At 41.3% G+C, this 144,179-nt stretch overlaps 1 protein-coding gene across 3 annotated transcripts; it reads right to left on the bottom strand.

The window, feature by feature from the left end:
• Positions 1–31,651: 31,651 nt before the first annotated feature.
• On the bottom strand, positions 31,652–131,761 carry LOC148040530 (Prolyl oligopeptidase family protein). 3 transcript variants are annotated; one of them, XM_087700378.1, is made up of 11 exons: positions 131,347–131,760; positions 110,432–110,712; positions 96,291–96,485; positions 95,746–96,092; positions 78,480–78,771; positions 78,211–78,369; positions 76,961–77,326; positions 76,710–76,775; positions 58,773–58,821; positions 58,549–58,672; positions 31,652–32,143 (listed from the first exon to the last, which is right to left on the bottom strand). In XM_087700378.1, the coding sequence occupies exons 1-11, from the start codon at positions 131,741–131,743 to the stop codon at positions 32,074–32,076; spliced, it is 2,346 nt and encodes a 781-aa protein (XP_087556504.1). In that variant the 5' UTR covers positions 131,744–131,760; the 3' UTR covers positions 31,652–32,073. The 3 variants fall into 3 exon arrangements, with proteins under 3 accessions (XP_087556504.1, XP_087556520.1, XP_087556513.1); XM_087700394.1 differs by lacking the exon at positions 110,432–110,712 and having other exon boundaries at positions 131,347–131,761; XM_087700387.1 differs by lacking the exons at positions 76,710–76,775; positions 76,961–77,326.
• Between the last annotated feature and the right edge of the window lie 12,418 nt (positions 131,762–144,179).

Genomic DNA, 144,179 nt, shown 5'->3' with positions numbered 1-144,179 from the left:
ACAAGTTTGACCAGTTGGTTTCCTCATTGATGAGTCTTCTATTGGTATTGACAAGTTTTGATTTTGTGTCCATGCTGATGAATTTTTCATTAATAAGTTTTCCTTTGCTGATAAGTTTCCCTTCATCGACAAGTTGATGCTGATACCTTGATGTTGATATTGGCAATTTTAGGGTGTTGACAAGTTTCTTATGTGGATGAGTTCGTTCTTGTTGACAAGTTTCTAATTTTTTGACAAGTTTATTGCTTTTGATAAGTCTGGTTAACAAAGTCCAGCTAGTGGATTTAATGAATTCCATTGCATAATAATTTTTGACATAGAATAACAGTAGAGGTTATACAAAAATTCATGGACGTCAATAGGTTTTGGACCTTCTATACATACCACATCTACATTATCCTCTTTGGCTATTTATGTATGAGGAATGTCTATGTTTTCTCTTTAGATTTTTCTATATTTTATGCCTAGGTAGTAATCTTTGTTGATAAATTTATGTAGCAGGTCCTCTATCTTATGAATGAGAACTCTTTTTTTTTTGTTCATCTTGTGATTTCCTATTGATTGACACATAAGCCAGATAATCTATCTTTCCTCTTACTAAATAAGCTCGAGGAACAAGAAGGAAGGTTAGATATGTCCCACAAATCCCATATTACTTAATCCATCTACTTGCTAAGTTATCTCGTCATTTTATACATCAGAACATGGAAAGAACATCCTTATCACATTGTTTTATGGAATGACTCTCTATAAATACTTACGTACACATTGGATTTTGTGGGTTTTTGAGATATTTTCATCCTTCATGGATACACCCCTATCATGATATGGTATAAAAAGGAGGAAGCCAGGATATTTGTTCTGTCATCACAAGTTACTACTTAACAACATTGCTTACAATGAGTAGGGTGTGCTTACTCTCCTATCTCCTCTTCTTTCTTTTGGGCTATTGCCATCTCCTCGAGCATGCTTCTCCAACCTCCAAGTATGTTTGGGGAAATAAGGAGGAGGACAAGGACGAAGAAAAGTGGAGAAACATACAATATTTAAGTCAATTCTCAAATTTATTTTCCACCTTTAAGATCTATGAAAAGTCAAGTTGTGCATAAGAAGAACTATATCAAATCTTTCTTTTGCAAGAATCTAGGTTTGAGAAGCAAAGCAAAGCAAGAGTGACTAATTAAAATTCATCCACCTAGTCCTAACATACTAGAGATTAATCACACCTAATGTCCTTTGAACAAGAGGATCTTATTTCCAAAAATGGTGCTTCGAAAGTATTTACTTGAAGATGTTTTGTAGGGATTCAAGTCACTTACGGTTATGTTCCCCTCATCCAATACTCTATAATGGCCTATAACCCACCAAAAGACCATTTAAAAAGATTTAAAACCTTATTTGACTTTTAAAGGGATTTTTTTTAAAAACAAAAAGTAATCTACAAGCCTAATTATATACTTTTCTAATAGTAGATGAGTGATTGCTAAACAATGATTATTGAGACTCTATTTAAGAAAAATATTATTTCTCTTGTCGTGTTATGGGAAAGATTTTAATTAAACTTCACCTATATTTTCAAAATTTTAAAAGTCATCATCTTATGTGTCATATATAAAAGAAAGTATTATTGTATTAGATAACATGTATTTGTTTTTATTTATTGTAATACAACCGTTTGTAATATATAAAGAGGATTACCTAGATTTCAGCACATTCAAGGTGTTGGCATGTGTAGATGAATTATGGATGATTGATGAGGGCCCTACCTCCTTTGAGGGTCCCATCACATTGATTCATTTGCATGGTGGCATGAGGAAGGGAGTGAAAGGTTGGAATTTAAAAGAAGATGGGTTGCATAATGGATTGCTCACATTATTTGCCTCTGCTTTGCCTTGGTTGGCATTGTCTTTGCTTCATCTTGGATTGATAATGCTCTTCCTCTCTCACTCTATCTTTTACTTGCCTCTCAAGTTCTCTCTTTCTCTCTCACTCATGCTTTCTCATCTTGGGATTGTCTCATTCCTTGACCTTCCTCACTCTCTTCTTCTTCTCATGGTCTCAATTTATAGAAGTGGAAGAGGAGGGGGGGAGAGGGAAGAGATGCATGATGACCTCATGGCATCTCAAGTGTTAAGTGGTGGCATGGGGAGAGAGATGTTTTCTCTCATCATAAGGGGGAGGTGAGTTTGTCATGGCATGGGGGGAGCGGTAAATTTTTTTTTTCTACCTCTATTTCACAAAGGGGGAAAAGAGTTATCGCCTATCATGGGGAGGGAGAGAGAGAGAGAGAGAGAGAGAGAGAGAGAGAGAGAGAGAGAGAGAGAGAGAGAGAGAGAGAGAGAGAGAGAGAGGTTTTGGCAAAAATAGCCCCCCAATGATTTAGGGACGGTAATTAAAATTCATAACAATAATTTATTTACATTTTTTAATGTTGGGGGTGGCAAAAAAAAGGCTGATTTCTCCTTGTTTTACTTCTCTATTCTCCCCCCTTTCCATGGCCTTTTTCCAAAGAGGTTTAATTTTTTCCATTTCTTAACCATTGTTCACGTGCGGAGAATCTAACTTCTTTTTCAGCTTTAGTTTCAATTGTTTCTAGTCATCACACGTTTGTCAAATGATTGAATCTATTTTATCTAATTGGTAATGGATTTGTGGATTGTTTAATGATTGCACGAGACATTATGAAAAATTTGGACTCACTTTTGGCCAAAGCCTTATAAGAATTGCCATGTCATTGTCCTATTAGAAAAAGGGGACCCATGGATAACAATATCCATTTTATCTCAAAACTATATTGTGTAACATATTATTGGAATGGTCTTGATGACCTCCCAACCAAAAAGCAACCTCAAAAGTTCAGTAATGGTAGCCTCACCCTCATTTGTCCTATAATCTAAGGTATGTTGTGATTATTAAAGAATATCTTTAAGAGGCCTTAAGCAAGCATGATGCCAATAATTGTTTTTCCATGTTAACTTAGCGAGCATTGAAGCCTGTTGTTGTATTTGGTCAATACGAATACAATATTTTTAGCAAATTTGGGAAGATCCACTGGATTCCATGGTCGAGCTAGACAGTGAGTAACCTCAACACTATATTCAGTTATTTCATTCTATGCAAGTTCAACGCATTAGTTGTAACATCAAGGTGTCTTTGTAGTTGTGCAAAAAAATTGTGATGATCTACGAGCATCTAGTGTTGGAGGGGGGTTGGCGAACACAATGCAAATATAGCGGGTCATTGTGGTGCCCATCCAATCAGACACGTTCTCTTGTGGATGGAGAACCACTCTGAATGCCTCACTTTTATGCAGGCAAATTCTTGATATTCCTAATGTAAGTAGAGTGACTTATTCATGTTTATTTATATGTATGCAATGTGCATTGATAGGTAAGGTGCGTGTGTTGCTTTGTCCAAAGAGCTTAAAAGGCCCAAAAGTGAGTCCAACTTTCTCTTAATATTGATCATTGATTTAGTGATTTGAACTTATGTGGAAAAAGTGTTGGTTCTTGTGACAAAAAGATAGGTGGAGTATGCATGAAAGAACATGTATTGATGTATCTCAACAAGTGAGACAACATATTACAAGAGATTTCATTTTTTTCCCAATGTCATTAATAGGATAATATCCTACCTTTTTGTATCCTCTATATATTCAAAGGAGAAAATGAAGAAAAAGAAGAAGAAATGAAAAATGCAAAAAAAAAAGTAGTGAGCCTTACATAAGCAAACCCTTCTCATAGGTCAGATGCATAGGCATTGTTGTCCCAAATTAATAATGGCTGGGATAATTGAGTTTAATGGCTCATTTGTTAGCCCCCAGCCCTTTTTCCCACTAGCACTTTAGGGCCCTTAAATGAAGGACACAATTCCAACTTATCAACATCATTGTCTCCCTAGAAATAAAGCACACATAATAACTTTTACCCAATCAAATACTTAAGATTGAGATACACTCAAGGAGTTTGTCCACCTAGTGGTAGACAAACCTTCCAATTGCACATGCATGCAAACCTCCATAATACTTTAGAAATATACACCTTAGGATGAATCTTCTTTTCTTAGAAGCATAATGGGCAACCACCCCGACAACAACCATCACCACAAATATGCATCCACTTCACTTTAGACACATAGAACAATCCTCTAACCCTCAATCTTGTGTCAAAGGGACCAACACAATTCTTTGAGGGGAGTAATGTTAATTAAGCAGCATTGAAAGAGATAAAATGCATAATGGAAAAGAACATCAAAGAGTAAAGTAAGGCAAAATGGCAAAAAGCAAGACGCAAGAAGCAAAAAAGAAAAGAACCAAAGTGTAAGGAGTAAGCAAGTAGGTTGTTGCATGGAAAGTGAATATAAAGGAAACACTACCATAATGTTTAAAGAAAATGATTCTTTTGGCCAATCTAATTATTCTTTGCAAGGAGCATGTAGGTTGATCAACATTGAGGTATATGGAGCAAACTTGGTGAGAATATGAAGATGAAGATGATTGTGTGGTGGTTGAGAGGAAGAAATGTTGTTTTTTGAGGGTTCATGTTTGTCTTTGAAGATTGAAGACCGTACTTGTTGCAAGTAGGAGGTAACCTTGTCTTTGAAAGCCAAGTGGTAATTACTAGTGTGGAGTCACTAGGCCCCCCTAAGCATGTTCCCTAGTGAGTTGATGTTTTTGGATTCCTTATGTGATCTTGGTGTTTTCTTGTCTACAAAAGGTGACATCCTTAAAAAATAGGAGTGTCTCCATGGTCCCAACATAGTGTGTGAATGCCACATTTTTGGTTCCATTGCCAAGACAAAGACACATTGACCTCAAGGCTGCTCACATGCCTTGCATCATGCAATAGAAGGTGCCATTGTATCAACTCTAAAATATATATGAGGAGTTAGTCAAAATCATTATCGTTGTCACTTAGTGGATATCATGTGTTGTGAGTAGTAATGAGAACTTTGTTATAAGAACTTGCCATTGTGGGTAAATTTGGAGATGTGTGAGTAAAGACCTATCCTTGAATAAACCCTTAGATGTCTAATTAACATGCCATATTTTTTTAATATATGTGTCAAGTTACTATGTGGTTCATTGTGGTGTTCACAAGTAATTTGAATTTGCCATAACTATTCCTTCTTACTCTACGCATATGACTTAATATTAATTTGGACCAATCTTATGAAAGTGAATGGAAAACTAGTGCTTGCAATCTCACCTAGCCACATGTCTTCCTCTCCAACACAAATAATTGTTACAACTTGCATGGGATCTAAGCTTGATCTCAAAATAATATTACAAATAGTTACATAATTGTGGAAATCAATTGAAAATTATTTCAAAATAGTTAAATAACCATGGAAATCAATTGAAAATTATTTCATACATACCTAAGCATCTCAAGAGGATTAATCCTTCAAAATATTCTCGACACATTACACCTTTGCTAGATTTGCATTGTTACTTGCCTTTTATCTTTTGCTGCATCCACCTTGGAGTTTTCTTGGATTGTGATGTTTAGAGATCTTGAGAAATGGATCTTTTATTGCTAGATTGGGGCTGGATGGAGATTCTTGAGATATGGATCTTTTATTGCTATGTTGGTTAGATCTGAATGGGGTTATCAGAGCTTATTATTGGTGAAAGATTTTAGCTCAGGTTTTTCCCTTTGACAATTAAATCCTAGTTACTCAAGGACAAGTTGTACAACTCTTGAAGTGGAATGGTGCAAAGACCAAAGATCTTTCAAGTGCAAAGGACAACCTAGTTAGAGCTATTTCTAAGATATGGAGGCTAGGCTAGAGGCATAGGGGACAAGATAATAGATTGTCACCAAGAAACAAGCTATTTTGAAGGTACTTTGGTCAGTTACTTTTTTGAAAGCGTATTTCTCTCTCTTCTCCCTTCAAGCTCTTTCCAAGCTTTCATGGTGTACATCCAAGTATCTTCACCTCCTGCTCTCTTGAAGCCATATCTCACTCTTTGATCTTGGGGAAGTGTTCTTCAATTCTTGCCAAGCATTTCGACCACCATTGTGCAACCACATTGCCTAGGGAGCTAGCATCAACCATAAATAGGTGCAAAATGTGCTGCTTGAATAGTATGCTTCAATAGTTCCTAATCATTGCTCTTTGATCTCCAACTCTCACAAGCATTGGATAAGCAAAGAACCTTCTAAACCTCATTATCTTTACCTTTCTTCTTTATCCTTTTAAGATTCGGTACTTTCCAACCTTCAAGGCTCTCCTTTAGCCATTATATTCCAACATTGGCATCAGGATTGCAAACAATTAAGGGGATTCAACATTGCAAGCATTATGGATCAAAATTTTGGAACTTTTATATATAAAGAATTGTGTCTAAGCATTCAAAAGGATTGAAGACACTTATACTTCAAAAATCTTATGATTTTCAAGCATTGGATGGGCTGATTTATGGAGCTTATTGACTATGAAGCATTATGAACCACATGGAACAATCTCTTCTATTCAATGGATGAAGCTTGATTCTCTTTGAATCATCCATGTTCTTCTAGACTTATAAAGGTAATCCATTCCCTTTTAATATTTGAAATATCTCTTTATCCAATTGCTCTAATGTGATGGGAGATTATGGTTTATTTAGGCTTCCAATGAACCATAAATTAGAGATTAATACCTCTATAGATTGATCAGAGCTTTTAGATCAATTTTAAACATTGATTTCATTTCAATTGCAATCATAGCTCCAATATTTCATGCTTTTATTGATAACCATAATTTGTGCCTTTGATCTTATTATGCCCAAGAAATAATTGTAAAAGGGTAAGCATTGCAATTATTGGGTCACTGCTTTGCAATGGTAAGACCCTCAATCCCATCTCCATCTCCAATCTTCTTTTATTGATCAATCCATGCATCTCATTAAAGACTAAAAGCTCAATTTAAAAAAATGCATTTATTATGCTTTATAGAGCAGTATTCTCTTGCCATGGATATTCCCACCGAGAAAAAAGGTGGATGTGAAAGAAGATAGTGAGACTAAAGAGAGGTGACCCTCTCTCACTATTAAATATCTTGAAGAGGGGTGCAACCAATCAACCTAGGGGGAACTTTCCCCACAAACTAATGATTCAGAGTCCATGTAGAAATCTTGTCCTACCATTTTATCCCTCATACAGATATTGCAAGTTATTGAAGATTTGACGACCGCAGCTAGAGAGCATTAAAATAGGGTATTCATTGATTTGATTACAAGGATTACAAGTGGGTTACATGTCCTTTTAGCCTTTAAGAGTAGGATATAGGTACTTACAAGTGAAATACGATACTTGGGCATTTATTGGGGATGACTTTTATCCATTAAAAAGTGCTACAAAATATTCCAAGTTGTATATAGGTTGCTTATAGGCTATTACAGTGAGACAGGGTACTAAGAGTCACTTCGAGAGAAATATCCACTCAATTACAAGTGTTGCATGTTATTACAAAGCTTAAAAAAGTGCACTACAGGTCATTGCATGTGGTACTTAGTACGTACAAATCATATGCAAGGTGTCACATGATTTTGAGACCTTATTTTGGACCTACACGTAGTGGAAATACCAAAACAGTGAGTTTATGGGGTGTTTGACAGTTCTATACAATAGAAAAAGAATATTCTCAAAATATTTTGATATGATTCTAAGGTGGTACTTGATAGCTTATCTTGAAGAGCTATTTATTGGTTGGCTTTGATTTGAATTAGAAAGAACCACATTTGGCTATTGTAGTCAAAAGTCATAGCCATTTTGGTGATAGGGGGTTTGTTTGGACTACACTTTGATAGTGAACAAAAATGGTAGGAAATAAGGGAAAGAATAAAGAAAATGAGGATATTGAGCAATAAATGAAGGAAAAACGTGATGCAATGCTTGAGCACATCATGAGGAAGAGGAGTCACAAGAATATGATGCATATAGTACCTTGAATGGCACACTTTGTAACCATGAGACTCGATATTCAATCAGACACATGTAACTTGTTTCCAAGTTAGATTAGGTGGTTGAGCAAATGATTCAGTCCAATGCTCAAACCAATGAAGTGATAGAGAAGATGGCCCATCCCACTAAAGACTCTTTAGAGAAATTTATTACTTCCACTAAATAATCTTTAGATAAGCTCATTGCTCAAATATCTATGCTTATGGCAGCATAGATGGTAAATAAGGAAAGTAGGGATAAACAATTATTTCAGCCTTCTAATCCTAATCAATAGCTTGGTATCATTAGAAAGAAAGGCATACCACACACTACCTATGAGATACATGAGACATATTTTAGGAATGATGAGCCAATCTTGAGTATTCATGCGTCCAACCCTCTAAGAGCTAGACGTTAGCCACTTATTCTTCCAAGAAGATTCCAAATAAACTATTATAGGGGTGTTTCTAATCTTTTAGCTCCCATTGGTAGCTACATAAACATACATTCCCAAGCTTCAAATGGGTAGTAAGGCTTTGTAGAAAAATAACTCTGTGACAAGATAGTGTTGATGACTAAATATAGTGGCCGTTCATCTTTCCCATCAAATTTGGAGGAGTGGACATCCAAATTAGAGTCTTACTTTGATATTTTCCCTAGGTCTAATAATTAGAACATCCATTTTGCTATGCTTTAAAGACCTTGAGTGCTAATTTGCTCATACATGGTGGAGGTACATTAAAAGAGAGAACCAACAAGTTCAATTGGGAGGATTCCAAAGCAAAGATGCTCAATAAATTTTTACTTAACTAAAAAAAGATAGGACCTTTTGATAATGATGAAATAGTTGCACCAATTATCATATCCTTGAGTTCCTTATGTCTAGTATCTAAGACACTGGTTATACATGAAACATGCAAACCTCTTCTGAACAAAGGTACTATGCCTAGAACTAAGTAATTAAGATGAATATATTAAAAATCCTTTTTAGTTTTTTGTATAAATTTTAACAAGGGAAAAAAAGAATAGAGGTTGATAATCTTGTGACGAATCTTCTATGGATATTTATCATGGTCTTCAATGTACATTATAGAAGCTTGAAATTTGAACATAATTTTTTTTTCTCAAATTTATGCGTATGGGGTGTGTGTATATGTATGCATGCATGTGTGTGTGTGTGTGTGTGTGTGTGTGTGTGTGTGTGTGTGTGTGTGTGTGTGTGTGTGTGTGTGTGTGTGTGTGTGTGTGTGTGTGTGTGTGTGTGTGTGTGTGTGTGTGTGTGTGTGTGTGTGTGTGTGTGTGTGTGTGTGTGTGTGTGTGTGTGTGTGTGTGTGTGTGTGTGTGTGTGTGTGTGTGTGTGTGTGTGTGTGTGTGTTTATTTATGTATGTATATTATGTAAAGATATATGTTATATAATTGTTGATACTAATAAATATATTAATATCTATACATAGACCTATATATGTATTATGTTCTTTACACACACACACACACACACATTTTTATTTATATAGTATAAAAACATACTAATGTATGATACAACTTATTACCAATATGTTTGTTAAGATTAAAATAATGAAAATAAAATATTGATAATATAATATAATAAGTTAATTATACTAATAATTAAATTTATTAGTATTATATATATTAATAAATACTCATAAAATAAGTAAGTAATTATTATTATATAACTATAAATTATATTATGAATATAAATATAAATATAAATATACTTTTATAATTATATTATGTATGATATAAGATATTATTTGTATGGCTATTAAGATGATAGTGATGAGAATCATCATCATCTTAACTTGTAAAGTATAATAATTTATAAAATTTAGTAAAATAGTGTACTATATTAATAATTAAAAGGTTTGTTAATAATTATGTATGTTATATGTAATTATCATGACATATGATGCACATTGTTATTAGTATAATATATGTATTAATTAATATTATAAAATATCATTATAATATAATATATTATAATTATACCTATAATTATGTTGCATGTGATAATTATAATTATATATGATATATTATTATTATTATTGTACTAATAATAGAATATAACTACAATAACATAGTATAATCAAGTAGTTATAATGATGTGTGTGTGTATGTGTACACACACACACACACACACACACACACACACACACACACACACACACACACACACACACACACACATTTATGTATGATATTACGTACAAGTAAAAAAAGTTAAATATAACAATATTATATAATATAATACTTGTAATTACATATATATCATTAATCTTATGTATATTCTACTTAAAATGTGCATACCTATAATTTAATTACATTTATATACTATAATTAATTAATATTATGAATACTTAATCTATTGTGTAGAGAGAGAGAGAGAGAGAGAGAGAGAGAGAGAGAGAGAGAGAGAGAGAGAGAGAGAGAGAGAGAGAGAGAGAGAGAGAGAGAGAGAGAGAGAGAGAGAGAGAGAGAGAGAGAGAGAGAGAGTGTGTGTGTGTGTGTGTGTGTGGTGAAGAGAAAAATAGAAATATACTTTTTAGAATTAATACTTGGAGCCACATTCACCCTTAGTATATTTGTATAAATATTACATTAATAATTGGAGCCACACTATCCCGTACATAAAGGTGTAAGAGATTCATTTTATTTTTCATCACATGATAATGCATTTCAATCTCTTTATCTTTCAAGCTCTTGTCTTCACCTTTCATGGCTTCTTTCTCTTTCTCTCTCATAATCTAGTATTTCCTCTTGTTTTCTCTCTCCTATAGTTCATTTCACTCTCTTTCTATCTCACCTTCTTAGAAGTGGCATCCGAGTACTAAGACGATAGAAATCTTATTTTATTCAAGAGCTTCAATTGTGCTAGTTTTGGCTACCTCTCACATAACTTGTACATCTCTCTCTTTCAACTATTTACTCATTCATTTATCAATCTCCATGAACAAAAGAATGTGGAAAATGATGAAAGGTGTAGTGATCTCACCTTCTTAATTTTGCATTGATGCTATGAATTGAAAACTCACAGGTGGCTCCATGATTCAAGTAGTGCTCCTTGATTCACCTCATCTACTCTAATGCTTCCAATCCAATTTTGTGAGTGCTCTATCTCCAATATAAAACGTAGAGAAGAGAAGAAGAAATCCAACCTCTCCCCTACTCCACCTCTCATGCAAGAAGAAGATAAAGAAGAAAAGAATACGAAGAAAAAGAGGATCTTTGCTCCTTAAGTCCCTCACTCTCACACTCCTACCCTCCCTCCCTCTTGAGATGATGCATAAGAAGATAGAGTAGAAGTAAGAAGGAGAAGAAGAGAATTTCAAGATTGCACACTAGCATCCATGCACTTTTAGATTTTTAAACAATGGGTTGGGTTGGGCATCCTACCCTTCTTTTTGTCTCTTGGCTAGTCCTTCTTACTGTATACATATAAGCTTTAAACTAATTTGGACTCATCTTTTGAAAATGAATAGAGAGCTAGTGCCTGTAACCTCACCTAGCTATGCGTCTTCCTCTCCAACACAAGGAATTATTACAACTTGCATGAGAGTCCATCATGTCTCTCAAAATAATATTACAATAGTCACATAATCATAAAAAGTAACAAAATTTTATTGCATGCATATTGTGACTGGCACGAAAGGATTAATTCTTCAAAATATATTTGATACATTATGCCTTTGTTGGATTTCTACCTTTTTAAATATTTTGCCTTTTGTTATATCCATCTTTTACTATTTTTATTAATATTATCTCCCTTTTAGTCAATTGTCAATCCCATGGCACTCTTGGTCGAAGGTAGCATGGTTTAGCTTGCACTGTGGATGAGGGATGTTAGAGATGATTGTGTGGACATTGCAATGAGAAATGACGGTTGTTGTTGGAGGTTGATGTGGTAGTTGGAGTTTCCTTTGATGTCAAATGTTAGCAAAAGTGGTGATTGGGGCTAGATAGGGATCTTTAGATGGAGATATTTTGTTGATAAGTTGATTAGATCTAAATAGGGTCATCAGAGCTAGTTATAAGTGGAACATTTTAGCTTAGAATAGAACTTGTGAACCACCACACTTGTTTGTACTTGCAAGGGAAAACCTCTTATGCTTTCTCTCCCTTAGGGAGTGCTAGTATGTTTTTGTTTGTATAGGATATTTTGTTGAATTGAAACATGTATCCACAACAAACTTCAAGCAAACCTAGTGATGGGTCAAACTTCAAGCAACCCTCTAACATGTTAGTGAGTAAAGACTTGCCACATCATTGATGCATGTAATAGATTCTAACATGTATATATATTTACACTTACATTGGAAAACCGACGGAAGAGCACATAAAGTTCTTAGAAAAGCCATTAACATGGGATGATCAACAATACATTTTCTCCTATGTTACACAGCCAAAAAGAAAGTTATGCCAAAAGCCAACCTAGAGAGTTGCATTTAATTCCCTCTTTTTGCACCACCCTTTGTGAGATGAACAAAGGAAAACTAGAGGCAATATAATAGAAAGGAAAGGACAAGGTACCTTTGAGCATAATAGCATTCTAGCCATAATCTGGTAGCTAAATTGGCCATCAACTAACGACAATGGTTAAGTAGGCAAAGGAAAGATCTTTGGACCTCCTTGCATGAACCCACATATGCCACTCCTATATCCCTATGAGTACTATCAATTGTCCATGATTTCAAGTTTTCAACCATACTATCTAACAATATCCTTTGTATGATAAGCTCCTCATAGAAGAAGAGATGCATGTGGCTAATAGGCTAGGAGTAGGAAGAATGGTGCTTGATGCTAGTGCATATGTATTTTTCCTTATCCAAGACCTAACAATTTTGGATGGCTATGCTTCACTTCAGTACAACCCTAACTTCTTTAAGTGGTTTAATCCACGGATATGTGATATGAAACCTAATCTATCTCCTGATTTTTTCCTAGTGCAACCCACTCCTTCATCTAAGGATGCAAAATAGAGTGAAATACCCATGACCTTCCCTCACCATGATAGAGGAGAAAAGAGTAGTAAGCATGAGCATCTAGATCAAGAGTATGTACCTCCTAAAGGGACCCTTAAAAGAGACTCTAAAGGGGAAGAATCTAAATCCTTAAAGACATTCCTGCAAGAGACCAAAGTTACACATGAATCTCTTAAGCCCAAGAGTCCTTCTGAACAATTCCGGGATCTAATACAACAATTTCCCTCAATCACTACCAATACTAAACCCACTAATTCAGTAATTACTACTTCCCATCAAGATGAGGAAACACAATAGTCACACTTCCCAATTGCAATTAAACCTCCCAACTTTGTCAAGGAGCATACTCCCAATGCCTTACAAAAGAGTGATACTAGCACAAAACCAATGAGCCTAAGAGAATCAGTAGCTCTCAAGTCAAGGTCAAGTGGACCAAAGCCTCTAGCTTAGTTGAAACCTAACTTAAAATTGAGAGAATTAAAGGACATTGTAGCAAAAATGGCCCAAAATGAAAATTGAATAATAACTATCGGTCTTAAGGAATTGAGTGATAAAATCATGTTCCTTGCTTAGATCTATACCTAGGCTAATATTGGAATCCTACCGATTCTTAGCATGCCCACTATCATGGGAAGAGCAAAAACACCTTAGCGAGCAATATAGTGACCATATCAATGACTTCTAAGACTCATCCTTGATGAGAAATCTGAGGAACACATTGTGCCCCCAAACCATTGAGAAACAAGAGGATGTAAGCTCATTTGAGCAAGTATGGTAAACTATGAGAGCCTCAATGGCTGAAATTGAAAGTTAGATTTGTGATGACCATTTCGGAGCAAAGATGAGCCATATGAAAATCCCAAATTGACCAATGTATATAGCTCCAAATTTCCTCTAAGTACTTGCCATTGTACAAGGAGTCACACTAACTAAACCACTCTTAGACCTTTCCTTACTCAACAGAATCCTCACAAAAGAATAGCTCCAAGTTGCAAGTAGATTAAATCAAGGAGGTGTGGTACTTGATGTTGCAGCATATCTAACCCTACTTGCACAATTGCTATAACTTCTTAACACATACACTTGACTTCAATATAATCTTGACTTCTATCAATGACTCACATATTTATAGAGTAACCATGTACCATAATCCACAACACGTACATTACAATTTTATACAAAAAATAATTTATATTTATTATTTTTTCAAAGAAAACTTAAAAAATACATACACACCATACTATCAGTATCCCTACAACTCTCAAAAGCATTGCAACATTTTTTGTGCTGGAAAGGGAGCAAGTGAAAGCAAATGATTTTTAACAATATGAACTGGTAAGTGATGTTAAATAACAATTCTAAAAAATTTTAAATCCTCATTAAACTTGATTGTATATGCTCTCAATTTTTATCAAGTGAATGTAAACTTGATTGTATATACTCTCAATTTTAAATCCTCATTAAACTTAATTCTATTTGCTCTCAATTTTTATCAAATGAATGCAAACAAACAAGCGACGAATGATATGTTTGAGACAGCAACAAAAGAGCAACAAATTAACAAGCTATGGAAGAGCTCATGGACACAAGAAAGATTGAAGACATGGACGTGTAGGATCCTCAGTAAACTCCAAGAGAATATAAGAAGAAGCCAACATCAAGGAGCCAATTTTATCGAGAAAACCTCACCTACTACATTAAGCTCTCTACCATTCCAACATGAAGTGTAATTGCTACCAAGATATACAATCATCCCTTAAACTTCAAACTCTTTATCAACAACAAGTTCTTCACAACATGAAACCAAAGCTTAAGAATCGAACACCTCTTACTCAATCTATGATGTCAGGAGGCATATTCCACGGTGGATTCCGTGCCACGGTGGATTCCGTGAGGTTTTACGGTGGATTCCGTAAACTTAGATGACCGGGGCTCATACGCAAAGAGGATTCTTTGTGCGAGAAGTTGATGGGGACGCCTGTTCTTTTCGGGTGTTTCATTAATTTAGTGTGTACATGGGTGATTCCATAGCGGGTGATTCCGCAAAATGCATATTAAATTAATAAACGTTTATGAGTTTAGAGTGCGCACTCGTGATAAATTAAGGTTAGGATTTATTTCTAACCAGTTGATTTATTTATGTAGCTGAAGACTGCTAGGTATTCACTTTTGTCGGTTTAATTGTATTATTTTACTAACGATTGTGAATGCTTCAGTTGATGTGTAGAGATAGCAGCAGTGGCGGAGAAAAGCATTGGAGTCTAGCGGGTATTCGACATTTGGACTATATTTTGATAGGCGCCACGCCTATATTTTGTTATATCTATTGAGACATTGATTATCGATTATTATTTTGTATGCGTTTATGCGCCCAGATATGTTATTTCTATTTGGACATTGAGATTGGGCGTGCCAGACACTATGGGCACCGTCCATTAGCTTTATTTTCCTATTTTTGTAGAAAGCAAACTCAAAAGCTAAAAAGCTTGTCATATTTTTGTAATTGGGCTATTATTGAGCATGAAGATTGGAAATATACATTAAATACATGCTTTGTGAAGCGCTCACACAAGGCATGGGGGAGATTGAACCCAATTTGTCTCTTGCCTCTTGTCGTGCATGCTTTTACATGGTTTTTTGTGCAAAAAGGTAGAGTACTTTGTTCTTGGGGACCTTCCGGGATTCACCACGTGAGCTATCTGCGACCGATCTGCGCACCAGTGGTATCAGAGCGGAGCAGAGATCAAGAGCTTCCAATCGCTACCAATCTCGGGCGAAGGCGGAGCTCCAGGAACAAACGGGCTCTACAGTCAATCTTGTCGTGAACCGTCGATACAGGCAGACTTCTGGCGATCAAGAACCTCTGTTTCCACTGTTAGATCGCGAAGGACCAAGCTTTGCAGGCGGAGGACCACGCAATCATCTCCATCAACAAGTCGTTGAAAAACAGTGAGACAATTCTTAATCCTCTTCATTAAAAGCTTAATCTTAAGCTTAGAAGCTTAAAAGAAAGCTTCAAACTCCACAAAATTGAGTCGTCGTGTCAGGAAGAGCCCCCGAAATTTCCGCGAGGAAAAAAAAAACGCCCCCCCCTCACGAAATCGACGACGGCCTGTTAGTCCTCCTTAAGCTTCATAAGCTTAAGCTTAATCACTTAAGCTTAAGGCTTCCTGCAAGTTACACAGGTCAGATAAGTCGGCAAACTCCGGGTCTCGCACTTCTGAAGTCAAGTTCCGTAAGTCGACGGTAATCAAGTTCTGCAAGTTCTGCAAGTCGGCCTAAGTTCAGCAAGTCAACAACTCTGCAAGTCTGCTAAGTCTGCAACTCTGCAAGTCAGACTAAATCAGAACTGACTAGTGCTTAAAACTCATAGAAGACTTGTTCGTATGCAAAAACTCTGAACTGGAAAGTTGTTCACAGCAAGCTGTTCTACCTATCTGCAAGTTCGTTGAAGTACTTTCAGCAAACGGAGACAGAAATATTACAGAATTTCTGAAAATTGAAGAAGAAATACCCAAGAATACATAGCCTTGTAACCCCAAATTTGAGCTACGCTCATCCCGCTAACCTGATTTTGAGTGAGAAAGGTTTGTTGAGTTTTACAGGATGACTACCCCACATATGGATGATCCTATGGCTGAAGACGACCTACCTGAGCCTACCATGGAACAAAAGCTGGATCTAATCATGCTACAATTGGAAGAAGAGCGAAGAGCTAGGCAAGCCTTGCAAGCGCAATTGACAAAGCTACAAAGAGCGTCCACTGATAAAGAAGAACCTCAAGCTGAAGATTTGATTCGCCGTACCATCGACGCCACCCTTGAAGCACAAACCATTCGCAAGGAATCCAAGATAAGTAAACGAAGTTTCAAGTTTCGCACTTTCAATGGCATAAGAGAAGGAAAGACTGTTTTATCATTCATTAGCCAGTTTGATGACTATTTCCATGAGGAAACTTATCCCGAAAAAGATAAAATCAAGTGTGTTACTAATCATCTGATAGACAGAGCATCACTTTGGTGGACTGTAGTCCGCAAGAGTATAGAATGTCCTGCTACTTGGGAAGATTTCAAGAAGAAGTTCATGCAAAATTTTCTTCCACCGCAATTTCATGAGAAGGCTATCAAGCAATGGGATTTACTTCAACAGCGAGATCGTGAGCCTATTCCACAGTATACAGAGCGTTTTTGGAATGCACTCCTACAGCTACGCATGCTTGAAGACGTACCAAAGACGACACATAAGCGGAAGTACATGTCTGGACTTCTTGGACATTACTACGCTGAAGTGAACATGTTCAAGCCTGCTACCCTTGAAGACGCCATCTCCTTAGCTCACGACACTGAAGATAAGTTATGCGGAAGAGATCGACGACCACAACAATTCCAAGCAAACGGTAATTATGGATCTAAACAATTCAATTCCAATTTTAGAAGGTTTAATCCAGGTCGTTTCTCATCACCATCTTTCCGCAAGAATTGGCCTAAACCATCTGCATTACCATCCATTGTCAATCCAAATCCAAAGCCTATTCCACAAGCAAATCCAAACATAGATTATTCTACGCACACAATGAATATTAATTTTCAAGAAAAATCTATTACATTATATGGTATGCATGCATCTCATATTTTTCCACTGCTTTCGCATACTCAAGCAAAACGTGCACTACGCAAGAATACTAAATCATATCTCATTTGGGTGAATGAATTGCACGCAAAGGAAAATCATATGCACCCTAGGCATAATGAATTTCTTGCATATTTTAAGGACTGTTTTGCAGAAGACCTACCACCAGGTTTACCTCCATCACGTCCAGAAGACCATAAGATTGATCTAATACCTGGCACACAACCACCTTGCAAAGCACCATATAGGCACAATCAACTAGAGCAAAAAGAAATCCAGAGTCAAGTTGAAGAATTACTAAATAGAGGCCTAATTCAACCTAGCAGTTCTCCATTCGGTGCACCTGTGCTCTTAGTCAAGAAAAAGAATAATACCTATCGTATGTGTATTGACTACCGAGCATTAAATAAGATCACTGTAAAGAATAGGTATCCTATACCTAGAGTTGATGACCTTATGGACAAACTGCAAGGATCTTCTATATTTAGTAAAATTGACCTTAGTCTGGATATCATCAGGTGAGGTTAGATAGATCCGACATATTTAAGACTGCATTCAGGACACAGTTTGGCCATTATGAATTCTTAGTCATGCCATTCGGATTAACTAATGCACCTGCTACTTTCAGTAGAATGATGAACCGTATTTTTCTGAAATATCAGTATTGTGTGATTGTATTCTTTGATGATATTTTAGTGTTCAGTTAAAGTGAAAAAGAGCATTATGAGCATTTATCATTAGTTTTTCAATTACTGAAAGAAAATCAATTGTTTGCAAATCGTAAAAAGAGTGAATTCTTTAAGACAGAAATAGAATATTTAGGTCATATTGTATCAAAAGAAGGAATAAAAGTTGATCCTAAGAAAATTGATGCAATATTGCATTGGCCTGTTCCTAAAAATATACATGAATTACGCTCATTCCTTGGTCTTGCTAGTTTCTATAGGAAGTTTGTACGTAATTTCTCATTACTTGCTTTACCATTGACCAAAGTTCTTAAGAAAGGAATTGCTTATCAATGGACTGAAAATCAGCAGAAATCCTTTGATTTACTCAAACGTGCATTAACCAATGCCCCTGTTCTACAATTGCCTGACTTTAATAGACCATTCTTTCTAGTTGTGATCGATGCTAGCGGATTAGGAATATGAGCCGTATTAATGCAAGACAACCATCCAATAGCATATTCTAGTTCTAAGCTGAAACCCTTTGAGCTCAAATATTCCACTTATGACAAGGAACTCTTAGCAGTTGTACAAGCATTAAAACAATGGAAGCATTATTTAATGGGTTCAGAATTCATGATAAAGACCGACCAGCAAAGCATTAGACATCTACTTAGCCAACCCCAAATTTCTGACCGTCATATCAAATGGGCTTCCTTCATTCAAAGTTTCCATCCTATCATTCAATACCAACCTGGAAAAGAAAATGTAGTTGCTGATGCATTGAGTAGAAGACCTGCAATTCATAATATTTCTATCATATCTTTTGATTCTTTGATTGCTATGAAAGACACATATCACCAGGATATTACTTTTCATTATGATTGGCAAAAATTAGTTCAAAATAATTTCATTCCTGTTGATTCATTGTCATATAATGATGGATTTATGTTCTTTGAAAAGAGACTGTGTGTTACTATTCCATTCCGATCTTTTGTTTTGAATGAAATTCATTGTCCCCCATATCAAGGTCATAGAGGTATCATTTCTACATTACGCATGTTAACTGAAGATTTTTATTGGCCGCATATGAATGCAGATGTATCTAATTTCATTTTTGAATGTTTGATTTGTCAAAGAATAAAGAGACATCATGGTAAACAGTATGGATTATTAATGCCTTTATCTATTCCATCTAAACCTTGGGAATATATTTCTATGGATTTCATTACTGGTTTACCAAATACTAAATCTAACCATGACATGATTTGGACAATTGTAGATAGATTTAGTAAGCAAGCATATTTCATTGCATGTAAGAAAACTTTAACAGCATCACAAGCAGCACAGTTATTTTTGAAAATTGTTTTTACTAACCATGGATTGCCAAAAGTGATTATTTCAGATCGAGATTCTAGATTTTGTAATAATTTTTGGATTACACTGTTTGCAAATCTAGGCACAAAGATTGATTTCTCATCTGCATTTCATCCAGAAACAAATGGACAAACAGAAGCCACAAATAGCACCATTCTAGATCTTTTACGTGCATACACTATCTCTAAACCTCAGACATGGGATACTCATTTACATTTATTACAGTTTACATATAACAATACACCGCACACATCTACAAAGAAAGCACCTTTTGAAGTTATTTATGGATATAGATTATCTACACCTGTTGCATCTTTGTCTAATAGAATACAGAGTGCCGATGATATTGCTGTTATGCATAATAGTATTTTTGATGAGGTAAAGGATATGATTGCTAAAGCCCAACAATCATATACCAAACAAGCCAACAAGAAAAGACAAGCCATGAATTTCAAAGTTGATGATTATGTTTGGCTTAGAATAGAAAAGCGTAGACTGCAAAGTGTAGATAGACATCCAGTTGTCAAATTAGCTCCTAGATTCTATGGACCATTTAGAATTATTCATAAGATTAATGACAATGCCTTCAAGTTAGAACTGCCATCTCATTGGAAAATTCATAATACATTTCATATTAGTCTATTGAGACCATTTAGAGGCCAATTACCTATCCACCCTGTTTATGAAAACCCACCTTTATTAGAGGAAGAGACTGAAATACTTGAACCAGAAGCCATCATAGACACTGACTACATGACCACTAGAACTGGCCGAAGGTACTCTAGATATCTAGTCAAATTTAAGAACCATCCTGTAGAGGAAGCACAATGGATGCACGCTAGAGACTTAAATGCTTTCCCCACTCTGTTAGCTCCACATTGAGCTAATAGCAATTGAGATCAATTGCTATTCCACCCCGGGGGTATGATGCCAGGAGGCATATTCCACGGTGTCCTGGCATATTCCACGGTGGATTCCGTGAGGTTTTACGGTGGATTCCGTAAACTTAGATGACCGGGGCTCATACGCAAAGAGGATTCTTTGTGCGAGAAGTTGATGGGGACGCCTGTCCTTTTCGGGCGTTTCATTAATTTAGTGTGTACATGGGTGATTCCATAGTGGGTGATTCCGCAAAATGCATATTAAATTAATAAACGTTTATGAGTTTAGAGTGCGCACTCGTAATAAATTAAGGTTAGGATTTATTTCTAACCAGTTGATTTATTTATGTAGCTGAACACTGCTAGGTATTCACTTTTGTCGGTTTAATTGTATTATTTTACTAACGATTGTGAATGCTTCAGTTGATGTGTAGAGATAGCAGCAGTGGCGAAGGAAAGCATTGAAGTCTAGCGGGTATTCGACATTTGGACTATATTTTGATAGGCGCCACGCCTATATTTTGTTATATCTATTGAGACATTGATTATCGATTATTATTTTGTATGCGTTTATGCGCCCGGATATGTTATTTCTATTTGGACATTGAGATTGGGCGTGCCAGACACTATGGGCACCGTCCATTAGCTTTATTTTCCTATTTTTGTAGAAAGCAAACTCAAAAGCTAAAAAGCTTGTCATATTTTTGTAATTGGGCTATTATTGAGCATGAAGATTGAAAATATACATTAAATACATGCTTTGTGAAGCGCTCACACAAGGCATGGGGGAGATTGAACCCAATTTGTCTCTTGCCTCTTGTCATGCATGCTTTTACATGGTTTTTTGTGCAAAAAGGTAGAGTACTTTGTTCTTGGGGACCTTCCGGGATTCACCACGTGAGCTATCTGCGACCGATCTGCGCACCAATCTATAATCCTTTGTAGCCTTCCAAGTCTTCACCATCCCTCTAATCTCTACTATAGGGTTGAAATCTTCATTATACAACATTGTTGTGTTATTCAAAAAAAAAGAAAAAAATCAAAATAAAAAAATCAACACGGCACCTAAGGGTTCTTAAATTAGGTATGTCTGGTGGCCTTAGTCAATCAGCTTCATCCCTAATCCCCTTGCCCTTTTGTTCATTCTCCCTATACTTAGGGCATATCAAGGGTAGGACATACCTAGGGAGCATACCCTACTTATGGTTAGACATGTCAGCTTGAGTCACTTGGACATTTCCTTCTCTATATCATAGCAATGCCATTGACAAAGCAAGGTGAAAAGCACTAGAAGAGAAGATCATTCTCTTCAATCTCACTAAAAAGTAGCTACACCTACTAAAGATCCTTATTCTTAGGCCATTCAACCATGATACATATTATCTAGCATACTAATTATATATTTAGAACCTTCTTCAAGTGCATTTTCAATCAGCAATAACATTTTCCTCTTCTCTTCATCAACAATACTACTATAAGGAACTAGAATGACTATAGTCTAACTAAGTAATACCTAAGTATTCATGTGCACTCAAGTAATATCTACATCACAACCTATACACAATTTGGGTCCTCAAATGTGGAACAACACTTCAAGTTTGACCTGTCTTCCAAACTAACAAACTATGTCCTATGCATGATGAAAAGACTAGCACTTTCCCCTTTGGAGCAACTACATGAGAGGGTTTTTATTGTAGAAGTAAAGATTCCAAGGAATACTCCATTGGCTCATCTTCAAGTTTTTTTTCTTCCAACCTATTATTTCTTCCCTTCAACCTACCATAAGAACTCACCAATAGAATGATCACCATCAGCATCACCAAGAGAATCCTAAGAATACTCTGAAATTTAGTAACAATATCACTTACCATCATTACAACCATAGCTTACCTTATACCAAAAAGCTTTTTCCATCAACAGTTTGAAGGACTCCTCCAAGGACAAGACATAGTGGTCCCTGGCATCCACCATTTTTTGTGTGAGCTTGCATGCCATCTATGATAAAGAGTGGAATTGGCATTTATCTAGGAGGGAAATAATATTAACCGCAAGAAGTAGGCAATGTGTAACATGCAAGCAAGCACAAAGAAGGAGCCTAATTTTTCGATTATTAGCCAAAATATAATGTGTATGAAGCACTTGCATATTTGAATTGCCAAAGGTTACCTCAACTGTATTAATTTTTCATGTAAATCCATAAGCCACATGTGATCCCATGAAAATTGGAATGTAAGAATAGGCTCTCATAGTGATAAAACTGTAAAGATTCTAATTTATTCTCACCATAGAAAGAGCATGCAATAACAGATGATCAATATTTTGGCCCAAAAGATGGGCTAGATGTCCAAGAGAGATGGGAAAATCCTAACCCTAAAAAGGTATATAAAAGGTATGAGAACAAATAACACAAGCTATTCATGTGTGTGCAAACTTCTAGTACTTGCTCTTTTGCTTTTGTCTTTGTAAGAGAGAGAGTGTGAGGAATAGTGTAATATTGAGGAAAAGAGAGTGAGAGGGTGAGGTGAGGAACCAAGGGGATGAAGCCTACACACATAATTGAGATGAACCATGCTATCTCATAACCATATGGCTACTCCATATACACTTTTTCTTGCAAAATTCATCATGCAATACCCATTTGATGTAAGGCCCAACCTTTTTTTGTGACCACTACAATGATGGCTTTGGTATTTGCCATCTTTGCCACTAGAGAAAATGTCTCCATGTAATCAATCCCATAAGTCTATACATAACCCTTGGTAACCAATCTTGCTTAATACCTACTCATACTTTCAACTGGATTATTGACAGCAACCCTCCCACGAACATAATCAACCACAAAACTAGGGACAAAGCACACAAAATCTATGTGTATGGCTCTGCCATTAATCTCAAAAACTGAAAAGAAACCATAAATCTTCCACTTAATAATGAACAAATTCGTTATCTTCATCATCTTCATCCATAGCTTCAACCATTATGCAAGAACAAAAGCGAAAAGAGGAATTTCAGTACAAAAGATAGAGGAGAGAGGAGAGAGAACAACTTTTTGCACCACCAAAAAGAGAATATGCGATTGGACAAGAGAGGGAAGGGAAAGAGGCACATAACCACTCGTGCACTCCACCCCACCTCTTCCCCAAAAAGCACACCCCTTCCTGTTTTTATTATTTCTTTGAAACTTTGATACATTTGATATTATAAGACCTTTGGCCTTTAGTTTTGAGTATTTCTACCCTTCACAAATGCATGCACGTAACACTTTTGTGTATACCATTTATTTAAGATGGTGGATGTAGATGTGGTCCCCTCATATCTCTATCTCCTTTTGGCGATTTTGTAACAACGTAGTATTATTCTCTTGACAAAAAATAAAAATATGATGCATGCTTGGATTCTTTTGTGCCTTGTTTTTATGCTTCTTTTGAGTGTCATCAATTATGTTTTACTCTATAAATCAACTTACACCTATAACTTTCTTTCCCTTAGGCAATGGCACCAAATCTTAAGTCTAATTTATATCCGATCCAGTCATTTCTTCATCCATGACTTTCTCCCAATGGATAGGGCCAATAGCTTTCTCAAAATAACTGGGCTCATGTGATTTCATAACATTTACCATATATGCATAATGGCAAGCAACATAGCCATCATATGTCAACCAATTCATAGGATACCTTACTCTCGTTGACGTTCGCACTTGCATAGTACTTTGTAATTTCTTTATATCAACCTTGGTTTTTGTTATACAAGGTATATGAAGACCTATAATACAAAATTTCTCATTCGTTCTCTAATCCAAGCTATTAGACTCACCATCTATATGTGAATAGTTTATAAAAACCTCATACATACTAAGTGGCTCAACTATATTTTCTTTTCCTTTTTGTGATACATTTTTTGCACTTGTTTTTGTGTGCAATTTGCCACTCTATGGTCTCTCTATAGACCTAATAGAAGAGGATTCTTCTAGTCCACTCAATATTATTCTTTTATATAGGATGAGGTGTAATATTTAGACCACATTTTTTATGAGAGTGGGATTAGATGGACCCAAAGAAGGTGTAATGTGTCAAGAATCAGCCTAGCCCTATAACTTTTACATATTTGAGAAGTTTACTTGGATTATCTTCTTTTTACTAGTGGATTATTAAGATTTATGCTCATTTTGCAACTCCATTAACTGACAAGTCGAATAAAGAATCTATCTTTTGGGATTCCATAACAAACAAAAGCTTCAATGAGATGAGGACTATGTTAGTTTCAACACCCATTCTAGTGTGTGTAGATTTTTTCAAAGAATTTACTATATATGTGAATGCCAGTGGAAGAGCTAATTTGAACTATGCTTTATCAAGATCATGGAGTAATTGATTTTGATAGTAGAAAATTGGATACAAAGAAAATTTAAATCGATATTCATAACCAAGAAATGTTAGACATTTTACATGCAATTAAAAAGTGGAATCACCACATCTATTACAATCATCTTAAAGTCAAGAGCAATTATAGAGTCCTAAAATATTTTCTATCTCAATTCACTTTATCTCCTAAACAAAGGTGAATGTGATTGTGGGCCCATTTTTTTGCAATCACATTTTCTTTTACATCATTTGCAACAATCCATTTTTCAATAACATACCAATTTTTTATATCCTAAAATATCATATTTTTGCTTACCTATATCTTACATGTAAAAGAATTATAATATCTATAATATTTTTTCTTAAGAGAATAGCCTAACCAATAAATATATACTTTTTAGCTTTTGGATCCAACTTTTTTCTTAGCTCATCAGACATATATACATATATAATGTATCCAAGTACTCTAACATGTGATAATTTTGGTTTTTTATCAATAAACTTCTCCTCTAGTGTCACATCATGCATTATAGAAGTGGAAGTTCTATTTATAATATACATAATTATAGAGATAACTTTAGCTCGATTATGTTTTTTTCAACCACAAGACTTGTGGAATTTTTGTAATGTGCATATTCTTTCTTTCAATAACACCATTTTGTTGTGGAGTACACTTGCATGTGAATTACCTTAGAATCATACTGTTTTTAAAAATGACTAAATTCATTGGAGAGGTACTCTCCTTCTCTATCTAATCTTAGATACTTAATTTGCACATTTATTTGTTGGTAAACCTGATTTTTAAAATTCTAAAAGTGAGAGAACACCTTACTTTTCTCCTTCATGAAAAATATCCATACCTTGTATGATTTTCAATAAAGGTCATATAACACTTACATCCATTCATTCATATAGTATTTGTAGGACCCCACACATCTAAATGTACAAAATCAAGTAAATTCTTGTTTACATATTTATCAAGAGAAAATACATGCCTAATTTGTTTTCCAAATTGACATGCTTCAAATAAATTTGACATATTATAACTACTTTGAACTTAGACAAACCTATCACAATTTCATGTCATTGCATACTCTTCAATTGCTGTACATTTACATGGGCAATACATTCATGTCAAATGTCGAGATCAGCCACAACCCTTGCACCTTGTGTTGGGGATAAATATACCTATGCTTATGCTCCCTTGTATTTACTTCACACATTGTGATTGTATACTTGTCATTGCAAGTGGTGTGGGCACCATTACTATCACTTCATTCTTTACTCTTTAGTGACTATTGAATAAGGGAAGGCTGTTACACATTGTGATTGTTGGAATTTTCACATATCATCTCTCTCTCTCTCTCTCTCTCTCTCTCTCTCTCTCTCTCTCTCTCCATCTGCCATAGCTCTTACTTTGCTCTTGCTTTTGCTGGTGTGCTTCTACTTAGGCTCTACCTTTGAATTGGTATCAAAGCCAACCATTTGAGGAGCTTCTTCATCCTTTGATTCAGTTCAAATTCAAAGCTTTAGCTCAAGGTTTTATGATAGACATTGTTTTTTCCTCTTGAGATATACATTGATTTTTTCCTTGAATTAGCTTGTTTAGCTTGCTCTTGACTTGTTAAGGAGCTTCTTAGAGTTTAGATGAGTCTTCCTTGTTGACTACTTATTAAGTTGAGGGAAAGTATTCTATCTATTTTGAGTGGATATAAAACATAGCATAGAAGTCATGGACAACTATGGTGGCTCAACAATACTTTTATATTTTAGCCATAACTTTTACACACAATATCGAATTTAGGTGTTTTATAGCTAGAAACAAAGATCATAATAAGAGCTATAAATATGAGCACTCATAAAGTTGAGTAGTAGACCTTGGTATTATTGTTACTCCTATATTGCATCGAGATTCTATGCGTGCTATCAGCTAACTAAGAATTCAACCATTCATGCAAAGACAAAGCACATTGAGGTGCACTGTTACTTCATCAAGGAGGTGGTAGAGGATGAGTTTATAGAGCTCGATTAATGAGAATATTGCAGATTTGCTAATTAAAAGTCTCTTAATGGAATGTTTGCCTTCCTTAGGAAGGTGATTGGTTTGGAATGCTATTCTTCATCATATTGTACTTTATATACATTTGTACTTTGTCATTTTTTTCTTGTTCTCTACTCCCTCAAGGCATATTTTGCTTTAAGTGGGAGGTTGTTGGGGGTAAAGGCACATGTGCGTATGTCACCCTATATTTATATCACACATTATGATTGTACACATGTACATTATAGGTGGTGGTGCCAATTACTCTCACTTTATTCTTATTTTTTAAGTGACTATCAGATAAGGAAAGACTAGTCTGACTATTGGAGTTCCCACGTACTCTGTGTGTGTGTGTGTGTGTAAGTGCCATGGCTTTTGATTCCGCTTGTGTGCTTCCACTTGAGCAATTCATCCTCACTAAGTAGTAAGAGATCTATAAGGAAGTGGCACTCAATGTCTACACTTTGTAAACTAATGATCCTATGGAACTCGAGGTCCAACTTGGAACAACCAAAAGCATGTTGGAAGGCATAGAACAAGTCAAGGAGGTTAACCTTATGACTACAAAACCAGCTAGACGAGACCTCATACATCACCTATAGCAAAAGGGATATGGGGACTAATAACTACATGCCTTTGGACTCCTACATGCAGAGTCTTCCCCATTAGCTCTCACCTAATTCCAATGTTTTTGAAGGAAATCTCTTGGCTTACCAAGACCATTGTGCCATTGAATAGATCTTTCAAGAATAGTCTCAATCCAAGACTCATTGGGATACTCTCTTACTCCATAATTTCTCCAACTTTTATTCATCGATCTTAGACTAGGTCATTCTCACCCTAAGACTCTCTCTTCTACAACTAAGAACTTCCACAAAGCCCTTCATCAAGCACCATCCCTATCAAGGATTTCTTTTTCTATGGAAGGATGGGCCTCAGGTATTATAACCAAAGTTCCACACATTCTTGTACCACCATAAGTGCTGAACCTTCCTCACATGTTTGACCTCTTATCTATGGAGAGTCTACATTCTATACGCTTATAAATTGGCTGGGTGTAAGCCACAATGGCAAGAATCAAGGGAGAGCTCATGCCAATTCATCACATTGCCTCATACGGCAAGTCTGTACATAAATCAATATTCTAGATGATTTATTTTTATCAAATCACAAGTATAAACTAGGCATATCCATGCATAATTAAAAATGCTAGGCTCAAACAAATTTCCAACAAGATTCATCTTAAAAGAAAGCTTCTAAATAATTTATTATTTCTAGTCTGAGCAAACCACACCAGAAAAAAAAAAACTTCTAAGCATTATCAACAAACAACCTTTGTGACCCTATCTTTTTGGTCATTATGTTTGACTAAGCATAAGGTATAAATCAATATACATTCGAATGTATTTGCACGTGATGTTGATATGATTTGTTTTTTAATCGTCATTTCATTCTATCTATTGGATATTATTATTTACACATGGTTGATAAGTATTTTGACTTCACCAACCCTAAGAGCCATTGACCTATAATCTAGATCTTCTATTTCATGTTTTTACCCAAATGTAGCTCAGAGGATTTGATAGTTTTCTATGTTTTAATGTCTACTATCGCATGCATGTTTCAATTACCATAGCATGATCCCTAAGGTTTCTTCACGACTTATTTAGATGCAAGGTAACTTATCTTATTCTATTATGGCTGTACTAGATTCTATTTGGCATTATTTTTTCTAAATACTTATGCATTAGTTGTCGTTCTCTTCAATTCCTTATTCTCACTAAATTGCCAAATTCATTAAAAGGTAAGCTTCTACTAAGAATTGGTCTAACATCCACATCCCTTTCAAATTGAGTCTTTCCCTAGCATTGTTATTCCTATCCTTTTTCTTTGAGGGTATGGATTTCTAGGAGTTTGTATGAACCAATATTCCTTTTGTTGTCCTTACCTTATAGTTTCATCTCATGTTACTAACTCTAGGAATCCAATTATAATACATTACTTTAATCATCTTCTCATACTCCATTGTTTCATAAATCCCTTATCTTTTATGTGTACCTTGCCCACCTAGGCTTATCATAATTCTTTCTCTTGGTTGACAAGTTTACATAATACTTTTTATTCCCTTTTCTTAATCGTTGCATCTTAGACTAATGCCCTTTCAATGGATGTTAAGTTTGAGTAGCCTCCATCTCTCCAAGTATCTCTTATGCCCTATCATACTCTAGTTCCTTTAGGATTAGACATAAGTGACTTTTATGTGTGTCCTATGGAAAAGATTAGCCATATCCAAACTACTTGCACAAATTTTACAATTAGTAAGAAGTACAATAAAGTAGGTATGCATTTTTCCATGAGCATATCTTTTGAAACATTAGATCCCTAGCACACCCATTCACATTCCAAGGGCTACTTCTATTTTCTTATTATTTACATGTACATTAATGACTTCTATACAACTTCACTCTTCTTATGCATTACCATAATATTTGTACAATTTAATCTTTTTTTCTAAAGAAATACTATGAGTGCATTAAATCCATGTGGATGCTAATGCCAACTTATAGCCATTTCTTCTTATTTCATATGTTTTCTACCATTAATGAATGCAACATCATGCCATCCTTTATAATGCAAGTGTCTAATCTTGTTTAACTCCTATAGAAAGTATGACATTGCTCAACTAATTCCCTTATTCTAATCATCAATGCAAACTTTTAACAATATATAGCTAAGTTATTTTGAAAATATATGAAAACCCTAGTTTATGTGAAGACTATATAAGTGCTCAGCTCATGTTCATGGATAGCCTTGTACTGTCCTCTCATCATTGCAGCGTCACGGGAAGTATAAAAGGATAGGTGGGGATGGAGCGTTGATACATGCACCTCGAGATGGTTCTTTTGTGTTGCCTCTATCTCAATCTCTCTTTCTATAAACTCTTTTCCTTCCCTTCCCAATTGATATTGTCCCCCTAATTTTTTCCAACTCTTTCCTTCTTCTTTCCATAAGGTGTTATTGGCATCCTCTTGCCATGCTCTAAAATGTAAAAGAAGAGGGGGGGTTTGTCATGTTTGTAAATGCTTGAGGGGAGGAAAGGTGTTTTTTTTTTTGTAGGGGGATGAGGGAGAAGGGGAAAAGAATTTTTTCTAAAATGATTAGTGTGAGGTGTCTTCTCTAATAGACCCGGAGGAGTCCTCTTAGTAGTCGACTGAAATAATTCATATCCATGCACATCACCATCTCCTCCCCATGGAAAACCTCGGACTTAGTTAAACATCGGAATCTCAATTCTACTTTTAGAGGGGAAGCATGGATAAGTCACCCCTAATACCAATCTAACGCCCACCTAAGAAATACCACTTTGTAATCAATCAAAGGCAAAAGTAAGGTCAACACCGCACTTTCTTCTTTCAACATTAATCACCATGGTTGACACTAATAGTGAGTCTAATCGCTGATTTAAGTCTTGTGGAGTCTCTTGCAGATCTAGAAGCTCCATCTCAAGTTCAAAGACACTTGGTGACATCATTAAGCTTGTAAGAAAGTTGACTTGTAAACATATACTATGAGATGAGTGCTTGTAAGCACTAATGCTACATCTCATAGTTATGATCATGTTTCTTATCAGTATATGGAAGATGTTTTACCCTACATCTCATTCTTAAGGAGATTAATCCCTATCTTAAGCATATTCATCAAGTGCCTAACTGTCATTGTAAGGCTATGTGTAGGTTATAAATACATAGACCATTGTGCTCATCCCTCATCTCATTTTGTAACATATCACATTTCAGCCTACCACTTATTAATTGTCTCTTTTTCTTACGCAATTATTAGCCATTGTGTAAAGGACTATACACTGCCACTACCTAGAGCAATGGGTAAGACCTTCCTATCACGGCCATGGCCTATTTTAGACCTCAAATTTATAAGTTTGATGGAAAAGACTTTCATCCATAGTAGATATTAATAAAGTATAAAATGATGGAACAGGGCTACTAGCCCTTCATCAAAGAGACCAAGGTTATTGATCTATCAAACTCACTTGATGTAGAAGATAATGAAAGAGCCCAAGCCATAATCACGCTTCATTTAGATGAATCCTTGATTCATCACATTAACCAACTCTCCACTGCCAAGGAGAAATGGGATGAACTTTAAAAGCTTTATGGCGCTAAAGGAAAGAACTCTAAAATTTTCCTTAAGATCAATTTTTAAAGCTTGGAGTATAAATAAGGAGAAGACTCAGGTAACTTCATTTCTCACATGAAGGGGCTCATGGCACAGCTTTATCAATTCAAGCTCCAATCAGTTTCCAAAATGGCCACAGTTTCATAGAGCGCCATGTGCACTCGTAGCCCGCCCAAATAAGACAACATTTGTAGAGTTCCAGATACCTCTCAGGACTATTGCCCTGAACACTTTCCAATACTACCTCACCTCTTCCTCGTTGAACTTACCTTGGTCGCCCAAGTGAAATGCAAGGCCAGCCTCTTGCAAGGACTTGGAAACCTCCGACCAAACCCACCTGGACCTCAGCACAGGTAGTTTGAACTTGCAAGAAATCATAATAAGATTTTTGAATCTGAATGAAGCCTAGAATTTATCATTATCATATTAAATCGTGCCATTAAGTGCTCAGACAAAGCACAGTATTAACATTTGCAAAAGTGGAACAGAGGTAGCAGTAAAAGAAATTGAAGCCAGAAACCTGAACAGATGTAGCAGTTTTTGTGAAACCTGCGACATCCTAGCAACTCTCATGAAAATTGGATATGTGGCCAGCCATCATGCATGACCAATATATAAATGACCCATCAGTTAAATTGGTAAAAAAAAATGATTGCTGGCACTGGCCACCACTCAAGGTGAAGGAGCAAAGCCAGGGTGTGCAAGCAACTGCACATAAATTTGCTGACGCAAATTGGACATAGCCGAAGGTGCTTACATCACAACAGTTACTAGAAACTGGGTATTAGGAGTTCATACAAGAAGTGTACGTCCGTAACTTATTAGCTCCAAAAGGTAAAGCTTGACCAAACCACATTTGCATATTTGATTTGAAAGACCAGACCAACGATTGCTCATGATAGCACTCCCCAGTCTCACGTCCTTTCTCCATATGACTTTCATACTATTTGCTCACAATCGACAGCCGGCATAGCAACAGACCATGACTCGTACCTCTCAATCAGTTATGTTAAGGCTCTTCAGGATGAAAGCATAAGTAAATGCATCTTCCTCCAACTTGTCAAACCTGCAAAATGTTTGAGAAATCGTGTTCATGATAAAGAAGCACAGAAACTCAACCCAGTCCCTAAGTTTATATTGTGCTTTTTAAATTTCAACTGCATTCGTTTAAAAAAAGCAATGCATTATATCTTCTGCAAAATTTACACAGGCTAAACTCTTTCACATCCCATGCCACCTGAAATCATCATTTCATGTCATTCAACGTACCACTTAAAAGTGATTGAATGACATGTCATCAGTACTTTCAACTCCTTAGTACAAAAGAGTAAGACAACAACACCAGGCAAGATGAAAATCGCATATGCAGCCAGTTTATTGGCGAAGTAGATACAAAATTTGGAAGAATGTAGCTCACAGCTACCCATATAGCACATAAGACACTTAAGTGGCAGTCACCAGAAGCACATTGTATTGGAGTGTACTATTTCAAGCTTTTCATATGGCTGGTTTTGAGACATTTCATAGCACTGCTGGGTACGACACACAGAGAGCACCTGAATGTTCATTGATCATAGATCCACCTTTCACGTGTTACGTATGATGTACAATATACTTTTTGGAGTTAACCACATGGCTCATATCTGCAAGTTATATTCAATCTCTGACCATCTCTAAATATGTTGGATGCATAAAATAACTAAAATCAAACCAATCAATGTCATGTGTTTCATATTGCAACAAATCATCTGGCATTAGACCATTTGGGTTACTAGGGGTCACGACATGTGAACATGTCCTAGGTAGTTTTGGGTTAGGGCAGTTAAGTTCTATAAATAGAACCCAAGGTCTGTTTGTGCACTTTATTGGATAATCACCACACTTGGACTTGAGACACTAGGTGGCTCTACACACACACACACACACACACACATTGATGCGGGTCCGTTTGTGGTGCAAGCCACTAAATCTTGTGGTAGAGGCCTTTCCCATTTGCAACTGGCTTCCAAGCTTGGGGATTAGAAGTTTGGCTCTATGGCTGCGAGGTGAGTTTTGAGTCCATGATCCACTCATCATATTTCTTTCTATGCTTGTATGGTTTGTGGCATGTCATGTCCACATGTTGGAGATCTATGTGGGAATTACATTGAGAGTAGGTAGCAACCCTCTTTGATACCAAACATTGCAAAGTGGGTGCACAGAGAATAAGAGACAAACAAAGCGAAGTTGAATTCAAAGACTCACACAAGAACAAGTACAATCTAAAGAAAAAATGCTAGCCTAGTCATACACACTAAACCCTCAACTTAACCCTAAATGACAACCTTTATGGTTAGGAGGAAAAGTTGTCCCTAACCGTATTCACGTTGACAATGCCACATAGGCATTTATTATTTCTAAGAAAGCTAGGGTATTCATAAACCCTAAAACCTAGACATAACTCTAACTAAGTGTTAAACTACTCCACGCAACCTCCAACTATGGTTACTAGCAAAGCATGTCCCTAACCCTTTTCACACTAGCACTACCACATTGGAATTTAACCTTTCAAACCCATGGATTGATCCATCTCATTCCCAAGGGAAGCGGAGATAGATTGAAGATCGTAGTGGAGAGAGATTGGAGATCATAGATAGTGGAGACTTATCATCTTGCTTGGATTTTCTAAGGCGATAGGGCTCAAATTGTCCCCTTCGATGCCAAATATCCTTCACTCCACTCAAATAGGTTTTGTTTGGAAGCAAAACATCTTGGGCAATATCCGAATATCTATCTCTCTTGCTTGCTCTAGGGATCAAGACCTCATTGTGCTTCTCAATTTTGAGAAAATTTTAAATAGATTTGATTGAGAGATCTTGGAGCACACATTGTTGAGATGAGATTTCTAGAGCATTGGGTCAACGAAGTTGCAGCTCTCTATTCTTAAGTGCATAGCTAGGTTCTTGCCATCACGTTTAAAGGAGAGGGTTCAACATTCAAATGTCTGTGAGATAGGGATGTTGGCTAGCCTCTTTTCTATGGTAATTTGTAGAATACGCCATGAGCTCCCATTGACAGATAGATCCACAAGTATCCCAAGGATCAGGTTGCTCATTCTAGAGTTGATGAGCTTCTTTATGTGGAGTCCATAGATGACACAACGGTATAGTTAGATGGGGATGAAGGCAACTTCAGGACCTTTGTAGCAGTGAAGAGATTTGCAGCAAAGCTTTTGTTGCTCTCATTACTTGGAACAAACTTTAGGGTTTTTGGGTATGTGACACTACACAGCTAGACATGAGACCCTACAAGGACATCACTTGGGTTTCTTGCAAAAGAGGATAAGCATTACTTCATAGCAGCGGTTGGCCTTGGCCCCTCTTCTTTTGAGTATAATGGCTCCTTTATTGGAGCATCATGAGACTTTCACTAGTTTAGGAGTGGTGGTTGCTAATTAGGTTCTCCTTGCAACCATCTAGTGTATCATCTACTATTGGGCATTCTTTAGGTCATGTATTGGCTCGGTGAAGCCCCTCAACTAGTATTTCATTTGGTCAGGAGGAGACCCAAGTACAACCACTGCAAAGTTGGCTAGAGATGTCATCATTCAGCTTAAATCTAGAGGTGGTTTGGGCATCATTGATCAAAATTACTAGAGCATATTTATTATGTGAAGCTTATTATTAGGGATCTTCTCCAATGCAAGGAGTTGTGGAAGAAGCTATTACTATGGAGATTGGGGTCCATTATGACTACAAGTGGAGGATCATCAAGCTTTGACATTCATTGGATCGAGGAGATCTAGGCAAAAGATATTGGGAGGGGATTTGAGGTCAAATTCATAGCTCTTGTCATTAGAGCTTAGGGATTTGTTTCATCTCCTCTAGCTATCATAGTTGAAGTGAAGAGGCAACCTCTTCTCTTCAACCATCACTTGAGGTTAGAGTTTGGCCATATCCCTTAGAAAGAGGACTCATCTTTCTTACTAAGATCCTCCATACAAGTTTAATCAACAATGGGAAAGTGGTTCACATTTCAAGATTACCATATAGAACCTATCTAGCTGCTCTAGGGGAATTCCATTCAACTGCTTGTACGCCCAAGAAAACTTCAGTGAGCCATCGCCCTGTGGAAGTTGGGTCCCTTTTGACATCATGGCCTCCTCCTAGGAAGATGAAAGCCTCCTAGGCCTCTTGCTTATCATCAGTTATACCTTGGAAGTCCATGCCCTCGAGGTTGTTAATTTACCCCGACAATCCAAGAGTGCACCTCAAGCAGTCTAGCCACAATCTTTGTCCAAAATCAGCATCTGTCAAACCTCGATAGGTGCATAGACATTGAGGATTGTAATGCAAGAACTCCAATATTTAGCCTCATCCATGAGGCTTTACCTACAACATAAGTCCCATGATCCCACACACAACAAAATAAGTTTGTGCAAATTGAGGCGCATGCTCCATTCCGACCACTGGTATTGATAGAGTACTCCCAAAAGATGTGAGGCCCTCTTGGAAGCACCTTCCCAACTCCGTTGGCTTGGAAGGGGGAGCTTATGCTCTTGCAAAAGGATGTTGATGTGTTGCAAGCATTAGTTGTAGCTCTTGTTGGACAATTAGTTTCCTTGGACATCATGCTTCATTGAAGCAGAGGTCGTTCATGTTCCAAGGTGCTTGGTTTTACACTCATGGGGATAGTTTAAGATTTGTCAAATAGACTTCTACTCAATGTGGTTAAAGATGAAGATGGAGAAGTGCGCACATATAGTGGTGCTTGGTAGCTGGTTTAGAGTGGTAACTCTACCTGCCCCCATATTGGCCCATGGGCGTAAGGGCGTAATGTTCGCACCTTAAACCATTGAGTGTGCCTCCAAGAGCCATGCTATGATGGAAGCCATTGAGACCTAATTGTATCCAATGGCGTGGGCTAGTGGTGACTTGATCACATCCAATGCCAAGCACCACTCTTGTGTGGTGTGGATGAGGATGTCCAAGTGAGGAAATTTTGCACCAGATCGCCAATTGATGACCATCATGCATTTGGGTAACTACTCTGAAAGCAACTCTATCCTTGCATTTCCTAGCTAGTAAGGAACATACTCCATGACTGGTCATGTATGAGCTCCCTCACCTGGGCCTCAGATCATCTACCAAACTGGGAAGTCCCGAGGTATAAGTTCAGCCCATCTACAGGAGCCAATGCATGCACCTTGCCGTTCCAGGACTTACGAATCATGAAAGTTCCCATTTCCAATGAAAGTGGGAACTCTTGATGACTTCCAACTCTCATATACGACCAAGGCACACAATGATAGAGAGTTTTGTGGCAAGAGTTGGGCACAATGGGGAAAAGTATGGCCTATTGTGGGGGTTGTGATGATTCCCTTGGAGAGGGAAGGGATGCTTTATTGTCAAGGAGACATCATGGGGGGGGGTATTGGGCTCGTCATTGCCTATGGGGAAGGACCAAGAGTGAGTGAGTGTTTTGGTGGGGGGGCTCATGGGGAGGTAGTATCAGGGGGTGGAGGTGGGTGTGAGATATTGGCATGTGAGAAGGCAATGCGCTTTGCTATGGGCCAAGTTGTGGGAGCTTAAAACTTGCATATCACACATGAGATTAGACTCATACAAGTCTAAGAGGTACCTACATTTGTTCTCCACTTGGGAGACACTCCCTTCATACAATCCCTATTATAGATGTGACACCCTAAAGCGATCTCTATCTACGAGTCCTCAAGACCACAAGAAGCTTCTCCACACCAAAGGCTCCCTCCAGGCACTTCATCCACCCTATGTGATGCAATTACTAAAATAGAAACCATTAAATATACTTGAACCAAACAAACATATGGCCCTCTTGGCCTAAAGAGATATACATTTCAAACCAACAAACTAGTCCTCTTGGACTAATGAAATAAAACATTAGAACTCGTTAGAGATGGCCCTCTTGGCCTTGAACATTTGGAAATGGCCACACTACCTCATCATTCTCCATTCCTTCTCTCTCTGGATGCAGCTGCTTCAGTGCTTTAGCCCTTGACCTCCATTCAATTTAGATTTCAAATTCGACTTACCAGCAGAAGGAGGTGCAAAGACAATCAAACAACTCTAGCCCAGGGATTGTAGACAAGGTGGAAGAGAACCTGGAAGAATTGAGCAAAGATTTGTCAAGGGGCAGCAATCCTGCAAGGAGGAGAGCGGCCTCCAATGGGATTTGACAACGATCCGTTGTTAAAGGAATCCCCAAACTATCGCACCCTCCATGCCCAAGAGTTATGGGCATGAGCAGCTCCAGCTAGCTTGGGGGGACACCATGACAGAGTTCTCTTTCCCCACCTTAGCTGCTTTCTGGGTGTAGACAGGGATACCATGTGCAGAGAGTTCTTCCAGATGCACCAACTTCTCATCTCAGCAAACGAGATACGTAACTTGCGTGATCATTACGGGAGGGTAATTTCCTATCCTTAGGAGGTGATAGGGCTTGTCACTGACTTTACAAAACACCTTTTTCAACAAGAGACAACCTTGGTTGCAGTACTGGGCTGCAAGGGATGTGTGGGATTCTATCTCATCCCTAGTGACACAGGAGATGGCACGGTCACTCCAAATGTCTCAATGATGAGCAGGAGATGTTTTGTGCTCTTCAATAACATATTGGGCAGAATTACCTTGGAGAGGATGGGCTATCTAGGGCAGCTGAAGTTTCCCATGCTATGGGCATTCTTGGAGATCTTTAGCTCTAGCAGGATGCTAGGCAGTTTGTCCACTCGTCTAGTTTGTCTCCTCCCCAAAGGGGGGGACCACCTAGAGCTTACCTAGTGGTATCCCATCACCTTCCCTTTAGGGACCTAAGTCATTTGCAAAGATGACTAGCAGCTGACTTCATCCCATCCTTCAAACATCATTCATGAGACATAGACAAGCTTTGTCCACAATGGCTCTAGACAACATCTTCACCTTCTTTGAAGCTAAAGGGTTGCAATGCTCCTTTTGGACTTCGAGAAGTCCCATGAAAGGATAGATTGGGCCTTCTTGAAGGATATCATGGCCCGATTGCACTTTCCTCAGCAATGGATTAGTGGTCTCTCTGCACTTTATGAGTCAGCTAGCAACTACTTGATTATAGGGGGAAGGAGAGGTACAGAGCTCAACCTAAAGCAATCAATTAGTCATGGTTCCACTCTTGCTCCTTACTTCTTCTTGCTCTTCGTAGAGGCAATGTCCTATTTCTCTGATCAAGAGTCAGTGGTATGAGAGGGGTCAAGCTGCCAATGTGGACAAAGGTAGAGCTGCTAGATTCCGAGTATGCACATGACATGACCCTCTATGTTGAGGATGATGAGGTGATATTAGGGAGAGTGAGACTAGCACTAGAGATGTTTTGCATGGCAGCAAGTGCAGAAATCAACTGGCATAAGTCAATTGGTTTTCTTATAGACCCTTACACTAGAACTAATTGGGGTATCCACTTGGGATTTGCCTAGGTGTAGACAGGTAGGCACCTTGCGTTCCAGGTGGGACTAGACATCACACCAGCCCAACACTTCGTACCACTGCTAGACTCCATCTAGCAAAACCTAACCTACTGAAGCACGGCCCACCTCTCCCTTGCCGACCACCTGGTATACAACTTACTATTGGTGTTTCTCCCCATCCTTTGTTGCACAATTACACCATTTAGCTCAGAATAACTTGTGGTTCAGCTCAAACATTGATCCAAAGCTTTAGTGTCAAGCCCTGCTGGGCAAGTTAGTGGTGCAAGAGCTCCCTCTAGGCGGGCACACCTAGAGACTTCTCCTTTAGACAAGTTTCCAAGTATACAAGTCTTGTTAGGGAGGAGAATGGAGACAGTCTATGAGATGGATTCTCACCACAAAAACGACCAAATTACCTAAATCATCATTTCCTTGTAGTGCTACAAGTCTAGTGGAGTTTGCATGTCCATCATGTTAAGAAGAGGGCTAGGGTTTGCACTGAGGACACATAGAGTGTACGACCACGACAGAAACACAAAGACACAGATACAAACACAGAGGGGAAAACTCAAACCCTAAACGCAAAACTCAAAACTCAAATAGAAACAGAAGAAGGGAGAGAGAGAACACAACTTTGAAGTAAATGAATACTGTAAATGAATGTAAGAGTGTACAATGTGCTCAAGGGCAGAGCAATGTCGGAGTGTGATGTCCACCGAAGACGGATCCCAAGTTTGTAACCACCAATCGAAGTGTAGGAGTGCTGAATAGTGAATGGCAGCAGGTTGATCACCAAAATGCAGCAGTCTGGAGGCTGGAAACTGGTAAACGCAGCAGTGTGCCACCGATTGGGGGCTGGAAACTGTGCACAGTCTGTTGTAAACAGCAGGCTGAAACAGTGTCCGAGAGTGTCAGGGCCTGCAATGCTGAAAACGCAGGCTGGCTAACCCTGGAGATGATGGACAGCAGGCTGAACAGCAGTCTGGGACAGTTTGGAGCAGTTGCCAGCAGCTGAGAGCTGTCGCCTACAGCAATGGATAGGCTGAAGATGATGTGGCTGCAATCGATGATGGCTGGACAGCAAATGGAGGTGGGCTGCAGGCTGGAAACTGGGCGCCAACAGCAGCAGAGGGTGTGTGGGCTGGTGTAACCTGTAAAACAAGGATGATTGCTGAATGGGGGCAGCCTGTCTATTTATAGATGTGGAAGGGCGCCCCAAAAATTAGGGTTTCCACTAAACTTTCTCGAACCGCTCCCCGTTTTAGGGTTTTCACTGAACTCTCTCGAACCGCTCCCCGTTTTAGGGTTTTACTCTAAAAGAGCATTTTTAGTGTGACTTGGGGCTGTTTAAGAGGCTAATCAACAAGTAATGCATATTTTAGCTCAACACATGACACTTTACACACATATAGAACATGACTCGTGTGACATAGGTAACACACTACACAAATGAAAATTCAATATAACCTACATAATTATGTGCATCATAGTCCATTGTCCATGACCAACATTAACTTGAAATATAGAAGAAGCATAGATGGACAACAACTCAAAAAAAAAAACATGCAATCAATACCAATGATTAATAATAATCCATGTCAACATATCAAATGAATCCATGCAAGTGTCAATTACAAGTGTTCAAAAACTTATTTACAAACGAATCCATGAAATGGGTTTCGTGGCAACTATGCAAAAGAGTGGCATCTTTGGATGTGGACCTCTAGATGAGTGGACTAGAACCAACACAATAGCTGTTGGGAATAAAGGCCTCGTGCCTTGAAATGTGCTTAGGTGTGAACACACCCTTAGCACTTGTACTTACATATATATATCTATCTAAAAACCTAAAGTAGTACACTTGTCATTGTGCCTAAAAACGTGCTCACTCTCCACTCTGCTCTCTCTCTCTCTCTCTTTCGCTGCGCATAAAGACTAATTGTCTTGATCTTCGTGCCTACCCCGTCACTACAAACTGGTATCAGAGTGAGCAAGAGACAGCTCAGGTGTTATAGGAGTCTCAGGTGGACTCGACAAGCAACAGTCGACAGTCGACAATCGACAAGTGCAAAGATCAGTTAGGTGAAAGACCAGCGGACGCCTGCTAGCGTGAGAACATGACTGACGGGTCAACGTAAGTCAACCGAGACCAATGTGGCGGTCAGGCAGCCCATGTGGGACGTTCAACGGACAGCCTAGTTCGCAAGCCTGACGGGCTGCGGACGACCACACAACTGCAGGCGACCAGGAGACGACCATGCGACAACAGACAGCCAGGTGCACGATGGACAGGTCTAGCGGGCAGGCAACACTCGCGTGACGGGCTGGCGACATTTTAGTGAAATTCTTTAATTTCACTGTAATTAGTCCACACAGGACTTGGAAAACTTAGGGATTTGTCTAGATTTGGTGCGAGCAAGATGCAACAGTGAAATCTGTCTCAGAAATTGCAAGAATTTGTGACATTTTGCCTCTGACATTTGGGGCTTTTCATGTACATGCACAAATTGGGCTGAAATTTACCCAATTTCTCGACATTGATGCACATTGGACCTCGTGCAATTTGGGGCTTTTGCAGTTTGGGCAAAATCTGTGCAGCATTTGGTCAGATTATGTACATGCAGGTTGAGTTCCACGCAATTTGAACATCAACACTTGGTAAAGTTTAGGGGTTTTGCTGAAATTGCTCTATTTTGGCAAAATTGGCCTATTCTATACATGACATAGAAAATGCAGATGTGTGGTTGATGCTTTGAGCACAAAAATTTTGGGCCTTTTGACCGTTCGTGTCAAATCTTATGCCCGTGGGTACATGTAAAACAGAAATTGCAGCTAAAATTTGGGATTTCTCATGTAATGTGATGTATATGCCCTTGGAATAGCTGTAATCAGTTGTGGAATGCTATAGCACATGATTTGGTGCTTCTGGAAATTTATTTACAGATCTGAAATCTGTGCTTCTATGTGGCCATTTATTGCTGGTTGGTACTTGTTTGTACCTTGGTCACTTGGGTGATAGTTTTGGGCCTGCATTTGCTGATTTTTTTGTCACATTTGGGCTGAAAATCATGGCTGGCAGCAATGACAGCAGTAATTTGATGCACATAAAGAAGCTTGAAGGAGCACATAACTTTTCAGTTTGGCAAAAGCAGTGCTACAATATCCTATTGCAAAAGAAGCAGGCAAAGCCGATCAAAACACAAGGAGCAAAGCCTACTGATGTGGAACAGGACGATTGGGATGAGTTAAATGAGCTTGGATGCTCAACCAAAGAGCTCTCGATTTCTGATGCCTTACTGTTCAACATTGAAGGTTTGGATTCTGCATATGCTATATGGACTAGACTGGAAGAACTATATGCACAGAAGAGTGCTACAAGCAAAGTGTATTGGCTGAAAAAGCTTAGGGATTTGCGTATGCAAGAGGGTACAGCAATGTCTACTCACTTGAGTGAGTTTAATTCCATTTTCAGCCAGCTAGTTGCCTTGAAGTTTATGATTGATGAGGAATTTAAGGCTACTTTCTTGCTTTACACTCTACCAGAGAGTTGGGATACATTTAGGACTGCTATGAGCAATTCTAATGTGATCCTTTTGTATGCTGATGAAGAGAGTACTCTACTCATGGAAGAAATGAATCGGCAAAACAATGCATCCACTAAATCCTCTAGTGCTTTGCATACTAGGGGTAGATCACAACAGAAAGGAAAATATGATAGCAAGGGACGCAGTAAATCACGTGGCAAAGATGTTGAATGCCATCATTGTAGCAAGAAGGGTCATTTTAAACGTGATTGCTACAAATGGAAGAAAGAGAAAGGAAAAGGCAAGAAGATAGATGATAGCAAGGAAGAGAAGAGGACAATCAGCCTAAGAAGAGCAACGTAAAAAATTGAAGATGTGTATGTAGTCACTCATGACAGTGATAGTGGGAGTGACGTACTCTTTGTCTCTTCACACTTTGGTGCACATGCTTTAATTGCAGATACAGATGACGGCATGCATACCTGGATTCTCGATTCACGTGCTTCCTTTCATGTCACCCCTCATCGTGAGTGGTTCTCGGCCTATACAGGGGGTCGACATGGTGTTGTCCATCTTGGGGACGGTGAGATTGCCGGTATTAGCAGTGTGCAGTTACAGTTTCAGCATGGCTCTGTCTTTACACTTCAGAATGTACGGCATGTACCTCAGCTCAAGAAGAGCTTGATTAGCACAGGGCAGCTAGATGATGATGGTTTTCATACCACCTTTGGTGATGGAAAATGGAAGATCTGTAAGGATTCAAGAGTGATTGCCAAAGGTTGCAAGAGTGATACTTCGTATCCACTTCATGTATCTAGTGTGCATGACCATATTGTTGCCGTCACCGAGTAGCCAAGCGTTTCTTTATGGCATGGCCGGTTGGAATACATGAGTCAAATAGGAATGAAAGTGCTTTCTCGTTTGGGTTACTTGCCTTGTCTTCGTTATGCTGATTTTGAGCATTGTGATCATTGTATTTATGGTAAAGATGCACAGACGTCTCATTCTCTTTCTTTAAAATCTTCTCCTCTAGAGTTAGTACATTCAAATGTATGTCAGATGCCAGGATTCTCTTTAGGGAGAAAGAAATATTTTGTCACCTTTATCGACGATACTACACGAAAGGTATAGGTTTATCCTATTCGTAGCAAGGATGAAGTGCTTGACAAGTTTAAAATATTCTTGGCATTGGCTGAAAATCAAACAAAAGACACTTGAGTGTCTTTGCTCTGACAATGGTGGGGAATATGTGTCTAAGGCTTTTCAAGCATTTTGTGACAATAAAGGGATAAAGAGGGAGCTCACTGCCCCCCATAATCCACCCCAAAATGGAGTTGTAGAGCGTATGAATCGGACCATACAGGATAAGGTCCGTACTATGCAGTCTCCTACTACATTACCCCATGGTTTTTGGACAGAGGCTGTTATGACAGCCATTCACTTAATTAATCGGCCACCAAAAAGGTCTTTGGGGGGAGGGGGGAGTTCCCCAAGAAGTGTGATCGGGCAAGCCACCTTCATATGCTCATCTGGGAGTGTTTGGCTGCGAGGCTTTTCTGCACATTTGTAAAGAAAAACGTAGCAAACTTGAGCCAAAGTCCTGTAAATGCATTTTCCTAGGATATGGTGACGAGGGTGAAATGGGGTATAAATTATGGGATTCCAAGAAAAGGAAAGTAGTGCGCAGCAATGATATTATTTTCCGAGAAGATCGCATGCATAACACCCTGAAAAGACTGAGGAGGTCCGTAGGGTTGTATTCCGAGAAGAAATACATTTTGGACAGCAAAATGTGCCCGCTGTACAGTAGCAAATACCTGTTGTAAATAAACCTGTAAATGCAGAAAATAATGTTGGAAATGATTAGCCAGCCATTGCCCATGATAATGAGCCACTACATGTGCAGGAACAGCTAGGACAGCAAGCTGTTAATGCTGATTTGGAGGTTGAAATGCTAGGACAGCATGCTGAAAATGGAAATTTGCAGGAACAGCCAATAAACAATGATCATTGGGTTAGGAGATCGTCTAGGGCTACTAGACAGCCTAATAGATTTGTTCCTGGTGCCAATAATGTGGCTCATTATGTCATGTTGACAGATTGTGGTGAACCGTCTTGCTTCAAGGAAGCAACGGACAGATAGCACAGCAAGAAATGGTATAAAGCCATGTTGTCAGAAATGGAATCTCTTGAGAAAAATGGCACTTGGGACTTGGTGGAGTTGCCTAGAGGGCAGAAATTACTTCCATGCAAATGGGTTTACAATATGAAGGCCACTTCTAGTTCCTCACCAAAGTACAAAGCAAGATTGGTTGCGAAGGGGTACAAGCAAGAACATGGAATTGACTTTGATGAGATCTTCTCTCCTAAACAAGATGACTACATTGAGAACCATTTTGGGCTTGGTTGCAGCTGAAGATATGGAGCTCATACAGATGGATGTAAAGACTGCATTTTTACATGGTGATCTGCATGAAGACATGATTATGTCATATTGATAGATTGTGGTGAACCGTCTTGCTTCAAGGAAGCAATGGACAAACAAGAGAGCAAGAAATGGTCTAAAGCCATGCTATTAGAGATGGAATCTCTTGAGAAAAATGACACTTGGGACTTGGTGTAATTGCCTAAAGGGCACAAAACCCTTCCATGCAAATGGGTTTACAAGATGAAGGTCACTTTTGGTTCCTCACCAAAGTACAAAGCAAGATTGGTTGCAAAGGGGTACAAGTAGCAACATGGAATTGACTTTGATGAGATTTTCTCTTTTGTAGTCAAGATGACTACATTGAGAACCATTTTGGGCTTGGTTGCAATTTGAGGATATGGAACTCATACAGATGGATGTAAAGACTGTATTTTTACATGGTGATCTACATGAAGACATATATATGGAACTGTTGGGTATTTCATTCATGCCTCACTTATGCCTACGCTCACATAGGAGTGCTGGTGATCAGTAGGACAATGGGGCACTTTTTACTCTCGATAGGAGAGGTTTTTTCCCCCAAACTTATGGTATTATTTCGTATGTGCTTATGACACACACTTACGTGCACTTAACGTGTTCGGGTGTGAACATCCCTCTACAACCCTAAGGTTTAAGGGTTGTACCTTGTATTTTCAGTTCACACTCTTTCAGTCTATTCCATTGGGTGTCGTGCTTCACTCTCTATTGTCTACTGGCTTTCTCTGCTGACCTTCGATCCTGTCCTCCCTCACATTTGGTATCAAAGCATTGGCTCTGTTCAACTGAGACTTAGTTTTGCTCAGCCTCCGGGAGCATGAGGCTATGCGTAGGGATGATAGTCACTCCTGGGAGAGGGCTATGCAGTCTGAGATGGACTCCCTACATAATAATATGACTTGGGATCTTGTTGCATTGCCTCAGGGCAAGAAGGCTTTGCCATGCAAATGGGTGTACATGCTGAAAAGTACCCCTGGGCACCCCAAGCTAGCTTATAAGACAAGACTTGTTGCTAGGGGTTTTAAGCAGGAATATGGAGTTGACTTTGATGAACTCTTTTCTCCTGTGGTCAAGATGACCACCCTACCCTTGGTTTTGGCCGTAGTCACATAGCTTGACTTGGACATGTATCATATGGATGTTAGACTGCATAGCAGCCCATTGGTTTTGTAGTTGAGAACTTGGAACACTTGGTCTACAAGCTAAAGAGCTTTGTATGGTTTGAAACAAGCTCCTAGAGCTTGGTATGCAAAGATAGATGCTTTCTTGCTTGGCCAAGGGTTCATAAACAACTCATCAAAGTCTACCCTTTACGTATGTAAAGAGGGGGGATCCATGCTGATCATTTGTCTTTATGTTGATGATCTCTTGCTTACAGGGACACATGCTCATCAAATTTCAGCATTTAAACAAAATTTGCCGCAAACTTTTGACATGTCAGACTTGGTGTCTTTGCATTATTACTTGGGCATTTAGTTCATACATGATGCTAGAGGTATTGGGTTATCACAGTCAAGATACATTGGTAAACTTCTTGAGAAGTTTGGCTTGCAGGATTGCAAGCCAATTTGTACACCAATGGAACTTGGACTTAAACTATCATTACATGATGACAATGGTTTGTTTGATATACACACATATGCTCCAGCAGTTGGATGTCTTATTTACTTATGCAACACTAGGCCAGACATACAGTTTGAAGTCTCAGCCCTGAGCAGATATATGCATCAGCCACACATGTCACATTGGTAAGCTGTTAAGCGCGTCTTCCGTTACTTGCAGGGTCCTAGATCTCTTGGATTGCTTTATGCCAAGGGGGGACCACTGCAGTTACATGCTTATAGTGATTCTAATTGGGCTGGTGATTATGATTCATGTCACTCTACTAGTGGCAATTGTTTCTTTCATGGCTCGTCTTGCACATCTTGGCTTAGCAAGAAACAGTCCACTGTTGCCACATCGTCATGTGAAGCTGAATATAAGGCAGCTTTCACTACCACAGTTGAATGCGTATGGATTAGACGCTTGCTTGCTGATCTAGATGTATTTGTTACGGAGTCTACTCCTTTGTTCACTGACAGTTAGAGTGCCATTGCAGTCTATTGTCCTACCACTAGTAATGTGGCAGACATCTTCACCAAAGCTCTTCCTCGTGAAAAATTTGAAGCATTTCACCATACTTTAAATTTGATCTCCTTGGGTGGCAGATGATCCATGTACTCTTGATCACTCTTCACTCTAGGGGGTTTATTCGGTATTTCACTCACGCCTCACTTACGTCTACGCTCACATAGGAGTGTCAGTGATCAATAGGACACTAGGCCACTTTTTACTCTCGGCAGGAGAGGTTTTTTCCCCCAAACTTATGGTATTATTTCGTATGTGCTTATGACACATACTTACGGGCACTTACTGTGTTCGGATGTGAACACCCCCCTATAACCCTAAGGTTTCAGGGTTGTACCTTGTACTTTCAGTTCACACTCTTTTAGTCTATTCCATTGGGTGTCGTGCTTCACTCTCTACTATCTACTGGTTTTCTGTGCTGAGCTTCAATCCTGTCCTCCCTCACAGCAACAGCCTGAAGGGTTTGTGGAAAAAGGGAAAGAGAAGATGGTATGTAAACTCAAAAGGAGTTTATATGGGCTGAAACAAACACCAAGAGAATGGTATCATAAGTTTGATACATTCATGCAATCTCAAGAATTTTAAAGAAGTCAAGTGGATCATTGCATGTACACCAAGAAGGCAACAAATGGCAGCATAATTATCTTGGTTCTCTTTGTTAATAGCATGTTGATTGCTGGCAGGGATAGTCATGCCTTGGATTCATTGAAGCCAAGTCTTCATGGTAGCTTTGATATGAAAGATCTTGGTGATGCAAATCACATTCTTGGCATACGAATACTCAAAGATAGATCAAAAGGCTTACTCTATCTATCTCAGTAGGAGTACATCTCCAAGGTTTTGCAGTGTTTCAATATGGAGGGGGAAAAACGATTAGGGTCCTATTGCCTCCATATGTGAAACTTAGTGCAGAGGACAGCCCTACATCTGATGATGAGAAGGCTGAAACGGCCAAGATACCCTATGCTTCAGTTGTTGGCAATTTGATACATGCTATGGTTCCTACACGTCTTGACATTGCCTCTACAGTGGGAGTGGTTAGCAGATACATGGCAACCCCTGGCAAGAAGCATTGGGATACAGTGAAAGGTATTATGAGATACCTCAAAGGCACAAAGGAGTTGTGCATCTGCTTTGGGACGCAGAAGGCATTTGTTGTTGGCTTTTCGGATGCAAACTATGCTAGTCATGCGGATTGTAGGAAATCCACTTCTGGGTATGTGTTTACTTTCACAGGAGGAGCAGTCTCTTAGATCTCCACACTACAAAAGTGTGTTGCATTGTCTACTACAGAGGCAGAGTATGTAGCTACCACTAAGGCATGCAAGGAAGCTTTATGGCTTTCACGTCCAGTGGGAGAGCTTGGCATCACAAAGTTACCTGTTCTCCACTGTGATAGTCAGAGTGCTATCATGCTAGCACGGAATCCTATCTTTCATGCAAAGACAAAGCACATACAGGTGAAGTACCACTTGACAGCAAGAGCATTGAGCTTGTCAAAGTGCATACAGATGATAACCCTGTAGACCTTCTCACGAAGGGTCTTCCAGCAGAGCGGTTCGCTCATTGCCGACAGATGATGGGAGTTGGATAGATATATGTATTTCAACTTTGTACATACCTAGACTTAGTTGATTCTTTTCTCCTCTTAAGGCACATTGCCTTTAGGTGGGAGGTTGTTGGGAATAAAGGCCTCGTGCCTTTAATTGTGCTCGGGCGTGAACACACCCTTAGCACTTGTACTTACACGTATATATCTATCTAAAAACCTAAAGTGGTATGCTCGTCATTGTACCTAAAAACGTGCTCACTCTCTACTCTGCTCTCTCTCACTCTCTCTCACTCTCTCTATCTCTCGCTGTGTGTAAAGATTGACTATCTTGATGTTCGTGCCCAACCCATCACTACAGTAGCTTTGACTAACCTAAACAATTGCCCAAAAGTAAAAACTTTGCTTACACAGTTGTGATTGCCAGATAGACCATGTAGGACAACATGGAACAGGCGCCATTATGCAACAAACATTTCGAGCACTAGCATAGCATCACAAATGCTTTCCACCCAAACCTTCTAGCCATGCCTATGGGATTGTTGGTGAGCAAGAGCATCTCCTACTTCCTATGGCTTGTGGTGCACAAGCGTCTAATAAATCGATAGCTGGTTGGCCCACATGCAGCATGATGGAGTCTGCAAGCGATGACCACTGCAGTGCCTAGAGACTCCAAAGCACTGCCTATAGTCATGCGAGGTAGTGTGGAGAGGTGCCCACTATCTACTCTGTGGAGTAGTGCCTAGCTTAGGGTGTCTCATGGGCCTTCTACTGGCAGTCAGTTAACCGAGGCCACCACTTATTGTATAAGACACAAGTCCAGGATATGATCTGCATCAAGGCTGACTCATGAGTGGTAGGTTTTGCCTAGCTCCCAAGTGCTGGAGTCTACAAGGTCACGGTCACGAATATGTGAGATCATTGGGAGACTCGCAAGGTGGCACATTTGGAAGGTACACTGCCATCATCCACTCACTTTGTGACCACCGGAACCAGCTACAAGGAGATTCTCAACACCTATGGGAGCTTCAACAATAGTTTCTTCACACTTGGGGTGGCCATGGCCTGTTTTTCACCTTACAGGATTGACATCCTCAGTGGTGCTACGTTCCTCCTCTATGGCTTCTATCCCTCCATCCTTCCCAAACTGCCATGGAGGCTTGTATATGTAACTTCTGCAGATGGCTCCAACTTGGGCTATTGAGTATTTGTGCTACTTTCTAATTTTCTTCCAAGTAATATAGCAATGCAAACCTTTTTACCGCAAGAAGGGCAGATGCCTTGGTTTGGCCTATAGTTGAGCCTCTTGATACACAGAATGTGGATCATCATATCATGCAATGAAGTAGAAACTTCCAGATTTGTAGGGAGCACACAAGTGCCTCTTTGGCTGATCACAAATTTACAAGAGAGAGAGTTTGCTATCCTATTACCTAATACAACTCACATGTCAGGCAAAAGGGGTCACTATGCAAAGTCAACTTGGCTAGGTACCTTCATGGATGAGGAAGGGCCTCATTTTGAGGAAGCACAAGATAATGCTTATCGAATGCACACCATGCAAGAGATATTAAACTCCATTGAGAAGTAAAAAGACCACTAGTAGTAACAGTAATAGTAATGGGTATTTAAGATCAAGCACAAGCCCGATGGTAATATTGATAAGTATTAGGTACAAGTTGTGAAGGGTTATTAAAGGAAAAAGGCATGGACTATGAAGACACTTTTGCTCCCACATCCAGCATGACAACCATTCAATGTGTGGTTACTATGGCTGCAAGTTAGGCTGATTCGAAAGTGCACCAGCAGGGTGGTGACCTTCAAAAAGAGGTATCTATGGTGTAGGCCAAGAAGCCCTAGGATCTATGGTGTAGGCCAAGAAGCCCTGGGGCTTGTTGGCACCCACTATGGCTGTCCAAAGCTGCTCCCTAGGGTCCCACTCCACCTCATCAAGAGGCTGGCTCTGCCAAATCCATAGGCGGCATTCCCAAAACTGCCTCCAACACATGTAGGGGTCCACAAGCCACGTCTTTCCCTGGAGTCCAATGACACGAATCCTCCTCCGGGGAAAAGCTAGAAGCGCCTCTTCATGTTGACCTCTGTTGAGGCTAGCCTTCCGCCGGTCTAGACTGTGAACAATACCTCATGCTACGTACAACCTGTAATGGGATGCCAACTGGTGAGAGCCTAGCCCACACCTCATCAAGCAGCACTGGTTGACAAAAGGGGGGATCCAACCAGTCTTGAGAGATCGTTGTCTCAATCGCTCTCCTCCTGATCTCAATTCCACGCTTCCAGCCTGATGCCTACTATAAGGTCGCCTGGTCAGCCAGCCTATAAACCTCCCTCCTTACTCTAATAGTACAGGCAAGACCGTGCCCAATAGACATGACGGCACTCGCCAATCTGGATCCTGTCACGATCTCGAACCTAGGGGTTCCAGACCACCAGCCAATGATATATCTCCTCCTAACAAGCTGAAGGCTTTTGAATCAGCCCTAGGTGGGGTGATCTATGCCAACGTGAAGATTCATCTCAAGGATGGCCTGAACTCCTGAAGGCTCTCAGGTAGAAGAACCTTCCATGTCTAGCCCCCCCTGGCGTGAGCACATGAACCACCAGCTTGCCTAGGAGGGCCACACACTGGTACTTTATGTCGATGATCCCCAAACCTCCCTCAAAGCGAAGTCGAATAATAGTCATTCATTCCACCTTGGCACGGGAGTCCCTAGACCCATCTGAACTAGTCCAGACGATATTCTGCACAAGGTGACTAAGTTTAGCCACACAGGACAAAGAGAAACACCAACAAGAATGTACCAGGTTTTCACTCAGACGACCTTGTTGAACACCAGGGCCTTGCCCACAACAGAAACGCAGGTCATGCTGCAGTAGGTTAGCTTCCTTCTGATGGAGTCAAGTACTAGGAGAAACTATTGGGCTGGGTTAATGTTGAGGCCCACCTAGAGACCAAGGTAGCGGACAATTTGTCCCTTGCTCAACCATCTGAAACCCAAGTAGATGCCCCATTCAATGCTAGACTCTAGATCTCTAAGAAACCCAACTAGCTTTTGCCAATTAATCCTTGCCCCCTCCAACTATGCAAAATACCTTCAGTACCAGTCTCACCCTCTCCCGTATCAACTCATCATCCTCCACATAAAGGATTGTGTCATCTACATACTAGTCAACCAACTCTATCTCCTTTCATTGAAAGCCTCAAGCGACACAGACCACTCACCCTCAAGCGAAGAAAGTAGGACATCGCCTCTACAAAGAATAGGAAGAGGTCCCAAGGGGCTAGAGGGCAGTCATGCTAGAGCAACCTCTCCAAGCAAAACTCCTCCCCCTTCCTACCTCCTACAAGTACCTTGTTGGTCGCCGACTTTGTACAAGGCAAATACCCCTCTACTCCACTCTTGGGGGAAGCCCAATTGTGCCATGGTATCTTCCAAGAAGTCTTAGTTAAAATCTAGTAGAAGCACTGCCATCCTCTAGCCACTTTGTTGAGCCCAATTAGTAGTTGTTGAGCTAAAACATGCTTTTCAGCTGATTAGCATTCTTAAACAGCCCCAAAACAACTTAATTAATGAAAACCCTAAAAAGGGGAGCGGTCCGAGAGAGTTTTAGTGGTCTCCCAAAAACCCTTAGTTTTGGGGGCACCCTTCTACATCTATAAATAGACAGGCTGTCCCCATTCAGCATTATTCCGTCTGTGCAGGTTTCACACTCTCCAATGCAGATTGCAGTCATCAGTCTACCTCCACGTGGCTGTCCAGCCTTTGCGACTGCGGCCACCTCTCGCTCCAACCTCGCAGTGCCCTGGTGCCTTCTTTGAGTTGTCGCCCATTGTCTGGCACCATCTCCCAGGCTGCCTTTGGCCTCGAGCTGCCATCGCCAGCATCTACACCATCAGGTGACATCCTACAGCTTGTGTTTGCACCTTCATGGAGCCTCCTGGCATCATCTCTCCATTCTGTAGCTGTTGCCTCTGTCTCTCGCAGCCCGTGGTGTCAGCATTTTGCAGTTTCCTCTCTCTTCACACTCCGATTGGTGATCACAAACTTGGGATCTATCTACGGTGGACGTCACTATCCGACATTGCTCTACCCTTGAGCACACTGTACACTCTTACATTCATTTACAGCATTCATTCACTTCAGAGTTGTGTTCTCTCTCTCCCTTCTTCTGTTTGTGTTTGAATTTTGCATTTAGGGTTTGAGTTTTAAGTTTTGCTTTTTGTGTCTGTGTCTGTCTCTGTGTTTCTATCGTGGTTATACACTTTATGTTTCCTCAGTGCAAACCCTACGAGTTTTCTTCACATGGTTTCAGAGCTAGTGCTGTTGTAAAGAGTATCCTACGTATATTGTGGAGAGCTAGTCTTTGTGTGAGGCACGCAATACGACTCGTAACCGAATCACAATGTCCCAGACACCTTCTTCTCCAGTTCCTATGATGTCTTGTCAGACTTCTCCATCACTGGAGGCCCTGAGATGGCATTATGGACTCAATGAGGAGGACGACACTCCACTTTCACCTTCACCTTATTTTTCTACTCCTATTCCAAATTTCACTAATATGATAGAGGAGGACTTTCAGGACTACTATCGCAACAAGTACGGTGATGTTTACACCTCTCCTACTAGTTTTGCTACCACATTCGGACAGATTGGTGAGGCTAGCCACCTCTCCGATATGGAGGACATACGGCATTTGGAACATTTGGTGATCCATCTTCATAATCTCAGCCACGTCCAATGTCACGTTTGTACAATCCTTCTAAGTTGCATCATCAAAACCCTCACCTCTTTCTTCTTTTGAGGTACAGGATCCGAATGACTTTGCATATGTGAACTTTAATAGAGGGCGCTCACAAAGCAGACGGAATTCAGGTACATCTATAGCTTCTGTTTCATTTGAGCATGTCACACACACTTCTCACTTCCCTCCCATCCCACCCTCTTCTATATCACACCTTGATCACCTCTCATCATCTTTCCAAAACCTTAAATTACACTCCACATCTGCATCACACAACCTAGGGGTTGGATCTTCCATCTCTGCTCCTAGCACCTTCTCTTTCTCTACCCCATTCTTTACCTCTTTGCACCATGGTACTTTGTTAGGGGGAATGCCACCCTTTAACACAGTGCCTCTCACCTTTCAACAAATGAGCACACCCATAGCTCCTAGGTCAACTATGATGGGCATCCCCCTCACTATCCCCAGCTCCACATCTCATATGACCACTCAAACGCAGGGGTTTCCATCCTCAGCTTATGGTGTGTCTTCACACTTCCCTTGGGTTACATCTGCGCAGGGATTCCCATCTTCTGCTCCCCGTGTTCCCATCCCACCTCCTTGGGTTACTCATGTGGCTACCATGCCCATGCCTACTCAAACTATGGATCCACCTTGCACACTACCCGCATGCCTAGTGGACACTCTGGGGTCCATCCCGAAGTGTACTCCACTCCCCCATCGTACCCACACTACACTTTTTCACACTATCCACCTCCAAGCATTACCACTCCTATTGTAACCGCCGAGAATGACTTCACGGATAAGACACGTTTTAACGGGTCGAATTTCACCACTTTGTCGAATTTCATGCGACAAGTGCTTGAGTCTCAAGGTCTTTGGGACCTCGTCATTGGTCTAGAGCCTATACCGGCTAGCTCACCCTGACTACATCCGTCAATGGAGAGCCCACAATGCCACAACCATTGTTGAGCTGATGCACGGATTGCTTCCTGAGTTTCACTCTCAGTTGCAGCACTTCCTGCTCGCGTCAGAGCATTGGAGTTACCTTCTCAACTGCTATGCGACTTGAGATGGTACTCGGAACATCAATCTTGACTTTCAGCTTCAAGAGTTCTCTATTAAGGAAGGGGATGATCTCAAAGTCAAGCTAGCTGAATATAGGCGGTTACCGAGTTCGCCACTACTGGCACTCCAAAGTCAGATGACGATCAAATTACATTCTTCCTGAATAAGTTGTCCAAAAATTACTTCTATTTCATTCAACACATCATCTCCCAACCTCCATTTCCAACCTTCTATCGAGTGCCAATTCTTGCGTTACCCAAGGCTGCATGATCAAGTCTACAAGAAAATCTCATCACATCCTTATTCAGAGCAAAGGGGGTTGATTGCCTCTTCTTCAAGAGTGAAATCCGCCAATGGCAAGAACTCACAAGATGCGAAGGCAAGCCAATCAAAGGGGGACTCCTCTTCCTCAGATGGAACCAAAGAATCTAGATCTATTTGGTAGCAACTCCCTAAGAAAAACCGGTTTTGCACACACTGCCAAAGAGCAGGCCATGTGGACGAGGAGTGTCGCTCCAAGGCCCAAGGTCTTTCACCTAAAAAGCCTCAGCAGATTGCTACAACTGCATAGTCCAGTAGGGCTACACCTTCCGCTCTTGCTTCATCTCCTCCTTCAACACTCGTTGCTGCTGCTGGACATGTGGCTCGAGTACAGCCTCAATAACCCATCTGCTGCTAGACGTGTGGATGTGTAAGCTTGTACTATTTTGTGATGTGTTGGGTGCATCCTCCCTACTCCCTTTTTTGGGTCACTATTACTCAATCGGCCAAATCCCATAAAATTTAACTTACTTATTTTTATTTTATTTTAACAACAAAAAGAAAGTTCAATGTGGTTCCATCCGCTTTTGTAGGACTTGGTAGGCCATTGGACAGTCGAAATGCATCCTTTGTCCAATGCTCTGTCCTCTCTAGGGTAACTACTTCGATTCCCTTGGTAAGATAACCATCGCCTTTGTAAGTCTTGGTAGGCCACTCGGCAGCCGATGTGTACATTTTGTCCGATGCCCTAGGTACTTTGGGGTGGGATGCCTTGGGGTAAGTTAACATCATAGTGATTGGCCTAACCTTTTGCTCTTTTTTGGGCCTGAGAGGGGATGTTGAGCTAAAACATGCTTTTCAGCTAATTAGCATTCTTAAACAGCCCCAAAACATACTTAATTAATGAAAAACCCTAAAAAGGGGAGTGGTCTGAGAAAGTTTTAGTGGTCTCCCAAAAACCCTAATTTTTGGGGCACCCTTCTACATCTATAAATAGACAAGCTGTCCCCATTCAACATTATTCCGTTTGTGCGCGTTTCACACTCTAGTGCAGATTGCAGCCATCAATCTACCTCCACGTGCATGTCCAATCGTGATTGCTGCCACCTCTCCCTTCAACCTCGCAATGCCCTGGCCCCTTCTTCCAGCTATCGCCCACTGTTTGGCGCCATCTCCCAGGCTCTGTTTGGCCTCCAGCTGCCATCGCCAACATCTCCACCATCAGGCGACATCCTACAGCTTGCATTTGCATCTTCCTAGAGCCGCCTGGCATCATCTCTCCATTCTGCGGCTGTCACCCCTATCTCTGCTAGCAGCCCCTGGTGTCAACGTTTTGCAGTTTCCTCTCTCTTCACACTCCGACTGGTGATCACACTTGGGATCCGTTTGCGGTGGACGTCACTCTCCGACATTGCTCTACCCTTGAGCACAATGTACACTCTTACATTCATTTACAGCATTCATTCGCTTCAAAGTTGTGTTCTCTCTCTCCTTTCTTATTTTTGTGTTTGAGTTTTGAGTTTTGCATTTAGGGTTTCAGTTTTGAGTTTTGCTCTCTATGTCTGTGTCTGTATCTTTGTGTTTCTCTCAGTGCAAACTCTAGCAATTTTCTTCAAGTGGCCTCAAAAAGGTAAAAACATTGTCCACGATGCTCCTATCCTAGACGAAACCTATTTGTGTATCATGGATGATGCCTAGGAGAATGGGGTGAAGCCTCCTGCCAATTATCTTGGCCAAGGATTGATAGGCCAATGACAACAAGGTGATTGGGCCATTGCCATTGCAACACCTCCAAGTAGTCTCCCCGTTTGAGGAGGAGACTGACTAGTCATGTTGACAAGCTGCCCGGCATTCGGCTTGAGCTGAAAATATCCTAAAAAGCCTAGAATAGGGGGGCTTTCACCACCTCCCAAAAAGTGGTAAAAAATGCCCTAGATAGACCATCTTCTTTGAGGTATTTTGCCCATCTTATGTGTAGAACACCTCGGCTTATTCCTTCTCTACGAATGGCTCAAGGAGTGCCTCTCCCATCCCTCAGTCACAAGGGACAAGATGCACTCCCACACCCACTCTCTATATTGGATAACCTTATCTGATGCTACCTCCTATAGAAAAGGCTATCTATAGAAGACTATAGTGATCTCCCTTGGTTCCATTGGGCAAGAGGGGACCCTCCCATGGTGGTCACAGAGACTTTGGATTTGGTCTCCTCAGGTGCATGGCTAGTGCACCTAGAAGAACTCTTTGCACATTGTGTCCCCCTTCCGCACCCAAAATGTTGTTGAAGTGCAAAACAAGAATGTTGAGAACCTATCCTCTAAGCCCGCAAGGGCTGCCCACGCTCTAAACTCCTACATGTGCAAAGTGGGATCTCCAAGTGCCTCCTAGAGCAATCTGTGGATGGCTTCTAGGTCCCTCCATGGTGGCCTCTCTTTCTCCCAGCACTATTGTTGAGCCTAGAGGGCTGCCTCTTGGCAAATCCTGCTCGACTCCTCAAGGCATACATGCACTCTAACCTCCTATGTGTGCAAAGTGAGATCTCCATGTGCCTCTCGGAGCAATTACTGTGTGGCTGCTAGGTTTCTCCAAAATGCCCTCTCTTCCTCCCAGCGCTATTGTTGAGCTTGGAGGGTTGCCCCTTGGCAAATCCTACTAGGTTTCCCAAGACCCTTTACCACCTCCTTTGCAATCTAGTCACCCCTTACCCAATCCCTAGCTACTCAATCTGACTCCTTGCCTCCTCCCATCCATAGCTAGAATCTAGGATGCAGCATGAGCAAGTTTCCACTACAGAGGCCAGAGCCTCTAGTGTGAGTAGCATCAGATAGTGGCCCGAAAGGGTAGTCCCAACCAACTGCCCAACATGCCCTCCTCTCAAGCACCCCCATTTCCCAGCATAAAACATGTTGAGCCACTCCAAGAGGGTGCCACCCAGCCACATGTAACCCCAGGAAAACTCCAATGAACCGTCTGGCCTGTGGAAGGTGCGGTCCCTCCAAGCATCTCACGTTCGCATTGAAAGAAGGAAGACCTCTCATGCCTCCTGCTCCTCCTCTGCAATGCCCTAGAACTCTCCACCACTACCCTTATGATCCTCTAAAGTCTCTACCACTACCCTGATGATTTAAAAGAGAGCATTAGGGTTGTTTTAAGCTCGGATTATTGACCAATTGCTTATGAGGGCCAAACACTGCAAAATGCTAAACAAAGTTATGGCATTAATGAAAAGGTCCTTGCTATACGATAAAAGCATGATTTAATAGGTGCCACTTCCATATCTAGACCAATCAATAAAGTCTCTAGTATTTTCCACATAGAAGAAAAAAATAAGGTGGGAAAATTCTTTATCTATGTTCCATTTCAGCTAGATCAATATAGGCCACTATGCTTTGAAAACAAAATGTCATGGCAAATATCTCACCACAAAGACTTGAAGTTAATGTAACTACTACAAGAAATCATATAGACTGCATGTTGATAAAGGACTTGCGTTCTACAATGAGTTTCCTCAGACTTGGCATTGCTTATAGTTGGGGATATTTAAATGCATCTTCACTTTAAAATGAAGCATCATCATGAGGCCAAAAAGCATCTGTGTGCTCATGGAATAATAATCATGTTTAAAGCTAGTTCCCTTAGTCTGCCTTAAGCTGATGGTCAACAATTGTTTCCTACAACTTGGATGATTGACAGACACTTTTCCTGGTCTCTTATGGCAAAGGACATCAACAATCATGTTATGAGGATGTCTCACTTGCCATAAAGCAAATAAGATGTGGAAAGTCTGCACATCATTAAAAGTATTGTCTTAGATGTCACATGTCAACAATACCTTGTGTACATGTGTCTAGACATACATTAATAAAAATTCCCTGTAAGTGTAAACATAATTGGCACCTGCCAAGGACCCTTGGTGTCATTCTCCTCGGCATGTGGTATGTGTTCTAGTGGCAAACACATAATTAAGGTCTTCCATTTTAAAGGAACTCCCACACAATATAAACATAAGACTTGAAAGAGAACAATTGCACTCTCTTGTCATTACACAAATTTCAATTCTGTGTATTTTTCCATGGCAAACCCCTCAAGTTCATGGGTTAAGCTACATTATACAATGCTGAACAAGCACCATGCACCAATGCAGTCAGATCTGCATAGTTTTGATTAGACAAAAGCACATCTACATTGGAATACTAACTAACAGTCTTAAGAAAGAAGAATTCACCAAGTGAGACTTCGATACAAAGGAAACACGTGATTATACCTTCCTGACTTTGAAAAGTGACCAGCTCCCAATTCACATTTAAAGATAAGTACATTGCTATCTGTTTTCTTTTCCCTCAGCTTTGCCACATATTTAGCAGGTTCCCAGTATGCGACCCTGGGATCTGTGATATATAATGTACCAGTTCAAATGCAAATGTAAGTTACATACCTCACACACATCTCATAGAATTGCATATGAAGTTAAAAGAAATTATCACTGACCATTGAGACCAGCAGTAACCAGAATATTCGGATACTGCTTAACCTGAACCTGCAATAGAAACACAGGATATGTCAATAAAAATATTCAGACAAGCACAAAAACAACAATAAACGAATAGACTTATTAACCAAAACAAAAACACCCCCCCCCCCAAAAAAAAAAGTGCCAAAAAAAATCATTGGTTGTAATTTCCTGGCAACAATATCACTTTTTATTGAAAAGCTTACTTGTATTAGTTGACAAAGATTTTACAAAGGCACCCCTATGAAGTGATGCTGGGTTTGCTCTAAGAAAACACAAAATGTACGAACACAACTAAAACAAAAGAACTTGAGCAAGAATGCAATAAATGCAATAAATGCAAAAATACAAACATGAACAAAGAAGAAAGAGAACTCTAATTTGAATGGATTAATGCTGTAAATGAATGAGAGAATATACAAGATGCTCAAAGGCAGAGAAATGGGAGTAGTCAGAGAGTGACTCCATCCGAGACAGATCCTGAGGTCTGCAACCACCAATCAGAGCTGAGAAAAGGGTGCAGGCAGCAAAAATGCAACCTGTAGGACTATGTCAGAGATGAATGCAACCACTACAAACAATATGGCAGCTGAAACAACTGATCGGGCTGAAAGCACAGTTCTCTATCAAATGTGAATGGGCTGGGCAGCGATTGGAAGCAGCCCGTCAAGTGCTGAAGTGGTCAAGGGAGCCGTCCAATGCAGAGAAGATGACCAGCAAACTGTCCAGTGTCGTCTAGCTGCAGAAGACCAAAAGGCAGGCTGAAACAGGTCACCGTAATAGGTTGACTGCTGATGTCAGCTGGGCAGCAATAAACACAGCTGAAGGGTACCTCCTTACTCCTGAGGACTGATCGCCAGCTGAAAATCAACTGTCCGATGTCACAACAGAGGGCTGATGGCTTGAACCTGAGATCTGCAAGAGAAGGGATCAACCAAGTGACTGGGCAGCCTCCTATTCATAGAAGTAGATCCTCCCAAAATTAGGGTTTTGGCTTATGGGACAGAAACTCTGGTAATCTTTGAGTTTTGGGGCTGTTTTAATGAGGTAATGAAGATTTGATGTGTAATGCATCTTTTTCAGCTGGCCAGCCCCATGCTAGTAAAGAGCGAAACGAAGAAAATAACCACTACCACTTGGTAGGTCCCTTCGCGGGGTAGCTAGTCTTTTGAAAAAAGGGGGATCTATATAGCAGAGGAAACAGTAGCAACAACCACATCCTCTCATGATGTGCGCTCCTCCCGCTATTAAGCAAGGCTACATTGGGCCAGAACTAATGCTAATTAATGTTGAGCAAGGCTCAATCAGGCCCAAAGAAAACACTAATTAACAGCCCCAAAAATGCTTATTGGGCAGGTACACCTGCCCAACTCTATTAAAGGAAGGTGGGAGGTGCCACTCTGAAAGCCAGCTAAGCCCTAATCCTTGATCTTTAGTATAGCATCTTCTCTATCAGCCTTCCATGCCAACCTCTGTTACCTGGCCTAAAACACAGCCTTTGGTCACCAAAACAGGTCCCTTCTATTCAACAACAGTGTTCTCACATCATCAAGTGCTCCAGATTGTCCATGTTATGGTTCTGTATTAAAATACAATTGTCTGCTGCTCAGCACCAACCTTCATCAGCCTTGCCAGCCTATGCTAATCCAAACTGCTCATACAAGCAATACACAACCTCTGCAACACCAAACACAGGCAGTTCCTGACCCCAGAATGCTGCTGCCAGCCAAAATGCAGATTTCCTTCACCATCAGCATTCAAAACAGTCCAATATTCGTACCTATGAGTGCTGGTCGGCTACTCATATTCAAGATCTAGAGTGTAATAACACATTCCAAATTGTTGCTTCTGGCAATCTTCGACTATACCTTCATTGGCACCTAACCTGGACCACCTCCTCCAGTATCCCTAACCCCGGTGTACCATGTTGAATTTCAATGTCTCCTGCTCCATATTTGGGGCCCAGCTTGTTGGGCAGCGTTTCATTCAAGCACCACTTATGCCATTAGTCATCTGTGACCAGGCCTTTTCAGTCACATCAGCCAGATTTTATCCTCATTTAGCGAGTTGCTTAGTCTTCTCCCTCTAGCCTATTCAAATATGCATCAGAATTACATACTTCATTATCACATTCAATATTCCACACCTTGGCTTCTCACATGGGTCATTCATCAGTCTCTCTGCCATCTTTCACTTTCATTCTCTCTCATGCCATTCACCTTCCTATGTGTCTTTCTTTCCATCGTAGCAAGAGAGCACAAAGTCTATCCTCACTATTGATGCTTCCATGGAAGCTGTTTGCAAGTTGGTAGTGGACATGTTGGCTACTAAACCTGTGTTTCTTGCAACACAAGGCTTCAGAGTTGATTGTGTTTGCTGGTGCAGCAGTGTTAAACACTTCAGCCATACCTAGCAACCATTCATCACAGGTGGTGGTGGCACTAGCAATAGATTTCAGACCTGCCCACATTGTTATACGCAGTTTGAGGCAAAGGACTGCTGTATTTTTGCTAGCAGCAATAGGTTACATCATTCTATCCCTATTTTGTGCAATTTTCTACCAATTTTCTGTACCATATCTTGTTTTGGAAAGGGAATTTCAACATAGTAGGAGATTTACATAGCAAAATGCCCATGATTAAGAATTGAGTTTTACTCAATTCATTAGTGGTCTACTTCAATCATTAACGAGAAAATGTCAAGTCAATCCTGCATATTGTGATATGGGGACCACTGAACACAAGGATACAAGTGTATGAGCCTTCACTAAAGAAGGAAAATCAAGGGATGTTCAAGATGGACCTGAGCGGAATTATTTTGGCTATTAATCTACAAGTGTAGAGCATGTGCCTAGAAAGATCAAGAATTGAGTTCAGTCTGGGATAACAAGGAGCTAACAAGATTTGAGTCTTGTCAAGACACGATTTAAGGATGTTTGGAACTACATCATCCCATGCAATAAAAGTCAAGTCAATAAAGCCAAAAGACTTAAGATGGGAGAACTTTCCCACCCACTAGAAATTCATTCAGGAAAATGGAAGAGCATCATTCCATGCATTTTATTGTTGGATCACCTAAAAACATTTTTATGGGGTAAGGAAACAAAGACAAAAACGCAAATGAAAATGACAAACGCTAGGAGTTTCCAATGACTAGAGATGAGACAATGGGCAAACAAAAAGGATTAACCAAATTCCAGATGATATGCTATAAACATATTCAATTGGACTAAAAATAATTGGAAAGAATACTTGCCTATAGTGGAGTTTGCATATTATAGTGCCAAGCACTCTTCCATGGTATATAGTCCAGTTATATTACTTTATGTGTTCGGACCTAGAGCTCCTTATGTGATAGAATTGCAAAAGGAAAAGGTCCAGGCAGACAAGGGTTCTTAGAAGATATGAATAAAATGTTAAAACATGCATAAAGTGGCATTAGGAAGGTAGAAGATAGAGCCAGGGCCTATGGTGACTCACATAAAACATCTCCTATTTTCTAAGGAATGCAAGTTTATCTTAGCGTGCATAACCAATCTAAAACCATGATTGTCTTTAGAGAAGATATACAGATTGTATGGCCTTCCAACAAGTTCCACACTAGGATAGAAAGTTTTATAATCACTTTTGATTGGGAGGCTAGGAGGCCCGATACTGAACTTAGCATGAGCATGCTGGATCATCTGCCCACAGATCAACAAACAAAAAGGATTGGCCCAAAGCCTAGATGATATGATACAAACATCTGTAAGTAGATGGCAAACTAATTGGGAAAAGTGCTTGCCTCTAGTAGAGTTTTTATATAATAGTGCCAAGTACTCTTCCATGCTTATAGTGCATTTATATTACTTTACAGGTTTCAGCCTAGAGGTCCTTATGCAGTAGGATTAAAAAAGAAAAATGTTCAGGTAGCAATGGGTTTCTTAGAAAAGATGCATGACATGTTAAAACTTGCATAGAGCCCCATAAGGCATGGTTTTTTAACAGCTCCTACCAACGCGCTGTTGTTCCATCTCCCCCGCCATCTCCAGTGCGCCCCCCGCTGACCCGTGGCATGCGACGCCAGCTACCCGCCACCATCCTCAACACCCCCCCCCCCCCCCTGCACGCCTCGCCTCCCCTGCTGCAAACACGATACTGCCGCCCCCACCTGGAAACCTGCCCCCCCCCCCCCCCCACCCGCCTGAACCCGCGATGTGTCCTCCCGCCTGAGGAACAGCTCTTGGCCGTCTGGGCCACAGAGTTGGAGCTGAAAGAAATAGCGATCTTTGGTCAGGTCGTTGTATTTCTTTCTTTGGTCAGGTCGTTGGACATTTCCCATCGAGAGCCCAGTTGTGGGACTGGCTCCACTCCACACTGCGCACTGGCACAACGCAGATCTTGGAGGCAGTGCTAATGGGCCGAGGGATCTTCATGGTTCGACTCACCTCTGCGAACCAGCCCGTGAGTTGGTGGAGAGCTCGCCCTATGCCTCCACGAAGGGGGTCATCTACATAGTTCCCTGGTATAGCGGCTTCAGAGTGGAGTCATTTGCGGCCCACAACAGTTTTCTCAAACACCCCGTCACCCTACTTTTTCCTGGACTGAGTTAGTGGAGAACTTTGGACGGCTTTTTGGCACAGTTCTCCCTGCTTCCTTCGCGGATGCAGTGAGAGCTGCAGGAGTCCCAAAGGTACGAGTGGCCGTGAAAGACACAAAAAGCATACCAAAGTTCCTAGAGATTGAGGCTGAGGTCACTCCTTTAGGCAGTAGGTCATTGTGACTGGGCAAGTAGGGCAGTGCCTACGCTGCCATGACTTTGGACATCACGCAGTAGACTATACGCGTTTCGGGGCCAAGGCGGCTCCGGCGACGGGCCACAGGTGGACGCCGACGGCTTCACAAGGGTCCAGAGACGATAGAGAGGGAGACGGCAAGGAGGGGCCGCAGCCAGCGCCTTGGTCACAGCCTCAACAGTAGGGCGTAGGAGGGTGAGCCACACCCCCTCGACAGAGCACTCCGCAGCCCCCCCGCCCGTCCCACCCGGCAAGACCGTAGTCTCCCACAGCCACCACTCGCGCCACAAACTACCCCACCTGAGATCCCGCAGCCCCCACACCCACCCTCCACCACCTCCCAGGCTTCCCCCACTGACCCTAGCCCACACCTCCCCCCCCCCCTTCCAGGGCCACCAGTCCCCCCGCCCCCACACCGGCCACATACTTCCGACCATCCCACCATCCCTCAACCCTCTTCCCCCCCACCATCTCCCTTGTCGAGCACCCCCCCTGATCCGCACCCGTTTCAGGTAATCCCCCCCAGATCCACTCCTGCTCATCCCACAGGAGGTGATGCGCCACGCATACCTATATCCTCCTTGTACCACCAGTCTTCCCCCTCCCACACAGCCACCAGCTCATCTGCCCCTGCCGCCCGTCACACCTTCCCAAGACACGCACAGCTATTGCCACAGGAGTTTTTCCGCAGTGGCCGTGGTCCTACCTGAGAGTTGCGAAGCGCAGAGAGTTCCCACTACCTCTAGAGTTGGGGATCTTCGTGGTTCGCAAGTCAAGGAGGAGCAAGGTCCATCTACTAGCACCACCAGATGGACTAAACTACTCTTTCTTCTTTCAGTCCTCTCATTTAGGGGATTGGACGACGACAGAGATAGAGGAGGAGTTGAAGAGTCAGGCGGCGGACCACATCTCCCAGTGGATGGGAGAAGAAGGACAAGCATTGTTTGCACAGCAATGGCCTGGTTGCATGATGGACATTAACTGGTGGGCTGGTACCGAGGTCCCACACTTGAGCATTATTTTTCGAGCCCCTCCACAGTGGAGAGCTCCAAGGGATGTGATCGAGTGGCCCTTGGCACAAGCGGCCATACCCATGATGCCGGACGCAATATCGGTCAAGTAGCGACCGTACCCTATCTGCTAGTGTACGGAGTCACAACTCTCAGCATGGCTGATAGGTGCATTGATTGTACCACCTGGAGCATCTAGCACCCCTATGGTCCGGCTAAGGGCCACCATGGGGGACTGGAGTTCGCCATCTAGACCCGCAGCAAAGAGTACCTGCATGCCCCATAGTTTCTCATCCTCATCAGCAGCTTCCACACCGAAGAGATGTCTGTTCAGTCGGTCGTAGGTTTCCCCATGAGCTTACACCTTGCATCCTGGAATGTGAATAGTCTCCACTACAGTGGGGCACGTGGATCCAAGAAGTTGATTGTTCGGCAGGAGCCGCAGCTTGCCCTTGCCGAACGGATCGACATTTTACTTTTACAGGAGCACAAGCTCACTCCCTCCCAGGCCCAGCGGGTAGGGAAGGTACTCCCGGGCAGCTTGCACACTTACTGGGAGCACGCCATAGGTGCCCACGGCAGGAGTGGAGGCGTATGCACCTCTATTGGCCAAAGTCTCACCGCCTATGTACGAGACCACAGGACGATAGTGGCAGGGAGGATTCTATGGATCAAACTGGATATTGGGAACTCGTGCCTTGGAGTCCTCAACGTCTATGCCCCTACCGAGGTTAGGGCACGCAGCAGGTTCTCGGTGGAGATCGCGGATGGACTCCCAGAGGTGGACTCTTGGATCGTTGGAGGAGACTTCAATAACTTGGAGGCTTTGGAGGACCAGTAGAGCAGAGGCAGAAACTATCAGGGCATGACCGGGGAGGAGCAGGAGGCATTGGAGGTATTTCTATTGGCATTAGGTGCATATGCCTTCCACAAGAGGGAGAGGTCGTTGGATTTCTCTTGGGGATACAGGCGGCTAGGTGGAGTCCTGCTGGAGCGGTTGGATAGGTTTTATGTGGGAGAGTGGGGAGGCTCTCGTGGGGGCCAGATTGGGCAGTTGGCGGGCACCACGTTGTTTGATCACTGTCCGGTTCTCCTGACACTAGATCCCCCAGCATCTGCCCTAGACACTCGATCCTGTAGGATCCCTGCCTCGATCTATAGGAGAGAGGAGGTGATGAGGTAGATAGAGCAGCTCTGGACTAGGGAGTGGGGCAAGAGGGACCGGATCGCAGAGGAGGTTCTAGAGGTCCTAGCCGAGTCGAGCAGAATCTGCCAAGAGGCAGCCATACAGGCCAGGCAGTAGAGCTAGGAGAAGGAGAGTGCGCTCCGGCAGGACCTTGCAGCCACGCAGAGATTACTTCAGAAGGCACCAAGGGACCCCACCCTCCATGCACAGGAGGTGCGAGCGCGAGCAGCCATTGCTAGCCTAGCGGACAAGCGCTCCGAGTTCTCTTTCCGCACCTCAACAGCTTTTTGGGCGTGGAAGGGGGACACGATGTGCAAGGAGTTTTTCCAAGTGCACTAGCCTTGCACCTCACGAGAGCAAACACGCAGCCTTCAAGATCAGTATGGGAGGACTCGTTCAAGCCCAGACGAGGTGATGGAGATTGCCAAACTGATTACTACAAAAGCCTTTTCCAGCAGGACACAACCTTAGCTAGAGGACAATGATGTAGGTAGCAGGCCTGAATCACATCCCGTCCCTTGTCACAAAGGAGATGGGACGACCCCTCCTAAACCTTCACAGAGAAGGAACTAGAGGAGGCTTTCCATACACAACACTGGCAGAAATGCCTAGGAGAGGATGGCCTCTCTAAGGCCTTCTTTACTACTTACTGGGAAGTGGTAAAGGACCCCCTACTGATGGCCTTCCAAGAGATTTTCACTTCAGGACAGATGCCAGGGAGCCTTTTGGCAAGCCTTATCAGTCTTCTCCCCAAAGAGGGAGACCGATTGGAGCTTTCCCAGTGGCAACCGATCACCTTATTGTCAGTGCCCTATAAGGCCCTGGCAAAGATGATTGGTAGGCGACTATGCCCCGTGCTGCCAGACATCATCCATGACACACATATATGCTTTGTCCAGGATAGGAGTATCCTAGACAATGTATTCACCTTCTTTGAGGCGACAATGTGGGCTCAGCACAGAGGGCAGAGACTGGTCATACTACTCTTGGATTTTGAGAAAGCTTATGACAAGGTGGACTAGGATTTCCTAGAGGGCACCATGGTGAGGTTGGGTTTCCCCCAGGCTTGGATTCGTGGGGTCGCCGCACTTTACAGATCAGCCACCAGCAGGGTTCTCATAGGTGGAAGGCAAGGGGAGGAGTTTCGGTTGCAAAGATCAGTCCGACAGGCTACCACCTCGCTCCATATATGTTCCTACTCTTTGCAAAGGCGATGTCTCACTTCCACAAGTCCCGTGTGAGCGGATTACGCGGCCTCTGACTTCCCGTGAGAGAGGAGATTGAGTTGCTAGACTCAGAGTATGCAAATGATACAACACTCTACATAGAGGACGATGAGTTGATGTTGGAGAGAGTGAGGCTGGCTCTTGAGATGTTCTGTTCTGCAGCGGGAGCGAAAATCAACTAGCGAAGTCGGTTGGTTTCCTCACAGACCCGGACTCTAGGACGGAGTGGGGCCACGTAGGATTTAGATGGGTGAGCAGAGGGCAAACCATCCGGTACCTAGGGTTCCAGGTGGGACTCGACATCACTTCCGCCCAACAGTTTCTTCCAAACCTCGATTCTATTCGGAGGAAGCTGACTTACTAGAGCACGGCTCGCCTCTCACTAGCCGGCCGAGCCCTGGTGGTCAACCAGGTCCTCCTAGCGACGGCCTGGTACATCTCCTCATGTTGGTGCTTCTCCTCATCCTGCATAGCGCAGCTTCGCCGCCTAGTGTGGAACTTCCTTTGGTCTGGGTCAGACGGCTCTAGGGATTCTCGAGTCAAGGTGGCGTGGGCGACTATCATACGGCATCGGTCAGAGGGAGGGCTTGGGATCATAGACCCAAAGTTTTAGAGTATGGTCCTCTTGGGCAAGCTAGTTGTCTACGGCCTCACACTGGGAGGGCAAACCTGGAAGGTCCTATTGCAGGAGAGTCTTCAGGATTGTAGACCGAGGCTTGGCGGTGAGTGGAGGCCGTCCTTGAGATGGATCTTCACATCAGCCCAAATCAACCCCCCCCCCCAGATTATCTTTCCTACGCAGCTTACTCCGCGTGTGGCAAGGCCTCCGTAAGGCCCTAATCTAGAGCCCCCCAGGCTGCCAGGAGGAGATAGACCGTCAACCGGTGATCTGGAACCCCTAGGTCAAAGATCGGAAAGGGGCACAAATTGGCGAGCGCTTCCACATCCAGCGGGCTGGTTGGGAGACCGGCCTGGCTCGTATCATCAAGACATGGCGGGAGGTGTACAGGATGGCGGACGAGGAGGTGCTGCAGCGAATTTCAGGCTACCAGAGAGGAGTGGATTTGAGGCGAAGGGAGATAGACGCAACAATACCTTCGGAGTGGCTTGCTCCCCCAATATGAGTGCCGATAGAGCCCAGGGAGGTATGGGCCGCGAGGTTTTCACCAACAGGCATCCCCCTACACGTAACACGTAGAGTGGGCGGCGCCCCACAAAGGACTCTCTTCACCATTCAGGAGGGGGGGTGTCTGGCCCTTGACGGAGGGCAACAGGATGAGGGGATAGCTGCCCTTTCATGGAGGAGTATTCGGGTGGTGGGCCTTCAGGGGAAGACATGGCAATTGGACCCCTATGTTTTCTGGAAGGAGCTCAGGGAGTAGCGCCTTTGGATCTGGGAGGGCTAACCACTTGATGAGCTGGAGTGGGATCCAGAGAGTGGCTATAGCTGACCACTGCAATCTCCATGAAGCCACCGAGGTTCCTAGAGTACACTGCCAGGATTGGTAGACACGTACTAATGCAGGAGGATATGGATTGGGTGCCGTCACGTAGCAGGCACTGGGCGGAGCACAGCATCAGGGAGCCGTTCCGACGGACCTTCTGGTGCCGCCTATGGGATAGATGGAGGCCAAGGAGGGTATCGTATTTCTTATGGCTGGTGGCACATGGAGGCTTGGCAGTGGGAAGTTGGCTTGCCTAGATGCAGAAGGAGGGAGGTAGTAAGCATTGCATATAGCAGCCTCTGGAAACCCCAAAGCACTGCCTTTGGTCATGTGAGGAGGCATAGCTCGTGTGGAGAGGAGCATGCCGCATACTTTGCCGTACAGCACCCAGCCTTGGATGTATCTTATGGGGAGCTTTCTGCTGGCAGGTAGTCAACCAGGGCCGGGGTCAGCCCAGGCCGGCACATTCTATATAAGGCCGAGATGCAGGACACGATATTCATCATTGAGGCAGGGTCGTGCGTAGTGGTCGGTTTGGAGGCTCTACCCATCCGCCAGGTACTAGAGCCCACAGCAAACCGCTCTGAGGTATGGGAGATCATAGGGAGTCTTACTAGATGGCATATCTCGAAGGCGCGGTGTCAGGAGACTTTTGACAGAGAGAGACTTTCAGCACAGGCGACCCTAGCAGAGCTTTGGACCTCCATCATCCACTCCCTCCGTGGGTGTTGGGATCAGGTGCAGGGCGAGTCCAGGGTTCGTCAGGAGCTCCGTGGTCACTTCATGCATACCTAGGGCGGCCACGACCTGTTTTTCGTGATGTAGGCAAGCAGCCCCAGATGGCGATATACCCCCCTCCATGGCTTCTTGCTCCCATTCCCCCCAGACCGCCCTGAGAGGCTTATATTCATGATGTATTTTTGTTTCTACATCAGCTCCAGCTAGTCTGTTGAGCATGAGCACTCCGTGTAATCAGTTCCTTTGAGTAATATAATCAGCCACATTTTATTTACAAAAAAAACTTTTTAAAAAACTTGCATAGAGCAGCATTAGAAATGCATAAGATAGGGTTAGGGCCTATGTTGACTCGCATACAAGAGCTCTTCTATTTCAAGGAGGGCAAGTTTATGTTAGTGTATCCAAGCAATCTTAAACCATGAAGTCCTCTGCTATCCGGAACATGCCAAACTTTGTTGTCTTTCTTAGTGACCCATCTCTTATCCTCTACCATCTTATGGTAAATCTAATTAGCCGACCTTTTTAGAAAATCGTTTGATTTCACAAATGCCCAATCGTGTCAAGGAGAAGATGCCTGAAAATCAAGCAATGGAGCATGTCGATGAAGCTGCTTCTACAAGGTCGACAAAATTTGGTTGTAGCTTCTAGGCACCCGGAAGCACTCTAGCTATCCAATTAAATTTATATCGTTGCAAGTTTTATCAAGCCAATCTAGCAGTCTCAAAGTGGCTAGCACTTCCACTAGTAATGAATTAACCTCCTTTCAGAGATCAAGAGGACGTAAGACTATAGCCAAGAGTCAATCAAATGAGTGAGAGAAGACTATTGAATTTTAAGAGGCTGCGTCAAATTCAAAACATGCCACCAAGAAGCCTACATAACATTACAACCATGGGACATACATGTCTCCTCAATAAAAACATTTGCAATATCACTTGGATGCCTTTGCACACAGAGAGCCTACAAAAGAGCCAATCTCAAAGTTGTTGTATGGAGATAGACATCCAACAAAGAAAATCCACCCAACATTCCGAAGAAGTAGCATGCTGCTAAGATATCCACACCTAACCCAAACGATTTCCTTTTTCTTTCCACAACATAAAGCACATGGGGGTGCACCAATTCCAAGAGAGATTTCTTGGTCCAAGGAAGTAAGGGCAAAAAATATGAGACCACATTGATCATTATGGATTGCACTACTTACAACCACACATGAAGAGGCCAGCCCAAAAATTTCCAATACATAAACTTGTCACGAACTCAAGAAGATATCCAATCAAGCAGGGCCCGAGGAGCCACATCCACACCGATGGGATAACCCAAGTGCTGAGTAATTTCACCTTAGAACAACCACTCCTTACCAGCCCAAATCTTGCAAATCTGTCGCCATACAAGAAATCACTGTAGCCCTCTGAGCATTGATATGAAGCCCCGAAACCAAACCAAATACACTCCAAACAGCCATTGCCCTATTCACATTGGTTCAATCAACCTTGGGAAACGTAAAGCAAATGTCTGCTAGAGATTCAAAAGTTGAACACCACTAGGCAGAGTTAAACCAACAATCCCCCCATCATCAAAAACCAACTTATTCAAAAAAAGTGCATCATGTCAGTGACCAATGTGAATAATGCAGAACTATGAGGGCATCCTTGATGGAGAGAACGAGATAGAACAATCTTATCTATGATCCCCCCTCCCCCTTGCGGCATATTTAGCACAACATGTGCCACAACATCTCAGCTGATGGTAGCAATATGAGAAGTCATGTCAAGATCAAAACCCATGGTAGACATGAATTGCTATAGAAAAGACCAACTAACATTATCAAAACCCTTTTTCATAACTACCTCGATCATAACAAATTGTTGGCCTAAGGCTTTGGTATAATTAAATTTAAGGGGTTTAACGAGAGACCATATTGTCCGCAATGTTCAAAGACTAGTTGTAGTTCCTCTAAGTGGTCTTCCCAATAGGTATGGACACAAAGGTCATTTATAAACATTTCGAGTCACAGAGTATCCTTGAATATTACACACATGAGCCTTTGAAAGGTGGCAAAAGCACTAGTTAAGCCAAAGGGCATGGCTATGAAAGTGAACACTCCCCACTCAATGGCAAATGTCATCTTGTACTTGTCATTCAAATGAGCTTGCACCTGACTATAAATAGGAAATCCAACAAGAGAGTTCTAAGTCACCTTCCCTACCACTCTCTCTAGCATATGCTCTATGTTTGGAAGAGGATATTGTCCCTTTTAATAGCAATGTTAACTTTCTTATAACACTTGAATTTCACCATCTTCTTGAGTATGGTAACAACATCTGATCTATAGCAGCCAAAAACATCAGAAACATTTAGAAACGAAACATCAAATCCATGTTTCATAAGTTTCTTTCAAGACAAGGTAAAATAAGAAACACATGTTTTTTATAAAGGGATTTTTTAATAGTTTTAAGTAGGGAAAGAGGTTTTAAACCTCTATGGGACTCTCTCTTAAACAAAGAAAGGCCAATCGAGCTTGAGTAATAATACATGAGAGTCAATAGAGAATAATGTGTTACATATCCATGATTCATTTAGACAAGCTATACTATGGTTCAAACCTCAAACATTATGATTCATACATATCACACAAAGAAAATAGAAATAAACATATAAATAGCCCATGTACAATATGGATTAAGTGAAGTTGCAACATCATGATTCTCATTCCAAAACAAACTGACAAAATGTCAAATTCCAAAATGAATCATAATATATCATAAATAACTCATAAATGAGACTAAAGTCATATAATAATCAACTCTCAAGACAAGAATAGATACTAGATTGACAGAGTCCAATAACTAAACAAAATCCCAAAAAAGTAAGTTATTATCCAAAATCTTGAGTCCTCATGAGTTATTACTCATCACCATCATGTTTAATATTGCCCAATAGTTTTTGTCAAAAAACCATGTTTTGTGATCCCCCCTTTTATTTTTATTTATTGAACTCACGTTTTTTAATGTCAAAAACATTTCTTACTTTAAGAAACGTTGCATAAGTTTCAAACTCGAAGAAATGTGTTTCTTTACTGCTATGATTTGAATATTCAAAATAGTATTATATTGACAATGATATTGAAAAAGATTTTGTACAAGCAACCCATAATAGAAATGCATCCCCACTGCTTCAAGGTGCATGGAAAAGGAACCTTGGGCAACAAACAAGTAACCATAATCTTCCAATCTAAAGATATCGAACCCGATCTCCATATATGCTAGCAAAGGCAAGTCAATGACTCAATGGGTCCTTGAGTTGTTCAACATGGGCCGAAAACAGTTTATAAGGAAGGCCATCCCAACCAAGGCTTTTCCTTCACGAAAGATGGAAAAACGCATCATTCACTTCAACCTCAACAATATCCGTCTCCATCAAATTTGCCCAATGTAACAATCGGCAAAATGAGAAAGCACTTCATGTGGACCCAATAAGATTTGTGTACCCAAGACACATCTAAATGAAAAGATCCACACTCAATAACTATGTCAGTCTACTCATTCATCAAATGCACAATATTCTCCCAAGCATATTTTTCGCATAGACGAGCAAAGAAATGATGAATCTTATAGTTATTATCATGCATGGGATGCAGATGGGCCAACAATTTATATTTAACATATTCCTCATCTTGAAGAGCTTACTCTCAATTTCAATCATTCAAAACATGTAACCAATTCATCAAAGGCATTCCCTACTTGTTACATAGACACTGAGTGTTCCAACAAGGATTGGAGATGCTACGATTCAACTAAAAAGCAAATGCATACTGAACACCATATTGTCGAGACAAAGCACGTGCATTATCTCTAAAAATGGGCCATGTATCTATACCCCTAAACAAAATCTACATGCCAAACGAAGCCATCAATTGTTGCATGTACTCGAGAACTAATCGTGCACAATAAAAAAGGCTGATTAAAATGCAGAGGCAAACGAGAAAGCAAAGCCATGAAGGCATGTACTAGCCGATGTGTCATTTCCAAAACGAGGGATAACGATGAAAAAGAACATGCTGTCTCTCCATCCACATGTTAATCACTACTAAAAGAAAGAAATGACTCTTACAAATGTGCATCATGTCTAGTCTAGTCGAAGTGTCCATAAGCTGGAGAGATCCCCAATCAGTACGTAAATCCAAACTGAAAAGGATGGAGCCAATACCACATCTTGTTTCAATGACAAGTCAAGGCTACTAGAGCATCCCATACCTGATGCTCAATGAAGAATTTAATAAGCATCTTTATTTTCTTCATCATCCACAATGTATCATGATTATTCTGGATGTATTGTGTGGCGATCTATTCTATTTGTAAAGATCTTTTGATTGATATCCATATTTCTTAGTTATTATGTACTTTTGTGACAGTTACATAAAGGGTGAATAACCTTAGGATGATTAAAAGAGATATTTAATTAATTAATAAAAACAAGAGGATGTGAAGAGGTACACCACCAAAACAAAGCCATGTAATGTAACTTTCATGTTAGATAAAGATTAATGAAGATCAAAGAAGAATTTTTGCTTCCTGTCCAATTCTTGTGCACTCTTTCTCTCATTAATGTCACACGATAATTTGCTGATATCTGTCTGCGCTTTGCTCCCTCAACAGCTGATGATCATCTTTCTCATCTTCGTCGGCATGGGAGGACAACAATCCACTCCCTCCACAGCTGTCCTTCGCCATTGCCATACATTTTCGATAGCCCACTACTTGAAGGACTATGTTTTGCTCCCTTCATTGCGCAAATTCCCCACAACTGCTGCCACCTAATTCAAATAGGACAATATAGTCTTCTTTTGAGCTTCGGCTCCACTGTATCAGCTTTCCTTCTCATAGCATGATTTAGTGCATCATCATCGTATTCTTGTGTTTTTGAGTTTCTCCTCTCTCAGTGTTTGTCATACACACAATGTATTTCTCCTACAAGCCCTTTGCATCGTCGCATATTTTGACATGGTATAGAGCATATCTATTATTCTGACATGGCATCCAAGTGCAAGAGCTTAGAGAGCTAAAGAACCTATTCCCCATAAAAGGTAAAGACAAGTTGAGGGTTCAACATAAACTACTAATTTCCCTGTTCATTTCCATTGCATCACCAAGAGATAGAGATACCCTTCTCTTCCTCTCCCTCCCACCCTCCCTTTACAAGTTGACACTCTGGTGCTATGACTTCTCCACAAGCAGATGGATAGACCACTGGGTACTCCTCTTCCGACATCACTAGACCCCCCACCGATGCTTGCTGCCATGGACCTTTCCTCCCTACACCGCTAGAGTATATGCATCTACCCCCAAGCACTCATTGTACCACCTCTCCCTTTTGGGCCACAAAGTCTATTTTGCACTAGCTTTTAGACTTTTATGCTTAAGGCAATAAGACGCATCTTATGTGCACTAAGTCCTCTTAAGCCAAAGAAGGATCCCTTGGTATCTTGACCTCCTTGAGACCACCGCAATGCAATACGGAGAGTTCTTCTACTTCTTCTGGGGTTTCAGAAATGCCACCTTGGCAACCCACAGTTCTAGAGTTCGCTCCACCGAGAGACAGTGATTGTTGGACATCATCTACTCGTCAATTCGCTCCTTCGAGAGATAATGGTCGTTCAACTTCTCCCATTACTTCGGCTTCACAGTCTACTCCATTGAGAGACACCAATTGTTGCCCTTCGCTCAACATAAGCCTCACCTTTCCCCACCCTCGACTACTCAGGTTCAAGAGGCCACCTTTGGGATTTCTTTGACATCTTTGACACCCCAAAAAACTTCTTTGGCATGACCAACAGTAGTTCATCTTTAGATGATTTAGAGTCTATGATTCCTAAGTTTTTAGATTCCCTCTCTCTCACAGAGGGGGTATCTACTTCTTCTTTGACTTTGGTCGAGGCCTCTCCATCTACACCTTCAGAAGGGTACCTCCTCATCATGAAGTTCTTCACCCACCATTTACTCTTGGGGATGGCTGTCTTTGAGCAATCATTTCTCCTCTTGATAGCCATGATCTTTAGATACCATCTAGATCAAGGCCTTGAAGGTTTAGCAATGACTTGATCACGAGACCTTTGAATTCCTTCCAACATGGAGTTACAGGGCTAGTAGCTTCTTTCCTGAAGTGCAGTCAAGTTCTATAGTTTACCCAATCTACTGCTCCTTACTACAAATTACCTTTCTGGTGGAAATCTTGGATCTCCGAGATCCTTTGCATCTCCTTCTTACCTCTCTTCACTCCTCCTTCTTCATCCCTTTCTAGGCCTGAGAGGGGGTGTTCAGAAGACACTTCTTCAGTTTCTTCACTCTAGTTAGGGTTTCACACTGACAGCCCCAAAAAGGATTGGCACCCACTCAATGGTGCACCACCCTAGACAGCTAAAACCAATAAATAGGCCACTTCTCCATTCATTCCAAATCTCCTCATTCATTCTCCACCACTCATTCTTCTGTCATCAGACATCCTTCCCTTCTCTATCCAACCTATCCATTGCCCTCACACCCCTTCATGAGGACATTGCGGTTTGTGATTGACATCTACCTTCTCTCCATCAGCATGGCAGCCATCTCCATCATCATGGCATCCTCATAGGCTACCCTACCACCTTGCATTTGGCAGCTTGGAGACTCCTCACACCTTCGCATCATCTTCTCCAGCATTGACATCAACTACCACTCCCTTCAATTTCCATCCCACCTTGTGTTTAACTGTTTGGAGGTCTTCACTCTACCTGGCATCACCTCTTGCAGCCTAGCGTCAGCATTCTTGCCCCTAGCAAAAGTCCACTACACCTAGCATCAGTGATCCTATATACATTTGCATCTTGTCTCCATCAGACATTTGTGTTTACAACCTTCTGGATTCTGGATTTGTGTTTGCAGCCTAGGCTATCTTCCTAGCATCCAAGGACCATGCTTCGCTTTCTTGACAACTGGTGATCATCTTCCTCATCTCCAATGACATCAGAGGACTGCGTTCCTCTCCCTTCATAGCTATCCTCCACCATTGGCATACATTTTCCATAGCTCACTGCCTGGAGGATTGTGTTTCACTCCCTTCACTGTGTAAATTTCCCATAGGTGCTACTGTTTGATTCAAACAGAACAATGTAGTCATCTTTTGAAGTTTAGCTCCATTGTATCATGATTCATCTTTCCTTCTCATACCATGATTTAGTGCATCATCATCATGTTCTCTTGTGTTTTTGAGTTTCTCTTCTTTCTCAATGTTTGCCATACACACACTATGTTTCTTCTCGCAAACCCTATGGTCTCTCTCCATCGCCGCATATTCTAACATGGTATCATGGCATACCTGTTATTCTAACACAAGATTCCTAATGAGGATAATACTTCACTATAGTCAACCACAACAGACAGATTGAACACATGTACTAGGCAACTTACTATGCCAATCATAGGCTAGTTCTCAGTGGCAAATGCTTTTGGTCCAAGATGATGCTGCAGAAATAAAAACTGTTGGTGAAGACTGACTTACATTATCAATTGGGGAATAGGACTTCATATAAAAATAGAATTGTTCTTGTCTTGGATCACCCCATTCCTGCACAATAAACAGCCCTGATAGTTAAGATTGAAGTTTTGGTTCATAGAGGAGGAGGCACAAACTTACTAATGGCCATTACTCTAACTGGCAATGATGAAAAAAGAAAACCAAAAGAGAAAAGAAGAAGAAAAAGAACTCCAGCAAGCAAGCAGAAATCATGCCTGTGGTAAATTTTCACTCACCTCCCATTCAGCTGTTGTTAGAGGAATAGACGAATCCAGCATAGTTGTGAGGACATCCACAAAAGGGACCCCAGCTATTGCAACCTTGAATAAGTCTGGTCTCATATTTAGCACAGCACCAATCAACAGACCACCTGCACTTCTCCCATGGATACATAACTTGCCCTTAGCACCAAAATTGTGTGCCAATAGGTGTTCTGCTGAGGCAATAAAGTCAGTAAACGTGTTCTTCTTTTTCAATAGCTTTCCGTCTTCATACCATTTTCTTCCCATCTCTCCCCCTCCGCGTATGTGTGCAACAGCATACACAAATCCTCTATCAACAAGCGCTAATCTATTTGATCGAAATTCTGGCTCAATTGGATACTGCAAACCAGAGGACCTATGCATGAGTTTGATTTTCACTAAGATAGTCAGTTAAGGTCAGCATTACACTTTTATGGATTGCAGCACTAAGGCTTAACCAACTCTTCAATCTGAAACAGTATCAAGCACATTTTGAAGCGTAAGATTTTCATACTACAAAAGAAAAAAAACAACAACAACATGATTGAAATATAAACATGTTAAAGAACAAAGACCCCAATGTTTGGCAGATTTGACCATAAATCTTACCAGATTCTAACTGCTTTCTTTAAATGTGCCTTCAAGACCACCAGAACGAAAACAGGACATCCAAAATACGAATCTTGAATTGATATAAAAAGCACATGATAAGTGGAACACATGTCTGATGTTTGAACCTAAGTAAAAGAGCCATAACTATATGCTCCCCCGCCCCAAAAAAAAGCAAAAGCAAGAGCCAATGGGCTCGAGAATATCCAGGGAGTCTGGAGGAAGCCAAAAAGAAGCCGCCCAATATGTTGACAAGAGACTCATCACATCTGCGACACTGTTACGGACCCTGCATGGTCTACAATTATAGCATTCAAGATCACCCATGCAGTAGTGCAAGTTTTATATATTTACAGTTTTTCTTAAATCTCTCATTTTTGTAACCCTCACAATCCCCTGTACCAATCAAAAGTAACACCAAGGTGATATTCACCAAACAAAATTTAGCAATTTGAACAACTTTCTTGAAGTATAGCAATCAGCACCCCCCACAGTGATAATAAGAATCAGAAACATATGAAGAGACTGGCCCCTCCATTTCTGGACTCTGAACCCATTCGAAACAGGGCTCTCACTCACTTCAAAAAGCATATAGAGAATAATATCTTGCATGAAAGCTCCCAACAAGAGATTACCTCATATGATCCATATCCATACAACAGCATGGGATCTGTACCATCTAGTTTCACAAGATCCTTCCTGTAGAGAATAGAAATCGGTAGTTTTGTTCTATCAACTGCCGTTGCCCATTCACGAGTTGTCACATATTTCTCCGCACTAAAAACCCCAAGGACCTGCTCAGAGAAATGGGCTATGATAAATGTACAGGATTGTTCAAAGCTGAAATCGAAGGACAAGGCACAAAAAAAGAGCATTCAAGTTGAATGCTGAATGGAAACCTTACTGGGTCTATTTTCTTAAGCACACACTCGCCAGTGTTCATATCATAGTCATACACAGATAATGGAGTCCGCAAGGAACTGTAGCCATAACGTAATACTGGGGACTTGTAGTTTCCCTCCATAGAGACAATCGAATATGCTGGTTCAGAAAACTGTACTCTAAAGCCTTCAGGAAGTTCTGTGAGTTCCTCCCCCACAGGAGGTAAAGCATACACTGTAGCATTCAGTAAACCATCCCTCCGTTCAAACACAACAAGGTGATCCTGAAAAGCCTGTACCTCCTGTAACTTTACACTGCACAGTGAGTTCAAAATTTCAGAATGGTTTTAGCATCAATTCCAGGTCTTTTCAACAAGAAAGCACAGCATGCATTGTTGATGGGAGTAAGGCCTAAACTGGTAATGCACATCAGAGTTTGATCACTATTTTACTTCACATAAAAACTTTACTGTCTAAGAAGCTAGCCAGCCTGAAGGCCTTGAATTTATTCAGAATCACCCTGAGCAAGAAGGACCAAACCACAATGAATGCAGCCTTTGTGCTAGCTGCTGCTCCACAAAGGGAAGTCTTTCAGTAACAAAAAAGGATAGACCAATTGAATTGGCTAATAGCACTCAACATGGACACCAACTGCAAGAAGCAATCATGAGCAACAATAGGTTCTATATCATCCATAGCCTTCTAGAACCAAACCAGTTTGTTTAGATGATTTGGCCTGCTAACTGCCCACCAAAACTGGCACTCCAAGTCTGCCCAAAGGCTTATCACACTGAAGGACCCTTGAACCCAACCCGCAATTTCCATCACCAGTCTATACCTGCATGATCATATTGTTCACTCGGTCTCCCCCTAAATGACCCATATCAATCATACTATCTACGTCACACATAACCACATCATCTGAAACCAGCGGCCAGCCTCCCTTTCGGAAAGGGTGACTAATCAACAATTACAGCAAGCATAAAATTGACATAAACTGAAAAATTTAAACATTACAACTTAATCTTGGATGATGACAGCCTATTGGCCCCAAAAATTGGTGCTGCTTGCGGTATTTCTTTATCAAATACACTGAGATTATTCAATATCCTCCGCTCTTCAAGTGCCTCTTGCTGTCATAAATGACTAGCAAGCCTTCAAATCAATTTGCCCCTTGTTTTGCTTGGGGATTGGCCTTCACCTATGCTACATGGGTGACAAATTCAACCCCAAATGTTTGCTATCTGAATGGCCACTTAGATCTCTTGAAATTGCCAAATTTCACTAACTGAAATTCAAGTCTCTAGACCTTCAATTTCTAAGCCCACTTCCCGAGGTGACTGTCAAACCCCAATGTCTATTGTAAATTAGCATTTACAATAGAGATTCACCAAAATCTCCACCTCCAATGGCTAAATCTGCTGGAAATTGCTCACAAAGGATAAGAATAGGCTGGAGGATGAGAGAGAATGCTAAGGAGAGAAAATTCAAGCTTCCGTCATGAGAAAATAGAAAAAATCAGTTGCTCCCCTATCTAGACAGCTATGAAAGCTGTCTCCACTGATGGAACACACCGAATATGATGTTGCTTGGCTGAAATAGCCCTCAAACTGCTGTCTCCTGCTGTTGCAATCTCTTCTCACCATGTTAGTAGCTTCTGGAGGTTCTCCCGCTTGCTAGAGATGGCAATTGTTGCAGCAGCAATTGCAACCCCCCTCTCTCTCTCTCTCTCTCTCTCTCTCTCTCTCTCTCTCTGGGTGCTTGCAAAAGGATGGAATGACCCGCTCTCAACCTCGAAAAACAAGTTTCCCACTTGCATGGGCAAGTTTTGCCAAGTGGCAGCTTTCTAAAACAATTTTCAGCATTATCTAACTTTATTAAGGTTATTCTCATAATGGCTTAAAATTCAATTTAATAATTATTTATGGCTCATAAAAATAATCTAATTGACCAACAATTAAATTGTCAAGGCCAATATCACCCAAGTGATCCTAAGCACTCATTAGCTTGGAACTGGCATTGATTAATTGATTAATGCTAATTTTCTAGTGTCAGGACTACGCTTAGGGATAATTACACGGTCTAGGCCAAATTCTAAGACCAAGTACCAATATAACTTGTTACAACTTTTGCCTTTGGCATGCACTCATATTTCAAGGTCCCAAGTACCACACTATGAAATAACTAACTTGAACCTCACCTGTGGAAGTCACATTTGCACAATTAATTAATTGTTTGAACAAATGCAAAGCAAAGCATCTCCATTTCACATCCTCATGACACAATCCATGTCCATCGGTGAAGTCAAACACTTTACGGCATATCAACATCGAACAGAAAATGAGAACAACGAATGAGAATAGGAAACGCCATGATTTGCCATGTTCCTATGGCCTGTCAGGAGTGCCACGTGGCAGTAGTCAAACAGTCCGACTGCAGTCGGCTGCATTTAATGCAGCCAACCTGATTATTTTCAGGCTATTATTTTCAGCCTTTAAAAGGCTGAGTTTCCAGCAGTCTTGTCACATCGTATCTGACAGATTTCAGCCTACTAACTGTGGAGGGTGCTCTTGGGGCTGACGGAGATTGAGATCCTCGAGGTGGAGACACACACAAATATTTTCTTTGCACCCATGTATAATTTTGCATCCTTATACAGCATTCCTCACTGCAGATTTTCTTGTTTCATTGTCTCTTTCTCTCTCTCTTCTCTCTCTGTTCACTCTTTGTCACGGTCATTCCCTTCCACATTGCTTCACTCTAACATGGTATCAGAGCATTGAAGGACTGATCCAGGGTGGATCTATCTGAAGAGGAGTTTTTAGCGCAACACAAGGCTGCGTTTTCAATGTTCAAGTGCGAGCACGTGAGTTGCGCATCAAACAAGGCCGAGGCGAGCGTGGGCAAACGAGAAAAGAGAAGATTTGCTCAAGTTGTTGCTGTTTTTTGCTGTTAAAGAAGGAAGAAGGCTGTGTTTTTGGCCTTCAAGTACAGATTTTACCTTTTCATCGCCTCCGGTGGGTGAAGAAGGAACTGGACGAGCGAACCTCAATCCTACTAGGCTGTATTTTCACAGTCAAAGGGGGCTGCTTTTTATGTTTTGTGCAAGCATTGTAGGTGAAGATGCCTTCTAAGGCCGAGAAAGAGTTTCAGGCGACCATGGACCGGAAGGTGCCTCCTACCAACTCTTCCTTGAGATCAAAAGCTCAATGGTAAGAACTACTGCATCTGGCAGGTTATGATGGTTGCCATATCCTATAATTTGGCAGAGCTTGTTACAGAGGCTATCAACTGTCCTCCTTTCGCGAGACAAGTCCAGACTCTCTTCTAGTGAGAAGGTGGAGCTGGTAAAGGCTCAGGCACATTGGGACAAACTCAATGCACACATTCACTCATTTTTATTTCTCTCATGTGCTACAATTGTTATCTCTCACATAGAGCGTTTGACGGTGGCTAGGAAGATATAGCTAGAGTTGGATCAGATGTATAATCACATGACCGTCATGAAGCGTGTGTCTTAGGAAGTGAAAATGAGGACTATGAATGTCAACAAGTCATCATCCATTTACTCAGAAGTGGATTGTTGATAGAGGTACCTCTAGACACATGACTCCTTCTTCAAGAAGTGTTAACTCATTTGTGGCCTTTTCATGGTCAGATTCTTATTAGAGATAGTTCGTCTATTCCTATTCAGGGAAGGGGCAACATGCATCTTATTCCAGATGGGTGTGGTGGTCCCATGCATCTAAGGTACTTTATGTGCCGGCTTTGGAGTATCATCTTCTCTCGATGCACAAGATTTGTGCCCTCGGCCTTTTGGTCGAGTTAGATGCGGATTCCTTTCGGATTCTTGATCGAGGATCGAGAGCGGTTCTTTCTTTAGGTTATGAGGAGAATGGAGTCTACAAGTTGTGGTCTTCTTCTGCCTTGACTCCTCTTCTTCTTACCTCTCAAACAAAGTCTTAGCTTTCGCATACTCAGTTTGGTCACCTCAATTACGAATACCTTCGAAAGGCGTCTTAAGGACCAGTTTGTTCGAGGTTTGCTAGATATTGTGGTGAGTCAACAACCTTGTGTATCCTACATCCGTGGTAAGCACACTCACGATGTTATTCCTACCAAGCCTTTGAGACGGTCCTCAGCACCCTTGGAGCTTGTTTCCACCAATCTTTGTGGACCGATGAGGACGGAATCCATTCGAGGAAGTTTGTATTTCATGCTCATTGTAGATGATTACAACAAGATGACACGGGCCTATTTCTTAAAGCTGAAGTCGGAAGCTTTTTCTAACTTCAAGGATTGGTGGCTCTTTGAGGAGAACCGATCGGGGTGGAAGTTGAAGTCCTTACAATCGGATAAGGGCAGAGAATTTGCTTCTAATGAGTTTGCTCGGTTTTGTGCAGATCGTGGCATACACCAAGAGTTTGTCAATACAAACATCCCTCAAGAGAATGGCATTTTGGAGTGGAAGAATCACAATGTGATCGAGATGGCCCTTACTATGATGGAGCATCGTCAGATACCTCAGTGTCTATGGGCTGAGGTCGTGGCTACTTCAGTTCACATCCTTAATCATTCCCCTACTTCCACTGTTGTCGGTATGAATCCTTTTGAGGCGACTTTGGATCCAAGCCCGATGTTTCTTATTTCAGGGTTTTTGAATATGATGCTTCTGTTCACATCTCGAAGACACAACGTAACAAATTTCAGGCGGCTTCTAGAAGACAGGTGTTTGTGGGCTATAGCTCGCAATCTCAAGGCTATCGATTGTATGATCCTATTAAGCGGGATGTCTACACGAGCCATGATGTTCGGTTCGTGGAGGTTCTAGCCCCAGAGGGGGGTGAGGATCACCCTAACATCCAAGTGATAGCTGGGCCCCAACGATCGTTCCTCTCAAGCCTGTGTCACTTGAGGACTCTTCTTCGGCCCAGGAGCCTACTGCCTACTACCCAGCCACCAGATTCACCGATTCGTCCTCCATTGCTGGTGGACCTTCCAAAAACTTCAGAAGATGGAGAGTGCCGTGGCGAGATTCGGCCTCCTCCTCGTTGGGCCCGTAAAAGGCACATACTATGGAGCTTATTTGCTCTAAACTACTATTTGATGTCCCATGTTATGCAAGATAGAGAGCCTACATCAGTGAAGGAAGCTTTACAGTCTAATCATTGGCGAAAAGCAATGGAAGCGCTGGAGGCTATTGAGCAGAATGGCACTTGGTTCCTTGTGCCTCATCCCTCTCATAAGAAGGTGATTGATGTCAAATGGGTATTCAAGTCCAAGTACCATAGTGATGGCTCTTTGGACAAGCACAGGGCTCGTCTTGTTTGCTAAAGGTTTTACACAGCGCCCAGGTGTTGATTTCCATGACATGCAACTATTCGTGTTGTTCTTGCCTTGGTTAGTCATAGGAGATGGCCTGTTTTTTAGTTGGATGTGAAGTAGGTCTTCTTGAATGGCGATTTGAAGGAGGAGATCTATGTAGAGCAGTGCCCTCGCTTTGGTTCCTTCCTCAAATGGGAAGGTTTACAGGCTAAAGAAGGACTTGTATGGCCTAAAGCAAGCTCCACCTGCTTGGAACAATAAGATTGATGCGTTTCTCCAGGCCAAGTTGGGATATCGGCGCTCTAGGGCCGATCCACAGCTTTATGTGCACACTTCCGAGGGTAGTCATATGTTGTTTATTTTGTATATTGATGACTTGATTGTTACATATGATCATGCCCAAAAGGTCGAAGAGACGAAGATAGTCGTACATCAGAAGTTCGAGATGACGGATTTAGGACGTCTCCATTTCTTTTTGGGCCATCAGATTTATCAATCTCAAAGGGGGATTTTCATCTCTCAGCAAAGATATGTACCAAAAGCTCTTGGTGACTTTTGAGATGGAGAATTGTCGGTCCATTTCTTTTCCTATGGATCAGAACTTGAAGGCCACTTCACATGCAGATTCTCCTTTGACGAATGCTACCCACTACCATCAACTGATTGGATCATTGATTTGGCTCCTCAACACACGGGTTGATCTATATTTTGATGTAGGTCTTTTGGCTAGGTTCATGAGTGCACCTCAGCAAGTGCATCGGCAGGCTGCTCAAAGGATACTTCGGTTTCTGAGGAGGACCTTCAACCTCGAGATTTCCTATCCGGTAGGTACAGGTGCTTCCAATCTTGTTCTTGCAAGTTGGAGTGATTTAGATTACGCTCGCGATGTGAATCAAAGGCGGTCTTCTACAAGTTATTGTTTTACCTTAGGTGCTGGTGCTATCTCTTGGTGTAGCAAGAACCAGCCCACGGTAGCCCTATCTTTGACTGAGGCAAAGTATCGGGCTACGTCTTCTGCTTTGACAGTTGTTGGAGGAGCTTGGCTATCCCCAGACTCGTCCTACAATTTTGCGGTGTGACAATGAAAGTTGCATTGCCTTGGCAAGGAATCCCGTATTCCATGCCTGGACAAAGCACACAGAGATCCAGTATTGCTTCATCAGGGAGAAGCTTAAAAAGTCGCTTCCCTAGGCTTTACTTCACCGACATTCCAAATCCCTCTGTCTACTGCCTTGTCCAGGATCTAAGAGGAAGTGTTGAGAGTCAGTTCCTTTGGCCACATCAGCTGTGCCATATGGCAGGCTGCCACGTCGCAGCAATCGGACACTCCGACTGCAGTTGGCTGCATTTAATGCAGCGAACCTGATTATTTTTTATTATTTTCACGCTATTATTTTCAGCCTTTAAAAGGCTGAGTTTCTAGCAGTCTTGTCACATTGTGTCTAACAGATTTCAGCCTGCTGATTGCGGAGAGTGCTCTCGGGGCTGACCGAGATTGAGATCCTCGAGGTAGAGACATGCGCAGATATTTTCTTTGCACCCGTGTATAATTCTGCATCCTTATACAGCATTCTTCACTGCAGATTTTCTCTGTGTGTGTCTCTCTCTCTCTCTCTCTCTCTCTCTCTCTCTCTCTCTCTCTCTCTCTCTCCACTCTTTGTCAGTCATTCGCTTCCGCATTGCTTCACTCTGACACCAACCAAGTTCTTCTCGCCACCATGTGGTATATAATTTTTTGTTGGGTCTTTTCTAGGTCATGCATTGGCTATGTGAAGCACCTCATCAATAGTTTTATCTTGACATGTGGAGATGAAAGCCAATGAAGTAGCTTGAGTCATTATCATTTCAACCCAAATCCAAGGGTGGTTGGGGGATCACAAACCCAAAATGTTAAAAGAGTAGATCGATCTTGGTGAGGCTCATTGTAAGAGGTCATCTTCTATGTGAGGATCCATGGAGGAAGTTATTTCTATGAAGACTAGAGATAATTACTCTTGTTTTTGGAGGCCACGGCAACCTAACACTCATTGAATTTTTTAGAAGATCAAAGCTTTAGAATTTGGGAGAGATTTCAAGGTTAGTTTTACAACTACCATTAGTGAAGATTGGAGATCAGTATCTTCAAGCCTCCATCATATTACTCTACCCACTATTGAAGATAAGATGAAGTAGCCTCTTCTCTTCAACCATCTCTTGAGCATTGAGACAAGCCACACCATGGAACAAAGAGCACGCCTCTCTTGGGGAGATTCTCTACTCAATTATCTTTCCTAGTGGACAAGTGGTTTGCTTTCCTAGATCTACATCTGATATAAAGATAGAGAGTTCATGATATCAGGGGATCAAGATCATTATGAAGACTATGATGGAGGAAGCATCCCCGAAGCGAATGATTACTACAAAAACTTCCCAAACCTCAATTGGTCTCTTTCCTAGAGAAGACATTTTTCTTGTAGTGGTCAACAATAGCAAAGAGGGTATTTACCTTTCTAGTGCAAGAGGACAGCAAACATACTTAGACCTAGATCCAATGATATGAACAATGGATGGTTGGAGGTACTAGGCATATCAAAGTAGAACTCTCTAAAGATTACACTGGGACTCGGGGGAGTGGGCAAAATAACCCAATGCCAACTTTCACTCTGCATTTGATTAAACAGGACATCTTGCTAGCTTTCCTAGCTAGCTTCAAGAATACATTTGGCTCAAAGCTTTGGACCTTAGGATATTTTGCTCTTTTTCTGGTTGTTACCATGAGAGTTTAGCAAATTACACTTGGCTTCTTAATGGTGATGTGGAGAGCCAAAGGAGATGCAATGCACTCTTTGGGATTGCCCCAAAGCTTAGGTGTTTTGAAGGAGCACCCTAAGAATGGTTTTTCATGGCACAACAATGAGGTGGGGGGCTATAGCTTGAGCCACAACTAGAGGGCCAACTTGTGGCAATGAGAATGTTTGAGGGAGTAATATCTATTTCATGACTTTTAAGCTCTTGAGCCATGCCAAACTTTTCACACTTCTTACAATTTAACATGATAACCAATATCATGGCTTGATAATTTTCTCAACCGCAAATGTAGCCATGCTATCGATTTATTGGATATAGCCACTTCAAAGACTCTCTTCAAGATTTTGATAAAGATTGTTCATTCTTTTCGTTGAGCTAATAGAGGCTACAGAGTCACTCAAAGATTATAAGGAGAGAACGAGAGATGCTTCTATCAAGTTTGGGATTCTGGAACTTTCTTTCATTTTGAGTCACACGTGATCTTGCATTATAAACCTTTAAATTAGTTATTCACCCAAGCCTTGTACTAGACTTCCCTATCATTTTCATATTTCTTAAATCGTGGAAGTCCTTTACAAGGCTAATCTCATATCTTGCCTTGGAATATTTTCTCACGAGGGGATTTAGTGATAAATTTGTCATTTAGTCCTTAAAATACGAATATCAAATGTCTTAAGCCCAGTATGCATTTCAAGCATAATTTATCAGCCACCAACAATCTAAGACCTTTGCTGTCTATCTTAGCTTTCCAAAAGACCTCAAGTGTCATGAACATGAATGCAATGATATCCACATTTCTCCAAAATCATAAGTAGGCATACAACTTGATAAAAGTTGTTACCAAAATGTGAAAATGTGAATGAACTATTAATATTTTAATTAGACTTCACCTAAGATTTTAATTTTGGTGTTCCCTAGCTCAAAGCATGATGACCAACATTGACGAACAAGGGCATGAGACATGCAAAGAGCATGTCTTGAGCTGTGGACATGAATGCATCAATATCCATTTTTCTCCCAGGGTGTCCCATCCCAAAGAGGGCATTGGGCAAAGGGTGACGCTGGTTGCCTAGTGACCTATCAACACTACAAAGGCTTGGATAAAGGGTGCACGTTGGTTGCCTAGTGGCCTACTAGGACTTGCAAAGGCAAATAGAATCACAAGGGAATTTTCTTTTGGTTTGTTTGTTTGTAAGTGGGTGCTCAATCAAATTTTGTCCCATTGAGTAATTTGTCCCTAGGAGAGAATGAAGGGATGGTCAAACCCAAGACCGTCATAAAACTGACAAGCTATCTCAACCACCATTGGGTATCGTTGTTGAAAAAATCTATGGAGGATATGTGGTGAAGCACTTTTGAGATGTCAGACTTGGGGTCTTTGCATTATTACTTGGGCATTCAATTCATACATGATGCTAGAGATATTAGTTTATCATAGTCAAGGTACATTGGTAAAATTCTTGAGAAGTTTGGCTTACAAGATTGCAAGCTAGTCTGTACACCAATGGAACCTGAACTAAAGCTGTCATTACATGATGATAGTGATTTGTTTGATATACACACATATGCTTCAGCAGTTGGATGTCTTATTTACCTATGCAACACTAGGCCGAACATACAATTTGCACTTTCAGCCCTGAGCAGATATATGCATCAGCCACGCATATCAAATTGGCAAGTTGTTAAGCGTGTCTTTCGTTGCTTGCAGGGTACTAGATCTCTTGGATTGCTTTATGCCAAGGGGGGACCATTGAAGTTACATGCTTACAGTGATTCTCATTGGATTGGTGATCATGATTCATGTCACTCCACTAGTGGCAATTGTTTCTTTCTTGGCTCATCTTGTATATCTTGGCTTAGCAAGAAAGAATCCATTGTTGCCACATCGTCAAGTGAAGCTAAATACAAGGCAACTTTCACTACCACAGTTGAACACGTATGGATTAGACGCTTGCTCGTTGATCTGGATATATCTGTTACGGAGCCTACTCCTTTGTTCACTGACAGTTAAGAGTGCCATTGCAGTGGCATGGAACCCAGTGTTTCATGCACCCACGAAACACATTAGTATACATTGTCACTTTGTCAAAAAGAGGCTACATGAAGGTGATATCAGCCTTGTCTATTGTCCTACTACCAATAATGTGGCAGACACCTTCACCAAAGCTCTTCCTTGTGACAAATTTAAAGCATTTCGCAATGCTTTAAATTTGATCTCCTCAGTAGGACACTAGGGCACTTTTTACTCTCGGTACGAGAGGTTTTCCTCCCAAACTTATTGTCTTCTTTCGTATGTGCTTATGTCACACACTTACGGGCAATTATCATGTTTGGAAGTGAACACCCCCTACAACCCTAAGGTTTAAGGGTTGTACCTTGTACTTTCAGATTACACTCTTTCAGTCTATTGCATTGGGTGTCGTGCTTCACTCTCACACTGCCTATTGCACTCTGAGTTGAACTCCAATCCTCACTCCATTTCACAGTATTAATCACGAAAAAATACAAGATTACATGGTAGGAAGATGCAGGATGACTCTAGGCAATCATGCATAAACTCAACTCTCTTTTACAAGCAACGTGTGAAAGAAACACCAAGGAGTACAAAAATCAAGGCAAGTTCACTAAAGAGGCCACCCGACGCCAATGTACTAAATCCTTTGCCATAAAGTATCGGCATACTAAATAAGATTAAACTACCACTGAAGAAATCCTTTAAGTTTGGCTACATAATTCTAGATACCTAAGGTAGCATTAAAAAAAAATGCATTGCACATGACACAAATATGCTAGCAGCCCCAAAACCTCTCTCTCTCTCTCTACACATACACACAACACAAACAAACAAACACACACACATATACTTCTGTGTGTATGGGAGGGGTAAAAGGGTGCGAGTGTGTGCGCATGCACACACACACACACACGCACACGCACACGCACACGCACGCACGCACACAGAGAGCAGGAGTTCCAACATATTTGTATGCAGCATAACTGTGAATGAAGAAGGATTTGAACTTTTCGGTTTTTTACAAATAACTTGATTTTCAAGATCGCTCATACACACGCGCACGTGCGTGCACGTATATGTACATATATATGCATAGTACATATATATATATATGTGTACATATGCAGACATGTATACAAATACATACACACACAGAGTTTCAAGAACTCAAAAAGAATACACTGGTCATGAATGGCCAAAAGAGTATAGGTCCTTTTGGATAAAATTCACTTTCTAGGGCACATTATGTCTAAGGATGGGGGGTAAAGATGAATCCAACAAAGGCACAATCCATAAGGAATTGATTTGATCTCAAGAATATTCATGAGGTTCACAATTTCTTTAAACTATGTCCTTATTAAAAGAGATTCATCCACCATTTTGCGGATCTTGCTTCACCACTTCATACTCTAAGAAGGGAGCTCATTTTAGATAGGCAAAGCAAGAAAATGCAGCTTTTCAAAAGCTGAAAGAAAAGCTTACCACATGTCCTATTCCCATTCTTATTCTAGAAGATTTATGAAAAGCATTCATAGTTCACTATGATACATGTATGGTTATGTGATTGCCTATGAGAGTCAGGTCCTTCAGCTCAAAGGAATTTATAGGTCTATGGGAAAGAGCTTTTGGAAGTTATCCGTGCACTTACTATTTGGAGGCATTACCTTCCTGGAGTTCACTTTACAATATAGGCAAATCATTGGACTCTCAAATATTTCCTCACTTAGCCCAAGTTGTCAAAAAAGCACATGAGACGGGCCAACTTCTTGTCCATGATCCACTTCCACATTGTTCACATGGAGAGAAAGAAGTAGGTGGTGGCTGATGCTTTGTCATTGAAAGCCACAAGTTTTCGCAATCTGTATTGGAGCTATATGGGATGAAAGGGCAATATGTGCAAGATGAGGATTTTGGCAAAGTTTTCCATGTCACATCATCTAGTCAACATCATGAGCATTATGCTATTAGAGAGAGATTTCTCATGATGCATCAAAAGCTTTGTGTCACCATGCCTTAGAGGAAAAATATTTTTAAAAACATTTCTTTGTTTGCCTACCTTGAGGCGAGATACTGATGCAACTCTATAGGAAGCTTTGCATCACCACACCTTTGAGGAAAAAGGTTATTACAAAGAAAGTTTTCTTCCTTTTTTTTCCCCCTACTCTGCATCAAGATCTAATGTATTTCTGCATGAATGCATTGTTTGCCAAAAGGTGAAGTATGACAGATAAAAGGTCCCATGTCTACATCAACCTTTCTTGATTCTAAACAAACTATGGACCATGAGTCTTGTGTTTGATCTTCCTAGGATTCATATTGGGAATGATGGTGTCATAGATAGGTTCAATACATAGACTCATTACAATCCATTCATGAAGAAGATCAAAGCAAATGGTGAAGTTGTACATAGTGAGCACCTTCAAGTATCACAAAATGTCTTCCTCTATGTTAGTAATTGAAATCCATTCATCCAAAAATCATCAGTTTGTTCTGGAGAGCATTGTTCAAGAATACAACCACAATTTTAAAGTTTTCTTTTAGCTTTCATCCACAAACAGATAGGCAAAATCTAGTTGAAGCCACATGAGTCCTAACCATTGGAGGATACACAATGCTTTTCATATAAGTTTGCTTAGACCTTTTAAAGGTGAAGTGACTAAGAATGTACCTAATGAGGTTCAAGTCTAAGATAGGTCCTTGTTTTGGAACACATATTGGCATACAAGGAAACAAAGATTCAAGCCACAGTTTCATTTCACTATCTAGTGAAGCTTCAAAGTTATTCAACTATGGATGCAAAGCGGATGGAAGAGGGTGAGTTAGCCGAATTCACCTTAGGCTTGTGGCTTACACCTAAAACCTTTGAGCTGAAGTGTACCATTAAAAGTGCTAGTTCTTCAACTAGCTTTTAGCTTGGGAAATTTTCGCATAAGAAGCATGGTAATAAAGTTGAATAGATGATTGAAAGGCTATGCACACTAGTCTTTATCATTTTTACTCTATGAATGTTTCTCTTTCGAATTGATCGTTAATTTATTTATGATTTTGTTCTTTTGTTGATATTAATATGTTTCCACATGTCATGCATGCAATTGAGGATGCTTGCAATCTTTCAAGGCGGGGGTATCTTAAAGATCTAAGTAATTTTGCAAGCATTTAATTGTGCATTGCCTCTATGGATAAACCCTAGACCTACTATTGTGTCAAGGTATTATCCTAATTACAAAAAAAAAAAAAAAAAAAAAAAAAAAAAAAAAAAAAAAAAAAAAAAAAAAAAAAAAAAAAAAAAAAAAAAAAAAAAAAAAAAAAAAAAAAAAAAAAAAAAAAAAATAAAAATACAAAAAAAAAACAAAAACAAAAACAAAAACACCTCCCAACACCTCTCTACTCAGCCTCTCCTAAAAAAGTGAAGTGGTGCACAAGCATATAACCAACATTGAGAGTGAATAGAGAGAGAAGAGAGAGAAAGAAACAGTGGAACAAAGAAAATCTGCAATGAAGAATGCTATATAAGGAAATAGATATGTACACCGACGTAGAGTGTACATCGACATATGTCTCCACCTCGAAGATCCCACAAGCTATGGACCTAAAAGTATGTGCAGCAATCTCTACGATCAATAATCTAGAAAGCTGTGATCAGAATATGTGAAAGTATGTGGAGGCTGGGCAGTATAAATACCCCAAAAAGAAATGCAAAAATAATGCAGGTTGGCCGCATTAAATGCAGCCGACTGCTCCTATTGTGCCACGTGGCACTTGAGATGACTGCAACCTGTTGTACAACCAGACTGTCGTGTGTCCTGCCTACTGCGACTACACAAGAATCTGCCATGTGGATATCCTGTCTGCTCCACCACACAAAGCTGCTCTCGAAATGCATGTCTAATAGGAAATGCATATGTACACAGCCTATCTAATGAATGCCTGCTGTCTAGGGGATGACAATCTCTAACACCCCCTCTCAGATCCTGGATGTGGCATAAGGCTGAGGGATCTAGAATGTTGTCGAAGTAAAGCCTGAGGAAGCATCTTCGTAAGCAAGTCTGCAAGATTCTCCACCACTATCTTGCAGTATACCACATCAATAGTCTCATCCAGAAGCTTCTCCCAAATGAAATGATACTGAATCTCGATGTGCTTCGTCCTAGCATGAAACACAGGGTTTTGGGCCAAGGCAATGCGACTCTTATTGTCACATTGAAGAACAGTAGGACCTTCCGCCAAGCTCCGCCAATAACCTACAAAGCCACATGGTCTCACATGTGGTAGAAGATATCGCTCGATACTCCATCTCAATCGAAGATAGGGCAACCGTGGGCTGCTTCTTTCTGCTCCATGAAACTGCGCTTGCACCCAAGGTAAAGCAATAACCAGTCATGGACCTTCAATGATCCACATCGCTAGCCCAATCTGAATCATTCCATCCTATAAGTACCAAGCTTGCAACACCTGTACTTGCTGGATAATAGATCCTGATATTGGAGGTCCCCTAAAGGAACCACGAAATTCTCAAAGCAGCTTGCCAATGCACCATCTTGGGTTCACACATGAACCCGGCCAACACACTTACAGCATAACATAAGTCAAGACAAGTGCTGAGAAGCTAAACCAAGGAGCCAACCAACTGCCTATAATGGGTAGCATCTCGTAATAGACTTGCATCCCTCCATCCCATACGTAGTCAAGAGCTCCTACACATACCATTGCTAGGAGAGAAAGATCCCCCTCGGAGTTTGATAGATCTCATGACCTAGAAAGAAGTGAAGAAGTCCCATATCCATCATCTTGAACTTCTCATGAAGTGCTACCTTCGTTTGCTCGACCATCTAGGCATGGTCACCTGTCACAATCAAAACATCCACATAAAGGACAAACAGTACATAACCTCCACTCGAGGTGTGGACATAAAGCTATAGACCAACCTTGGGACGCTGATACCCCAATCTCTCTTGGAGGAACGAGTCAATCTTCTCATTCCAAGCATGGGGAGCCTGCTTAAGGCCATAGAGAGCCTTTCTCAATCTGTACACCTTACCATCAGAAGACCAAAGCCTGGAGGCTGCTCAACATATATCTCCTCCTTTAACTCCCCATTCAAGAAGGCAAAATTCATATCCAACTAATAGATTGGCCATCTTCTATGGCTAGCCAAGGCAAGAACTACACAAATAGTAACCATCCGAGCTCCAGCAGCAAAAGTATCATGGAAATCAATGCCTAGGCACTGTGCAAAACCTTTAGCAACAAGGCGGTCCTTGTGCTTGTCCAACGTGCCATCACTATAGTACTTGGTCTTGAAGACCCATTTGACTCCAATTACCTTTTTATGAGAAGGCTTAAGCACAAGATACTAAGTGTCGTTCATCTCAACGAACTCATGCTCCTACTCCATTGCTTTCCGCCACCAATGATCATGCTGCAAAGCCTCCTTCACGGAGGTGGGCTCCCTATCATGTCATTAAACGGTAATTAGTATGCACAAGCTCAATGAAATGTGTTTGGTTCCTCTAAGGACATCATAGACCATCTTGCAATTGCTACTTCTTAGGGACCCCCTCAATCCCTCCATCACGAAGAGTGTTACATGTTTAACGAGGAGGAGGCCGGATCTCTCCTCGCTGCTCTCCATCTGCTGAAGTCTTTGGAATGTCCACCGATAGCTAGGGCTCAATCAGAGAGTCCGATAGAGAAGAAATAAGCTCCTCATCCAAAGAAGAGTCCTCAAGAGGCAAGGCTCCAGCGGTACAATCATTAGCCCCCACCTATCTCTTGGATCTCCAAGGACGGGGTGCTCCTCACTAACCTCTAAGGTTGGAACTTCCACAAACTGAACATCACGGCTCGTGTAGACATCCCGCTTAACGGGATCATACAGTCGAGAACCCTAAAACTACGAGCTACAATCCACAAACAACAGTCTTTTGGAATGCTTCAAATTTGTCACGCTGTGTTTTCGAGATGTGAACATAGGCATCACACCCAATAACCCTAAAATAAGAAACATTTGGCTTAGATCCAAAATAAGCCACATAAGGTGTCATACCAACAACAGTGGAAGTAGGGGATTGATTATGAATGTGGATTGCAATAGCCACAACCTCAACCTAGAGACATTGAGGTATTGTCTATGTTCCATGATGGTACGGGCCATCTCGATCACACTACGATTCTTTCATTCCAATATGTTATTCTCTTGAGAGGCATTTGTGTTGGCAAATTCTTGGTGGATACCATGATCTGGAAAAAGACGAGCAAGCTCACTTTTACACAAATTCTCCACTCTTATCCACTCGTAAGATCTTCAATTTCTAGTCCAATCAATTCTCCTCAAAGAGTAACCAATCTGTGAAAGTTGGAGAAACCCTTTGACTTTAGCTTCAAAAAGTAAGCCCATATCATCCTATTGTAAGTATCCACAATTAGCATGAAATACAAGCTTCCTTTCAAGGACTCCATCCACATCGGTCCACAAAGATCGGTAGAAACAAGCTCCAAGGGTGATGAAGACCACCTCGAAGCCTTAATAAGAATAGCATCACAAGTTTACTTCCCACGAAAGCAGGATAAACATGGCTACTAGCTCACCACAATTTCTCTTATGTTCATTGTTTCCTTTAAAATTGTACAATATTCTAAAGTTCTACTGCCTGTTCTGCAAAGAACAGAACAGTACCACCGAGATTTCTGGTAAGAACTTAACGCAGATCTTGAGTACCTGCAAAAAAAGTCATGCCATAATCAAAGCGATTGGGGGCTAAAGTGCAGTGAATTTTGAGCAGGCAGCAGCATGTTGAGGTGGCAGTAAACCTATTGAATATGGCACCAGCTAGACACAACAGTTTGGGCACAAACAATGGGAAAACAGTAACACTTTGGCTGCAAGGAAGTCTAATCAAGAAACATTGGAGAGCCAATGGAAGTTGCACAAAGATGGGAACTGGTAGCAGCCAAATCAAATACAGCAATCAAACCATGGGGATGATGAGACAAAATGCACATTGCAGCAGTTCACTTTGGCTGGGCAGGGAACTACTTACTTCTAGACTTACCTATCTTCAAGTATGAGCACAATGTCACCGCTAAGCAGCCAAGTATGAGCACTGGCTTATTTAAGCCACATCTGAATGTTGTAAAAAGGTAATGTTAGAGATTCAACATACCTTGGCCTATGGGGAAGTAAGAGAGTCAAACTAAAAAACGATTCCACAGGGCAGACCAACAATTCTGAATTGTAAACTTCATCACTCCTTCGTGTGATAAAAAAATGTCCACCCCTGTGACTCACTGAGGTATCAACTCCTGTGATGAGAGGAGTCAAAGTTCTGAACTCTTGAGTAGAATCATCAACATTCAGATACAGGACAAATTGTGTAGTCTTGCTGCCTGAAGTCACAAAGAGGTATTGTTTGCTTTCTGATGTGGAAAGATCAAGGTAGAACTCCTCATCCTTTTCATGATACAGCAAAACATCTTCAGACTGTTCTTTATCAAGCTTGTGTCGCCATACCTAGAATCCAGCACACCAAGTAAGAGAACCACAAGATTAACACCAAGCTTTTTGAAACTTCACATTGACTAGTCAAAAAAGGTAGCACACTTCTACCGCCTTGTTCACAGCCTTTACAATATGTGTCAAGGCCCAAGTAAGCACCATTTTGAGTCTCTTTGCATTACAAGTATGGTCAAGCAGGAAGTTTGTATGTACCTTGAAAGGACGATGGAGATCATCCTGTGTAACATATGCAAGAGTCTCATTGTCAATCCATTCCATATACTTAGTGACTCCATGTAAAGGCTTTCCCACAAACTCACCAGTCTTTGTATCCACAGTATAGACCATGTAAACCTCATCACCTTTTGTATCTTCAGCATAAGCAAACAGCTTGTGATTTGGACTCACCTGCGAAAGGGGAAACCAAAGTGCACATCACAAATGCATCTTGTTCAGCAACCTAAAAGAAAAATGAAAAGAGAAGCACCAATCGACTAATAAGTAAAATCTGGACAATTGTCACAACACTAATGAAAGTAATAGGTCGCATGCAAAACATCAACAGCTAACTTTTTGAAAACAGATAACCCGGATCTACTTTAACCTGCAGAAGAGTGAAACATAAATACAGGTTGCAAATCAGGTTATCTGTAAGGATCGAGATTCTCTCAGAGTAAGCTGTCATGAAATGTTGAGACTTTAGCCTTGCATGGGCATTTTTGACAAGTGGTAGCCTTCCCAAATGGTTTTTCCAACATTATCCATAATTAAATATTAATTTTCAGTCTTTTAATATTGAAGATTAATCTAATAATTATTTCAGTGCCCTGAAAAATAAGGTAACTGGCCAATAATTAAATTAGCCAGGCAACTTCCATTCCCGAGTGTCTCTGCGCCATCTTTGACCATCAGATTGGCATTAGGTACCATTAAACACTACATTTCTAGTGTTACCAATTGACACTTATGGCCAAATGAATGACCTAGACCCACAAGTGGCACCAAACACCACTAATTACTTGTGTAGCATAACTTATAGCAACTTTTGCCTTTGACATCCCGTGATTTCCTCGGGTCCTATACTCATAAATTTACTCTAATCCAAGTTACACTTCACATATGCAACATTTACTTAGCCATATGATTAAAAATTAATCCACATGTTAAGTAAGGTTTCAACAATACATGTCCTCATGACAGCCCTCCCCCTTGAAATCCTTGCAATCGTCCTCGATCGCAGTGCCAAGTGCATCAAAAGTAAAGTACTACAAAGGAATTTTTCATAGGGCATCATAGCCAACACAACACTGCGCACTACTGTTCAATTATTCCATATGCCCAACATTTACTGAAAATTACTAGCCAACATAACAAAAGACTCACAAAGAATCTCAAAAACATTGCTAGATTATCATGTGACATGTCCATTTCTCATGAGCTCAACTCATCTGGCAAAACCAAACCATAGCATAGCATAACCAAGCATAAACCATGGCTAAAACATCAATGGCATCATAACATATGTTCTTGTCCATGGAACTAGATATAAATCATTGACATACAGAGTCCAAGTGGAAGCAGATAGAAAAAGAAAGCTGAGAGCAGACACAGTAATCGAGTTCAATGACTCCGAGCTAAACAGTGTTTGACAGTGATAGTGTGAGAGTGAGTCATCGGATAGGTGTGTACTAGTGTGATACACACAAAGAATAAAAGAATGTATTTATACTTAGGATACAGTACACTTACACCCGTTAGGGTGGGTTCACATGTGTGAAGTAATATATACATGGAAGAACACGTAAAGGGCCTTTACACCCAACAACCTTCCACTTAAAGATCCTAAGCGAACCTTTAACCAACTCCCACAAGTATAATGCAATGCTCATGTTGAGCCTTTGCAAGACTTTTAGTGAGAACATCTACAAGGTTATCCTGTGATTTGATCTTAGTCAGGGTGCCTACACCATCATCCAGAACCTGTCTAATAAAATGATACCGAACATCAATATGTTTGGTATGTGCATGAAACATGGGATTCTTAGCCAAGCATACAGCGCTCTGGCTATCACATCTAAACACAGGTGTTTTGGTGGGCAGCCCAAAATCCTTGACCAAACAACCAAGCCAAATTGCTTCTTTTGAAGTTTCAGTGGCTGAAATATATTCAGCCTCAATGGTAGAGAGTGCTACTATTTTTTGCAATCTAGAGCACCAAGAAACCATCCCACCCGTCAAGGTAAAGATATACCTGCTAGTAGACTTGCGAGTATCCAAGTCGCCTACCATGTCTGCATCACAATACCCTTGCAGAACCAACGTACCCTTGCCATAGCAAATACATTTTCTTTGTGTGCCCTTAAGGTACCATAAGATACATTTCACTACTTCCCAACGTGCCTTGCCAAGATTTGACATGAACCTGCTTACAACTCCCATGAAAGATGTACTAGTTACAACTAGTACACTAAGTAGTGACCTCATGGCAAACATATTGTCAACGCAGTACCTTGGATGCATGCTGAATACATCCGAGATCCACTACATACGAGAGTTGTCCATAACTAGAGGAGGGAAAGTCCTACCTCCCCCTTGAGCATCAGGCAATACTCTGGACCCTTGCTCTGTTGAACTTGGCAAAGCCCGAACTAAAGTAGGCTCTCACTGAAAGGCATCTAGGTAAAGCTGCAACAACTGAGGATGGTTTGTCAAGTCATCCTCTTCCATCCATTTGGCATCCATTGGTGAATAATTCTGAAATTTCACCAAGTATCTCCTAGAAACTTTACCTTTGACCTTTCTTTCATTATGTGTCAAAATCTGCTCAAGTACCAAAATCTCATCTAGCTCCTCAGCCTCAAGCTGAATTTCAGCAGACATATCCTCTGGCACATCACTATGAAAAGGCCTCAACAAACTGACATGAAAGGCATTGTGTATCCGCCAATGTGGAGGTAATTTCAGCTGATATGCCACATCACTAATCTTCTCCAACACCTAGAAGGGCCCATAGTATCTCATACTCAACTTCGGATACAATCATTCTCTTTCCTTCATCTTTTTCAGCCTTGCCTTTTCACACCACTAGAAGATGATCTATTGATGACATGCACAGTTGTACTAACTACCTCAACCCAAAAGCTCTGTGGTAAGCCTGCATGGCTAAGCATACTGCATATACACTCTTGGATGGTTCTATTCATCCGCTTAGCCAAACCATTCTGGAATGGGATATAGGGGGCGGTCATTTGACGCTTAATACCCTTCTCATCACATAGCTGCTCAAAGGCACATGACACATATTCTCCCCCATTGTCAATCCTAAGGCATTTCAACCTATGCCTAGTCTAGTTCTAAACCAATGCAAGCCATCTCTGAAACACAACCAAGACATCTAACTTAAGCTAAATGAGGTAAGCCCAGACTTTACGTGAAAAATCGTCGATAAACATCACAAAATACTTTGCACTACCCATAGACTGACAGGGCATGGGCCCACAGACATTCGAATGTACCAATGCCATAGCTTCCTCCATCAGGCGACAGCTCCTCCACACCAAGCGACAGCGAGTCCTCTTCGTCATCTGTCCAGCTTGCGTTTAGTGCTCCAGGTCCTCCTGAGACCTGCGTTTGCTACATCCTCTCAATCCTACACTCCGATTAGTGGTCACAGACTTGGGATCCGTCTTTGGTGGACGTCACTCTCTGACACATTGCTTTGCCCTTGAGTATCTGTACACTCTTACTTTCATTCGCAATATTCATACACTTTAGAGTTGTGTTTTTCTTTCCCTTCTTCTATTTGTGTTTGAGTTTCTGTGTTTGAGTTTTGAGTTTTACATTTAGGGTTTGAGTTTTAAGTTTTGTGTCTATATTTATCTCTTTGTGTTTCTATTGTGGTTGTACACTTTGTGTTTCCTTAGTGCAAACCCTGACAGTTTTTTTCACACATTTGTCTATAGAAAAAGCTTTTAGCTAACGCCCCCTCTATCATCGCTGAACAGGTAGCGAGGGGAGGAAGCTGATGACGTGGCGGAGGAAGCAAATGACGGAAGGGAAAAGACGATAGCATCAAGGCAATGACATGGAGGAAGCAGGCGACATCGGAGAGGGAAGGTGACGATGATGAGGATAATGAAAAAGTCGACGGAGATGATAATAGGGGGGAGGGGCATATGTGTGCCACCTCACTCCCCCCTCCACTATCTCTTCCCCCCCCCCCCCCCCCGCCCCATCGTAAAGGGAGGGAGGGAAGTACCACCTCTCCTCCCTCCCCCTTGCTGGTGGCTTGTGAGAGAGAGAGAGAGAGAGAGAGAGAGAGAGAGAGAGAGAGAGAGAACCTTCCAAGAAGGTTCTCCTTCTCTTCCCTTGCTTAGAGTGTGATCACACGTGTTGTTCTTCTCCCCCTTGTTCCGCTTGGATTATCTGCAATGTAATTTCTCTCCCCAATTGGACCCCCCGCTAATCGAGTACAAGGTGTGGAAGTCTTGTGTGATTCGCGCCTAAGGGAGACGAAAATCGAGAATGACCCCAAGCGGAAAATGTCACACGTGGATGACAATCCCACAACAGAAGCCTCGAGCGAGGACATCACTACCCATCCAACTGCGGTACCGGTTGTAAGTAGCGTATTTCCAGATTAATGAATGTTTGCTTTGATTCACACATAAGATGCATTAGACTCGTACTATGCCGCACAAGAATGGTTTATTGAAAATGATAAATTCATTGCAAACATTTGAAAGATGGAGTTTGCAAAGTACCTGTATCAAGAGAAGTAAATTGCATCTAGTTTCTATGCGACAAATTCGTACATAGCATAAATAGCATATAAGGTTCCAAGGTATTGTTGACTCTCCTTTTCTGAAAAATAATAGATATGTATTTCACCACACTGAAAGTGTATTGTAGCTTGCACGCTTGACACATCACTTGGTAAGTAATCTATCCTAGAGGAAATTCAATCTCGAAACTTAGTGCATAGTTAACACAAAAGACGATCATAAGGGTTAAAAACTAAGGTGCCTTGAGATCCACCAATAGTGACTATATTTATCAATCCTATTCGGGGTTGGGCTAGATGCAACAACAACTCCAAGGAAAATGAAGAGCTTAAGGATTAAGAAACCCTAAGTCAAAGGAAAGACCGATGCTTTTGCACTTGTTGGGAAAAAGGCTCAGTTATCAAGCAATGTAAGTGACCGATAGAACTTATGTCTTATACAATGTTTGAAACCTTAACATATACCTTAGCCGAAAGAAGGGTGTGTTAAGTAAATTTTACAAAGAACCGCTCCTAATCCCAAGGGGGAGAGTAAATGTGTGATGGAAAGTCTATCACGACTATTCTTACAACGTTTGGAAAATAATACCATTGCTTTTGTTGGATTGATCAAACAATGTCCTAAATGCTTTTACACTCAACTGATTGTTGGATTATTGTTTGGATGGTTATTCCAAGTGCTTGTGATTGGTGGTAAATTCATAGCAAGGGTCTATGATGACAAGTTGCCATGGAATAAATGAATGTTTTCTTGGAAAATGATATGGGGTTGAATGCCTTGATTGTGCTTCATTTTTAATTAGATTAATTAAGGAAATGATATTTTACACGAGTGGATCATCTCCAAGGTCACGTCGCGTTTCAACCCGAGAAGGGCATTGCTCGATTCACGAGCCAAAGGTCGAGTGGTGAAAAGGCCAAGCATGGAAGTTGTGTCTCACTCTTAGGTCGCTTGGGGTCAGATGAAGCTCTAGACACCCTTGCCTAGTCCAAAATGGAGTTGAAGATTGCCGTGAGCCTAATGCCTATGGCGTTGCAAGATCCTATTCTAGATAATGGATGGAAATTATGGTGCCATGTGATTTGGACTAGGTACTTCTGCAAGGCAGAAGGGATACATAATTTCTCCTGTATGGACAGGAGACAAAGATTAACTTGAAGATAAGTTAAGGAATTTGTTTGAACTTGTTTGTCTGATGAAGGAGATGGGCTGCCAGCTATCGCCTTCACACTGGAGGAGCAAACGCGATAGCAGAAGATGTAGCAATAATCTCTCGGGCTGAGATAGATCCAAGTCTGTGACCACCAGTCGGAGTGTAGGATGGAGAGAATGCAGCAAACGCAGGTCTTAGGAGGACCTGGAGCACCAAACGCAAGCTGGACAGATGACGAAGAGGATTGGTAGCTATCGCTTTGTATGGAGGAGCTATCGCCTGATTAAGGAAGCTATCACTTGATAAAGGAGATGGGTTGTCAGCTATCGCCTACACACTGGAGCAGCAAACGCACCAGCAAAAGATGTGGCAGCAATCTCTAGGGCTGAACAGCCATGTGTGTGTGGACTGATGGCTAAAATCTGCACTCAAGGGTGTGAAACATATACAGACGGAATAAGGCTAAATGGGGTCAGCCTGTCTATTTATAGATGTTGAAGGGTGCCCCAAAGAATTAGGGTTTTTAGGGGGCCACTGAAACTCTCTCGAATTGCTCCCCTTTTTAGAGTTTTTCATTAATTAAGTGTGTTTTGGGTCTGTTTCAGAATGCTAGTCAACTGAAAAGCGTATTTTAGCTCAACACCCTCTCTCAAGCCCAAAACTGAGGCAAAAGGTTAGGCCAGCCACTTTGATTTTTACTTACCCCAAGGCGTCCCACCCTAAAGCAGCCAGGGCATCGGACAAAAGGTGCACATCAATTGCCCAGGGGGCCTACCAAGACTACAGAGGTGATGGTTATCTTACGAAGGAAGCCCAAGTGATCACCCCAGAGAGGACACAGCATCGAACAAAGGGTACACATCGATTGCCCGATGGCCTATCAAGCCCTACAAAGGCGGATGAAACCACATTGATTTTTTTTTTTAAGGTGAGTTAAATTTTATGGGATGCGGCCGGTTGAGAAATAATGACCCAAAAGAAGGGAATAGGAAGCATACATCCCCAAAACATCACAAAATTCTACAAGCTTACCCATCCACTCAAGGGTATCAATGACGAGAAAAAACAGGTGATGAGGTATCCATGTGATGAAGGAGTATGGTGGTGTGGTGGCAACAGCCACCACTGGAAACAACTTAGGATCCGCTCAAATGGTGCTTTGCACAATGAGATCCAAAGTATGCCTCATACTGAAGAATGCTCATGCAGCAGGTGCCACTTTGACAATGTCCCTCATGGGAAAATTGTTCACTTGCCCAAGCGCCCTAGTACAAAGATGATGAAATCATGCAATGCAAAGGGAAAGGTACAACTAGGGGAAGAAACCAATGTAGAAGACAAAGTGCTAAAGCCCGTAGCTTAGCAAGAAGGGTAGGAACCCCCTCTTAACCTAAATGTGGATGCTGAAGAAGAAAGAGAAGCCTAATGTCGATCTTCGTGTGGTGCCGAAAACCAGTGGATAAAGCACCTCGTTGAAAGAGCAAGGTAAAAGTCACCGCCATGATAGCATCGAGGAAGATGCTACACAATCTGCCTCGGGAGGGGAAACCTCCATGCTGGAAGAAAAACAAGCACTCCTAGGATAATGAAACCATGAAAGAAACGGTGCGCATCTCCACAGCTCTAGCCCAGGTAGAATCAAAGCAATCTGTAAGTTAGCCCTACGCTGAAAGACAAAACCCTACAAAAGAGAGAAGAATTTGCAAATACAGAGGCCAGTGGTAAGATGCTTCAAAGCAAAACATAACAAAGAGAAAATCTAACTAGAAAGACAATGCAATAAATGTGTATGTGTGAGTAAATGCAACAGAAGACTTAAGAATGGAAAAGCTCAGGACAATGAATCCTATGGACCCGACTCTAAGAGTGCGAAAAGTGGATGCTAGACTAAACTAAGGTATCCTAAACCACCTAGAGACATGCTACTCTAAGAATGTGTCCACCATCGCGTACATGCAATAGCAAGGCTCTGCCAAGGGAACGCCTGACGAGGTGGAGAGGAAGGTGAGATGGATGCATGAAGTGCAACATGATCAAAACCTACAAACCAATCAGCCAATGCCTCAAGGGTAGTGAAAGAGACTGTCTGTTGAGGCTAAGCACCGGTCACATGTCCAGCAATAGCAACAGGCTGAAGGAGCAAATGAAGTAGGAGCGGAAGGCATAGCCCCACTGGACTATGAAGTTGCAATGGTCTACTAAGGCTTTTTAGGTGGAATACCTTGGGCCTTGGAGCAACACTCCTCGTCCACATGGCTTACTCTCTGGCAATGTATGCAAAACCGGTTTTTCTTAAGGAGTTGCTAGAAAATAGGTCTAGATTCTTTGGTTTCGAAGAAGAGGCAACCAACCCCCTCTACTTTGAATAAGGTTATGATGAGGATTTCTTGTGGACTTAATCATGCAGCCTCGTGTAACACAAGAACTGGCACTCAAACTCGTAGAAGGTTGGCAATCAAGGCTATGAGATGATGTGTTGAATGAAATTGAAGTATTTTTCCAGCAACTTATTTAAGAAGAACATAACCTGATCATCGTCTCACTTTGGAGAGCCAGTAGTAGCGAACTCTGCGAGTAACTACCTATATTCAGCCAACTTGACTTCTAGATCATCCCCTTACTTAATAGAGAACCCTTGAAGCTCAAAGTTGAGATTTGTGTGCCGAGTACGATCTTGGGCCGCATAGCAATTGAGAAGGTGACTCCAATGCTCTGACGCAAGCGGAAAGTGCTATAACTGAGAGTGAAACTCAGGAAGTAATCCCTACATCAGCTCAACATTGGTTGTGGCATTGCGGGCTCTCCATAGACGGATGTAGCCAAGGTGAGATAGTCGAGGGTCCAACATAAGCTCTAAACCAATGACGAGGTCACAAAGACCCTAAGACTCAAGCACTTGTTGCATGAAATTCGACCAAGTGGTGAAATTCAACCCGTTAAAACAAGTCTTATTCGTGAAGGCATTCTTGGTTGTTGCAACAAGAGGGGTAGTGCTAGGAGATGGGTAGTGCAAAAAAGTGTAATGGGGGTAAGATGGGGGAGTGTAGTGCACTTGGGAATGGGGCCCAGAGTGCCCACCAAGCATTTGGGTAATGTGTAAGGTGGATCCATAGGTAGGGATGGGCTGACTAGGCATGGGCATGGTAGTCATATGAGTAGCCCATGGTGGAGGTAGGATGAGAACACATGGAGCTAAAGATGGAGATCCCTGCGTAGGAGTAACCCAAGGTAAGTGGGATAATGCAACATAAGTCGAGGATGGAATCCCTTGTGTCTGAGTAATCATGTGAGAGGTGAATCTTGGGATAGTGAGGGGGATGCCCATCACAGCCGTCCTAGGTGCTATGGGTGTGCTCATTTGCAGAAAGGTGAGAGGAACTATGTTAAAGGGTGGCATTCCCCCTAACGAAGTGCCATGGTGCAAAGAAATAGAGAATGGGGAAGAGAAGGAGAAGGTACTAGAAGTGGAGATGGAAGATCCAACCCCTAGTGTGTGTGAAGCGGATGTGGAGTAATCCGAGATTTTGAAAGGATGAAGAGAGATGATCAAGGGTGGAATGGGAGGGAAGTGAGAAGTGAGAAGTGTGTGTTACATGCTCAAATAAAACAAAAGCTGTAGATGTACCTAAATTCCGTCTACTTCGTGAGCCCCCTCTATTAAAGTTCACATAGGCAAAGCCATCCGGATCTTGCATCTCAAAAGAAGAAACATGCGAGGGTTTTGATTCGTTCAACTCAAAATCATTATACAAACTTAACACTAGACCTAGCTGAAATGATGAAGATGGATTGCCAGACGCTCCAAATGCTGTATGTCCTTCATGATCGCAGAGGTGGCTAGCCTCATCAACCGGTTCGAATGTGGTAGCAAAGCTTGTAAGAGAGGTGTAAACATTATTGTACTTATTGCGATAGTACTCCTCAAAGTCTCCTCTATCATGTTATTGAAATCTGGAATAGGAGTAGAAAAAAAAGGTGAAGGTGAAAGTGGAGTGTCGTCCTCCTCACAAATCCAAGCCTGATACATCACAAGAATTAGAGAAGAAGGTGTTGTGATTCGGTTACGAGTTATCCGTAGGATACTCTTTACAAGAGCACCGACTCTAATACCATGTGAAGAAAACTCCTAGGGTTTGCATTGAGGAAACACAAAGTGTACCACCACAGCAGAAACACAAAGAGACGGACACAGACACAAAAAGCAAAACTCAAACCCTAAACGCAAAACTCAAAACTCAAACAGAAGAAGGGAAAGAAGAACGCAACTTTGAAGTGAATGAATACTGCAAATGAATGTAAGAGCGTACTAATACTCAAGGGTAGAGCAGTGTGTCGGAGGGTGAGGTCCACCGAAGACGGATCCCAAGTCTGTGACCACTAGTCGGTGTGTAGGATAGAGAGGATGCAGGAAATGCAAGTCTCAGGAGGACTTGGAGCACCAAACGCAAGCTGGACAGATGACAAAGAGGACTGGCAGTTGTCGCTTGGTGAGGAGGAGTTGTCGCCTGATAATGGAGATCGGCTGTCAGCTATCGCCTACACACTGGAGGAGCAAACGCGGCAGCAAAAGGTGTGGCAGCAGTCTCTGGGGCTGGACAGGCACGTGTGTGTGGATTGATGGCTGAAATTTGCACTCAAGGGTGTGAAACCTGCTAGATGGAATAAGGTTGAATGGGGGCAGCCTATCTATTTATAGATGTTGAAGGGTGCCCCAAAGAATTAGGGTTTTTGAGGGACCACTAAAACTCTCTCAGACACTCCCCTTTTTGGAGTTTTTCATTAATTAAGTGTGTTTTGGGGCTGTTTAAGAATGCTAATCAACTAAAAAGCGTATTTTAGCTCAACATTCTAACCACAAAGGCAAACTAATGCATAAATTGAGCATAAATAATGTCTCCCAACAAAGAATTATCACATAATACTCACATACCACATATATCAGATGTAAACCACTCATGTCCAATACAAATGTATAGTCTCGGAGCCATGGTAAAAACTGTACCCATCTAGATACCAAACCACAATGAATAGTACTTTGAATAGTCACCTCATGGCAAAATATTGTCAACAAACAGTAAGTAATTCTGAAACTTCACCAAGTGGCACATGGAAACATCTAACTTTCCTTTCCTTATGTTCCAAGATCTGCTTGAGTACCAAAACCTCATCCAACTCCTCAACCTTTGGCTGAATTTCACTAAATACATCCTTTGGTACATTCACATGAAAATGCCTCAACAAGCAAATATGAAAGGCATTTTGTATCTTCCAATGTGGCGACAATTGCGAACTATATGCCACATCACTAAACTTTTTCAAAACTTGGAAGGGCCCATAGTAACACATGTTCATCTTAGGATACAAATGCTCTTTGTTGTTTATCTATTTTAGTCTTGCCTTTCCAAAACACAACAATATTCAATCACCCTCTACAAACCATGCATTGTATTATTGTATGCAAACTCAACCAATGGTAAAAATTTCCCACTATGACTTGTGTTCCAAGACATAGCATCTAAAGAGATCCAACATTAAAGAATTTTCTTCCTTAAACTGCCCATCAATTTGTGGATGAAAGAAAAATGAAAATTTCAGCGTAATATCCATGTTTTCAAATATCCCTTCCCAAAACAAATTGGTCATGGAAGGATCTCTATCACACTGACAATCAATTCTAGCATGACATGATACTTAAAGATGTGCTACATAAAAATCCATGCCATATGATCAACCTTGGATCTTCTTACAAATAAGAATAAAGCAAGCCTACTTGCTAGACCTACATATGATAGTCCATATTCCATCATTTTTTATAGGTGTCTAACAAATTTAATATATAATTAAATATGCAAAAGTATAAAAAGGATACAATTTCTTTTTCTGTTGTTTCATGGCATACCACCTGGCTAATGTCGCCCATCAATTCTGAGTTGCCACCTACCCTACCAATTGCCACTCATTCCCAGTCAATTGCCGCAGGCTATTGCTCTTCCCACCTACCAACCATGAGCTACCGCTAACCTGTTGAAGGTCACAGATCACTGCATTTTTAAGTCATAGGATGCCACTCAGTTGCTGGCATCTACACTAGAGTTGTCGCCTACATCAACAAGACATCTTGACAGTCAAATTTCACGCCCAACCTATCCTTGATGGCTGCATTTTGATTCCGGCTGGCCTCTCCACATTCCACAGTATCACACAACTCCCCAGGTTGCTGCTGCTGCTGCCTGCCAAATGTGAGTTGCGACTAGCATGCTGGAGGTCACAAATCACTGCATTTTCAAGTGAAAGGCTGCCACTCAGCTGCGCCATCTACAATAGAATTGTCTCCTACATAAACAACACATCTTAACAACTGAATTTCATCTCCAACCTGACCTTGATAGCTGCATTTTGATTCCAGCTGATCTCTCACATTCCACAATCTCTCACTAGCCAGTACATTGCTTTGTTTGGTCATTCCACCCTAGGGACTGCTGTGTTTTGAAGTCTAGCTTGCTGCCATGCTATCTTTAGCCCACTGCATCAGACCTGTTCTCCAACTTTGCAGCACTTGTCAGCAGGATGTGTTTACGATCTCATTAACTCCTGGTTCTTTCAGCAAGCAAGACAATTGCATAAGTTGTGCAGGACATGGGTGGGTCCATCATTGGCAAGGGCTCAATAGTTGAGGGCCAAAGACTAATTGATTATTTAATGTGCAACTGCAAAGTGCAAGTCCAAATATTTGGCACTTTGTGAACCTTAGTACCAAAGTTCCAATTAAAATATTAAATTTGGGTAATAGGGCCAAGCTTTCGGCTTGGACACTGAATTTGGGTAATAGGGCCAACGTTAGGGCAGATGGAGACAATTTTTGAGACAATCGTGGCATGTAGGGGAGGGTGGTTTTTACAGCATACCACTTACACCTTCCTCTATTCTGCTCATTGCAGCTTATGCGCTAGGACCATTTGCTCACGTTGACCTGAGAGTTTGCTAGGTGTGCCAAATGCTCTCTTAAAAGACTCACCATCATTCCACTTCATCACCTAATAGACAATTGACCTAGAAGAAGTTTTCTTCCGCCTCTGATATATGACGGAGAGTCAGAAAAACTCCAAACGATGAAAGCACGAGCATCCTTCTCCTCACAACCACGCCTAGATGAGTGCTGGCCCTTCACCCTGATCCCTTTGCCAGCCGTCAACTTCCTGGAGTCCTACTATTCCTGGACTCCCTTACTCTCTAGGCTCCCCTTAACCCCGTTCGGGTGCCCAAGAGCCCGGACGGTCATTCTCGTGCATGTTCCCCTAAATTTACCTTAATGTGACATTAAATATCACTTTTAATGTCACATTCCACATTTATGACCTTAATGTGACATTAAATATCACTTTTAATGTCACATTAATGTCACAGCCTCCCATACAACACCTTCTCCTTCACTATGATCTCTGCAAACCAGGCCACCCTCGCTTTTCTTTTGTGTAGCTGGTAGCTTGACAGCCAGCCTATTGCCTTGGAACAATCATGACAATAATGAAGAAGAAGAAGATCGTGTGTAGTGCACAAAATCAGACAATTACAGCCTTCAAATGACTTCCAAAGTCTGCCTTGTTTCTTTAGGAGCAGCAACACCCACTCATGATGATCCTTTTCATTTGAATCACCACGAGCTTCATTAATAAGTATGCCAGCATATATCAGCTGCTCTTGAACGTTGATTGGATAGCATGTTTCCTTCATGCAACACTGCAGTCACGTATGCTTGTGGTACTCATGCTGGCCTTAGTAACCATGCTACTTCCATAGATCTACCCTTCGAGTTGAAGATCATGAACAGTTTAGCAAGGCTGGACTGATCTATGGAGAGCAGGTACAATAACAAGTTGCTAGTTAGAGATGAGGAGTAGTTAGGGTCCTTAGAGAACAATTGGCTACTTTGCACTCAAATCGACAGCTCTAGTAATCCCAAAGAAATACCACAAGGGGCACCAAGCTTTGGGGCTAATTTGTGTCTTTTGTCTCTGAGACGAAGCATTCTAGCTCCCCTTGTACGAAGTGATTTCTTGCTGAATTTCTGGTTTTAAGTGCTTTTGCAAGTTAATTACTACCCTTTGCAAATGTGAAGGCTGGTTTCACGGTTCCGTTGTGGGACATCACCATCTTCTTTAGGGAGGTGAGCCTATAGTTGTCTTTGGTGCGAGCACTTAAATCAGATTTCAGCAACTCAGTTCAGCAAGGAGGTCTCAGAGTTATGACTTATATGAGGATCTGATGTCATTCAAGTAAGGGGAATCACAGCATGTTGATGATGCTTTGACTGGACACCCAGTGGATCAGCATATGCATGTGAACATTTCTTACACATTATGTCATTTACACTTCTTTACAAATGAAAACAATACAGGAAAATCCACATGACACTTCACCTTAAAAGCTCCAAGACTATAGAATTCGTGATGTGCTGCCCTGGAGTTTTCATCTAACAATATTTGCTCTTCTAAAGCAGTAGTTTCATCCATTACTTCTTTTACATCACCTACAGCTTTGCCTTCAACTATCAGCCGCCTACAATGCTGCTTGTACTGTTTACCCTCTAGGGTCTTTTCATAGTAGAAAAAGAGCCCCTTGTGCAAAGGAACAGTCACATCACTTTCTTGAATGCGGCCACGTATCTCTTTATAGAGCTTATGTTGAAACTCTTTCGTATCTGTATAAGGATGAAGAAAGGAATTTATAATGAATGCATATATCAAGTAAAAATGCCTAAGCTCAATTGACTTCCATACAGGTTCTCTCTAATTAAGTCATCGAATGAACTTCAAAGCAAAATTCACACTAAAACATACAACCTTAGCATAAATAAAGAAAGTCAAGTTTTCAAATGTTCTCGTTTGTGTTACCAGAGATAATTTACCGTATTTAAATCCACAAGTCAAAAATTGCAGTCAAATTTCCTAGCAAGGAGTTCAAACAATGGAACTGAATTCAGCTGCAGGAAGAATGTGTCAACCAGGTTGTTATGATCTTTGGGCTAGAGCAAATACACCTTTACTTTTGGGCCCACCCATCCTTGTGCGCCAAGGCCCTAAACACTTGTTCTGCCACTTTACATCAGTTTCTCTATTTCTAGGCATCCCTTATCAGTTGGGCGACCACTCATCGGTAACATGACTTCTTCTGTCTCCTGCCTTCACATTCACAGCACCCTCACTACAGCTACACCTTGAGCACATGTAGGGGTTCAACATGTATCAACCTTCTTTTTCATCAGACTGAATTCTTCATCACCTTCATCTTGCTCTTTAGGGCTCTCATCTCATGTCCATGCTTTGTTGAGCCACTAATTTATGGTTTTCATCAACCCATCATTAAGTTTATTTAAACCAGCCCCAAAAGCACATCAATGAATATTATCATATTTAAAAGGCTTATTTTTGGCAGTAGGCCAAGTACACCCCAAATCCTTCATAGATAAGAGGCTATGTGAGTGCATCCCACTCCTCATTCCATTATTCCAGCCAGCTATCATCAGCCCTCTCCACGCCCACTGCTGTCTACACCGCCCTCCCAATGGATACCTCAGTTTATGCTGCTTCCCTGACTGCTGCTGTCAGCTGTCCACACAGTCCTACAGCCTGGCAACCTGACTCAGGGAGCTTCCATCACATCCAAAGCATCAAACCCCTGTCACCCAGCTGCCTACAGTCTGCTACCAGCCAGGCAACCTGTTTCCAGCCCTAAACCTGCTGCATTTTCACATTGGACAGCCACCCAGCAGCAGCCTATCGCCCATTCAGATAGCTGCATTTGCTGCTATTTGCTGCTGCTCAGCTGTCAACGGTACTCCTCCAGCTGTCACCAACTGCTCCAGCCCTTGCATTTGTTGCCGGAAGTCATCAACAGCCAGCTGCCATCTATGCTTTCCAGCCAAGCAGGCCACCCTGCTGCCACCAAGTCTCTACTATGGTTCCCCCATTCAGCCAGATCTGCATTTTCAGCAGTCTGGGCTGAGACACAGCTGTTACCTTCACTGAGACATCATCAGAGATTGCCTGCTGCATATCGGGACCTGTTCAAAGTACAACACTCTCTCAGAGCTGTCATTGGTGTCTCCAACTCCTCTTCCAGCTCACTTCATCCTCAGTCCACCCTTAGTCCACCCAACACAAAGATTTGAGCCCCATTGCATCATACCAGCATACACTTTGAACATTCATTCATCACTTCAAGTTCTCTTCAACTTGAGTTCTACCACCTCCTTGTGTTTATCATATATTTTGAGTTCTCTATCTTTGTTCAAACATTTATTTAAAGGTTTCAGAGTTAACTGCACTCAGAGATACATCAGCCTTAACTGAAAGTGAGATATTGAAGAGAAGTAAAAACCCAAAAGAGAAGAACGTCACAGCCATCTTCACCAAACAAGTCACCCCAAGGACATATTTCTTCAGTGTTGACACTGACTTCCATTAAGACCCTGAGGCAATGGCAAAATACACTTCTAAAAGACAATGATCTCTAGACATCATTCCATGTATTTTGTCAAGGTACATACTTGCAACTTCTTCTCTTGATACTTAGCAATTGACTAATACCTAGTGCACCTATGCTTAGTATTGGCTGATTGATTCAAGGGCTTCATTTCATATTATCCCTCATCGAGAGTGGTTCCACTCCTATCGCAGCACGACAGGATCTATTAAATTGGGTAACGACTTAGCGTTGGATATTGTTGGTATTTGAGATGTACAACTGCCGTTTGCTTCGAACAGCATCTTCACTTTGCATGATGTACACCATGTTCTTGCTTTGACCAAAAGCCTACTCTCTACTAAACGGTTGGATGATACACATTACTTTGTATCTTTTGGTGATTCCTCATGGAAGATTACCCATGGGAATCTTGTCCTGTTAGAAGGTGCAAAGTCGTAACACTCTTTCTCTCTTACTTGTATCTGGGTCTATTGACCATGTTTTGGCAATGGCTGCAATATCACATGTATCATAATGGCATCATCACCTTCGGCAAATGTCATTGAAGGGAATGAAAATGCTTACCCATTTGCAATATCTTCCGTCCCTCGACTATAAATGTTTTGATTCTTGTGATCATAGTTTTTATGGCACGCAAACACATAGTTAGCATAAGAAGTCTAACACTACACACATTGGTGATCCTCTAGCTCATGTTCATTCTAATGTTTGTGGACCTTGTTGAGCTAAAAATGCATCGGCTTGACTTAAATAGCCCCAAAGCATGCTTAATTAATGAAGCAAACCTTTTATTTTAAAAAGAAACGTGATCCTGGAGAGTTATTGTGTCCCACATGTAAAACCCTAATTTGGGTGCCCCAAACTTTCTATAAATAGGCATGCAACCCACCACTCTCCCTAATCTCGCTTTTGCAAATTTCAAGTCTTTCAACTTGCTGCCCACACCACGGTATCAAAAATAACAGATATGCTATGATACCATGTCAAAATAAGAGGTATGCTCTGATACCATGTCAAAATAAGTGATAGTGCAAAGAGACAATAGCGTTTGTGGGAAGTAACATAGAATGTGTACAGCAAACACTGTGAGAGAAGAGAAACTCAAAAACATAAGAACACGATGATAATGAACTGAATCATACTATGAGAAGAAAAGCTAATACAACAGAGCCGAAGCTCAGAAGCTAACTACATTGTCCTATCTAAATCAAACGCCAGCATCAGAGGAAAATCTGTACAATAAAGGGAGCGAAACGCGATCCTCCAAGTAGTGGGCAATCGAAGTAATCACTAGAAGGTGAAGAACGGCTATCAAGGAAACGAACCGCAATCCTCTGATGCCATCAGAGATGAGGAAGATGATTGCCAGCTGTCAAGGGAGCGAACCGCAGTCCTCTAATATTGGGGAGTGATCTGGGCAGCAAAACGCATATCCCAAAATATTGGAGTTATCAAATGCAAGGAGAGCAACCCAAATGCTGACACCAAGTGGATAATGATGACACCAAATGATGGAGGATGAGCCCGGCTGCAAAAACGCACGTCCCAATATCCTCTGTGACAAACGAGTGATGCCAGGTAATGGAGGAGAAGCTAGGCTACAAAAACGCACGTCCCAACAGCCCCTGTGATAGACGAGTGATGCCAAGTGATGGAGGAGGAGCCAAGCTACAAAAACGCCGATCCCAACAGCCCCAATGATAAACAAGTGATGAAATCACTAACACTCGATGATGAAGACTGTCGCCAAACGCTAGGATACTAACACCAAGCTAGAGATGATAATGCCAAGCAAGGAGAAGCCTTTTAGACTGAAAAACGCAAGTGAAGATGGAGCCTAAAGGAAAAGGGTGTTGACGCCAAGCAGACGATGGTGACACCATGTATCATGAGGACGTGTATTTTTGAAACCTCACTTAACATGTGGATTAATTTCTAATCACATGATTAAGTAGATGTTGCACATCTGAGGTGCAACTCGGGTTAAAGTAAATTTATGAGCCCGGGACCCGAAGAAATCACGGGATGTCAAAGGCAAAAATTGCTATAAATTATGCCGCACAAGTACTTAGTGGTATCTGGTGCCAATTGTTGGCCTAGATCATCCATTTGGCCATAAGTGTCAGTTGGTGACACTAGAGAAGTGACATTTAATGGTACCTAATGCCAATCTGATGGTCAAAGATGGCGCAAAGACACTCAGGAACGGAAGTTGCCTAGACAGCAAAAATAACAAAATATTTTACAAGCACCTTTTTTTTAACATTTCATCATAAAAGGCCTCTATTCAGGGCTTTCCTCCCTTGGATACTATACCAAGAGTGGCTCGACACCAAGAATCTGTAGCTTTGTGTATTGGCTAGTCATATTATTTTTCAAGGCACCGAAATAATTATTAGATTAATTTTCGATATTTAAAGACTGAAAATTAATATTTAATTATGAAAAATGCTCAAAAAACATTTGGGAAGACTGCCACTTGTCAAAAATGCCCATGCAAGACTGAAAAACGTCTTTAGAGGCTAGAGAGAAGCATTTTTATAAATTCAGCCTGCAAGAGAGAGAGGGGAGGCTGTTGGTCTGATTTGCAGCCATTGGAGGATCTTCTAACGCTACCAAGGGCAGAAGAAGACCAATCAACAGCAGGAGGCAGCATCTACAAGCTGTTGAGACAAGGGCAGCAACTGTAAATGACTGATTTTCTTCAGTTCTTTGCATCTACAAGCTGTTGTGGCAAGGCAGCAGCTGCATTTGACTGATTTTCATTCTTTCTTTGCAACAAAACTCTAAATTTTCTCTCTCTACAGCTTTCCCTCTCATCTCCCAGCCATTTCACAGCCTTGCTCTGAAGATCTCAGCATTTGGACCCTTGGAGGCTGAGAAATTTCAAATTTCTCTACTATAAACCCTAATATGCGATAGAAATCAAGGTTTAGCAATAGCCTCGAGAATCGTGCCAAAAATTGGAAGCTCCAAGACTTGGATTGAACAAGGTTGAAGCTGTTTTTAACCTATTCAAGTGGAGGGACTAGCAAATAATTGAATTTGGGGCATTTTCCATCTCCATCAAAGCAGGTGAAGGCCAATCAAGTACCTGAATCAAGGGGCAAAATAGATTGAAGACTTGCTGGTCAATTTGTATAGCAAGGTGAGTTGAAATACCGAAAAGGATAGGGAGAATCCTATTGTAAATCAACTTTTTCGTCAATAAAGCTAAAGAAATACCGGGAGGAGCGCCAAATTTGGGGCCAACTGGGTATGCATTGTCCAAGATCAGTAGGTAAATTTGTATTTTCAGATGTGCATTTATTGTTTGCTACTGTAATTAAGTTGTAATCAGGGGCTTACCACCATCCACGAAAGGAAGGCTGGTTTCATGGTTCCATTGCCAGGATACCGTCAAATCCTTTGAATTAGTGGGCCCGTGGTACTTGATTGCAACTTGGGACTATTGCATTATTGCTGAAATTGTTCTCAGCAGTGAATTACCGCACGCATGTCTTCACATGGTGATACGGGATCAAGTGGAGAGGATGCATCACTGCTTGGTCAATCACATGGTGAAGGGGAAAATGCAATGACTGATGTTGGGTATGGTTCTCAACATGGACAGCATGCTGAAAATGTGAGAAATGACCCAAATATTGGCATTTCAATGCATTAAGAGGCTGATGACGAGCAACGGGCTGAAGAATTTGATAATAGCTTCAAGGATTGAATGCATACAGCAGCAAATCTTTTTGCTAAATTGGCAAAGGATCCCCACTTTACTCGATTCTTGAATGCCCCAAAGAAGGACAGCAAAGGCAAAGAGAAGAATACACCTTCTACAACTTCGGGACAGCCACAAGAACCGAAGAAAATGCCTAAACCTTCTTTAGAAGAGCCCAAGATGTGTGATGAGCACAAGCAATTGGTATCCGTGGGGCAGCAAGTGCAAATGCATGGCCAACTTGGTAGTGCCAATCCATGGAAACATGGGTAGCAAGGCAATTATGCAAATGCAAGCATGGAACAGCAAGGATACTTTGGTGGTGTTACCATTTTTCATGCTATGGTTGGACAGGTACCGCATACGGGAATGTATTGCACAAATCCCTATGGTATGCAGCAGCCAATGCATAGCTCACAACACCCAATGTATCCGGGTAATGCAAGTGAAAAGCCTAATCCCATGTATGGCAGCATAGACATGATGCCTGGGGCACAAAGCGGGCCATATGGATATGTATTGGCACCCCCAGGGCCTGTTGGAGCACAAGGATTTGATGCTGGCCATGTAGGTGCTTCAAATAGTGCTGGTTTTAATGCAAATACAGCCAATGCACCCTTTTTGCAGCAGCCCATTTATGATAACTTAACTCCCATAGGTCCACCAAAGGACTATGATAAAGGTGGCAAAAGCGTGACATTTGAGCCTTTTAGTGGTGCACAAGATAAGCTGAAAGCACTTGTTTTTATTCAACAATTTGATGCAACCTATTCTGGAGGCAACATCACAAAGGCCTCTAAGATACGCAAGGCAACCACATTTTTGAAGGGAAATGCATTGCAATGGTGGTCTACACTTCTTATTCAAGGGAAGTCACCTACCACTTAGGTCTAGTTCAAGCAAATGTTTGCTTCAAATTGGTTGATAAGTACCTTTGAAGTAGACATTATGACAGCTTGGAATCAGTTGAATTCCAAAGATTGCAAGAACTTGGATCAATATAATAAGAAGTTTTGGGATGCATCGTTGCCAGTTACTTCTTATCGCACAATACCCCTCCATGAGCAAGTGGAGAAGTATATTTGTGGTTTGCCGAAAGGTATTCGGGATTTTTGCATTAAGTCCACTGTTTTCAGCATGTCTTAGCTAATAAAAACTGCTACAACAGCCGACACATTGCTGTGTGGAGAAGATGCAGGATTCCATGATGATTATGCCAAGTCACATGTCAAAGAGGGACAGACTGAGAAAAAGGGTAAATCTGAAAATAAAGCTGAAAATCAGGGCAGATCTGAAAAGTAGGGCTGGAAAGAGAAATAGATCGCAGAGAAAGAGTGGGAAAAGTGATGCACTGTCACGTAAACCTTAGTTGTTGGCTGTCAATATGGTTTATCATACTGAGTTGGATGCCATAACAGAGCAATATGTTGTTGATTCGAACTTTGCCAATGTTTATGATCAGCTTTGCAATGGCCAAAGCCGTGGATACTTTGTGTAAGAGATGGATTTCTAATGATGCATGGATGACTGTCTCACAAAGCAATTAAGGCCTAGAGTTATCACTGAAAGTCATGCTCCTCAGTATGCAAGACACAAGGTATTGATGCCACAAAAAAGGTAGTGGAGCATTTCTTTTATTGGCCATCTTTGAGGCATGATGTAGAACAGTTTGTTAAAGCATGCATTGTATGTTAGAAGGTAAAGCATGATAGGCAAAAGATGCCGGGTTTATTGCAGCCCTTGCCTATTCCAAATAGGCATTGGCAGAGCATTGCAATGGACTTTATTTTTGAGCTTCCTAAGACACTTACAGGGAATGACGGGATATGAACTATCATTTCCAGGCTTAGCAAACAAGCCCATTTCATTCCGATGAGGAAGAAAATAAAGGCTGATCATATGGCACAATTGTTTTTGCAGCACATCTTTAAGTATCATGGTATGCCAAAGTCGATCATTTATGATCGAGACCCCCGGATGACCAGTTTATTTTGGAAGGGCTTGTTTAAGAATATGGATACCACGCTGAAATTCTCATCATCCTTCCCTCCGCAGATAGATGGTCAGTCTGAGGAAGCAAATTCCACAATGTTAAATCTTTTGAGGTGCTATGTTTTAAACCACAAGACACAGTGGGAGCAGTATTTGCCCTTGGTTGAGTTTGCTTACAACAATGCAGTGCATAGTTCTACAGGCAAAGCTCCATTTGAGGTAGTAGAGGGTGGTAAGAAAGTACCCCCTATTTTGCACACAAAAGATACGATCTTTGAGTTTGATCGCCCTATGGAAAGCATGGATGTAGCTTATCAGAAGGTTAAGTATGCACTTCAAAGATCATAGGATAAGCAAAAGAGGGCAGCTGATCGCCAGAGACATGCTTTGCAGTTTGCAAAGGGTGATTATGTATTGCTGTGTTTTGAAAAGGCAAGGCTGAAAAAGATGAAAAGAAGAGAAAGATTGTATCCGATGTTGAGTACGAGATACTATGGGCCCTTCAAGGTGTTGGAGAAGATCAGTGATGTGGCATATCGGCTAAAATTACCTCCACATTGGCGGATACACAATGCCTTTCGTGTCAGTTTGTTGAGGCCTTTTCATGGTGATATACCAAAGGATATGTTTGCTGAAATTCAACTTGAGGTGAGGAGCTAGATGAGATTTTGGTACCTGAGCAAATTTTGGCACACAAGAAAAGAAAAGTCAAAGGTAAAGTTTCCAAGAGGTACTTGGTGAAGTTTTAGAATTATTTACTAATGGATGCCAAATGGATGAAAGAGAATGACTTGGCAAACCATCCTCAGTCGTTGCAGCTTTACCTAGATGCCCTTCAGTTAGAGCCAACTTTAGTTTGAGCTCTGTCAGGTTCAGCACAGCAAGGGTTCGGAGTATTGTCTAATGCTCAAGGGGGACATAGCACTTCACTCCTCCAGTTATGGACAGCTCTCATATGTAGTGGATCTCGAATGTATTCAGCATACATTCAAGGTACTATAGCTTAACAGTATGTTTGTCAAGAGATCACTATTCAGTGTACTAGTCACTATGTTTGGTATGCAGATTGGTATGGATTTCACTGCTGCTCTAAAAGAGTACATTTGCATATGTTATGCTCGGGGTGTAATCAGTTATGCTCGGTATGGCATTGGTTATGCTTGGTGTAGCATCAGTTAATGATCATCAGGGACTGATTATCAAATGTTGGTTTTCAGCATATGATCATTAATATTCAACGGTATTCAGCTCAGTTTTTGATCAGCTTGAGAGCCGTTTATGGTCACTTTTTGGATCAGTTGTGCATGAGTTTTTGCACTAATTGCTGGTTAGTTTTTGCAATGAGTTTGTGACCAATTTGGGATCACATTTGCAGCGATTTGTCATCAGTTCTCAGATCAGCTAGTGATCAGTTTATGATCAGATTATGCTCAGTTTTCAATGGTTTACATCTAACATATGTTATGATACCATTGATGTTTTAGCCATGGTTATGCTATGCTATGGTTTAGTTTTGCTAGATGAGTTGAGCTCATAAGAAATGGACATGTCACATGATAATCTAGAAATGTTTTTGAGATTCTTTGTGAGTCTTATATTATGTTATGTTGGTTGGTAATTTTCAGCATATGTTGGGCATATGGAATGGTTGCACAGCAACGCACAATGTTGTGTTGACTATGAAGCCCTATGGAAAATTCCAGTGTAGTACTTTGCTTTTGATTCATTTGGCAGTGCAATCGAGGACGATTGCAAGGATTTCAAGGGGGAGGACTGTCATGAGGACATGTATTTTTTAAACCTCACTTAACATGTGGATTAATTTCTAATCGCATGATTAAGTAAATGTTGCACATGTGGGATGCAACTCAAGTTAAAGCAAATTTAAGAGCCCGGGACCCGAAGAAATCACGGGATGTAAAAGGCAAAAGTTGCTATAAGTTATACCGCACAGGTATTTAGTGGTATCTGGTGCCAGTTGTTGGCCTAGGTCATCCATTTGGCCATAAGTGTCAGTTGTTGACACTAGAAAAGTAGTGTTTAATGGTACCTAATGCCAATCTGATGGTCAAAGATGGCACAAAGACACTCAGGAATGAAAGTTTCCTAGCCAATTTCGAAATAATTATTAGATTAATTTTTTATATTTAAAGACTGAAAATTAATATTTAATTATGAAAAATGCTCAAAAAACATTTGGGAAGGCTGCCACTTGTCAAAAATGCCCATGCAAGACTGAAAAACATCTTTAGAGACTGGAGAGAAGCATTTTTATAAATTCAACCGGCAAGAGAGAGAGAGGGGAGGCTGCTGGTCTGATTTGCAGCCATTGGAGAACCTTCTAAGGCTGCCAAGGGCAGAAGAAGACCAATCAACAACAGGAGGCAACATCTATAGGCTGTTGAGACAAGGCAGCAACTGTTGTGGCAGGGCAGCAACTGCATTTGACTGATTTTCAGTCATTCTTCGCAACAAAACTCTGAATTTTCTCTCTCTACAACTTTTCCTCTCATCTCCCAGCCATTTCACAGCCTTGCTCTGAAGATCTCAACATTTGGACCCTTGGACCTTGGAGACTGAGAAATTTCAAATTTCTCAGCTGTAAACCCTAATATGCAACCTCGAGAATCATGCCAGAAATTAGAAGCTCCAAGACTTGGATTGAACAAGGCTGAAAGCTGTTTTTAGCCTATTCAAGTGGAGGGGCCAGCAAATAATTGGATTTGGGGCATTTTCCATCTCCATCAAAGCGGATGAAGGCCAATCGAGTGCCTGAATCAAGAGAAAAATAGATTGAAGACTTGTTGGTGAATTTGGATAGCAAGGGGAGTTGAAATACCGAAACGAATTGGGGGAATCATACTGTAAATCAACTTTTTCTTCAATAAAGCTAAAGAAATACCGGGAGAGACGCCAATTTTGGGGCCAATCGGGTGTGCATTATCCAACATCAATAGGTACCACTGTCTAGGGTGACACACCACTGTGTGGGTACCCACTAAAAAAGTGACCAAAATGTGGACAATGGCAATTTTTGGGACTGTCAATGCGAAACCCTAAATGAAGTGTATGAGCCAAAGAAGTGGTTTCTCAATACCCCCTCTCAAGCCCAAAAAGGAATGAAGAAAGAGTAGAAAAGAGAGGCATAATGAAGAAGAAGAGAATCTCGAAGATCCAAGATTTCCACCTGAAAGGTAAAATGTAGAAAGGAGCAGTAGATGGGATAAATTATAGAACCTCACTCCACCTTGAGAAAGAAGCCATTAGCTTCGTGACTCCATGTTGGAAGGAATTCGAAGGTCTTGTCACCAAGTCGCAACTAAACCTCCAAGGCCCCAATCTAGGCGGTACTTGAAGATCTTGAGTGTCAAGAGAAGAAATGACTGCTTGAGAACAACCATCCCAAAAGAGTAAATGATGGGTGACGAACTTCACAGTGAAGAGGTGCCCCCTCTGAGGGTGGTGGAGGAGGGGGCCCCTCTAAAGCCAAAGAATAAGTAAGAGCCTCCTCGAAGAGCAAGAAAAGTACATCCCCCTCTGAATCCCTCTCGGTGAGAGAGAGGGAATCTAAAAACTCATGGATCATGAACTCTGAATTATCTGATGATGAAAAAAGTGCTCTCAGACATATCGAAGAAGGAATCTGGGGTGTCAAACTCCGACAAGTGGCCTCTTGAACCCGAGTATTGGAGGGTGGGGAGAGGTGAGGCGCAAGAAGAGCCATGGGTGGGCAACAATCATTGTCTTTCAATGGAGCGGACTGCGAAACTAAAGTAATAGAAGGGGTCGAACAATCACTCTCTCTCGAAGAAGCAGACTCCCAAGGTAACGATATCCAACAATCAGTGTCTCTTGGAAAGGAGGCCGTGGTACTAATTGATCCTCCTGTGGCTCGAAAGGGCTTAGTACACATTGGATGCGTCTTATTGCCTTGAGCATAAAAATCTAAAAGCCGATGCAGAACAAACTCTGTGGCCTTGAAGGGAGATATGGCACAACGAGTGCCTGGGGATAGACGCATATACTCCGGCGAGGTAGAAAGCAAAGGTCCATGGTGGCAAGCATCGGTAGGGGTGCCATTGATTCCGGAAGAGGAGCACCCAATGGTTTGTCCATCTACCTAGGGAGATGTCATAGCACCTAAGTATCAACCTATAAAAAGGGTGGGTGGGAAAGGAAGAAAAGGATATCTCTATCTCCTTGTGATGCAATGGAAATGAATGGAAAAATCAATAGATGATGCCGAACCCGCAACCTGTCTTTGCCTTCTCTTACAAACAGGGTCTTTAGCTCTCTTAAGCTCCTGCCCTTTGATACCATATCAAAAATAATATGTATGCTATGATACCATGACAGAATGTTGGGCAAACAACAAAGCCTGCAGTGCGGTGTTCTACTAGAGATAGACGCCCACCTGACAAATTTGAGCCCTCCATGCACTATGTCTTGGTTACAAATGTAGGAGAGCCTCTCACTTATGATGAGGCTATGCGCAGGGGTAACAGTCACTCCTAGGAGAGGGCTATGCAATCTGAGATAGACTCCTTGCATAAGAATATGACTTGGGATTTGGTTTCCTTGCCTGTTGGTAAGAAGACTCTGCCGTGCAAGTGGATGTACAAGTTGAAAAGTACCCCTGGACACCCCAAGCTAGTATAAAAGGCTAGATTGGTAGCAAAGGGTTTTAAGCAGGAGCATGGTGTTGACTTTGATGAGGTCTTCTCTCCTATGGTTAAGATGACCATCTTCTGCGCTTAGTCTTGGCTTTGGCTACACAACTTGACTTGGACTTGTACCAAATGGATGTCAAGACGGTTTTCTTACATGGGGACTTGCATGATGAGATTTACATGGAGCAGCCTAAGGGCTTTGCAAAGCCTGGTAGAGAGCACCTATTGTGCAAGTTGAAGAAAATTCTTTATGGCTTAAAGCAGACACCTAGGGAATAGTATCATAAGTTCGATGCCTTTATGCAGTCATAGGGCTACAGCCGTAGTGCTGTGGATCCGTGCTTGTACAAAAGAAATCTAGTGATAGATCTTTGCTTATTTTGGTACTCTATGTGGATGACATGCTATTAGTAGGGAAAGCTCGTGATGAGCTAGATGCTCTTAAGACTCAACTCAAGAAAAGCTTTGACATGAAGGATCTGGGACAGGCCTCTCACATACTTGGTATGCGCATTAGACATGACAGGCCTCAAGGACTCCTCTACTTGTCACAGATGGAGTACATTCATAAAGTCCTTGAGTGCTCCCGCATGTAGGATCGTGTCTTCAACTAGCTTACATTTGCTATCTAGAGCTGCCCTTGCACACTGCACAGTTTTCTCTCTCCGCAACTGTCGCCTTCTCGTGCAAGTTGTCGCCTACCCTTTACTAGCTGCATTTGGCAATTTTCTCTCCCTAGCTATCGCCCAGCCCACAAGATGCATTTTGTCGTTTTCTCTCTACTTACCTGCGTTTTTAGTCTCTGTCTCTCTTGCACTGCCGTCTACATCAGATCTAGCCTTCCTTGGCTACGTTTGCTAGTGTTCGACATCCAAAGGCTGCCTTACTGCGTTTCGGGATCCGTTCCGAGTACAACACACTCTCCAGCTTATTATTCCTGCCCTAATCCTTGAGATACGGGAGTTTATGGTACAATATTAACAATCTGCACATTGTGTTTGCTACATGAGCATTGTATATTCGGCAATCATTCATTTCATTATTATTTGTGTTCATTGTCTCTGAGTTACCCTAACCTTAACTATGTTCTCTATTATCAGTTTGTGCTTTGTCATACAATTGGTATTGTATTTTTGTGTTTAGAGCATCTCCTCACACGGTATCAAAGGCAAGATCTCTTTAAGAAACCTTGGACTTTATCAGAGAGCTCGTTCACAGAAGCAAGAACAACAAGAGGTTAAAATAACTTCAATTACCAACACACCACTTAAAGACTCCAAAACCAAGCATGTCAAGAAACGAGCAAGAGTGGGCCTTCCAGCTTGCCCCTACTAGATCTAGCATGGGTGGAGAAACTTTGAACTACCATGAAGTCCATCGACTGTACGAGATTTCAACCACTAAGTACGATCTCATCCTTATGCATAGGGCTTACCAACAGATTGAAGGTAAGCTTGAGTTTCCTCCTTTATATTCAGTGCACAAAACTATTGACCATGTAGGTACGACAAAATCTCCACTTTGGACTAGGCCATCCTCAAGTGGAAACTAGCACCGATTACATACCACTTCTATCTTACTTCTTTTCTCCAATGCCAAGTATGCACAATCTTGTTTCTGATTCCACGGTATCTGATTCTTCTATTCCTCATGGTTCGGGAGATCCTCTTCAAGAAGAGATAATACATAACATCTTTTGGTTTGGAAGTAATAAGAAAGATAGATATTTCTTTGCAAACTCCAAACAAGGTAAGAAAAAGAAAAAAGAACTTGTAAATATCCCTTCTTACCTTTTTTCTTCAAATAATTTTATTTCTCATGGTTATACTAAAGTAGATACATCTCATTTTGTTGCATTTAATGGACAAAAGGAACCAATGATGTTTCCCACATCTTCACCCGTCACAAGTCCATTTGGGCTCCCACCCATCCCTTCCTCATCTTCCACTACATATTCATTTCAGCCTCCATCAAGTGCACCTATGTTTCCACCACACCCCACACCGAGGGGTTCTCCATTAGGCATAGCCTTTAGGATGACTCCTTTCTCCTATTCGGGTGGTGTATCTATGATGGGAGATCATCCTCCCATCTTTGAGAGTGGATCATTTGGTACCACAGTTTGCCTCTATGGCTTTACCTAGTGGACCACTTGGTCATTCTGTTGTGTCCCAGCCATCTCTTAAACAGGGCTATTGTGTCCCAATGCCATCACCTCCACCTTCGGCACCTTATGGAAACACTTTTGTTCCACTACCTCTGCAACAATCAGCACTCTTTGGACAGCAGCAACCTATCTTATCCCCCTACTTATCCTCCACCACATCACACTTATCTCTCTCCACCAACACCTCATGGTTCTAGCTCCTCGTCTACCAATAACTCAATCAACAAAAAGCCTCGTTTCAATGGGTCTAACTATACAACTTAGTCTAATTTAATAAGGCATGTCCTAGACTCCCAGAACCTATGGGATCTTGTGCAAGGTTTGGAACCCCAACCTTTTCTTGCACTTATTTCATACAAGGTCGTCTGCCCATGGAAGGCTCGTAATGCCTTCACTATAGTTGAGTTGATGTAGGGCTTACTACCTGAGTTTCATTCTCAACTTCAGCATTTCGACTTAGCGTTAGAGCGTTGGACACATCTTGTAGCCGGGACTTTTGTTGCCACTTCTCAAAAGGGACAAAAACCTCAAAATTTCACTTAGGCCTCAGAGATTGATTCACATTGATCTTTATGGACCGATGCCCACCTTAAATGGCACGCTCTACTTTTTTTTTAAATAGTGAATGATTTCTCTCGATACATGTCGGTGTACTTTCTCAAGCACAAGTTTGATGCTTTCACCTATTTTAATGCCTGGGTACTGCTAGTTCATAACCAGACTAAACGTTGTGTAGGTAACATGAGGAGTGATAGCGGTGGTGAGTTTATCTTCCATGAGTTTTCTAAGTTTCTACAAGAGCATGGCATTTCTTACCAGTTCACCTCTACCAACTCTCCTTCTCAGAATGGAATCATAGAGTATAGGAACCAGACAATTTTAAACATAGCATGCTCTATGCTCTTCACAGCAAAGCTTTTTGATCGTCTCTAGATTGAGGCGGTTTACACCACAGTGTACATCCTCAACGAATGCCCAACCGTCCCTAAGCGGACTCCCTACAAGGCATTCTTTGGCGAGAGGCCTATTGTTTCCAACTTTAGAGTCTTCAAGAGTCCTGCATATATGCACACGCCTAATGACAAGATAGGAAAGCTCACTCATCAAGCTGATCTGTTCATCTTTGTGGGTTATTCTTTTGAAGTGAAAGCCTGTCGTTTGTTTGATCCTTAGGCAAACAAAGTGATCGTTAGGTGGAATGTCATCTTTGATGACAAAGACATAGTACAGTCTTATGCACCAAACTCCGAGTCCTTACCTCAACCCACATCTTCAGACATTGTGCCTTCTGAGCCGGGTCTACTACCTACTTCTAACCTTCCTGTAGATTCTTCCACTCCCATGCCCCCTCCGCAAGACTCGTTACCTCGCTGATACTAGCATACTGTGCGAGATTCAGAGATCCTTCCACCAGATTGCTCTCCGAAGGGCCCTCAAATATCTGCTCGGCTTGCCTCTCAGACTTCATATGCTTCAATCTTTACATATGATTACATTGCACATTTCGAGCTAGACAATTGGCAAGAGGCTCTTTAGGACCCTCACTGGCGTGAGGCCATAAAGAAAGAACTAAATAGTATTGACAGGAATGAAACTTAAACCTTGGTGGATCGTCCTAGTCACAAGAAGGTCATCGGGGAGAAGTGGATTTTTAGGACCAAGCTAAAGGCTGATGGGACTCTAGACGAGTATAAGGCTCACCTTGTAGTGCAAGGTTTTCACCAAAAGCAAGGTATTGATTATGCGGAGACCTTCATACCCACTGCTCCGATGGCATATTTTCGTTTGCTAGTTGCGCTTGCCACTCACTACTTTTGGCCACTATACTAAATGAATGTCTATAGCACCTTTCTAAATGGTTATTTGGAGGAGGATGTCTATGTGGAGCAGCCACCCGAGTTTTCGTTTGCAGACTATTTGGATAAGATGTTCCGTTTGCAGAAAGCTCTTTATGGGCTTAAGCAAGCTCCGAGGTCCTGGTTGCAGAGAATGAACGAGTTCTTACAGACTCATGGATACCATTCTACCCCCTATGATCCAAATCTCTAATGTGTGCACTACATGCACAGGGGTCAGCTACATCCTGCTGTACGTCAATGATTTACTTATTATTGACTCTGATTCTATTGCTATAGCGGAAATTAAGGCCAAGCTTTGTTCTACCTTTAAAATAAATAGCCTCGGTCTGTTATCTTATTTCTTGGAGATGGAGGTAGTTCGTTCTAGGGGAAGTATTTGTCTCACAACAAAAGCACACCCTTTAATTGATGGAAGGGTATTGCACAGATCACACAGCCTGGGGCCACACCTCCTTATCTCATTGTCCATCTGTCGAAGAATACCCTAGGTCAGCCCTGCAATGCACACACCTATCGATCTATTGTAGGGAACTTCTTTGGTTGATTCATACTAGGCCGTGTACTTAGTCAATATTTTTCAGCACCTAGGATATCACATTAGATTGCTTGTCTTCGTGTGTAGAGATATTTGCGGCATAATTTTCATTATGACCTGACTTATCGACATGTTTTATACTTCCAAGGTCACACCAATTCTGACTGGGCAGGAGATCCTAACACCTAGCATTCACATGGCAATTACCTCTTTTCCTTGGACACGGCTCCCATTTCTTGGTCGAGCCGTAAGCAAGAGACGGTGACAACTTTCCACGGCAAAGATTGAGTATAGGGCTCTCTTTGATGGTATCACTAAGGCCAGCTTCCTAAGGAACTTGCTAGCTGCACTTCAATTCCCCTCTGTTTCTCCTACAATTGTCTACTGCAACAACCAAAGTGTCATTGCCCTTTGCGGACAACCTGATCATCACTCCTCAAACGCAACACGTGGGAGTCCATTTTCACTTCACCAGAGAGCAAGTTGAGCTAGGTACTATTGCCTAGAGTTTGTGTCTTCAAGCGACAATTTTGAAAACATTTTGACCAAAGCGATCAATCAGCCAATCCTATAGTACATCCTACCTTGGATTGGCTTGGGTCCACCTTCCTCTACTTCTTCAAATTGACAAGGAGAGAATGCTTTCCTCTTGCTTCTCCCTCCAATTTAAGAGAGAGCAGTTTCTTCTCTTATTCAGTGAAAGTGATCATATTTACAGCTTTAGATATTTCAGACATTTATTCTTTGTATTGTACTTAAATACATTTGTACCTTCATCCGTATTGTCACGATGACATGATTGTAAAAGCGCACTAGGACAAGTGAACAATTCCTCTACAAGGACACTATCCAATGGCACCATTGTATCGCATTTTATATGAGCATGAAATCTTGCATACCCCTTTGTATTACTCCATGCCTTGGTATTCTGTTCATGTAAACATACATCTGTGCGCATTTATCCCTTTTCGTTCTTTCATGAGTAATTTACTCTACATCCACCATATTCATGGCATTGCACATAATAATTCTCCATAGCAGTTTTCCCTATGCTTGCTTGCTTGCTTTGCTTGTCTTGCTAAGCTCACCATTCTCTTTTTTGCCTCCCCATATATTCTCCATATGATTCGCACACACACACACTTCCATTATCCTTAGACACTTATCCTAGTAGTGTGTGGCATTGCTTCGCTTATTGTATGAAGGTAGTGGAGCCATCCGTTCTTATTTTTCTGTACTTTGAGGCACAATGACTCAATATAACAAAAGCTGATTTCAAACTCTCACTTACTGTTAAATCTTTTGAAAAAATCAAACCAAGCACCTTTTTAAAACAAAAAAGTCCATTGCTAATATCATCCACCTTTATAGGACTTGGTAGGCCCCTAGGCAACCGATGCCCACCCTTAGTCAGGTGCACTAGCCTCTCTAGGGTGATCACTTGAGCTCCCTTGGTAAGATAATCATCGCCTTTGTAGTATTGATAGATCAATGGGCAGCCAACGTGCAACCTTTGCTTGATACCCTAGCTACTTTGGGATAGGACACATTGGGATAAAGAACTATATCTGTAAAGGGCTTATTTCTCACAGCTCTGTTTTGGGCTTGAGAGAGATATTGAGCTAAAAATGCATTAGCTTCACTTAAACAGCCCCAAAACATACTTAATTAATGAAGCAAACCTTGTATTTTAAAAAGAAACCCAATCCTAGAGAGTTATTGTTCTCCACATGCAACCCACCACTCTCCCTAATCTCGTTTTTGCAGATTTCAGGTCTTTCAGCTCGCTACACACACCACAAATACCAAGGACATCGTGATCCAAGCTGGCTATTGTTGTCTACAATAGTTTAGCACCTCTTTCCAACCTACCACACATTGTTCGGAGCTGATTTCAACCTGCTAACTACTACTGCAGGTTTTTCCTACAGTCACCAACCTATCACGTCATCGAACAGTCTGCATTTACTATCTAGAGCTGCCGCTTGCATAGTTGTTTCTCTCCGCAACTGTCATCTTCTCTTGTAGATTGTTGCCCAACCTATAGAATGCATTTCACTCTTTTCCCTCTCCTCATCTGCGTTTTTAGTATTTCTCTCCTACAATGATGTCCACATCACATCCAGCCTTCCTTGGCTACATTTGTTGGCATTCAACATCCAAAGACTGTCTTGTTGTGTTTCGAGATCCATTTAAAGTACGATATGCTCTCCAACTCATTATCCCTGCCCTAATCCTCCAGATATAGGAGTTTGTGGTATAGTATTCACTCTCTGCATAATGTGTTTTCTATATGAGTATTGTATATTCAGCAATCATTCATTTCATTATTATATGTGTTCATTGTCTCTGAGTTACCCTAACCCTAAATATACTCTATGTTATCAGTTTGTACTTTGTTGTACGGTTGGTATTGTGTTTCTGTGTTTAGAACATCTCGTCATAGACCTATGTCCTATCAGTCTCATTAGATGGCACAAAGTATTTTCTAACTTTCGTTGATGATTACTCGCATAAGGTCTAGACATACCCCATAAAGTTAAAATCAAAAATATTGACTATGTTTCAACGATGGCTTGCTCTTATTGAGAACCAATTTAGGTATGGGCCAAAATGCTTATAATCTAAGAATGGGGTGAGTAAGTATCTAAAGCCTTTGAAAAATTTTGTGATGAGGGACGTTAAGTATCAGTTAACCACCCTATACAACCCACCCAAATTGGTATGATTGAGCGCATAGATAGGACGATTCAAGAGAGAGTCCATAGCATTCTTAGCTAGGCAAGCTTACCATAGTACTTCTGCTTTGAGACACTATTGCCATACATTTAATTCATTAATCCCCATGCGCTGCTCTTAACTATCACGTTGCAGAGGAGGTGTCATAAGGACATGTATTTTTGAAACCTCACTTAACATATGGATTAATTTTTAATCACATGGTTAAGTAAATTTTATACATGTGAGGTATAACTCGGATTACAGTAAATTTACAAGCCTCGGACCTAAGGAAATTACAAGATGTCAAAGGCAAAAGTTGCTATAAGTTATGTCACATAAATACTTGGTAGTATCTAGTGCTAGGTGTTTGCTTAGGTCATTCATTTGGCCATAAGTGGCATTTAATGATACCTAACGTCAATCTAATGTTATTCTTTCGATGACTAATGAATTGAAAAAAGCCAATCACGCATTGTTGAAATTCCCAAATCTCAAGTCTCTCTCTCTTGCTCTCTTGCTCCATCCGCTATATCTTACATCTCCATTGTTTCCACTAGCTTATGCTTCCATTCGAGCTTCTCCCTTCAACAAGACCTACCAGCATGATGGATAAAATCCAAATGAAATGGTCATTGCATTAGCACCAAGATTCTCTCATAATTCAAAGAACTTCCCTACTCCCCGAGCCACCACAAAAAAAACAAAACAAAACAAAAAACAAAAAACAAGAACAAAAAAGATAACAAAGGAAAGAAATAAAAGCTGTTAGACTGATATGAGCAATCAAAAAGAACATGCCATAAGATGAATTTGAGGCTTTAGACTCACGAGACTCATCTAAGATGAACATTTCGATTTCTGACTAAAACTCAAGATTTCAGAGTTGCTCTCCCATTTTCATCTACCAGGTTACTCTGCCATTTTCACCCACCAGGTTACTCTGTCATTCTCATCACCGGGTCACAACTATGAATCCATGATTCTACCACGTTCAATTCTCAAAATGCCCCCCCCCCCCACAAACACCTTTTAAAATTTGTTTTTTTTAAAACCCTGTCATTGTCTGACCCAGGTCAGAAGTGATTGTTCAAGTAAAGATTTTCAGCTCTAAGCTGGACATCTTTCATTGCAATTTGAGGCTTTACTGGCAGACAGATCTGATGAAACAAGCAGGTGTTTGTATGTAACAACCAGCCATAACACGGTCGGTGTAGGCATTTTCTTCCTTGAGGTAAGCCAAGACGTCGGGGTCCGTTCTGGAATCATCTCTGAGCCAGTAGTAAGGATCCTCTCTGACGTCTCCGAATAGCTCCATCTTGTGATCTACCTTCTTCGCACGGGGCCAGTCCATTTCTGCTGTTGCCTCGAGAGGCATGACGCGCCTCTCGCCACCCTTCGTCGGAAGGCCCCCGCTGGCAAAGTGGCTCAGAGCGCACGCCAGGGAACCTGCAGACACTAACCTTCTCGGAACCTCAAAAGCATAAGTGTCAGGATTGTCAAGGATTTTATAATGCTGCCCTCCACTAGACCGCCTACAACACAGGACCAGCGGTCGTGAGCTAGGCAAGAGAAGGCCTCTCGAATCCATCCTACAAAGGGGGCCGCTTTAGAGTACATTTAGAAGGATATCTAGCGAAAGGGCTAGAAAGAGCGATGGAATCTTTTAAAAATAGTAATATCTTTTATTGATATTTAAACACGGTGTGCGAGTCTATGTGCCACATGAGGATACAAATGGATGTAGGGTGATGCACCCTAACCAGCACGACAAATCAAAGAGCTCTATGAAAAAAACACCATGGGATCCTCAAAGAAGGTGTTTTCTCGATTGAGAATCTACCCAATGGGCCCGCAAACTACATATGATATTGATGTATTTTCTCTCTATCAAAGGCCTTATCTTACAACAATGAATGTAAATCACAAAGAGAGGTGGACATACAAGAAAAGCAAAGTATAAGTAAATGAAATAATTATTTTGAAATGATCATTTACAAAGCCATCCACACATAGACATTGATGAGTTTGTAAACTTCTAGCCATTGAAAACATTTGAAATAGGGCAATCAAGAAGTTCAATTTTTCCCCATATCCCATTGAATGACACTAAGTACGCAAGATTCGCCAATGTCTCATTGTTGCATCTCCCCTCGAGTTATCCATATTGATATTAGCGAAGGCAAAGTAGCAAGCACCAAATTAGAAATTGACTTTGCAATGTCAGGGACATAAAATTAGCCATTGGCCCTCCATTGCAAGGTTCTAATGATGTTGGGGGTAAAGGCACTTGTGCCTAGCCACCCATGTATTAGTTATAATGATAATACACGCATACTCGCACACATGTACACTATAGGTGGCAAATGCCCATCATTGTCACTTCATTCTTTATTCTTTTAGTGACATTTGAATAAAGGAAAGGCTGGTCACACATTGTGACTGTTGAAGTTCCCACATCTTGTGTCTAGTCTCTCTTGCTCTTGTTCCTTCCACTATAGCTCTTACTTCCACTTCGTGCTTCTAATTCAAGGCTCAACTCCCTTCAACTTGTATCAAAGCCATTATATTGGCATTCAGGATCTCAACCCGACATTCCTTTAGCTTGTGGAGAAAAGCTTCAATTCACAATTTTAATGGCAGCCATGGCTCAAGTTGGAGAGATATGATTTGGTGCTCTTCTTCTTCTCGATGATATAAGACTTGTTGAGGCTTACTCCAAGCCTTCCCCCTGGCCCTAGCAATCATTGCCTTAGGCTCCATTGGAACCAGCTGTAGCTAAAGCAAGAGGGGCTACAAGTAGTGTGTTTGCACATGATGTCTCTGCCCCTCTTTCTTACCTCATCTGGTACTTCTCCAGCCTCCTATTTGGTCCCTACTCCTTGATAAACTCTTGGGCATTCACCCTTTGGACCCTAGCATTGGTTTTTGCTACTTGAGTACTCCATTGGAGTGTTATCCTTCAACTATTGATAGTGCATTATAGTTTACAGGGTGTAATAATAGGGCAATCCCCTATCTTTAATATTCCATGATAAGTGGCATGCATGTTTGATGCTCGCATGGTTATGTATGGTTTTACCATGTTTGGGATGATATACCTATGCTTTGAGCTAACTTTGGAACAAAATTGAGCACTATTCTTGCTCGGTTTGATAGTGATCCGGTTGCTGTAATAACTAGGGTTGAAGCCTATTTAATTAGTGAAAGCATGTGTATATTGCTCCCGGGTGCTTACCGCTTATTTCGAGTGATATACGGATGCTTATGGTTCATGTTACATGCTTGGTGATGCCTTTGCGCTGAGATTAGAGCCTTTAAATATTGACATTGGATATCATTCACTGTTATGTATAGTTATTTGATGCTCCAGTAAAAGCTTTGCAAGATACTTGGGTCGGATGCTCCTGAATGTATGCTACTTAGATCTTGGATATATGGATACCCTTCCACATGATGTATGCCACTTAGATCTTGGATGTATAGATACCTTCCACGTGATGTTTTGAGCTTTGTCTACTCGTTTGGCATTTAACTTTCATTCTAGTGGGAGCCACTTATTGGCATTTGGAGAATACATTAAGCTTTTGGTTACGCAGTTGAGCTTGAGGGCTTTACAATGAGACCGTGGGACTTGGTGACATGTGCATGCTCTTGTCATGCTTTATGTACACAATTGATGCTTAGTGTGTTGATCTAACATTACTTTTGGACCAGCACCTATCTCTATCACAATATGTTGTCAATGATGTATGCATCTTGGTTGGTTATGATTTGATCTTTCGTTACATTGCTCAGTCTCTGTGGTGCCTCTAGTTGGTCTATTCTATTACTCGTGAGACCCCCTCTATGTATGATGGTTATGCCTATGGGATGTATCTTAGTCTGACACCCTAATTCTTTGACAATTCTCAGTACCAGTTGCATATTCACTCACTACTAGTGGGAGATATTCCTTGGCAATTGTAGTTTGTCTTATATCAATGATTGCCCATCTTTGGCATTGATTTCTTACTGATGTACTTCATCTTTAGCATGCTATAATTGCAATTTACTACACTATCTATGCGAGCAGTTACCTTCATTTGACAATTCTTTGTATTAAGCTTGTGGACAATTCATTACTTGGTCAGCACCCCTTGTTTTCAGATTGATCTAGTAGTGGTTTTAGAGTTATTTGCAATAATTACAACAACCTATTTTGATTATTTGTGCACTTGACTGCCCTCATTATGGCTAGTGGCTCAAATTGATAGTGCTACCTTTAATATTGACAAGTTGGATGGTACAAACTACAACTATTGGAAGGCCCAAATCTGGCAAGTTCTAGTATAGAAAATGTAGGTTTGCGACCCTTGAAACATAAGATTTCAAGCCCAAACTTATTGATGCAGATAATTGAGCTAAATTAAATGAGCTATATAAGTTTACCATCATATTATCCCTCTCTAAGCAGGTGTTTTATAATGTTGTCTATGATGGGCAATTCGCATGGGAATTATCGAAAAAGATTCACAATGTTTATGACAAGCAAAGCGCCACTTCTCAAATGTTTTGGTTGAAGCAACTCATGGACCTTCACATGAAGGAGGACACTTCTATGTCACCCATTTAAATGAGTTCCATTCCATTATCAATCATTTGTCTTTGCAAGGGATTGAATTCAAGGACACTCTTCTTTCCTTGTCTCTCTTAGTTACACTACATGAATCATGGGATACATTTCGTACTATTATGCGTGCTAATATACCTACTAATGGGTTACATTTGCAAGGTGTAGAGGGTGGACTCTTGACTGAAGAGGTTAACAAGAAGAATGCCAATGCTTCTCGCACCTCTCATGCTTTGATAGTTAGAGGCAATAATGGTAGGGGCACTAATGATCGTCGTGGCAAAGACTCTCAACAGTCTCACTTTCAGTCATGTGGACAGTCTCACAGTAAGTCTTGTGATCGTAAGTTCTCATTTACTTGCTACTACTGTGGAAAAGCAAGGCATATTTGGTTGCAGTGCCATAAAATGTGCAAGGACAAGCACAAAGAAAAGGACAAGGGTAAAGCACACGACAAAAATGATGATTGCAACATTATCCCTAGCAAGTCCAATGTTAAGATTGAAGAGATTAATGTTACGTAGACTGATTTTAATGATAATTTCATACTTGTAGGTTCTTCTCTTGATACTTTGCAACACTAATGCTTTGTCAGGGTATACTCAATGTTGATTGATAGATTTAGGGGCTTTCTTTCATGTGATTCCTCATAGAGAGTGGTTTTACTTCTATCGCACTTTGACTGGATCTATCCATTTGGGTAATGACTTGGCATTCGAGATAGTTAGTATTGGTAATGTCCAGCTACACTTTGGTTCAAGTTGCATGTTTACTCTTCACGATGTACGTCATGTATCAACTCTCACGAAAAGCCTTATCTCGGTTGGCACTTAGGATGATGCAAGTTATCTTTCTTTCGATGATTTCTCATGGAAGATTACCTATGGAAACCTTGTCATTGCATGTGGTACTAAGTCCAATACTCTCTACCCCTTGCTTGTATTTGGTCAATTGACCATGTTTTGGCAGCGTGATGCAATTTCACATGTATTTTTGTGGCATCGTCGCCTTGGGAACATATGCTTGAAAGGAATGAAAATGCTTACTTATTTGCAGTATCTTCTGTTCCTTGACTAAAAATGTTTTGAGTCATGTGATCATTATTTATATGGCAAGCAGTCACATAATACACATAAAAAGTCTATTATGACATGCATGGGTGAGCCATTAGCTCTTATTCATTCAAATGTATGTGGTCCCATGTCCTACAAGTTAGTAGGTGGTGCGAAGTATTTTGTTACCTTCATTGATGACTATACACATAAGGTTTGGGCATTTCCTATAAAGCAAAAATCAAAAGTCTTGGCTACATTTTAGTATTGGCTTGCTTTGGTTGAGAACTGGTTTGGGTATAGGCTAAAATGCCTAAGGTTAGATAATGGGGGTGAGCATGTCTCTAAAGCCTTTGAGCAATTTTGTGACGAAAGGGTTATGTAATATTTCCATGCAATTAAAACTTAGTTGGTTAGTTTAAAAGTTAGTTAGTCAATTAATAAGTTAGTAAGGTTACTAACTAAGGTAAAAACTAATATTAATAATTAATAATTTTTATTTAATTAAAAATATTTTATTTAAAAAAATCAAGAGTCTTAAATCTGATATTTTTCTCAAATTGACAAGGACCGTAGCCACCCTTCCCGTAAGTTACAACGTGAAAGAGACTTATGAGCTATATTAATCACTAGTATTAATGTGTATAGTTTGGATGGTCCAAAAATATTAGATTTTGGGCAAAAGTAGTATATTTTAGATATTATTTAAAAAAAATAAAGATTTCTAGAATTGGATGTCATTTAAAAGAAAAGACAAGTGATGTTTTAGTTAGTTTTGAAGATTTTATCAAAAGAAAAAATAAAGAGAGGAATTTACAAAATCGCGCGCACCACAATCGCAGTCTATAGATAGAAAACAACACTTCGAATAGAGAAAAGAAGAAGGAGTAAACTAAGAGCTTTCTAAGCAAGTGTCTTGGAGTTTTACCCCCCTTTTGGAGCCAATGGAACCATCAGATTTATGATCTGAGCATCGGATCACTGATCTTTCCAATATTCCCCTCCACAAAGAACTCCACTTCTCAACCCAAGCCCTCTTCTCTAATCCACTATAAGTATGAGGCATGGGGAGGAACAAGAAGCATAAGGAGACCCCGAGAGACTGCGAAAGAGAGGTATAAAGAAGAATACCCCTCTAAGATATTGAGAGAGAGAGAGAGAGAGAGAGAGAGAGAGAGAGAGAGAGAAGTCACCCCGAGAGGCTGCAAGGAAGAGAGTTGCTCAATTCCCTCTATTTCGATCCTCGACTTACTTTCGCATTCTTAATCTCTTGAGTCTACTTGCGGATGATAGCCTCCAAGCGAAAAATGTTGCATGCGGATGGCAATCCCGCAACCAGAAACAAAGCTTCGGGCAACGGCATTACTATCAATCCAATTGCGGTTCCGATCGTAAGTAATGTATTTTCAAATTGATAGATGCTTGTTTTGATTCTCGTATGAGATACGTTAGGCCCCATACTATGATGCACGAGTATAGGTCATCGGAAGGGATAAATTTTATCTCACGTATTCAAAAGATGGAGCTTGCAAAGTGCATGTATTAAGGAAAGTTAATTATACCTAGTTGCATATGGCTTGTTCGTTGATAGAGCAACTACAAGGAGGAATCGGTCAATGGGTTATGAATGGCATAATCATGATATTAAAAATTATGTATACAAGTGTTAAGTAAATTTTACATAGAATCGCTCTTTGATCCCAAGGGGAAGAACATGTATGCGATGGTAATGTTATTGCGACTATTCTTGCATTGTTTTGCAAGAATACAATTGGTTTTTTTTTTGGTTGGTTGATAAAAAAACATCCTAAATGCTTTTACATTTAATTATTTGTTAGTTTATTGTTTGGATGATTGTTCCAAGTGCTTGTGATTTATGCTAAATCCATGGCGAGGGTCTGTGATGACAAGTTACCATGGGAATAAATGAATGTTTTCCTAGAAAATGATATTAGGATTAAATGCCTTGTTGTGCTGGATTCCTAAAGGATTTAACTAAGGAAGGATATGTTACACGGGTGGATCACCTCTATGATTGTACCGCGGATTAACCCAACGAGGGCACTGCTCGATTCATGGGCCTAAGGTCGAGTGGTGAAAAGGCCAACCATGGGAATGATGTTTCACTCCTAGATAGCTTGCGAGTCAGGTGGAGCTCTGGACACCCCTTGCTAGGTCTAGAATGGAGTTGAAGACCTTCGTGGCCCCCAACATCTAGGCATGTTGGGAGATCCTATTCTAGATAAAGGATTGAATTTGTGGTGCCATGTGATTTTGACTAGTTACTTCTGCAAGGCAGAAGGGATACTTCTATTGGATAGAAGGGATACATAATTTCTCATGTATGGGCGTGAGACAAAGATTAACTTGAAGATAAGTTAAGGAACTTGTTTGAACTTGTTTGTCAATAGATTGCTTTGCTTTGCTTTTGTGTCTATGATGTAAGTTATGCGAACGAATCATGTTTCCTAAAAGTCTTAATTAATGAAGCCGACTTTAAGTGTCACACATAAATGTGGTAGGACCTAATTAGAAAACTAAAGCTATTGAGAAAAGCGGGTGGGTAGAATCCCCGACGGGTCTATCCTATGACAAGGTGGTTCAAGAGAACTAGGAGGCTTCTCACAAGATTTTACCGTCATTCGAACTTTAGGTATTATTAGGTTACAACCCAACTCACGCCATTTTAGGGAACCAGAATGGGACTATGCCCTACGGGTAGAGAGGTTGAGTAGTGCATCCCTCTCGTTTCCCACTCTCTTTAAACCAAGTGTGGCATGGGTCTGCTTCAGCTTGGGTATTTTTGCGTAAAGTAGAATGTCCAGGATTCGACGCTAGAATGTTGTTAGGAGACCTTGGCCACTAGGAGCCCAAATTTCAAGTCAATCCTAGTGGGTTCAGCCATGAACATTCTGTTGCGAGGCGAATTTAGGAAACCCTAGGCGACAAAACTTAGAACATTCCATGGGAGTGTTAGGCAACAACACTTAGATTCGTTTCTTGATAGACCGCTAAAAGTGTGCCTAGAGAGCGAATGGGCGGACACCTTACAATTGGTATTAGAGCAAAACTTCGTAAGGACACGTGATTGATTAATGTATGGTTCATAGACATATCCTAAATAGAATAACCTAAATGGTATGGCTTGATTGTTAGGCATCTCGTGTACCCACAAATGTTGACATGCAAGAGAAGAAATTTCTTCTCATGCAAATTAAGTCACTCAAGTTTGATGGAGAAGGAATAGATATCGCAGTAGAGGCAAAGATATGGATTGAGTCGATGGATGATTATTTCTCTACTTCAGGAATTGCTTCTACCAGTCAAGCAATGATAGCCAACTTAAGCTGATTGGCCATGCCCAGTTATGATGGAAGCAATGGTGCAAGGATCAAGGTATTTTCGAAGCTGCTATCACTTCGGCTCAGCTAAAAGATGTTGTACGCGTACGGTACCTTCCGCCAACCTACCAGACTTTGAGGATGAATGAAATTTTCAAGCTCAAGTAGCTGGAATTAACCTTGGAAGCTTACTACTCAAAGTTTGTAACCCTACTAAAACATGCACCACCTATGGTTATTGCATAGCAAGTATTCAAGTTTTGCCATGGCCTAAACACTCCTCTGAACCACCGTCTTGAAGCAATGCGTCCAATGGACTTGCAAGATGCATTACTCCGAGCGAATCCAATCGTCCAAGAACTTAAATCGGGTAATTGTAGCAAAGATGACTCCCGAGATTTGGGTAAGAGATGCCATACGTGTGGAAAGATAGGGCGCATCTGTAGGAGATGTCTCTACCGTCAATGCTTCCATTGTAATGAGCTAGGACACATCCAAGCAGACTACCCTGATCTAACTCCCAAAGACATTGAGCCTCCAAGAAAATGAAGCTACATAGGTGCAATCTATGGATATATAGAGGAATCAGATGAAGACGAAGACCTAGAACCTACAACACCTCTTTAGGATGATTAGAAATCCTAGAAATTTTGTCGACATGAAATACAACTTGTATTGGAATAAACTTTACTCTTGTAACTACAATTAACATGAGTAATATGAGTTGCATCTATTTTGAGCCTAGAACTTGTAAATGATTAGAGATACAATAGCAAGGAATGACTGTTATAAATTGCAATGAATTTTTATTTAGTCGTTCCTTCCCAACTAATATAGATTGCGTCTCATCAGATTGTTGAAGCTTGGAAGTATTCTTTAGTATTACAAGCAAAGCCAATTGTCCATGGAGCTCAGTCCCGAACTAAGAAGAGGATAATCTGGAAACGTAGTTTCCAAGATAAAGGACCACTCCAATCCACTAAAAGGATCCTATGACAATTTGGTCTAAAGAAGAAAGTCCTGCCAAGGACAACCAAGAATCTTGTGACCACAAGTGATAAAGTTCCACGATATTTCTATTGCAGGGAGTTAGGTCATTTCAAAAGGGAATGTCCAAAGCACCCTAAACACCGATGCTCCGAGTGCCACAACATTGGATATAACTACATCAATTGTTCCAACAAAACTCGAAGAGAACTTGAGCTTACAAAAGATGAAGTTGTACAAGCTCTAGTGATCCAGAATATACCAGATACTTAGGAAAAACTTAGAAGATATCCATGAGATGTGACTACAATAAATTTTCTCTTGTAATCAAGACTTGGATATATCAAATATAATAGCTTGTTGTTTCAAAAGACTGCATGCCTGTAAGTGATTAGAGTAGCGCAACGAAAGCATGGTGGGCTCATAACCCACAGATTCCAAAATGATACCCCTGGTTTCTCTCAAGATGAGGACATCTCGATTTCTCTAAGGGGAGGAGGATGTAATATTTCCATGCAATTAAAAGTTAGTTGGTTAGTTCGAAAGTTAGTTAGTCAATTAATAAGTTAGTAAGGTTACTAACTAAAGACTAACTAAGGTAAAAACTAACTAACATTAATAACTAATCATTTTTATTTAATAAAGAGATTTTAGTTAGTTTTAGAGATTTTATCAAAAGAAAAAATAAAGAGAGGGATTTACGAAATTGCGGGCACCACAATCGCAGTCTATAGACAGAAAACAACACTTCGAATAGAGAAAAGAAGAAGGAGTAAACTAAGAGCTTTCTAAGCAAGTGTCTTGGAGTTTTACCCCCCTTTTGGAGCCAATGGAACCATTAGACTTATGATGTGAGCATCAGATCACTGATCTTTCCAAGATCCCCCTCCACAAAGAACTCCACTTCTCAGCCACAAGCCCTCTTCTCTAATCCAATATAAATATGAGGCATGGGGAGGAACAAGAAGCATAAGGAGACCCCGAGAGACTGCGAGAGAGAGGTATAAAGAAGAATACCCCTCTAAGAGATTGTGCGACGAGAGAGCTTGAAAGAGAGAGAGAGAGAGAGAGAGAGAGAGAGAGAGAGAGAGAGAGAGAGAGAGAGAGAGAGAGAGAGAGAGAGAGAAAAGAGTCACCTCGAGAGGCTGCAAGGAAGAGAGTTAGCTCAATTCCCTCTATTTCGATCCTCGACTTACTCATCTTCTCTTACGCTCTCCCATCTCGAATCTATTTCACCTTCTTAATCTCTTAAGTCTACTTGCGGACGATGGCCTCCAAAAGCAAAGAATGTTGCATGCGGATGGCAATCCCACAACCAGAAATGAAGCTTCGTGCAAAGGCATTACTGTTAATCCAACTGCGGTTTCAGTTGTAAATAATGTATTTTCGAATTGATAGATGTTTGTTTTGATTCATGTATGAGATATGTTAGGCCCCATACTATGATGCACGAGTATAGGTCATCGGAAGGGATAAATTTTATATCACGTATTCAAAAGATCGAGCTTGCAAAGTGAATGTATTAAGGAAAGTTAATTGCATCTAGTTGCATATGGCTTGTTCATTGATAGAGCAACTACAAGGAGGAATCGGTCAATGGGTTATGAATGACATAATCATGACATTAAAAATTATGCATACAAGTGTTAAGTAAAATTTACATAGAATTGCTCTTTGATCCCAAGGGGAAGAATATATATCCAATGGTAATGTTATCACGACTATTCTTGCATTGTTTGGCAAGAATACAATTGGTTTTTTTTTAAAAAAATCTAACAACATCTTAAATGCTTTTACATTTAACTGGTTGTTAGTTTGTTGTTTGGATGATTGTTTCAAGTGCTTGTGATTTATGCTAAATGCATGACGAGGGTCTGTGATGACAAGTTGCCATGGGGATAAAGGAATGTTTTCCCAGAAAATGATATTAGGACTAAATGCCTTGTTGTGCTGGATTCCTAAAGGATTTAATTAAGGAAGGATAAGTTGCACAGGTGGATCGCATCCATGATCGCACCGCGGATTAACCCAAAGAGAGCACTACTCAATTCATGGGCCGAAGGTCGAATGGTGAAAAGGCCAACCACGGGAATGATGTTTCGCTCCTAGACAGCTTGCGAGTCAGGTGGAGCTCTGGACACCCATTGCTAGGTCTAGAATGGAGCTAAAGACCTCTGTGGCCCCCAACATCTGGGCATGTTGGGAGATCCTATTCTAGATAAAGGATTGAATTTGTGGTGCCATGTGATTTGGACCAGTTACTTTTGTAGGGCAGAAGGGATACTTCTGTTGGATAGAAGCGATACATAATTTCTCATATATGGGCGTGAGACAAAGATTAACTTGAAGATAAGTTAAGGAACTTGTTTGAACTTTTTTGTCAATATATTGCTTTGCTCTGTTTTTGTGTATGTGTTGTAAGTTATGCGAACGAACCATGTTCCCTAAAAGGCTTAATTAATGAAGCTGACTTTAAGTATCACACACAAATGTGGTAGGACCTAATTAGAAAACTTAAGCTATTGAGGGAGGAGGGTGGGCAGAATCCCTGACGGTATATCTTACAAAGCCTCTTGTCGTCATTGGGGTTGACACTAATGAATAAATCAGATCGTGATCGTGTCGATGAATATGCTTTCCGGAGGAGCGCGGATGATGATGATATTGACACAATGGATGATCATGGTGACAACAACGATGACAATTAGCTGATAACGTTAACGAGGGAGGTGATGAAGCTGAAGAGAGAGACAACGCGAAAGCCTGTAGACGAAGTCGAAAGCCGATAATAAAGAATGTAGTAGAAGAGAAGGCCGCAACAGCAACAAAGGAGCTGTGTCCTATGGTAGGGTGGTCCGAGAGAACTAGGAGGCTCCTCACAATATTTTACCGTCGTTCAACCTTTAGGTATTGTTAGGTTACAACCCGACTCATGCCGTTTTAGGGGAGCGGAATGGGACTATGCCCTACGGGTAGAGAGGTTGAGCGGCGAATCCCTCTTGTTTCCCATTCTCTTTGAACCATGTGCGGCATGGGTCTGCTTTGGTATGGGTATCTCCGCGTAAAGTAGAATGTCTAGGATCCGACGGTAGAATGCTGTTAGGAAACCTTGGCCCTTAGGAGCCCAAATTTCAAGTTGATCCTAGTGGGTTCGGCCATAAACATTTCATTTCAAGGTGGATTCGGGAAACCCTAGGCTACGAAACTTAGAACATTCCATGGGAGTGCTGGGTAGCGATGCTAAGATTTGTTTCTCGATAGACCGCTAAAAGCGTGCCTAGACAGCAGAGGGGACCTTACAAGTTATTAAGCGTCAGTTTTGATCCGCCTTGTACACCCCACCCTAGAATGGTATGGTGGTTGAGCCTATGAATATGACAATTTAGGAGCAAGTTCACAATATGCTTAGCTAGGTAGGCATACCACAACCTTTTTGGGTTAAGGCAGTTACTACTGCCGTACACTTGATAAATCAGTCCCCATGCATTGCTCTTGTTTATTAGGCTGCATAGGAGTTATGGTCTAGAAAACCTCCCTCATATGCTCATTTGCATGTCTTTAATTGTGAGCCTTTCGGCCATGTACCCAAGGATAAGCATAATAAGTTGGATCCTAAGTCTGTGTCATACACTTGATAAATCAGTCCCCTTGCATTGCTCTTGACTATCAAGTTGCAGAGGAGGTATGGTCTAGATAACCTCCCTCATATGCTCATTTACATGTCTTTAGTTGTGAAGCTTTCAGCCATGTATCCAAGGACAAGCGCAATAAGTTGGATCCTAAGTCTAGGAAATGCATACTTCTTGATTATGGGGATGTATATGAGATGGACTATTACCTATGGGATTTATATGCTTGGAAGATTATCCACAGCCACCATGATGTTTTTTTTCATGAGAAAAAAATGCATAAATAGCCTGAGCATGCCATTGAGGTACGCAAGGTGATATTTCAAGATGAGGCTCCTATTACTTTGCAGCGAGCTAAACAGGCTGCAATAGTAGTTGATACCTTAATGGCCCAAGTCCTTGAAAC

This window comes from Lygodium microphyllum, chromosome 2, assembly GCF_053477565.2.
Source record: "Lygodium microphyllum isolate KBCC chromosome 2, Lygodium_microphyllum_v1.1.10, whole genome shotgun sequence".
NCBI classification, from domain to species: Eukaryota; Viridiplantae; Streptophyta; class Polypodiopsida; order Schizaeales; family Lygodiaceae; genus Lygodium; species Lygodium microphyllum.
The sequence above is the reverse complement of the archived record's forward strand: the minus strand, read 5'-3'. Positions and strand labels throughout refer to the sequence as shown.

Bases quoted from the DNA above. Each gene is read 5' to 3' on its own strand.
- LOC148040530 (XM_087700378.1), bottom strand. From the start codon at position 131,743: ATGGATTCGAGAGGCCTTCTCTTGCCTAGCTCACGACCGCTGGTCCTG. The intron at 78,772-95,745 runs GTATGTTGAATC...CTCACTGTGCAG, and splicing joins TTACTTCCCCATAGGCCAAG to TGTAAAGTTACAGGAGGTAC. The intron at 58,673-58,772 runs GTCAGTGATAAT...TATATATCACAG, and splicing joins GGTTACTGCTGGTCTCAATG to ATCCCAGGGTCGCATACTGG.